Source organism: Sebastes umbrosus, chromosome 12 (assembly GCF_015220745.1).
Source record: "Sebastes umbrosus isolate fSebUmb1 chromosome 12, fSebUmb1.pri, whole genome shotgun sequence".
NCBI classification, from domain to species: domain Eukaryota; kingdom Metazoa; phylum Chordata; class Actinopteri; order Perciformes; family Sebastidae; genus Sebastes; species Sebastes umbrosus.
In genome coordinates, this window is record NC_051280.1 from 30,024,795 (window position 1) to 30,155,721 (window position 130,927).

The 130,927-nt window shown below is 41.1% G+C and overlaps 1 protein-coding gene and 3 long non-coding RNA genes across 7 annotated transcripts; 2 read left to right on the forward strand and 2 right to left on the reverse strand.

The window, feature by feature from the left end:
* The first annotated feature begins 22,344 nt into the window (after positions 1-22,344).
* Positions 22,345-115,812, forward strand: map4l (microtubule associated protein 4 like). 4 transcript variants are annotated; one of them, XM_037786770.1, is made up of 17 exons: positions 22,345-22,478; positions 42,611-42,810; positions 58,423-58,509; positions 59,302-59,379; positions 60,341-60,583; positions 66,449-67,735; positions 97,831-98,165; positions 99,770-99,937; positions 100,252-100,357; positions 101,471-101,530; positions 101,716-101,957; positions 102,480-102,536; positions 106,707-106,799; positions 110,284-110,365; positions 111,032-111,141; positions 111,334-111,511; positions 113,400-115,812. In XM_037786770.1, the coding sequence occupies exons 2-17, from the start codon at positions 42,621-42,623 to the stop codon at positions 113,402-113,404; spliced, it is 3,321 nt and encodes a 1,106-aa protein (XP_037642698.1). In that variant the 5' UTR covers positions 22,345-22,478; positions 42,611-42,620; the 3' UTR covers positions 113,405-115,812. The 4 variants fall into 4 exon arrangements, with proteins under 4 accessions (XP_037642698.1, XP_037642699.1, XP_037642700.1 ...); XM_037786771.1 differs by lacking the exon at positions 106,707-106,799; XM_037786772.1 differs by lacking the exon at positions 99,770-99,937.
* On the reverse strand, positions 28,608-40,905 carry LOC119498189. The gene is made up of 3 exons (XR_005209074.1): positions 40,510-40,905; positions 40,164-40,166; positions 28,608-28,618 (listed from the first exon to the last, which is right to left on the reverse strand). It is a non-coding gene; the product is annotated as an uncharacterized LOC119498189 (long non-coding RNA).
* On the forward strand, positions 76,299-76,979 carry LOC119498191. Its single transcript, XR_005209076.1, has 2 exons — positions 76,299-76,343; positions 76,817-76,979. It is a non-coding gene; the product is annotated as an uncharacterized LOC119498191 (long non-coding RNA).
* Positions 82,497-84,283, reverse strand: LOC119498190. The gene is made up of 3 exons (XR_005209075.1): positions 84,051-84,283; positions 83,321-83,337; positions 82,497-82,508 (listed from the first exon to the last, which is right to left on the reverse strand). It is a non-coding gene; the product is annotated as an uncharacterized LOC119498190 (long non-coding RNA).
* Positions 115,813-130,927: the final 15,115 nt, after the last annotated feature.

Here is a 130,927-nt window from a genome sequence, read left to right on the forward strand (position 1 = left end):
GCCTTTACAACAGAGAGAGTGCTCTTGATTCTACAGCGTCCCTCCTCCTCCTCCTCCTCCTCCATGATTACCTTGTCAGACTTTAAGTGAAGGTGATGGCTAACCAAAGACTGGGGTCAAAAAGGCATGAATGAAAACATTCTCAGAGGGCACTTTGTGAATGGCGAAGCAAGAGGCTGGGTCAAGAACCCCTTTGGGTCTTATCTGCATATACGTCTGCAACCCAAAACCTCAGTCCCCCAGCCTTCTAGGGTCTAGGATCTACTTTAATGTTAAGGATTTGTAGGAAACCTATAACAGAAAAGACTAAAGCATAATAATTAGTATTATGTAGTTATTAATATTTTCAAATTAAACATCTATAACAGTTTCTGGGATGTCAAATCTTTGAAACTCTCCACACAGGAGCATTACAATTCTGTCTCCACCACTTTGTGTGTTGTAAGCTTACACAATGTGCCTTTTATTTTTGGATTAAAACAGAAACCAGATATTCGTCATCGGTAACTTTGGAAAAACATTTGGATAAAGTAACACCTTTGTTTTTGTCTTGATAAAAGAAAATCTGGAATTTTCAGACGATTAGACTGTTGTCAGGCTATTAAATAGGCGTTATCAGTCGCTATACGCCCCATATATGTGGGTCAATAAGGGCCTAGCAGATGCTCCGGTTCAAAATGAGACCAAACTTTTCTATGAATGTCAGTTTTTGAGCCGAGACAAAGGCCATTTAGCCTTTTGCTAATGAAGCAGTCGTTGATTACTTGCGACCCCTACCGGCCCATTTAGAGGAGCGAGGAATCAACAGTCAATCACGGCATAAAAGAGTCAATAAAATAATTTTTTCAAGTGTGAATCACCGCTTCCACAAGAGGCATACAGTCATAAATGAGCACAAAAAATACCAGGCTGATGGATCCAGTAGTATGAGAGATTAGCCATGGACAGACAGACAGATGCACACACACATGACCGAACGCATGATCTCCCCATAGGCTTACACCTGGCGGAGTTAAAAGTATGATATTTTGTTAAAAAGAGGATAAAAGGGTGCTTTCTTTGTTCCACCAGGATGCCAACTGTTTTAATTTAGACCGGAAATGAAATCCTTTCCCATTACCCTCCACTTCACTGCTGGGCCACTAATCCAGCCCTCCTCACAGGGTCGGAGGATTTAGGACAGCATCTGCAGATTCATTAAAAGAGAGGAGAGGGGGGTTTGTTTGTGGTGGGGGAATTAGCTCTCTGGGTGTTTAACATCATGGCACCAAGACTTCATGTTGAGAGGATTTTTTGACCTTTTGTTTAGACATGTTACTAAAGACTTTGACAGGACAGCTGCGTCACGTGTTGCTGGACATTTGTAGGAAACTTAAAAACTTTTCGTAACATATCATACAAACTGTAAATTAAATTCATGAATCTGCCGGATAATCAACATGAAAGCATTATTACCTCATGTGGCACAATTACACACGATTAAGGATATTATGTGGCTGCCTTCCACGAGTCAAGAAGGTCTGAGAGCTCTGGACAACACACTAACTGCAGACACCTGCTACTTCATGAGAGTGAGGTGGATAATTTAGCTGTCAAAATTAGTGTAAGCACTGGTCAAACAGTCAGTCATAAGGAGGATTAATTTGTCTTTATTCAACCTGCATCTACCTGAAAGTAAATAAATAAGTGCAAAAATACATAAATGAAAACATGCATTTAAAAATAATAATAGAATAAATGCAAAAATAAATAAATAAATGCAAAAATAAATAAATGAATAAATTCAAAAATAAATAAATAAATACATGCAAAAATAAATAAATTAATAAATACAAAAATAAATAAATAAATACATGCAGAAATAAATAAATAGATTAAAAATGGAAACATAAATAAATAAATGGAAACATTATTTAAAAAACATAAATAAATAAAAGGGAAAATTATACAGAAGAGTAAATGCATAATGGAATCAATACAAAGATAAATAAATCAAGAAGAAAACTGAAATATCAATTTAAGTAACATTTAATCAATTAATTAATGGCTACATTTATTTTTAATATTATTTTTGCTACATTTAATGATATATTTATTTATTTATCGAGTCATTTATTTATTTACTTTTTATTTTGGCAGGTTTCGTCCTCCATACACAACAGGAAGAAATGAGGTTAGTGGGAATTTATGGAAATTTTAGTTTTTATGAAATTATACAAGAATGATCTTTTTGAATGTATAATTGTTCATTTAACCTTGTGTTTAGTTAGTTTAATTATGCAGAACAAAACTATGAAGGCAAGGAAATATTCAAATATTGATGCCTTCTTCTATCTAAAGAGCAATGCTACTGTAAAAATTGGATCAACTAATATCCAGTAACAAAAGGTCAGTGACCTCCTCTACCTTCTGAACTGCACAGTGGCAAGTTTATCATCGTGACGTCAGGGTTTGTGAGCGGCGGCGGTGTTTGTCAGTGGGCTTGGTTTCCCTCCTCAGCTAAAAACATCCCAGCATCCAACAAACATGCAGTTGTTTTCGCTTTAAAGCAGCGGTTGCTTTTGGTTTGGCCACGACATGCCGTGCTTATCTCGCCGCTTGGAAGTGTCACCGCAAGGGTGTGTCGCCGTGCATGAATCTGTGTGCGTGCAAGTGCATCTGAGATTACTTAGCTCGATGTCGGGTGAGAGTCGCTGGTGAAAGATTGGATGTGACTGTGTGTTCAGTGTCTGTGCACAGCGTGAGAGAGAGAAAGAAGGGGAGACCACTTTCCTTGCCAGCTGCCATGTTTCCATTGGTTTCCTGACCCTGGCAGGAAGTGTTTAGTTGTGACAGGTATGGATGGAAAGACATGACTGGAAGATGGTGGTCCTTTCACTCAGTACACTGGAAACTATACAGACGATTACAATTAGGGTGGTCAGCGTGTGCATGTGAGCATGGTGTGTTACCAGGTGACAGTTTTTGTAAAATTCCCACATAAACTTTTTTCTTGACAAATACATTAATTATAAATGAATTTCCAGCACTGGAGCGGATCACATGGCACAGTAGTTGTATAGATACTGTACTGACCCTTGGATTTAAAAGTCTAGATTATACATACGGTATGTCTCTAACCCTTTTCGAGTCATTAAAGGTATAATATGCAAGAATGATCCCTCTGTTTGTGGAGGTGTCTGTTTCTGCAGAGTCCCTGCAGCCCTATGCCTGGATTTTCTCTTTTCTTATTATTTTACTTTACTTTGGACGCTTCTGGGCATCTGTAAACAGCCTTTGGGCCCAACGTAGGGTTGTAACCCCCAGCCAATAACAGTGCACAGGGTGCAGCCCGTTCAGGTGGACAAATATATTTTCATCCTTAAGGTCTTAAGATGGTCCTGACCAAATTTCAAGTCGATCTAATTAAATCTGTAGGAGGAGTTCGTTAAAGTACACGGCCTATAAAACGCTAAAAATGGGTGAAAATTGTACATTAAATTAAAAACGGCTGACTTCCTGTTGAGTTTTGGGCATACTTCCAAGAGGCTTTTTTGTGCATCTCCACATGTAAGGTACATCTGTCTGCCAAATTTCATACATGTAGGTGAAACCGGAGCAAGGAGCTCAATTTTCCCAACTTTCTAGGGGGCACTAGCGAGCCATTTTGCAACACTAAAGCCCGAGACCCTTAAAATATAATTTGTTTTCAGCACGTCTGATAAGTGTGCCAAGTTTAACAACTTTTTGAGCATATTAATGCCCTCAAAAAGGCAATTAATTTTTGTGAAAAAGAAAAAGAATAATTCCTACAGTTTCAATAGTGTCCTCGCGGCCCGACGTTGTCGGTGCTCGGGCTCTAATATATGACAAGAACAAACTGAGGCATATCTTGTGTTTAGGCAGCAAAACTTTGGTTAACAGCATTTCAGAGGTTGCAAATTATCTGGCTCATTACACACGTCATCGTATCTTTATCCTTGTCCTTGCACGTTCCCTCCTTCACTCCTTCTTTCAAGATGCAGCTAAGAAGAATATAAACAATCACTTCCTGAGCGAGAGGTCAATCCCACCCTCTCTCTCAACTGACTGGACAACAGAGGGCCTCGCGACACATGTCAAAGTTCAACCAGATTCAACGCAATGTAAAGTGAAACTCGCCCTTATTAACATTGATACAGAGACCTCTCGTTTTCAGATGAATAATAAGAAATTAGCACATTTTACTTTTGTAATCACACAAACCTGATAGGAAATCAGACTGGGCTGGTACTGGAAGGTAATTAGTGCGTGCATGTGCATGTGAGTTTGTTTGTCCGTCTCTGTTCTCCCCATCATCTCCAGCTCCTCTTTCATCTCCAGCTACAGGACCCCATCGCCAGGACAACCAAAACAAACAGCAGGATTCTGGGTACTGTATTGCCGTGACAACAAAGGATAAGGGGGCGGGGCCGGGTGGAACCAGAGGAGTGCCACATCTGGGTTTTATTAGCATCACAGGCCAATGACAGATGACTTGTATTCTGCCCGACGACACAAAGTTAGGCTGGATGGCGGTCTGCTCTGACAAAGAGGGAAATGACATCATCAAGGGAAGCTGATGTTTCCTGGGCCTCAGGGAGCCATTTCTGGACCTGGAGGGATTTAGTGGAGTTGAGTGTTATTGGGACTGCCATTAAGTGATACGCTATAGTGGCCGTCGGCCTGTCGTACCAACAGTCCACACAGCGTTGGTTGTCATAAGGCCTATGGCATAAATGTGGAGGCTTTGTGTTTTCGTCCTCATGCTCTGTCACTGTTGTTAACTTTGCTGGTTTCATCAACTGTATCTGTTAAAGAGATGGATTTTTGTCATTCAGCAACATATTCTCATACCGGGGGTCGTTTGATATCTTACAAAAAGTTATTTTCTTATTTTTGCACCTTTGAAAATCTAAATTTAGAGATATTATCATGCTCTGTTGTGTTTTCTTTACTCGTCATCTGCAGTTATAGCTCACCAGCTCTCTGTTTCAGTCAGTGGGTTTTTTTCAGAGCTCCCTCACTGCTCCAAAGGAAACGTGCATTTTCTCCCTCAGAGGCTAGCTAGCGTGCTAGCGCTCTACTGAGATTACTGTGGTCAGTCGAAGCCTCTGGATTTCAGCGGTTTTATTGCAACACAAATGGCCAGTCTCTTTGATGTAGGCACTCTCATCATGAATTATGGATGGTGCTGTCATTTGTCTGGTGAAGCTTAAAAGATGGAGATTTCACTGTTTTTACAATATTCTCATATAAGTAATTGGACCTGCAAGCTCTACAGGGTAATATACATTCACAGTGAAACTGTGAGACAGAGGCAAAACTACTAAGCCAGGTTTCCACCAAAAGTTCCACCAATATCACCAAAAACTACTCTTCAAGGAACTAAAAGGTTCCTTCAGCCCACTGTTGTCTGCGTTTCCACCGCGGTCTAAAGACCTGTGAAGATTAAGCAAATTAGTCCGCTTACGTATGAAAGAGCAACATGACGTGACGACATTCCTGCCTGTGTAGATGCATCATCTGAATAATGCACTGGACCAGGTTTTTGTTGGTCAATGGCGCAATCACTTTCTGCTGCCTCAAGATAGCAATGCGGCAACAAAAAGTGCCTGACCGCACCTTATCACGCCCATGGGCGCACCCATGGGCGCACCGATGGGCGCACCGATGGGCGCACCGATGGGCGCAAGTGCAATTACTACTTAGACAACGTGGGCGCTGGTTGGTCTGAAACTAGCAGTGACAGTTGCCACTTTGCGCCGGCTATAAAATAGGGTCCATAATGCGACCGGGCTGGTTGCACTTAAGAGTGTTTGTGGTTGAAAACACTCTGCTCTTACACAACTCTCTATTGTTCATGTACCCCGATGCAATACAGTAATGCCTCAGGATTTGTCCATAATTTGATACCTCACTTCATTTTTCCATGTTAATCATGTCAAAGCAGATTGTAATGATACATGACAGCAAAATTTTACAGTTTTACGTGTGAATTTTTATGTTTCAAGGCATCATTTTTTTCAAGGCATTCTTTTGTCCAAGTAAACCTCAAGCAACAGAGTTTTTCTCAACTCTTTCCAGTACATCTCGAGGCCTGACTGTGGTGCTAAGTGCTGAAGCCACAGCTTCAAAGCTCAGTCTGTCAGCTGGTTGGCTAACACAGCTAAAAAATCAGCCTGTTGTTGGTGTTGACAGACCACTTTCATCCCATTTCTGTATTCCACTACTGGCACACGCAGAGACATTACAATGACTCGGAGAGCTGAGGGCAAAACTTCCCCTAAATGTCTGTGTACGTTGGCCAGCAAGTCTGAAACCCATCTAGATACTTCCTATACCTCCGTCACTCTTGTGTTACGAAACATAGTGTACTTCAAACACGCCATCGAAAGCTTATACTTATACTTATTCAGTATGTTAATATTCAATACTGAGTCTTCCCGTCATACTTTCCAACCCTTCTGATTTTCCCGGGAGACTCCCGTTTTTCATCGCCCTCTCCCAGTTTCCTCCCGGGGTCACAATTATCCGTACTTTTTTTCCTTTTTGTTATCTTAACCTGTTTCGGGAACTGAACAGTGTGTATAATCTCTACTGTTTCCACCAACTGCTACACCAGAATAGAATAATTTTTTTATAGTATATAAAATGAGAAAGACTGTCTATAGTGAGCAGGATGGGAGTTGGATGGATGGGTCCAACAAACACAGGACTTTCAACCAAGAGACTTATGTTATATTTGTGACGTGTTTTCCGTACTTCTGTTACGTTGTTTCCGTACGTATTTTACTGAGTTTACGTACTTATTTAAAGCCCAACCATGACGTTTTTTCCTAAACCTAACTGTGGCTGTAGTTTTGTTGCGTGGTGTACAAACAACATGCAAAAAGCCTAAAATACGTCCTCACGAAACACCGTATGTCCTTATAATATCGTGTTATTTATACGCTTTCCCATAAGATCGGGTTGTATATTATGTCAATGATGTGTTTATTCGCTGACAATTTTCTTTTTGAATGAATAAAATTAAAAATGATTTATCCTTCAGTTTGTCCTCAGGTCTGGATGCTGGGAATCAAAGTTTGGAGATCAAAGCTGCGTCTGTCAGTCTGCTGACTAACGCTGTTAAAAACCAAAAGCTTTCTGTTATTAGAAAACTTTCATCACTTCGTCTGCCGGGTCGCTCACAGGAAGCCACCACTGTTTATCAAATCATATCACAATCACAGCACACCACTTTGTATCTAAAAGTGGACTTCAAAGCTGAAATATTTTTGTCTGTCTTCATGCGTTTTCTTTACAACATCTGTACCGTACAACTTTATTACACCTTCTTTCTTCCCTTTGTTAATCCAGTTTCCTTCCTCCTCTCCTCTCATTCTCTCTCTCTTCCTTTGCCTTATTCACTTCTCTTTTTAACCCTGTATACCACTTCACTTTACCCTCCTTTTATCTTTCCCTCCATCTCTCCCTCCTGTTCTCTCTCTGACATGTCTCTGTGTTTCCTGTCCTTTGTGAAACCCTCCTCTCTGTCACATCTTGTTTTCTTCATCCTATCCTGTTTTAATCCAGTTCCCGCCCCCCTCGTGCAGCAGAGTCACGCTATTGGAGGAAATGGGTGAATAGTGGCTGCTGAGTGACAGGTTATTCTGGGCCGCCTGTGGAGGTAAACATAGCGAGGTAATGGAGGTAAACGTCCGCTCGGTTGGCTGGGCGGTACACAAACAATAGGCCAGTCGCTTCTGGCTGAGCAGCGTGAAGCTTGTTTCTGTTACTACGTCTATCTACAAGCACCTCACCATGTGTTCACACCTTAACCGACCTCGCTGATAGCTTGCTTTGTTCAGACTCCAATCTTTGATTTGCCGAAATGTTCTGCAGCTACATAATTCCACATTTTTTATGTGGTTTTCTTTTTAATTAGGATTTGGATCCACTATTATGCCAAGATATCTAAATGCACTAACTGTGTCAGTCTTTCCACCCTTGATGAGAATGTCAACATTACAAATATTTAATCGTGATTAATCGCATGATTGTTCATACTTAATTACGCTTAATCACAAATTAATCGCACATTTTTATCTGTTCAAAATGTACCTCAAAGGGAGATTAGTCAAGTATTTAATACTCTTAGCAACATGGGAGTAGACAAATATGCTGCTTTATGCAAATATATGTATATATGTATTGTTGGAAATCAATTAACAACACAAAACAATGACAGATATTGTCCAGAAACCCTCACAGGTACTGCATTTAGCATAAAAATATGCTCAAATCTTAACATGGCAAACTGCAGCCCAACAGGCAACAACAGCTGTCAGTGTGTCAGTGTGCTGACTTGACTATGACTTGCCCCCAAACTGCATATGATTACCATAAAGTGGGCATGTTTGTAAAGGGGAGACTCGTGGGTACCCATAGAACCCATTTACATTCACATATCTGGAGGTCAGAGGTCAAGAAAGGGACCCCTTTGAAAATGGCCATGACAATTCTTCCTCGCCAAAATTTGGGGCGTTATTTAACCTCCTTTGCAACAAGCTAGCATGACATGGTTGGTACCAATGGATTCATTAGGTTTTCTAGTTTCATATGATTCCAGTATCTTTCTATCTCAAGCTTTAAAACTAATCTTTATTGGCAACTGTCAACAGAATTGTTTTTGTAGCACGTACAGTGTGAGCACATAAATCGTGAGCTGTGGCTTTACATCACAAACAATCTACTCTTACAGTAGGAGTAGGAAGTACACAACAATATTTCTAAAATCGCCCAGCTTAAGTTGGTTAATATTACTTTCCAGAATTACATTGTAAACTGTCACAAACCACTGACACAAACAAAAATAGTTCAAATCAATGCTGTCAATCTATCCCCTTAAAAATGAAGCTGACATCAATATCCTGTCTCTGTCTGGAGGTGTTAGGCCAAGTGGGACACACACACACACACACACACACACATAGAGGAAGTATGTGAGGCCCTGTCTGTCTGGAGTGGAAGACAATTCTCTGAAGGAATGGGACCTCTCGGTAATTTATTCACATTGTTGGCCAATACAAACCAACTTCTAACATTACACTGTCTGATCCAGACATGCAACACGTTTGTGTGATCCCACACACACACACAAACACACACACAGACACACACCTAGTCTTAACGTTTGCTCATATTTTAAGATCTACAACCCAAAATATGTGTATTGCCCTGAGGTCTGTAAGGAGTATGTTGCATTCACTGCCCACACCAGATTCAGACCACCAAACCTTTACCCCACATCCTAACTGACTGCAGAAAAAGAAGAAGATAAATATATACAAACTCTGAATAAAGCAATATGGGTTCCAGATTGATTTAATCCAAACAGCAGGTTCAGGAGCCACCATTATTGTTTAAAACAAACCTCTCCGTGTCGCCTCACCAGAGGCCTGTACTCTGAAGCTGGTTCAACACACCCAGGGTATCTTCTCGTTATCGGGCTTAACTAATCCTAACAAACGAGATCCCGCTAAGCGGTCCTACGATGGGGGTTATCAACTCATGGCGATCTACCTCAATAAAAAGTGAACCAGGAGGACGGAAAACCCTAAAAGGTTAAACCCTGAAGTTACCTCACTTCACCCCAAATCATGCTTTTGTAGTACAGGCCTCAGGTGTTTCAAGTGTCAAACGTTGCCATGTAAAGATATAAATGTATTATTTTTGTATGGATAGCTGGCTCTTTAACTCATTCAAATTCACTGAGATTAAATTTCATCTTTTGTTCCTGGATCTAGGTTTAAGGTAAATAACTTGTTGGGTTGTACTACTACTACTACTACTACTACTACTACTACTACTACTACTACTACTACTGCTGCTGCTGCCATGTTTTAAACAACCAAACATATCCTGGGTTCACAGAAAGAGAGGAGAGGGTGAGCAGGGAAGTAAGGAGAGACCTCTGGACTCTCTTTGAGTGTTTATATAGTGGCAGTAGGATATCCTGCGACAGACTTGTGTAGTCTCTCTCTCTCTCTCTCTCTCTCTCTCTCTCTCTCTCTTTGTGTGTGTGTGTGTGTGTGTGTGTTGAGTGATCATGCCAGGGGTCAGAACCCTTTGTTGCATCAAACTGAAGTCACTAAGCGAGGAGGTGGAGGTGGATGGAGCAGAGAGCAGGGCAAGACCACTGAGAGATGTCGGGTCACACACACACACACATAGACACACAGACACACATAGTCGTGTTATCATCACTTTTGAGGACATTACATTGACTTACATTCATTTCCTGGAGACTTACCCTAACCCTAACTGTAACTGCTACTTGCCTAATCCTAACTTTACCCTAACTTTACCCTAACCCTAAACTAAGTCCTCACCCTAAAATATAATGATATATGTTATGGGGACGTGCATTTTGTCCCCATTTGGAAGGCGAGTCCCCACAATGTGACTGTGTTGACAGGTTTATGTCCCCACAACGTGGGTAAAACCAGCTCACACACACGCACACACACACACACACACACACACACACACACACACACACACACACACACACACACACACACACACACACACACACATACATACAGACTCCGGTGATCCAACGCAGATCACCTTTCAACAGCGATGCCTCCAAGCAAGTGTGTGTGTGTGTGTGTGTGTGTGCGTGTGTTTGTACATGTGTAAGATGAGATCTATTAGTATAGTGCAGCCACAGGAACTAATTCTATTTCCTGTATTTTACATCTGACTGTATTTACTTATTACAATGGAAATGGTTCAACACAGTGAAGATTAAAGGAACACATCAAGGATTTTGGAGATTTTCCTGCTGTTCAATTTTGCTGAAAGTGCTGAGACACACCGACATCCTCCATGAGCCCGCAGTAGATGATGGAAACTCCTCCACATAATGTATCCTGCAGCTGCAGAGAGTCACAGAGTTAAACATACTTTGTAATTTAAATTATCTGAGAAACAAAGGGATTTTTCACAATAAATACTTAAGGAAAAACTATGTTTAGAAGTTATAAGTGGTCATATTTGGAACAATTTGATGACAGGGTTGTCTGTATGCAGCCCTGAAACCGACAAAAGAGAGCGAAAGGTTATCAGACAAGCCAATCAGTTGATAAAATAAATAGGGCTGTCAATTGATTAAAATATTTAATCACAATTAACCGCATGGTTGTCCATAGTTAATCACAATTAATTGCAAAATAATTGCACATTTTTTATCTGTCCAAAATGTACCTTAAAGGGAGATTCACCAAGTATTTTAAGTCAATTTCAAATAAATTATTTGCTAATTATCATCTATTTACCAGCATACATGGATATAAAGCATATCAATTAACTTTGTTTTCTTTTCCTGGAAATGTTTTGAATAAAGAATTTAATTATTAAATAATGTTTATAATAGATATAAAATTAAAATAAATAAAAGTCCAGTCGAGTCAAGTCCCAAGTCAAGACAGCCAAACAAAGTAATTTTTGATCAATTTTTAGGTAAATATTCGGGTAATTTGGCAGTAATTGCAAAGAAATTTCAAAAAGGTTACTTGCTATTTATCACCTAATTACCATGAAATTTGCAGACCTGAAAAATGAAGTGTTACCGGAGTTTTCGTTATCAAACTTCACATGCAAAAAAAACCCAAAAGCATCATTTCCCATGTCTGTGTTTTTCTTAGTTCAAGTCGGCGAGTTTCTTTGAAGCCAGTGGTAATGTTCTCATACATCTCCATATCCTATCTAGGAGGAAATTTTACATTTGTCACACTCACGTCTGTCTGTCTGTCTGTGTGTGTGTTTTGGGTCCATTTGCTCTCTCTACTTACATAAAGTCCTAGTAAAGAGTAGAAAGGTGCTGAAAAGCAAAGAGCAACAACAATGAAGCATGCATCACCCAGAGGCTTACTCATACAAATATGGAAGTGGAAGAGGAAACCAGAATGAATGGAATGATGACAGAACGAGAGAGTAAGAGGCTGCGAGGGAAGTTAGTGAGCCCTGTGTGTTTGCCACAAGTCTAAAGGCATTAAGCCATTTCAACCAATATGACAAATGTATACTGGATAACATCGTCAACCCTGCCTTTAAGATAAGATAAGATAGAAATTATTGTGGCAGAGATTGCTCAAAAATCAGAACAACATAAGAATAAAAAAAGGTAAAGAAATTAAATAAAAGATCTGAGTACTTTGCAGCTTCTGTAGAGTCATTCTTAGATTGTATTACCCAAGTATAAATACTACCAGTTAATCTTACAGTCTGAATATTCAACTAAACTACTTTGATCTTTTATTGGTTGAGGTGTTTTTAAGGGAGTGCAACTGTTTTTATACAGGTACATATGGTGCTGGTAATGAGTGTTGTCAGTTACTTTGTTAAGTTGTGATGAATTTGTGTTGCTTCCTGATATTGATACGTCTTATAGTCCACTTTTGTACCAGTGATAACCTTTTAATGGAATCACATCGCATTATGCAGAGGGGTTGTTGATTGAATGTTGCAACAAACCCTTTGGCCACTGGGTGTTGCTGTCTGTCCATACTATATGTCCGCCCCGTTAGGATCCATGAGGCTGTCTAGTACACGGCCTTGTTTTCGTTTTTACAGGAGCAGCATGAGCTACATTCTACTGTTTGATCTGTGCTATCAGAACTATTGGGGTACTCAACACTGCTTTACTCATGATGACATGTAAAATACTAGTAAGCTGCGATAACGTAGTGAAATGCCGGGACTTTCTTCACATAATCAGCTAATTTCATTGACACTGTGAATAAAAACATGCAGAGAGGATTAAAAATACTTACTGCAATGCTGTCAAAAAATAACAGTCACAGTCATAAAAAGCACCACAAAATCAAGTTCCAGTGAATCACATGCCACATAAATGATACTGGCTGTATATGAACTATCCCCTCTCTTCTTTATAGGGAAGCTGACACATAACACCTTTTATTCCTTTGCAAGACAGACAACCAGCGTAGAAGTTATTTTGTGCTTTTGCTTTGTGCATTGCAGCACAATGTCCAGGGTCAGACAGTGCAGCTATACTGAGGCATTATACGTGTAGTTTAACCACTTTAAAAAAGCTGCTCTGATGTCCTTAGAGGACAAAAATGTCTGCGTCAAAAAACTTCCATAAAATTATATATTAATATTATTTTTATTATTTATAATTTATGATTAATATTTATAATGCTAGTTTGTTTACATAAAGCTACTGTTATGAAAAACAAAATAACAAAAAAATAATTATTTTCTGTATACTAAATGCTACGTTTTTTTCACAGTCTGAGATACGTCATAAATTAGCAACAAAATTGATTTTGATGCATTTTTATTTTTTGTGCAAAGAAAAGTCCCAATTGTTACCTTAGAGGACAAAAATGTTGTCTTCATAAAACTACCATAAAATTCTATATTAATATTATTTTCCAAATTCAATGAGGTAAATCTTTAACCAACATCAGTCTTGATCATCACTACCAAATATTCATTGTTTTTCAGAATTGTAACTCTTTAAATGCCAGTTTGTTTACATAATGCCACTGTTGCTTTTTATGAAAATTATTTGTTTTAATAAGTTTTTGTACATTAAATGCTATTTTTTTTTTACGTTCTTGGATATGTCAATCATTAGCAACAACATTGATTTTGAAACATTACGTCAAACACTGCAGAGCTCCATGATACAGCAGCAGTTCCCCTAGTGGACACCAGGAGAACAGCATGGTTTTACCCCACAGGGCAAACGTGAGAAAATGGCTCAATCAATGTTTTCAATGGAAAACAGTAAAAACTACAGTTTTAGAGCCAGGGCTCTATATTGAAAGAGTGATATGATAGAATTAGGGCTGTCAAAGTTAACGCAATAGTATCACATTAACGCAAATTTGTTTTAATGCCACTAATTTCTTTTTTTTTTGCATTAATGCAATCAATCTTTCGAATGTATTTAGGCTACATAGTTTATTATAGACTTATTATAGGAGCTGAGGTTGAACCGCCAAAATACAAAACAAAAACTCACACTCTTGCCAACATTTATGCCATACGCATTAAACACAGCCAAAGAGATTAAAAATTAAAAAGCCCAAAACGTCCTTAATGATGCATAAGGGTTAAGACCAACAACATAACTTTGCTCTAACTCCAGCCTCCATCACCACAGCATCCTCCCCACTGCCTGCCTCACCCTTCCTCACCCATGCCTCGCTATCTTCCTTCCCCCCACCCCCTACACCCTCTAACCCAGACACCCCCTGTGCAGCCTCGCCCCAAATCCCCCCTTCAACCATAAAACTCTCTCTTCCAAATCTCCTCTCTCCCAGCGGTTTCCCTCCCTGCCCCCCACACCCTTCAGTGCTGCCAGTCACTAAAACAACTCCACCGTCGACAGCTGTTAACGCCGTCTCAGGAAAAAAAAACATTAATAACATTTTCATATGATTTCGGTTATTGATCGATAGAGATGTGTAATTGTGTGTGTTTGCTGCTGCTTGTGTAAGCACGAGTGTGTGTGTGAGAGTTGTTAACCAGTGTTAACATGACATATCCAGTGTATCAGTGTGTCAATCCGTCAGCTAAGCCTCGGCTCTGCAGGGGTTCGCTCCTTATTTAGGTCATCAGACGGGTAAAGAGTTTCTGGATTGGTCCAGACTAAAAAAAGAACGGTTTTAACTCCAACAACTGGTCCGCGTGGCATAAATCCTGCACGACACTCACATGCAGAGGTGATGGTGCCCATCATAACCACACTGATAGCTGATAATACTTCACTGAAGTATGATTTTAAATGCAGGACTTTTACTTACATTGTGGTACTTAAGGAAAAGATCTGACTTCTTCTTGTCAATAGTTAATCGTGATTAATCGCAAATTAATCACACATTTCTTTTTTTTATTCGTTCAAAATGTCCCTTAAAGGGAGATTTGTCAATTATTTAATACTCTTATCAACATGGGAGTGGACAAATATGCTGCTTTATGCAAATGTATGTATATACGTCAAACACCATTCCTATCGGCAGACCCAATCCAATAACATAAAGCACAAATGTGAAAATCTGCAAAAAGGGCAAATAAGAAAATGTTAAGTGGATAACAAACATGGTTATGTTCAGCCAACAAAACCACTTAGTTAGGTTTAGGAAAAACATCATGGTTGGGCTTAAAATATGTACGTAAACTAAGTAAAATATGTACGTAAATAAAGTAACATAAGTACGAAAAACACATCAGCAACGTCACGTATATTTCTTCCTTGCCAAAACCTGCCGCCTACATTACCCACAATGCAACTCGACTGCCAACAGTTTGGCCAGAGATTCCGGTGTATTATACTAATGGTGCCTTCAAATGAGGTCGTGTTTACCGTGTTCACGAGAAGAGCCCATATGAATGTCCATCTCTTGCGCCCCTTTGTTGACAGAAATGGTGCATAATAAGTTATAATAAGTTAATATATTGTAATTTTAGTAGTATATTGTTTTTTAAATTTTATAATAGGTCTGAGGAAAATGTTGATTTTCCCAACGACCTCATCTTTCCTGAACTATGTTACCCACTTGCTAGCTTGCTAAATTGTTGCCTCTGTGGCTTCTAGACGCCGACAGTAACGTTAATATTCTCAGGACTTAACCACTTGAATGCCACGCATATCGTGTACATGACTTCTCATGTTGTAAACACAAGCTCACGAGTTTCATTTGAAGGCACCATAAGAGTGGTTGATGGAGGTGACGCTGGCTCAAGTGACATCACTTGAGGACATTAATCATATCTTAGTGGTGTTGACAGTGGTAATGAGTAAGATTAATGAAGTCTAACTTTGTTTAAATGCTCTACCACTTCTTGCACTTTTTAAAGAAAGTGACAGAGGGAGGAAAGGTACTGTGATAAGAGGAATGGAAAAGAGTGAGAAGGAGGAATGATACAGCATAAGAGGAGAGAGAAAGAGGAGAGAGGAGAGATGCTGTGACAGACTGAGTTTGGGTAAGACAGAAACAAAGATGCTGATGATAGAAAGAGAGAGAGAGAGAGAGAGAGAGAGAGAGAGAGAGAGAGAGATGATGCAGGCAGGATATTACATAACACTGTGTCAGACCAGGGAGGGAAGGAGGGAACAGCAGAAGGGTTGATGGGAGGATAAATGGAGGAGAGGACAGGCAGTGACGCAGTCTGTGAATGAAGAGAAACCACCCGAATCCTCCTCTGCATGAACCTGATGGAGATCATGACGGACTCGCTGCCACGCCCTCCGGTTTGAGTCATCGAGGGCTGGTCCTGCTGCAGACGTCTAGAAAGAGAAATCAGACACAGCTCTGTTTAGATAACAGCCGAGATGAATGAAACTGCAGTTTACAACAAGCCACTAGCTTCACTTTTTGTTGAGTCACCTGAGATTTATTATAACTTCATCAAAGGAGACAATAACAATCAGTACTTTATTACAAGAAATATTCTCCTCTTTACTGCATTATTAAAGCTACACAAATCAATATTTGTATATTAACAATGGATGAAATGACTAATGTAATGAATTAACAACAACTCTGCAGCTCACCTCAGCCAAAGAACGTATATTGCCAAGAAGTGAAAGTCAATTGGTCGTTCCATTACAACTTCAGCGCCCAGCAGCAGAGCTACCCCGCCGACATTTTGGACTGAAAGCGACTACCGGACTCCAGTTTATTGTCCACTTACAAAGTACCGTAGAAAAGTAAAACAAAAATTATTTCTATTCTATTGTCATATTTAATGTCTCTACTGAAATGGCCGCTGGTGAACAATAACAATATTATAAATATGCATACTATTATAACTATTGACTTACTTAATTACTTACTTATTAAACTTTTTGAGCGCAATCTCAAACTTTTTCATGTCAAGGACCTCAAAAATCGATGTCCAATAGATCACAGACTAGGGATGTAGAAGAGGTTGTGTCCTGTGCTTTTGCCCTGCATGTTAGTGAACAGCCTACAACTCCATTAAATTCTGTTGATGTCATGCTACTAGTGCTACTAGCTACTGGCCGATAGCCGGTTGTTTGGGAACAGCGACGTTAATACATCCACCACAGTGCAGGATTACAGCATACAGTCCATGGGTGTATTATAAGATGATAAAAGTGATGAATTACAGCCAATATATCCATTATTACAGCCCCATACAGCTAGCAGGAAGTAGCTGGCAGAACCGGATATGTCCGCCTCTCTGGCAGTGCCCCGCTGTACGCCCGTGCGTAAAGCAGCCCCAATAAGCTTACAATCAGCCGGTCCGAGCCCCCCAGTTAAATAGGTTATCGGTACGTTTGTTCATATGCGATTAGTTCATTTTCTCATATACAGTCAAATTGAGTTGTTGATGGGACACAGGATTGGGAGATGGTGGAAGTAGAGGGTCCACCGGCCAAGCACCACATACATCTGCTCGCACACTTTCATTACACAAACGAGCAGATCCGTTTCCTCAGCAGAAAACCGCTCGCTTCTCCAAGTTGCCGAATCCGCCTTTTAAATAGCAAAGTGCCCGGTGCAGGCGCACCTGGCTTTTAAAGAGAATGGGAGATGACACTCTTAATTAACTTAATTAGCAAAAGTGGAGTTGGACACGCCCTAAATGCAATTGCACCATGCACTTCAGATCATGCGCTATGATGGACCCATTCACCTCCCCTCTCGTGTGTCTCTTTCGCTCTTTAAACTACGTCACCACAGCACTTTCCCTGAGCGTTCACTGTTGCCGTGGATGGGTTTACATTGTAGTTAATGGAATGCCCGGTGCGTCACATACCGGTGCTAAAGGGGTCCCTTGTGAAGCGGTATCGAATGCTGACGGCCGTGACAAAGCGTCAATATTTGACACCATGGGAATGAGAACGAGCTGATTTGGAAAAAGGCAGGCACTTTCAAAAACTACTTGGCAGGTGATTGGATGAACCATCTGTCAATCAAACTCTTGCCGAAGCCAGTCAGGAGAAGAGTGAAAACATCTTTTCCATTGAGAAACTTTTCTTGGATGCTTCTTAGAATTTCCACCATACTCCTAGCTGCTGCTCCATCGCAATGGTAGGTTATATATTATGTTTTTTCTTTTAGCAGCCAGCCATCTAGTTCTATGCTTGCCCGTTTGTTGTGTTGATGCTTTCCTGCTTATCCCTCTTGTTTTGTTTGACTGAACTGACCACCCGGTACACATTTATTTTGCTCTTTGATACTAAACTCTTTGAGGTTTTAACTCAAGCTGAATTTAATTTAAATTTTTATAAAGTTCTATCCAGATAAGGCTCGGAGAATGCCGCAGGTCAGATGAGAGATCGAGGGTGGACCCACTAGATTCATAAAGACCAGAGGCATCCTGGCTAAGAGGATCAGAACTGTCGAAGGTGAACGTTGAAGTCACCACTGATCAAATAAGATTGTTAGTCAGTACCGCAGGGATTGACTTTTAGGATAAAAAAGAACTGCTGCATGGAGAAGATGAGTGTTCTGTAAATAGACATTTGTCATTTTGATGTGTTTGCTCACTGTGACTTTGTGCTTGTGTACTGTAGACAGTATGTGATGTTTGAGAGATTACAAACAAACCCACCAAATCAAATGGGAGCCATAATCCCAGATAATCCTATAGAAACCTCTGCCTTACCCACAGCCAGTCAGTCATCTGGCTAGCTAGCTCCATCAGCCAGTCATACAGTCAGTCAGTCAGTCAGCTAACCAGCTGGACTGTCATTTAGTTTGTTCCTTTAATACGCTATGAAGCAACAAACCAACAACTGGAAGAGGTACAACTGTTTACAACTATGAGTTTAATAAAAAAATGCATCCACAGAAGGTCCGATCTCAAGCTTGTTTGTGTTATGTGCTTTGCTGGATGCATTTTGTACATTAAGTGCAGGGTTGACGATGTTCTCCAGTCTCCACTATTTGTTCTATTGGTTGAAATGGTCTTTACACCCCGACAGCGATCCATTACTGATGAGCTCCGAAAAAGGACCGGAAAAGAGCCGTCATCTGTAGCTGCTGCAATCCTGTAAAAACGTCCACCAATCACTGCCTCGCGGTCCGCTTGGAAAGAACCAATCAGATGCCTCCCTTCCTCCCTGCTCATACTCTACCCTTGGCGTGCACTAGCCTGAACTCAAAGCGCATCACCGCCGCACGTTTCCTGGAGAATGGAAGAGAAAACTCAGCCCTGCAGTAGCACTGCCGCGGTTACTTGTCATGAGGTAGCGTTGTTGAGTTGAGGTCCTCTCTCCGCTCTGTGTCTGTGAAGTAGTTGCGATGCGGCGGTGCTCGTGCATGTGTGTGCGGGGGGGCATTGCCATGGAAGGATCCCCGAGAGGAGGGGTTGGGTTTAGACGGAGCTCCTGAGGCCATGCTGCTTTCAAATAATGCTAGCTTTCCAAAATCGTCGACCCTATCTTTAAAGCAAGCGGCGATGAACGGGCCCTCGCAACTTCCTGCACGTCGGGGGTACTGGCGGGATGCCGGTCAACACACCCGTACATTTTAGCAGCCTTAGGACACTGCACGCACGAGATGGACGTCATTTCCTGTGCATAATGCATGCCGCAGGAACTGACCTATTATAAATTGTGTACCACTTCCTGTGTCCACCATGCGATGCTAGCAAACACACACGCATTATGTTGTATTTTAAGTGTAGACCACACAACAAAAATATCATGAAAAGCGAATGATGTTTGTCACACAAGGCCTACTTCTTGTGGCCAATAGGTGGCGCATTTTCTAAAACTCAATATTGACATGAGGATGTCCTCAGGCCTGGGCTGTTATGAAGCAGGTCAAATTTGGGGCAGATTTGAGCAAGTACAGTCAAGTTACAACAGCTTGTTGTATAATGGCGAATCATGTAAATTCTCCACCACACCGATGCAGACGCCAATGCCAATGCCAACGCCGACGCTGTTTCATGAAAGATCAAGCTTTTAGCAACTTTTCATCACAAAGGTCTTTAGATTGTACTGACCAAATTTGAAGTTGATTGGGTGAAATCTCTCGGAGGAGGAGTTTGTTAAGGTACAGAGCCTGGAAATGGCCAAAAATATATATGACAAAAATCACACATAATTAAAAAAAGGCTGATTTCCTGTTGGGTTTAGAGCACGGCCCCATGAGACTTTTATAGCCCTCCTGTTGTCTTCGGGTCAAATTGACCCGAAGACAACAGGAGGGTTAAACAGGCCAACTGATGATAATGAACAAGGTTATTATTTGACAATAATGTTTTCTTGTCTGGCTATTATTAATAATATGAGCATACTTTTGTTAATTTTTCATGACCTAATGTTGAATTTCTGTGGATTTATCCCTCCTGTTGTCTTCGGGTCAATTTGACCCGAAGACAACAGGAAGGTTAAAGTCTACAACTGAGGCATGCCCCTATGAGTTTAATAAAAAATGCATCCACAGAATGTCCGATCTCAAGGTTGTTTGTGTCTTGTGCTTTTCTGTCTGCATTTTGTACATTGAGTATATGATCAAAGAAGCCAACTCATACAGACCTAATTTTCACTTGCTACTTATTCCCGTGTCGTATTTGGTGATGATGCATCACCAGTTGCAAAAATTGACTAATTCCAGTCATGTCTTTGATTATTTAGTGCAGTTATCCTGGAAAAAAAACATCATCAAGAGAAATGCCGATATGCCTCGCTGTTGATTGGTCCATGACGTGCTACACAACAGAAGGAGCTACTCACATAAAAAAACGTTCCAGATGTTACTTCGTCAACAACAGCCCGGAGCAAGGTAACAGATCTTTAGGAAACATTTTAGCTCAGCTATTTGTGAATTAGTCACATTTTAATTTGGTGGTAAAACCCTGAAGTCACAGTGTGAATGACGTACTGGTGCAGGCCGTGTATCATTTTCTATTCTTAAGTAACCTCAGGCCTTTTCACCTCATCTAGCTTTTTACACAACTTTCACGCTACCGCTGCTGCTGCAACTTAAAGGAACACTTCACTACTTTACCCCCCGAATAATTATTTGTATATCAATAGAGTACTCCAGGGATGACGTATTTTTGAAGGCCAACCTGGAAGTTAGAATTGCACGGGTTCCCTCGACAAAAAGCCAATGGTATTTTTCCATTGGGTTTTGGATTATTGCAGAAAATAAGCTCTGTGGCAAACACACATTTATGATACTTACACATTTTGTTCAGCAAGATAATCTCCACAAATGAAAACCATTTCTATTATTTTTGAAGTGTGAATGCAATCGAAAAAGCTTACGTTAGGCTATAAACGAACAACACCATGGTCGCATGAGCCCAGTATGAATAATGTATACCATAACATAAAAGCTTCAAAATTCACATGTGGGATATTTACATATGTTGGAGAGCAAAACGTTAAAATCTCTTCAGCTTGCGTTGACCACAGACTTTATTTCAGGCATCTAACAAAAAAAACAATAAAAAACCATTGACTTCCAAAAGAGGGAACCGAAGTGCTAAAATGCTAACTCTTTCTTTTTTTTATTGTGAAATATGGATATTTTTCTTTGTGTTATATTGTACTAAAAATTTGGGTTTCAAATTAATTTTTATATGTATTCGTCTGTCTTGGTCTTTGAACACCTTGTGTCCATGTTAGAAATAACATGTTATTCCTCCTTGCTTTACTGCAAATGTGTGAAATCCATTAATTCATTCATTCATTCAACCTTTATTTAAATCTCGAGGAATCATCTATGAGAGCCGGCTGTCAATCACTCGGGAACCCTGATCAAAAAGTCAAACTAGGCAGCGCTGATCAAATATGAATCAATATTCTGTTACTGTAATGCCTATTTCTCCCCTGAAATGTTTTCAGAAACATCTTGTAGTGTACGGTTTAGCTGTAAAATGAGAAAGTTTGTGACCCGGCAACCATGTTGAGATCAGTTGAAGAAATACCGAGCACCGCCCACAAGCCGGAACACAGCCAACAGGAACGCTCGCTCTCTCTGAAATGACCTGTGATTGGTCAAAGTCTCCCATCAACAAACTAGACATTTTAAAGCCTGAAAACAGAGCCATTAGGAGGTGCAGAAGTCTCTCTCAGAACACTTCAAACATGCTGAAAGGTTATTATGGATTTCTTTTTTCCAAATGATGCCAAAAACTTGTTGCCTACTGCAGCTTTAAACCAATGCCAATCACGTCTTACATAAACAAATGAAGTGAAAGCTTCATGTTTCCTGCAGCCCCTGAAGGCAGCAACAGCAGCCTGCATGCAGATTCACATGAAAAGACTCTTTTTTTTTTTCTGTGCTCCTGGCTTCTGATTGGCTGCCTGGTGAAAAAGAGGGGGGCGGGACTTGTCTCTGCGTCCTAGTACCAGTCTGCTCTGCAAGCAGAGAAAGGTGGACACATATTCACCTTCACACACACTCCGACTGTCACACACACACACACGCTCTGTGACAGACACGGTGCACATCGAAACGGTGAGTGGATTATTATTATTATTATGATTATTTTACCATCAGATTCAGTGTGTCATCATGGCGATGTTAAACCCTGCTTGCATCCTCCTGCGCCATCCTCTCTGGTGCATGAATGATGATGATATTCATGTCATATTTATGGCCTGATTGAGGTCTGCAGTGGCATGCATAGATATGGGCCTATATTTAGCATGGTGGTGAGGATGTTGTGCATGATGGACAAGGCTACATTTTGACATTGTGGTCGATGTTTCCCATCACAATGGTAGTAGAGGGTTGGTGGGCGTGTGATGGTGTGATGGTGATGGTGTGATGGTGGTGGTGGGAGGGGGGGATCTGTGTCTCTCTCTTGCAGGGGTCTGTGGATTCGTGTCTCTTTGTTATGGTGCTGGTGCCGCAGTCTGGATGGTTTCGACCCCCATCCTCCTGCTGCTGGAAAACCTAACATGTTCCTCTAAACTGTCCCTGCATGAGCTCCTAGTGCTCCACCAGCAGGCACTAATGACTGGCCTCATTGCATCTAATGCTCTCTTTAACCTTTCTATATGGGACTATAATAACCTATAGATTATGATTATTTTTAAGTGATATTTGTCTCTATTATATTTACTACAGGGGGGTGTAGTTTTCTTAAAGGCAGCTCCAGAGCAGAGCAGGCCTCCTCCTCCTTCTTATATAAAGGCCTGTTTTCCCCCTGATGTTATAGACAGAGCCTATACACCAGTTTAAAGGAAGAGTCTATGATGTTGTGTATGGGACTAAGCCTGTCGTTATACAATAATACCCCCTCCATCCCATCCTCCCCACTCTACATACACAGCTACACACACACACACACTGCATCCTTTGTGGATTAGTACACATTGTTCTATCTATACGCATTTCTTCTTCCTCTCTCTTTCTCATTTTCACATGTGAAATTCAACGTGCAGTGTTTGAGGATAATTAATGCATCGTTAATAGATGGGCTGCCACATGTACAGACGTACTGTACATGCTGTAGGAATACTATCGTTACTGTGGCAGGAACATCTTAAAGGTATACTACACCCTTAAAATGACCTATTTGTACATCGATTACTCACCCGCGTGTTACCTTGAATTCTTGAGGAAAACTTTGTTTTTCTCGCGTGTATGCGTGGTGAACAGAGTAGGGATGTCACAATACCAGTAATGTAGTAGTGCCAATAACAGTGAAATTCCATGATTCTCGATACCACGGTGAAAAACAAAAGTAAAACAATAAATCCCATGTGCTTCATACTGCATACTTGTTTTTATTATTAAGTTAAACAGGTTATAATTCCCTCTCTATTATCTATTTTATATTGCTCTCCTTCAAACAACTGGATTTATTCAAGTTTCTACCGAAACAAAAATACATTTTACAAGATTACATTTGAACACATCATGAAAGATAACATTACCTTCGCCCGCTACTCATTTTAATGAATAGAGCCTGAATGCATCATAATGTAAATCAACGGCACCTCTTGTTGAAGTCGACAGGACGAGAGCTAGTTAACGTTAGCTGTTAGCAGCCGGTATTACACCGAAATCTGTGACCGCAGAGAGCCGGCAACACATGAGGAGTTTTGTGATATCAAAATACATTTATGTTTTTGTTAACAATTTAGTTTGGTGTGTTTTCTGTACAGTGGAATCACATTTTCTGACGTCAGACGTCAGAAATGGTGACCTTGTCTGTTGCTGGCTCTCTGAGACTGGATTTATTCAAGTTTCTCGCCAAATGCTACATTTTACGAGATTACATTTGAACACATCATGATAACGTCGGATTTTACCTTCGCCCAATACTCATTTTTTGTCATATCAATTACTCACCGCGTGCTACCTTGAATTCTTGAAGACAACCTTTTCTCGTGTGCCCCCACGGTGAACTGAGTTTTCCGAAAACGGCCTGAAACGTAGTCAATCGTTGATAAACGGAAGTAAATGGATGCCAGGTTTAACAACAGCTGAACTATATCAACAATCCGTTTACAAACTCTCACACAACTCGCACAGTATAATCCAAGTCTCGTTTATCCAGTAGTATGTGCAGAAGGGTACATGCATTTTCGTCAAAAATGTTTCCGCCACTACCGCCTCATGCTTGGACACACACGCTGCGAGTCCGTGCAAGAGATGGTAGTGGCGGAAATGTTTTAAATAGTTGGTGAAAATGCAAGTGTTTGGGATGTAGTGAGCATACTACTGGATAAACAAGACTTGGGTTATGCTGGACGAGTTGTCTGAGAGTTTGTAAATGGATTGTTGATATAGTTTAGCTGTTGTTAAACCTGTTTTATTTCAAATCATCAGAGATTTACTCCGTTTTCAGATCTTCTGTTCTAGGTATGTCACGATATCACCACATCAGTGCCAAAATTCGGAAAATGTGACGGTACTTGTTTTTCCTCAGTACCGCAGGTAACGTTTGGGCCCAAGACTAACGGCGTCCTGAGGATGATAGTAAATGTGTTTGGGACGCACTAAACTCACTATCGACGCATCCAGGGGACGTACTCCTAAGTTTTTCCTGATAATGCTGCATTGTGAACAACAAATCCGTGTTGAAAACAGCAGGAGGAGAGCTATTTAGCTGTTAGCTCGGTGCAGGACTGTGCTTTTTACCGGTGTTGCATTGAAATCTGTGACCACCGAAATCTCAGAGAGCCAGCAACACATGAGGTCACCATTTCTGACGGCTGTCATCAGAAAATGTGACCCCACCGTACAGAAAATCAGATGCAATTTCTGCAGTCCTAATTATAATGGAATACAAATTTGGAGGAATTGGGAGGTAACCATGGATCCCGCGTGGCAGCTCCTGTGGTATCCTTGAATGTTTGAACCATAGATATAGCATGATAAAATGGAAAAAAAGGCTGGTGATTGCTTAAGACTACAAGCAGGAAGCTAGATGGATTATCAGAGATGTTCTAATGCATGGCCGTTGTGATGATGATGCCATGATTTCTGCTTTAGAGATTGGTGGGATTAAATGCAATCCCTCTCAGATTACAAACCAAGCAGGCAGGAAGTCAGGCTACTGGTCCATCCAACCAGGTATACTCAACATTTACAGTCCACTTGCCAGGTCAGTCAGCCATTCAGAGTCACTTAGGTTTCCACCAACCAGTCATCCAACAAATCCAACATTTACTGTATTTTACAATATAACAATGTCAGTTATAATCAGCTACTTTTACAGGACATTTCTTTAACGCATTAACGCAACTAGCGATTTTTAGGTTGTAGCGGGCTCAGTTTGAAAGCTAGAGTGAAGATACTGGTATCATGTGAAACTAGAAAACCTAATAAATGCATTGGTACCAGCCATGTCATACTAGTTTGTCGCAAAGGAGGCTAAAAACCCTCCAAAGTTACGCTAAATTTTGGTGAGGAAAAACTGGCATGGCCATTTTCAAAGGGGTCCCTTGACCTCTGACCTCAAGATATTTGACTGAAAATGGGTTCTCTGGGTTGCCGACATCGCTGCAGACCACGCACTGGTCAGTCTGCCCCGGTTGACAGTAAGCACTAAGTCCACGGCCCCCGGGGAGCGGCGAGGTTCGTAGCCGTGAGCCACCTTCACCCCAGGCCTTTTCAAGCCGACCTAGAGCAGGTTACGTCGCACTACCACGGAGAAAATGCGCCCAGCGAGGGCCAGCCAGTACCAGGGAGCATCCGTCCCTGACCCGCCGACCGGGGGAAAAGCTCACTGCTGTAAAGGAAAGGGGTGCGCTGGATTTATAAAACAGGGCAAAACGAGAGCGTGATTGCGAAACGGAATGCGGCACAACAAATTGTTTTCATCAGAAACTTTAAATAAATGCTAATGTTGCTCCGTGTATGCTGGATGTGTGTAAGATATTAAATAATATGTCAGATGTTGTGTTTTCAGCTTGTTCTGCTGCCCTCAAGTGGCTAAAAAATCAATTAATGCAGCTTTGAAGCGTCAATCTAAAAATTGATGCGCCATATGTGTATGCATTTTTGATATCTTACACAACAGCTGTTTGTTAAGTGTTACTCAGAACTCAGACATGGAGCATAAGTGCCTTTTAACTTGAACAACCCTTTATTGTTCTGCTACTGGGTCCATTATCTGTTCTAATACAAATGTAAATAGATATTTCTCGATGCATTAGAAATGGTAATGTGGGATGACACTTAGTGTATTGTGACGCTCATGTGGTGACAATTACAATATGTTAGTGCGTGTTGGAAAGTAACAATGTTGCTGCCAAGGATAGAGAAGATAGCGAGAGGAAAATTGCAGATCAATGCCGAGGTAATAGCCTCACCCCTGCCTGGTAATGAAGACACAGTGGGACTGCTCTTCATTGATGCAATATTGTCTTCTTCCTTTGAGTCTGTGAACATTGTGAAATCGGCCTCACACTGTGCTGACGAGAATATGGGTGCAATCTGTTGCAAGACTTTCGTTGGACTTGATGCGCAGTAGTAATTTGTATTCATTATTGATGACCTTAGAGGATTATGTAAGCTATGAGCTATCTGTTAGAAGGCATTTTTATTGCCACAGTGGGATTTAAGGGCCTGAAATTTATGATAGAATAAATCATCACTGAAAGAAAAAAGGAACACAGCAGTCAAACACTCTGTAGGGGCAGGGCTTGACATTAAAGAGAGCTATTTTCAAGTTGTTTTTATTATAAAGCAGGTTGAAGTGTTATATAAATAATGTGAAAGTATCAATCAGTCAATCCACAGAGAAATCCACACAGCCTGTGTTCAGAAAATGTGCATTTGAAACAAGCTGTCAGGACTTCGGTAATTTTGTGATGTCACAAATCTACAATATTTAGACCATTACACGGTTTTAAACATAAACATTCTAAACTGTGTCCCAGTTTACTTCCTGTTGCAGTGTATGTGAATGACATCAGCTGACAGGAAGTAAACATGGACCCAAACTGTTGCCTAGCAACGCAATTCCATCGAAATGTGCTAAAACGGAGCGTTTCAGACAGAGGATGAATACAGGTATATTCAGGCAAACAGTATGAGGAAAATAAAGTTGTTTTTTTTAACATTAAAGCATGTAAACACGTTCTAGAAGAAACACAAAATACAAGTATGAACCTGAAAATTAGCATGATGTGGGACCTTTAAGCTTTTTCAGCCAGTTGCCCTTCAGGCAAGTAGATGAGATGTTTTACTTGCTCGAAATGGAAAATGTAGGCCTATTTAAAAATAAAAAAAATCAACAGATATTTAAGCAATTATCATCATTTATTAATGTACAAAACAATACAATTAATATGCTATCCTTAAAGCCACCAGACTCCATTGTCAGAAACAGTAATTTAACCTTCCTGATCATTGTAAAACGCACTTCATTCAAACTCGACAGATAAAAATAAAACTCATCCAGACTGTCTTGATCAGTCTTTCCACTGTTTCAACAATCACCAACTCTGGTTGCTTTCTACAGAAGCTTGGCATTAGTAGTTTTAAGTGTGTATTATTAGAAGCTGCTTAGAGCCAATGTTAGGAAGTTAAACAGATCATAATTCCCATAATTCTATTATCTATTTCTTACTGCTGTGAAAACTTCTTCAAACAACTGGATTCATTCATGTTTCTCTCCAAAAACTACATTTTACAAGATTACCTTTGAACACATCATGATAGTTTTATAATTTACCTACGCCTAATACTCATTTTTATTGAGCAGAGATTGAACGCACCATAATGTAACCCAGTGGAACATCCGCTAACGCTAGTCGTTAGGTGCCTTATTTACATGAGAGAAGTTTGCTTTCAGGGTTTTCTGACAGAAAGTCCTTCTGGTAGGTTTAGGAAACAAACCTACTTGGTGAGGTTTAGGAAAAGATCATGGTTTGGGTTAACATAAATCCGTTCTGGCAGAAAGTCCTGTAGGTAAACTTCTCCCGTGTGCGGACTGCGCTACCCACCGGCTGCTAAAAGCTAACGTTAACTAGCTCTCCTTCTGCCGATTTCAACACGGATTTGTTGTTTACAATGTAGCTTCACGCTATGGATGCATTCGGAAATAGTCACTCTGGGCGCTACAGCGCACTCTGCCAAAACTGGGTCGCTGGTAAATTTGAACGTTTCCATTCAGTTATTCAGAGCGCCTTGCTCTCGGAGCGGCGGAGCGTACTCTGGGCACTCAAACAAAAGCATTAATACGTATCTTGCGATTGCATGTTTTTACTAATAAAGATCACATTTATTTTTCACTTGCCCGATCAATGTGAGGCATCCCACTTGCCCAAACACAGAGTTTACTTGCCCCCAGGCAAGCGGGCAAGTGTTAATGTTGAGCCCTGAGGGGCATCATCCTGCAAACAGGCCATCATCAGGCCCTATCAGCTAGTAACAGATTCTGTCCTTAGTGTAGTGTGTTCTCCTTCCTGAATGTATCTGTAGACAGTACTCTTGTTGAATGGTGACTTCATTTCATCTGAAAGCTGATTGGTGAGGAGGTTGGCTCTGTTATACAGCTTGAACACGCTCCTGCGTAACCTTGTGGTTACCACGGTGATCTTGCCTGGTTAAAAGTGAATCACCTTTGTGCAAATGAAAGGCCTCTCACAAAGTTCACTCACTAGCACACTGACGTTGCTTGGCGAGACGGACCCTAGCATTACCGGGAACCTCTTCACTGACTCAGTCCAAACAACAAAGCTGTTTTTTGGGACAGCAGGCAGTGTTTCAGTGAATGGTGCCATACACCACAGGTTTGGTCTTTAAATAGGCACATTACCCAGAAGTACTTTTGAGACTTCAGTCGTTGATGTTTGGTTGGGCCAGATACTCGCTGTAAGTAACCAGAAATGAATATGTGCCACCGTAACTTGCTAAAAACAGGTTAGAAAATGGTTAAGAACATGTTTTTTGTTATCTTTTATATTTTTCTTTGGGGCTCGGGACTTAGTGGGTCGCAGTTTTTCTGGCATTGTTATTGTGACCCCTCATCACAGGTTGTATATACAGTATCTACCAGTTGTCACCAGTTCAACCAACGAGTGATTTTTACAAGGTGTGCTTATACGTTACCAGAAGTGATTCGTCATTATCGATCAACGTTTTGTTCTCATGTCTTATTTCCTACTTTTTATTTATTTCAAAATAAACATGTCTTTTAAAGGATCTACATACTTATACATTACAAAATAAACAAATAAAATAATGTCATATGTAGTAAAACTTAATTTAAAGACTATAGACCTCTCTCTTTCTCTCTCTGCCATCGTCACGATTGGTGTTGAATTATTCCTCATTTAGCTTGACCTGACATTACATTTCATTTTCAGTCAGTGAAAGTTGCGTTGTGTGACTCCCGTCATGCACTGCATTCAGTGCGTTCGCGAGAATGACCGAGGCAGACAGTTCGGTCGTGCTGCTTTTTATTTTTTCACAATCAAATATTAACTTTCATAATTAAATGTCTGTTGTTGTTTTTTTACAATTCTAATATATATATTAGAGTTTTGAATATTCGTTGACAGCCCTAGCCCGACATATAGGCTACAGCAGTGATTCTCGAAGTATTTACTTTTAAAAATTTTAGTAAAGTTTTAGAGTGCAAATAGTTCCAATCTAAGAGAACCGTTGGTAGTAAGCATATGCTTAATCGGTGATAAGATTATGAGGGGTATCTTGGAAAATGTTCTCCCCTGCAAGGGGTCCTTCAGTTGATATGCATCAGCCCGGAGAGTAAGCTCTCATGACCACGCCCCCTTTTGGGGGAAAACAATCCCTTAGTCCCTCATAGACAAGTCCCCAAGAAGAAGTTGTCTCCAAACTTCTACTTTAAACAAACCGGTAATACTAATAACACTATGCTGAAGAGTTGCTGTGTAGTTGGTTGCACCAACAATAAATCTAAAAAAGACCGAGCTATAGACCAAACCAGCATGGTGTCATCGCCGAGGCTGCGCTCCCTTTTGGGGGAAAGAAACTCGCCGTCACAGGAGGAAAATTACGAAAGGCTGTTGTGTAGATCAAACAGTTGGCTATTAACACGTTGGTTATTTACAGACAACATTTAGCCTAACGGGATTCAATCAGATATGTATAGAAGTCTGGATAAACAATATCCGGACACTGTGTTGGACAGGGGAAGTCTGAAGGGACATGACGGCGATCAACCTTCATTTATTAAAGTATCGCGAACACTAGGGTTAGGGTTCTGGCTTTTTATACCCCTTGCATGATTGTGAGTAACTGTAAGTAAAGTAGCATTTATTACTGATACTGATATTACTTTTCGGAAGCGAGTAAATACCAAACAAATCCAGTGCTGTACCATCATGACCCTGACTGCGCTAGAGATGCAGTGAACGCATCAAACAGAGAGTTCAGAGGAAACAACAAAGGTCGTTCTCTCCTGCTGAGGCTGGAGGCTGAGATCCAGATCAGACCTGACATCATACGGTACAGTAGAGCCAGGGTGGATGGGATGGCCGTGTGTCTTTTGTCATCATCCTCTTCCAGCGAGCTTCCATCAGTGCGTGTTTGTGATTTGAGAACAAGCAAAAGGTCTTTTTTTGTTCTGCTAAGAGCAGATTCACATCAGACCTGCCATCAGACAGCAGAGTGAGGGAAGGATAAGGACAAAATGTCCCCTTCCATCCACTATCTTTGGCTCATTAAAACATGTACAGGACAACAGCGAGAGTTCACATGATTTAAGCTCAGGGTTCAGAGTAGAATAACAAGTCACAGTTCATCTTGTTACATTCTCGAGCATAATGTGGATTCACCATGTTTGTATTGGTATGTACAGTCAGAGTGTGTTGTGTGTTTACTGACACTTCGCTACGGGATTCTGAGCTCTGAAATGTTCAACGTTTATATGTACTGGAAAGAATGGTTTCAGATATCTCTATAGTCAGACTGTCAGAGTGTCATCCCAGCCGTTCCAGTCATCATTTTCCTGGAAAGTTTGGCAAAAATTGCAGAACAATTACAGCCAATTTTTTTTTTTTTTTTACAAATAATTTACTTACTGGAGGGGAAAAATGTTGAGAAAACATGACAGATTTAGAGCTGTCAAAGAAACAATGCCACACTTGGCAGGTACAGACATTGTAGTCGGCTATATGTATGGCAAGATGTGATGTTGAAATGGCACTAAAATTCATGTTAATTTTAATTATAGTTTATAAATGAGGTGTTGTTGTATGTTATATGGATACATACATGGTCTTTGTTTTGGTTTTGCTGTAAACATATGTGGATATATACAGTATGTAAAGTGGTGGAAGAAGTACTCAGAGCTTTTACTTAGGTTGCAGTAGCAATACCACATTGCATAAGTACTCTGCTATAAGTACAAGTCCTTCATTCAAGATTTCAGTACAAGTACAAAAGAATTGGCAACTAGTAAAAGTACTCATTGTGCAGAATGGCCCATTTCAGAATAATGTACGTTATATTATTGGATTACAATCATTGATGCATTATCACTTTAATGTTGTAGCTGGTAAAAGTGGAGCTAATTTTAATGACTTTATATATTTTATCTAACTTTTTAAACTTTTGTACGGTTTACTGGCGTCCGGTAGTCGCTTTCAGTCCAAAATGGCGGAGGTGTAGCTCTGCTGCTGGGGGGTGATGTTGCAATGGAACGAACAATTGACTTTCACTTCTTAGCAATATACTGTACGTTCTTTGATGAGGCTTTGTTGATCAGCCGTCGCCATGTTGAGAGCTGTGCAGAGGCAATAGAAATGCTCCCAATCTCGCATTCAGCACTTTTCTTACCTATGTCGTCACTCTCAACAATCTCCACCGGCATCGGTGGGAAAAAAACACAAGCAGCCCATGCTGACCAATCGTAGTTCTTGTGGTCCCCCACGTGGCATCTCCGTCGCTGGCGTAGCCTCGACGGGTAGTTTAACTTCTTTAGGAGGAACATGTCAGCTACAGCGTAACCTCTGAGCCTATATGCACGTAGGCTAGCCGCCAACGCAGAAGTTTCCTCCTTTGGAAAGAAAAGTACGATGGCACCGTTACTGCACCGCTTAAGGGTTTTTGTGAATCTATTATTACTCCTTCTAAATCCGCCTCGAACGCAAAGTACTTCCATACCCGACTCTTGCTATTTGTTTTCTCAACGAGTTGAGGTGGAGGTAGCGCTGCAGTAGTTCCCATCTTTCACGTCTTGTGTTGTTGTTTTTACCATGCTGTTACAGCGTTCTTCTTCTTCCTTCATTTCACGGCAGATGAGAACACTTGAACGCTTATACTGCCCCCATTAGATCCGGAAGAATCGCATCTCCAGTACCTCCGCTCCGGTACCAAATGACCATTACAGGCATCGTTCGGTACCGAAGAAAACGAGTACCGTCACATTTTTACAATTTTGGTACCGAGTTGGTCCCGAAGTATCGGTTCTCGTGACATCCCTATTCTGTACTGTTCTCATTTTACCTCCATTGTTTGGTCTCCTTCACTGACTCACGGTCTCCATCTCCATCTCCATCTCCTTGCCTTGATCATCTCTCACTTTGAAAACACAGCACAGAGCCACGTTTGACAGATCTACGCAGTTAGTCAGCGGTCTGTTGAATAAGCTGACTGTCTCTCATGTACTGACGCCACGTGTAAGTGTGTGTGAGCATGTATATGTGTGTGTGTGGATAGGTCGACACAGTGTGTTGTCAGCAGTAATCTAAACTGCTGCTCATCACAGACACACTGTGCATGTGCATGTGTTTGTGTGTGTGTGTGTGTGTGTGTGTGTGTGTGTGTGTGTCGGAGTTTGTGCCCGTCAAGGAGGAGACAGCGAGGAGCTGCTGAGTCACCATGGCGACTGGCTGGGCAGCCATGACAGGATTTTGTTAACCCGTTAGATGCCGTGAGTCTGTGTCACAGCTTCGGTGGTGCATTTCCTTTCATGTTCCCTTCGTCTTTAACGTTTAGTCACCGTCCATATAAACTATTTCCATCCTCCTGTCATCAGTTTCACGTCTTTGTTATACAGTATATAAAAAGACAAGAACAAGGAGGGAAAGCAGCCTCTCCAGCCGGCCTGTAGCCTCGGTGCAAACAGATTCGACCAAGATGAGTCGACGTTTCGGAGCTCGCTAATGGACTCCCAGACACATTTCAGCTGTCGACATTGTTAGCTCCTAACTACTAAATCAGGCTGCTCGTTTATCCTCTGCGTCTGCTGGCCTTGTCATCGTAGACGTGGTGCACGCTGACCCTGAAAGGAGCAGTTTGTCATTTTTAGTGAGCAACTAACCGCACAGATTAAATGGATATTGATCTTCACATCTGAGTGTAGGTAAGAAGAATAGTTCCTGTAATCTTGGACAATTGGCTAGACTAGACAACTTTGCACATTCATTATAAGGACGTCGTTATTTAGAAATCATATAAAGTGAATCCATTAGACTAAATGTGGTGATATATTGCTCTTGGTTGTTCACATAAAAAGTGGCTCTTTTCTCACCTCCGCAAAGCTGACCAGTCACGGCGTGAAGTGGTCGGAAAGTTACAGAAATGACTGTACACGTCGGAAAGGTGTTCTATATAAACTCACCCCTTCAGTCTAATATTCCCTCTGCTGTGTAGGTAGTGTACAGCGGGTTTATCGGAGCTATTTTTGCTAAAAATTAGGGCTGTCAAAACGCGATAATTAATGAAAATTTGTTTTAACGCCACTTTAACGCATTAACGCAACTTGCTATTTTTAATCAACCTCTTAAAAATCTGATGATCTTTTGGATGTTGTAGCTCAGTTTTAAAGCTAATGTGAAGATACTGGTATCATATGTAAATAGAAAAAATCTAAGGAATCCATTGGTACCAACCATGTCATACTAGCTTGTCGTGAAGGAGGTTAAATAACGCTCCAAACTTATGCAAAATTTTGGCGAGGAAAAACTGGCATGGACATTTTCAAAGGGGTCCCTTGACCTCTGAACTCAAGATATGTGATTGTAAATGGTTTCTTTGGGTACCCACGAGTCTCTCCTTTACAGACATGCCCACTTTATGATAATCACATGCAGTTTGGGGCAAGTCATAGTCAAGTCAGCACAATGACACACTGACAGCTGTTGTTGCCTGTTGGGTTGAGTTAGACATGTTATGATTTGAGCATATTTTAGTACCTGTGGGAGTTTCTGAACAATATTTGTCATTGTTTTGTGTTGTTAATTGATTTCCAATAATAAATGTCCACATACATTTGCATAAAGCAAGCCTATTCGTCCACTCTCATGTTGATAAGAGTATTAAATACTTAACTAATCTCCCTTTAAGGTACATTTTGCCACATATTGCCTCACCAGCAACCATATGTTACGTTACAATCCCATTTTTATACACGTTAGTATACTGTATAGTAATCGCACCTCTTGGTAGATTTCCTTGTGTTTTTCACCCATCACATTTGACCTTCTTGCAGCCACACACATTATCTGATACGTGTCCGGTCTCAGCAGTTTTACATATAACAGCTCAGCGCTCACTCTGTAAAGCTGCAGTGCAGCTGGTTTTAGAGGTGAATGGCTAAGTTTCTACTTCTAGTCTTACAGCTGAAGTGTTACACTGCTACCGTGTAGTTCTACCCACTGAGGTTGAGCTGCAGCTCACACTAAAACCTGACCTTTTTTTAATCCTTTCAAGTGATACAGCTGTAAGTCCCGACATTTCAGTGATAACATAGGAGAGGAAACAACAAGTACTTTGAAGCACAGAGGTTATTGTTGGCTAAAGGTCTTTTTAGTCAGGTTGGCAGCTAGTCTTTGCTCTCCTCTACAGCAGAAATCAGTTAGTTTATAATAAAATGCAATAAAATGTGACACAGTTTCGATTTTTTTTTCAGTAATGGGAACGTCTGAAACTTTGTTTAATGTGCTGCTACTGTCTTGGCCAGGAGTCAGATCACTCTAGAAAATGAGATTTTGAATCTCAATGAGGCTTTTCCTGGTTAAATACATGTTTTTAAATAGAAAAAATAAATGGAAATCTCCAGCATTACCGCTCAGTAATGACTTTTCGCCAGCCTGAAGTAACACGATTGGCAGTACACCGGCACTTCTACATTCTACTCTTTGGCGTAACGTCACTTCTTTCTTTCGCACCGGCACTCCTCACAAGCTGCCGGTACTCATTTCTGCCCTCTCCATATCAGGTTCTTTGGGCGATTCATAATGGCAGAATTCAAACTCTAGTATATAACATATATACAGTGTATAAAAATAGAATTGAGTGTAATAGATTGGCCCCATTGTCACTGATATCAGATCCAGCTATGTGAGTCAGTATTGGCCCGATATCCGATCCGATCCGGCATCGGATATCGATGCATCCCTAGAATATTTACATGAATTGGCAAACTAACTTGAAATCTAATGTTACGCTTTGGCAACAATGTTTTCTAAACTAAGCACAGATTCATGGTTTGACCATGATAGATGTAGGAGGGAGTAGCTTCCCGAGGCCGCTAACCTCTCCAATCACTGTTGTTACATCATTGTCACAGACTTACATATTGTACTGTGACTCATCACTGAGCTGAACTGACCTGCGGCTCAGCTGTAAAGCCAACTCGTATCGTACTGTGGAGTAAAAACAGCCTTCAGTAATTCAGAAACGTCTATATCTTCAGACAGATCGGTCACCGGAGGTCTATCGCTCAATGACACCTTGACAGTAGTTGATAGTGTTGTGGGCAGTCTTCTGGTCATAAGAGCCCATTTCTCCACACTGTGTGCCTCTAGACTGTGGTGAACTGACAGTAATGACATCATCTCTATGGGCCTCACGCTCATACGACCAGATTCATTCTTTAAGTGGTACGTACTGCGTACGAGTGATTTAAGAGAATTTGTGGCCAGTTTTCTCGTCGACGTCTTGTACCAGTCATGTACATATAGTCTGCCTCTCTCCACAGAAGGAAAACACAGTGAGATGTCAGAATCATCAAGACTTAATCTGAATACAACAATTCTGTGCAGTTCAGAAAGTCTGGCAAATCCGATGTAGAATACCCGTAATACCAGCAACCCTAGTATTCATTTTAAGAGGATCAAATTACAAACATGTTCTTGCATCAGGCTCATTTTCTCATGTCTGAAAACAGTAACTAACAAATCTCATACATATTAAAGGGAGGGTTGTATGAGGTCCATAGTCGGTGTAATACCTACAGTAGATGACGGTCAGCACGCCCCCAGTTTGGAGCACTAGCACGGGAGCAAAGCAATGTACTGCTGTGGTCGGGGGCAGCAGCAGAACCGATTTTAGACACCTATAAAAATCAACATCAGTTTCAGTGTACGCTGTATTTAGAATATTTTCAACGCTTTACCTCGCCGCCTGACAGCCCTTTCTGATGGGGAACTGAAGACGTTATATCCATCAATGCATCTCACCAAAGCCACCAGACTCCATTTAAAAAACAACTGTAATTTTGCCTCTCAGAACACCGGAGTTACCGCTGCCTCGATCCGTTAGTTAGTTTGTGTTATTGTGTGACTTTGGTGAATCCAAACTAACCCTTTAAAACACCAAAGTCACACAATAACACAAACAAACTAACAGATCGAGGCAGCGGTAGACCAGCAGCTCCCGCGTTCTGTGAGGTAAAATTATTGTATTTTTCAATGGAGTCTGGTGGCTTTGGCGAGAGCTTACTGTAGATAGTATACGACTTCAGTTCCCTGTCGGAAACATAGACTGTATAGCAGTCTCACGGCGTACACTTAAACTGATAATCTTTTTTTTAGGTGGACCTTTTTTTTAGGTGGCTAACATTAACAGTAACCACACATTTGATGTGAATGTACACTACTGAATATTGCGTGCTACTGGAAAACAGCTATTTCAAGTAGAGTTGATGTGTTTAGTTTAGCATCAGACATACAAATTGAATGTGACATGGCGAGAATCCCCATAAGGTACTTCGTTTCAACATAAAGGACATGATAATGTATCTATACTTACTGCATTGGTCTTGCTAGAACTTGTTTCTGTAACATTATTTTCCCTGTAATGTAAAAACATTATTATAAGCTACCACAGAAACGGAAGTAATCACAGCCCAGTGACGGGCTGCTGATGGAGCTTAATTTAGGTGACGGTTCATCATGTTCACACACGCACAAATATCATCCACCAAATCTCTCTCTTGTATTTTCATGGAACAGTTATGTGTTTGATTTCCTGCCAATCTGTGGCCGTTGTGTGTGTGTGTGTGTGTGTGTGTGTGTGTGCTTTGCGTGAGAGCTGTCAGTGTTTTGGAGGATGAGATGATTATGTAGCAGAAGGCTGGGTTCAGAGAGGGAGAGGTGGCGGATGCTGGAGCAGGGGATTGTGGGTGCAGAGATGGTTTTTAATCCCTCAGAGTGCAACAGCTGTCTGCACCCAACAACCCTCATCATCATCGTCATCGCCGTCATCATCATCGTCATCATCATCTCTCTCTCACACACATACATAAACACACACAGCTTTATCATAATGCTTGTGTGTAACATTCATATTATACACTTATCATGTCGAAGTTGACCAAAGTTGGGTTTTACATGAGAATACGCACCAATTTACAAATCCACAGATTGAAATGAGTAGATTTTGATTTAAAAATATGCTGTTAGATGCTGGTTTGGCCTCAGTGACTCAGTCATATCTGCTTTAAAGCTGTATTAAAGGGACTCAACGTAAGAATCAGAAATTGCTTGTTAACAGTGACACCTGTGGCCGTTGAGTCAACGACAGTCAGCGTCCTGTTGCTCACGCTACGTAGAAGCAAGCGAGCATCGGTCAAAACTGACTGAATGTGATTGACAGGCATCATGTTGATCAGCGTTAGCAACATTAGCAGCTAAAATCACAATATTACTATATATTTCACATGCTTGGCAGTCATTTTAGCTTAGCAAACCCTTCTGCAGCCTCCCGACCGTGTTCAGAAGACACAGGGGACACACCGTAGTTCTGGTCTCCTGGGCCGGAGTCGATAACGTTACTCGCTCCGGAGTTCCACTCCACTCAGCAGCAGGGAAACAAGACACGGGTAACCTCGGTTGGTCTTGAGGAGCTGCAGCATTTATTTCTGCACAAACTGCAACTTCCACTGAAGTATAAATACATATATTGAAATAAGATTGATTGGATTATATTCACCAGAAGTATAAAACATTACATGTCCCTTATAAATTAAAAAGAAAATACCACTAATTAGTGATTGAAATGTCTTTATTCTTTGATTTTTTTTGGTTGCTGGAAATTTTTGTATAAATAATGCCTGACAATGTCTGATATATTTGACTTCAGGACATCTCTGACTACATACATGCTGAAAATCAAACACTTGTACTGTATCAATTTAGAGATTTTTCAAAATAAAAGCTCCTAGAAGTGTATGATTCAACTTTTTCCCATGGTCTAGTGTTAAAAAAGTGAACAATAATCACAATAAATCCTATTATCAAATTGCAATACTTCAAAATCGCAATACAAATCGCATTGGCACCCAAATATCCTGATAAATATAACATCAATTCTGGATTACAGGTTAACTGGCAGCTTGTCACTAGACAGACCGGTAGTGTACAGTTGGTTTATCAGAGCTTTTTCATTGCAAACTGCTGCTTCTGAAACTAGACCAAAAAGCTCTGTTTAGTCCGGTGATGATTCTCTGCGATCAACCCGTACACATAATAATTATATACGTTGTTTTAGACATTCAAAAACTCTTAGGTCATACAGAGTTCCAGTGCTATTGAGAGTAATGAAGAGGCAGAATGAGTGAGAGAAAACAAAGAGCAGCAGCTCCAGGCCACTGAATAGTCTGGCTTATGAAACCTCTCCAATGGAGCGATGAATATTGCAGAATAATACGCTAAGAGGGTAAAAGAGTTTAGGAAGCCTCTATTTGGGATTGGTTCGTTTTTGTACTGGAGTGATGGAATTATTGAGTGCATTGTGAGTGAGTATGAGTCTGAGAGAGTGCTGTGTAATTAGAAGACTAAATGTGTGTTGTAAAGCTGTTCAGTCACCAGAATTTGAAATGTATTTGAGAGAAATAGACGCAGCTGCAACAGAGTAATAGAGAGAAACGATGTGAAAACAGAGAAGCAGACTGTTAAAGAGGTAGAAACCCAAAGTGAAAGTGTTGTGTGAGGTGTCCACTGTACTGTGTCCTTCCTCTGAAACAATGGCCTACAGTTCCACTCGAGGCCTGCTGACTCTCTACTGTACTGTATGTCCTCATACTGGCTACTGGCCACAGTGTGTGTGTCCGTGTGTGTGTGTGTGTGTGTGTGTGTGTGCTTCTTTGTGAGGACCAATTTGAGTTTGAGACCTTCAGAGTACGGCTGCAACTAACGTGATTATTTTCATTGTCGATTAATCTGTCGATTATGTTCTCGATTAATCGATCAGTTGTTTGGTCTGTGTCTTGTTCAACTCAAAGCTACTCGGTTTACTGTAGGGACGCACCGATCCGACGTTTTCAGTCCCGATACCGATACCTGGGCTATGGGTATCCGATACCGAGTACCGATCCAATGAATGTGACCAATAAATACATAGATATACATGTATTTAATTGTTCTTTATTATTAAAATAATAAATAATAGACCAGCAACTTGGTCAGAATTCTTCAAAATTACCAGGAATTACATTTTAAGTGTAAACCTTTTTAATGCAGCAACAAACTGGTCAAAACTTAAACAGGAATTAAAATGACAGTATATAATGTGTATAGTATTTAGACATAGAATTGTATCGTCCCCATATTCGATCCTGTATCGGTATCATTGCATCCCTAGTTTACCGTCATAGAGGAGGAAAGAAACCAGAACATATTCACTTTTAAAAAGCTGCAATTAGATAATTTTGATCTTTTTCTTTTCCTCAAAAAATCATCCAAACGGATTAATCTATTATCAAAACAATTGGTGATTAATTTAAAGGGGACATATCAGGCTCATTTCCAGGTTCATACTCGTATTTTGGGTTTCTACTAGAACATGCTTACATGCTTTAATGGTCAAAAACAAATGATCAGTCTGCTCTGATTGGCTTGTGAGGAAAATATGGCGCACCCTTGCAAAGGTAGTTCTCATATATTCTAATGAGCCTGCATGTGACATAGGAAAGGGGAGCCGAATCTGAACAGCTTGTTGAATCACATGTTTTCTAATATAGACAGCCCACAAAAAACAGACTGGGTCGTCTTATTTCACAGTTTGTGAGTTGGTGGACACTCTAGATACCCAGATGGATGAGCACAAGCACTGAAAAAGTGAGTTTTTCATTATAAGTCCCCTTTAATAGTTGACAACGAATCGATTCATTTTCGCAGCTCTACTTCAGAGTGAGGACATTTTTGTAAAGTGAGGACATTCTGGCCGGTCCTCACTTCTTCAGATATCTGTTTGGAGGATTTAGATTTGGGTTAGAATTAGATTTAGGTTAGGGTTAGAATTAGATTTAGGTTAGGGTTAGAATTAGATTTAGGTTAGGGTTAGGGTTGGTGTTAGGCATTTAGTTGTGATGGTTCAGGTCAGGGTAAGGGGGTTAGGGAATGCATCATGACAGTGAGTGTCCTCACAAAGATAGAAGTAGAGAGCGTGTGTGTGTGTGTGTGGTACAGTTGTAAGACAATGGCAGCTTGTTTGCTGGGAGGGATGGAGGGATGGAGGGATGGAGGGACAAACAGAAACAGGACAGAGAGAAAGAGGAGTTTGTTCAGGGGTCATGCTGTCTAAGCTTTGTTTATATTTGTGACATTTAACTGGTGTAATGAAAAGTGAATCCAGCCCATACTCCATCTGTAATAAGTTTGGGCTTTATATTTATTTAGAAATATATTAACTGAGTTGTTATTGATGTTTTTGTTTTGGATTTCTGTAGATCACGTTAAGTTTATGTAGCTAATGGTGCCTTCAAATGAAACTCGTGAGCTCCTGTTTACAACACGGGAAGTCGTGTACACAATATGCTTCTTGGCGTTCAAGTGGTTAAGTCGTGAAGAACACCGCTGCTAAGCAACGGCAATATTAACCTTACTGTCTGACAACTGACTGTTTTTCCACGCGATGAGACTCTCTTTTGTATTCCTCTCTCGCTTTATTAGCAGAAACAACCTTGATGGCAACACACACTATCAGTGTATGACCAGAACACTGGCACCCATTGTTTTCTGTGTCAGTCCACACGCTGGTGGCATCTTGACGCCTGACATTGGCGGGACAGCGGCGAGTCAATACGTGAGGACAACATCACCATCCTGCTGCCCAGCGCCAACACTCACGTTCTCTCTCCCTCGGTCGGCACATCCCGGCTATAAAACTACATGTTTCGATTGGATTGTTTTAGAATGAGAAGTCATTTGCAGTATTTATATGATGAGTTCATGGTTATCTAGTGTTCTACATACTTAATGGATTTATGTTCGCTTCATTGCATTACTTATTCAGAGACCATTGTTTATTCAGCTTCGTATTGACCACTGCATCAGGAGTACCTGACTGATGTTAAACAGCTGCTGTAGTATCAGGAGGAGCGCCAAGATAGTAGAAAAAAGGAAAGCACAACACACTCATCATGTTTCCAGGCTTTACCTTAGTGTCTTTAATAAAGAAAGTAGATTATATACATAGTCGTTTTGTTTTCTTTTTCTACAGTTTCAGTTTCAAATTCTACCCACAATGAATCTGACTTCCATAAACTTTATTTTTATTAAGTGTTCTCATCGCTTTGACTCTGATTACTAACATGAATTCATCTTAGAAAGTTATTCCACAGGCAAGCATGTCCCACTACACTGAATTAAGAGAGAGGAGATATATAGAACAGTGAAAGCAGAGATACAGAGGAAAGAAAACACATCACACAATCCAGGTTCTGTTCTTGGATGATTTTTATTATCAGGAAGCATCTGTGATCTGTCTTCTCACCTGAATCTAGAGACTCAGTCACATACAATTAATAAATGTGATGATCACTGAGGGGGAGAAAGCTGCGGTTCTATTTATGACACAGTAGGCAATATGACTGTGAAGACAAACCATGAAGTGGAGTGGATAAAAGAGAACACAGAGCAATAAGCAAAAGGATAATGAATGTAATCACACCTCTCCTTTCTTCTCTCCAGCAACAGGACTATGGACCTGAGCCTGCGAGATGCTCTGGGTGGGGGTGGAGGTGGGGTCCCAGGTGGAGCCCCTGCCGAGGCCCTGCTGAAAAGAGACTTTGTGGCCTCGCTGGAGAAGGAGAGCTACGATGACAAGGTGGGAGAGACGGTCTCCAAGAGCGACTACCGACCCTTACTGGATGGAAAGGACACCAAGAGTGGTGAGTCACTGTGAGACCTTGTGTGTAATACGTGAAGAGGGAGTGATGCTTTCTCTGATGGGATGTTGATCCCTGCAGAGAGTAGGGATGTCACCAGAACCGACACCTCGGTACAAAGTCGATGCCAAAATTCAAAAAATCCTGACGGTACTTTTTTTCTACAGTACTGACGGTACCGTACGATGCCTGTAATGGTCATAGGTAGGGATGTGACGGTGCAGAGCGCTGACTCTGATTTTTACCTTCAGCGGTGTGTCTGGCCTCTCCAGTAGCGCTTTTGCTGCGGGGGTCTACCTGGAGCCGCTGCTCCGTCCACACCGGCTGTGACAGCTTCATTAACGTTATTAAGGTTCCCCTTATAGCGTTGGGATTAAACGTGAAATATTGCCAGATAGGTGCGTTTGCTTTTCGCTTCGACAACAAATCTTCCGCCATCTCTCGGTCTGTCAACTCTCTCTCGTCCCGTGTGTGTGAAATATGACACCTGCTACTCTGAGCTAACGGACCGGATGCATTCACGGTCATCATGTAGCGTCCGTTGTCTGACTATCGATTGATAACATGCCGCTGATACGCCAAAATGAACAATTATTTTTATTTATTACTTAAAGGCTACATGCCTCTGTTTTTTGTAAAAGAGTGAGTATTGAATTACAGGGGATTTATTGTTGTTTTTTAGGTTTTTTTTATATCTTGGTATCGAATTGGGTATTGAGAATCGTGGTAATTCACTGGTATTAGTATCGACTAGTAGATTTCTGGTATCGTGACATCCGTAGCAGGGAAGCTCTCTTTTCTGGAGGAGGTTAGAGTTAAGAGATGGCTGGTATGCATTTAGAAGAATGGATATTTTCACATCACTGGGCTTGAATTGAAGTCGTCTGGGTGAAACTGGCCTCCAGTTTCAAGGTGGTCAACTGGCTGAAACACACATTTCACTTCAGTGCTGCACTCTTAAAAGTGGTTTTGCATGTTTAAAGCCATTTAACCACTTTCTGCTCACACATTCCGTGCCAGTTCTGTCCCAAAGGACACAGGCATATTTATAAGTCCCTGTGAAATGAAAAATACATATTCCCAGTTTTAATCCTGTGTTAATTGTTCATTTACCTCGTGATATATGTAAAACAAAACAGTATCTTTTCAGTATTTTGACTGTTTCTAATCCGATCTCTGTCAGCAGCTGTAGGTAAATATGTGTTTGTTTGGAGGCTGATGGATCTCTGTGGTGAACTGAATGTTTAGCTGTGATGAGGTTCATGATCTCAGTAGCTAAAATAGCCCACGCAGCTCATTTAATGAGCCCCACCTCCTCTGGCTCAGCACAAGCCCCCAGCACATATACAGTAGCTAGAACCTGTTTTGAATATTTTCACTAATTAGTTCCTGGAAACGAGGCAGATAATTCCATTAGTTGTTGGGGAAACTGTCTGAAACTGTTGTCATTTGAAGTATTTCATCGTGGTTGCACAGTTTAGAGCCATATTTTATAACCTTTTCTACGATCACATTGCAGAGAGAGAGGATGAGCTCTGTGTAAACGTTTCTTCCTTACAAGAATGAAGTGATGTATGGATGTATGGATGGATGGCAGAAGGAAAGGGCAGAGCTGGAAGATTAAGAGAGAAGAGTAATAGATATGAAAGCATACTGGAGGATTTGTGGAAGTATAGGAGGGAGAATAAGGGAGGCGTCCGGGCTGGAGAGTTAAATAGAGCAGACACAAAAGCCCTGTAGACACACAGAGACATGGATTCATATTTAGAAAGGGGGTTTGTTCAGAACTCAAGGGGAGGGGGTGATTTGTGCTAACAAGGGACAACTGTAGTTTGTATTCTATTGAGAGTACGTCCACTAGTGTTGTACGGTAAACAGATACTAGAGAGGTATCGCGATACCCTGCCGTTAAAAACGGTACGATACTCCGTTTCCTTAGTACTGATACTTTAAGAATGACGGTGTTTTAATACGAGCTGTGAGAAAGTATAACTTTGCTGAATCTCTCGCCGGCTGCACGGTCCCGCTCTGAGCTGGTGTCTCTATCAGCAGAACGCGGCTCTAATTTACCGATCAAATGTACCGATAACATTAGATTCACCATCTTTTCTGAATCTACCCAAGCATCGCCTGCAATGCGGCAAACATGTAATCCACCAAAGAACACGTGTTCAATTATTATTTTACCGTGTTTCTCTGTAACGTGAAATTCACCTGTCAGGTGAAGTTAGCAGAACTATACATGTGTGATTACATCTGGTTTTCAAAATAAGGTGTTGGGGTAAGTGTAGAAAATACATATATGGAAATAAGATTAATTGGATTATATTCACCAGAAGTATAAAACATTACATGTCCCTTATAAATTAGAAAGAAAATACCACTAATTTGTGATGGAAATGTCTTTATTCTTTGATTTTTGGGTTGCTGGAAAATATTTAAATAAATAAATAATGCCTGACAATGACTGATATATTTGACTTCAGGACATCTCTGACTACATACATGCTGAAAATCAAACATTTTTACTGGATTAATTTAGATATTTTTTAACGTAAAAGTCCCCTAGAAGTGTATGATTCTACTTTTTCTCATGGTCTAGTGTTAAAAGAGTTAATAAACATCGCAAGAAATCACAATATTGAATCGCAAAACTTAAAAATCGCAATACATATCGAATCGGCACCCAAGCATCGTGATAGTATAGAATCGGGAGATAGGTGAATCGTCCAAGCTCTACTGATTACCTGCTTTCAACCAAAGCCTGCTCAAACGTGATTGGTCAATACTCCTTGGACTACGGAAATCAGAACACATCCGGTACCAAAAATCTTGTCCCGTTTCCTACAGATTCTGTATTCATATGCAGATATCTGTTAATAGAAATTATACTTTGACCAACTCATGAAATAAACTGTAATTAGCTACATCTGGCTACGTAAAATGGGCACAGTTTATAACTACCAACAAATTGTCACCTCCGCATAGAATGTACAGCTAGATTATGCATGTGTACATCTTCAAATTAAAATTATGATTCTTGTAATTGGAAAATAGCTCTCTTTAAAATCATGATTTTGGTATATAACCAATGAAATACTCTTTATATCCTCTCTGAGACTATCAGAGAACGGTGCTTTCTCACTGATGATCATTGAGGTGATAATTTATTGATGTTAAATTCAACATACTCTGCTTTAATAAGGCTTTTTCTTTTGTTACAGAGACACGATGTGTTAATAATTAATGCTTTTTTCAACAATGTAGGGCACCGCGTATTGAAACATGTTTAGCCTTTGGCCTGGTTGAAATTAAGAGATCATGTGATTTCAATATTAGTTTTAGTCAACAGCAGCCCAATAATGATCACGGACGTCTTTTGCAGACGCTAAAATCTCCTCAGATTTTACTCTGTGTGTGTGTCTGTGTGTGTGTGTTTGTGTGCGTGTGTTTCAAAGATTAAGTGTAATTGCCTCGACACTTTGGCCAACCCTGTCTAGACTTAATTCAGCTGACTGTCTTTCTTTGTCGTTATCTCTCAGACTCCTTCTCTTGTATTTTCGGCCTCACCTTGATGCATTATATCTCTATTTCTTTTTCCCCCTATTGCCTTTTTATTTATTTTTTTGCTTTCTCTTTCGTCTTTCATTCTCCGTTCCACCCGTCCTCTCCGTCTTTCTCTTTTCCTGTCATTGTTATGCCGTGTCAGCCTGGAGACGGTGCTGTATTAGCATCATTACCATCACCACACACACACACACACACACACACACACACACACGCACACACACACACACATTAGCACCCAGTCAGTGCTAGGTCAGACATTGTGGTCCAATGAGCTGAATGTTAACCTGTTTAGCTGTCCAACAGTCCAGCGCTGCAGGGAACCAGAGTTTAGCAAACAACTTATCTTAACTTAAGAATCTTGGCATCGTGACAACACTAGTTAATACGATAATAACGCGGTAACGCAAATTTGTTGTAATGCCACTGATTTCTTTAACGCGGTAACGCAACTTGCAATTTTTAAGTTGTAGCGGGCTCAGTTAGTTCAGAAGAAGAGGCTAAATAACGCTCCAAACTTCCAAAGGAAAAACTGTCATGTCCATTTTCAAAGGGGTCTCTTGACCTCTGACCTCCAGATATATGAATGAAAATGGGTACCCACGAGTCTCCTCTTTACGGACATGCCCACTTTATGATAACCACATGCAGTTTGGGGCAAGTCATAGTCAAGTCAGCCTGTTGGGCTGCAGTTTGCCATTTTATGATTTGAGCATATTGTTTTATGCTAAATGCAGTACCTGTGAGGGTTTCTGGACAATATCTGTCATTGTTTTGTTAATTGATTTCCAGTAATAAATATATACATACATTTGCATAAATCAGCATATTTGTCCACTACTATGTTGATAAGAGTATTAAATACTTGACAAATCTCCCTTTAAGGTACATTTTGAGATAAAAAATCTGCAATTAATTTGCGATTAATCACAATTAACTATGGACAATCATGCGATTAATCAAGATGAATTATTTTTATCGATTGATGCCCTAATTTCTAGTACTTTTCACTATTTTTGTTGTATACTGTAAGTTGGCAGATGATGTAGGAATGATACAGTATACTGTCTTTCCTAAATCTGTCTGTTGTCATGCAGTGAGTGTTGAACAATAACAAATAGATGTGATGTAGATGTACAGTGTGTCACTGTAATGATAAAGTTGTGTGTCTGTGGAGATGGTTATTATAATGCCAAAATGTCAAAAGCTAAATAAAACTGAATGTATCATGTTCATATACATTACCAACTCCAGATTCATCACGCTAATGTGATGGCATAAATGGATGGAAACCGGAGAGCGACATAGATCCATAGATAGAAGATGTTGTTGATTGGTTTGATATTCATGATGCTAAACACATCTGGCACATCGGACAGAGTAGCGTGCATGTTTTTTTTAATCCTTTATGATAAACCATCAGCCGTCAGTCGTATCCTCTCACATAGTCTTTGACATGTCCATGCACAGCTGGTATGATCGTGACCACCCAAAGCAGGCACACGTCCTCTGGCTGTGTGTGTGTGTGTATGTGTGACTACTTGAAATACTGGTGACTATATAGAGCAGGCCTGTAGGCTACCTTCTCTATGTGCACTCACAGATCCTCAGTCAAATGTGCATTACACTCGTAGACTCACATGATAAGATATTAACCCAGAGACTAATGTGGGGCCCCTCAAGGACCAATTCTGGGCCCACTTTATTTATTTTTTTATGTGCAGGCTGCTTTACTTTATTTTACTCTTAGCATCTCAAGGAAAAAAATATATAATATATATGATATATATAATTATTTTTCTAATAATTATTATTATAACAATTGTATTTTATTAAATATTTATATTTAACATTTATTATTTTTATTTTATTATTGATTATTTATTTATTACTGAGCTATACAAAGAAGACAAAATAAAAACAAACAAAAAATGTGTCGGAGTGTTTCCCTCCAAATGTTAGTAAAGGTAAAGTTGGTATTATTTATGTATTTTCTACCATTTTAATTGTAGACATGTGAATTTACAATGCTGTTTAATTTATATCCATGAGCCCAAAAGTGGGTGGGATGACAGTACAACAATAATGTGTTACAATCATCAATAATATGATATGAACGCAGGGTGAAAATGTTATCTATTAATATAAAATATTTCTGACATTATATAGTGCTAGACTGACGTATTGGCGTATTTAGTTGGATTGGTCAGAGTACATGTCAGAACCACTACCACTCAACGAGTTCTATTGTCTGAGACAACGGAGTATCTCCTCTTCTCTCAGCGTCCCGTATTTAACCAGCTTTACCTCTGCTTCTATTTCCTCTTCATCTGTCCCTCACACTCTCTTTCATTTTATTTTATTTCGACCTCTTGCTCTTCCTTTTGTGATGTCGTACCTTCATTACCATTCTGTAGTGGGAAGCTTTTCCTCTCGTTTCAGTGTTAATAATAATGTGGAAGCTGTGAAGTCGTTTGAGGCCTCAGCTGTGATGAAGGGCTGTAATAAACCCGACTCCTGCTATGTGAACTGAATGGGAAACCAAAAGCTCATCTGTCCTCAATGTCAGCGAGGGCAAACCGTTGGTTTGGCCTCGTTTCGTCTTCCTGGAGCTCATTTTGCACAGCAGCCACTTACAGTACGGCTCTTTGACCCGAATCCAGCAGTGTCTTTTTCTGTGAGTTAAAGTCGACTTTTGAGATGAAACATAAGGATCTGTCAACCCCTAGAGTTATAAATGATACTAGTAGTAACAAAACTGTCATCGTTGGGACTGAACTTCGGTATAAACATGTGGCTTGTTACAAGTTTGTGTGTAGCGAACATTTAAAAGGGTAGAATATCGTACAGGTATTTAAATGTGCTTCTTGCACAAGCTTTAACATTTCTCTTTTTGCAAATCGTCGTGAATATCGTATCCTCTCATTTATTTATTTATTATCTATATAAAGTGAGTATATAGTCACTTATAGCACCTAGGAGTGACACATTTTTGATTCTAAATCGAAAATCGATGGAAATTAGATTTCAATTTTGACCTTCAAAATCAAAAGCAGGATTGGCGATCCTCCCAGTATTTTTTTATTTCCACCCCGGCCTACTCGCGCACGTCCAAAGAAAAAAAAACAGCACTTCGAAGAAGACACGGCATATCTTACCGGTAGCCCGCAGCTGCACTTTGAGACACCGTGGCCGCTGCTGGAGTCGGAGATGACGGAGAAACAACAGAAGTGGAAAATTCTTCTGCTTCTCTGAAGTCTTCCCCCGTGAATTATGTCAACAACGAAGACATCGTTGACAGATAAACTACAGTTTGTAGACAACAACACCTTATTTTTGTGGATTACAGCACACTATAATGCACTGCAGAAGGATTTCTGTTTAGTTTTTGTAATGATTATGTACTGAAGTGGGTCACACAGATACTGAAACATGCAGCTTTTTATATTGTAGACTGTTGGAGTCTAATTTTTGAAACACTTTCTAAATAAAAAGGGAGTACAGTTCTCTTTTTAAAGAAGAATTTGAAAGTCTAAACGACAGTTGTCAGGGCATAAAACCAATGATCTGCTGATCTAGATTCAATCAAGACTCTATAGTCTAACAGTGGTATGTTTAAACTGAAGGTAAAGGTAAAGTTGTACTGCAGTCTGCTGGTGATTCTATCTAGCTGGGGAGGAGCTGCGTTTGCTGAGGCATGAGAAACACATCCCTGCAGTGTGTGTGCTTCTACTGTACGTACTGTATGTGTGATCGAGCTACAGGGCAGAGAGAGAGAGGGAGCTCTGCATTAATAAGTATTCTCTGTATATACGTGTGTGTGTGTGTGTTAGGGGTGCTAATTTTGATTTTGTTTTTTAACCGATAACCGACCCTTGTTAACCGATTATTAACCATTAACCGACAAGATTAGTGCGTCGCATGCAGCGGTGCGCTAACTGCAGTGTACGAGCACAACAGACAACTGATTCCCCAGTTCACCCGTCCAGGAGCGTTGTCGCTGGCGTTATAGCTGTGAACGTAGATGAAGCAGTGTGTGTAAAGATTATTTGTTGGTGAATAAATGCTACAACTCCTCAAGACCCGAGCCGACTTCATGTATCCTGCAACTCCGGCTCAGACTCTCTTAAGGTAGGCTGTTAAGGTGGACCAGCTTTTCTCCTTTAAGTGACGAGCCGCTCCTCTGAGTTTTGCTCAGCTTTTTAATTCATTTTTAATGTTTCTTTTAATCATTTTAACCGATAGCATTAATCAGTTAAAATTCTTAATGTCGGTTAGACGGTTAATTATTAACATCCCTAGTGTGTGTGTGTGTGTAAGACACACTCACTCTGCAGTGTGTGTCTATGTGTGTATCTGATGCATTGTTTTTTGCATTCCTCCTGAGTGCATGAGTCTGCATTTGTATTTGTGCGTGTGTGTGTGTGTGTGTGTGTGTGTGTGTGTGTGTGTGTGTGTGTGTGTGTGTGTGTTACAGTACAAGACAGTACTGCAGTCACATGTGACTGCAGTGCTGTCTGTACAGTGAAGCATCAATAGCAGCAGCTCCACACACATGCAGCTCTGGTTAGGTCATCACACACACACACCTTGGCTGTCACTGCCAATAATTAGGACGTGTGTGTGTGTGTGTGTGTGTGTGTGTGCGTGCTGAGTTCAGCAGAGATGTTGAAGTGAATGTGATGTAACTGAAGCTTTTACAGCACTTCTTGAGTACAACACTGACTGACAGACAGACAGACAGACAGACAGACTAGACAGACTTTATGACTTGCAGTATCAGTTATAATGTAAAAGTTTAGGATTAAGAAATGAAAGGATAAAATGATGGTTGGGATGTGTGACCATGGCAACATCACTATAACAAAATCAGACGGGCTGTAACCAAGCCAGTAAAAGAGTCCACCGCACATTTCGTTTAGTTTGCAGGTTGTCAGCTGTGTGTCTGTCCGGCATAACTTTAGCGAGTGTCCGACAAACAGTGTGTGTTTGTGTTTGTTTTATGTTAGCAGTTCTAGCATTGCCGGAAGCTTCGTGCTCGCCGCCGCCACACGCAGTCTGTCAGCGCGGCGAAGACCATGTGTGTGTGGCGGGGGTGAATGCGGGGTTGTTGGTGTCGTTATAGCTGTGAACGTAGCTGTAGCAGTGTGTGTACAGTTTATTTGTCGGTGAATAAATGCTACAAAACTACAACTCCTCCGCTCCGAGAGATCGGAGCCAACTTCCTGTATCCTGCAACTCTTAAGGTGGGCTGTTAAGGTGGTCCTCTGAGCCGCTCAGCTTTTTAATTAATTATTCATATTTATTTTAACCGTTTTAACCAATAGCGTTAATCGGTTAAAATGCTTAATGTCGGTTAACGGTTAATTATTAACATCCCTAGTACAATGTGAATATTATTGATAAGAATGGTGGGAAAAAAATACAAAAATAAGACCCAAGTTATAAAATATGTTGCTCCCTGTTGCATTTTCAATGTGCTCAAGAAAGGGTTCTAGCAGAATTTGTGGGTGTAGTTACCCTTTAATGTCTATGAACAGCACAATAGGTTGGTTTGAAAGGTAGACACAGAGTAGCAAAATCAGCACAGCACAGTCTTCATGGAAAATAAAATCCAGGAAACACGCATACGTTCGCATTTTCTCTCTTGCAGATTTTCTGCATATGATTTGGTTAAAATGTGCATTATATATAAGGATGGAAACCTGGCTTGTGTTTGAGCTGAGAGGAAAAGCAGCACCCCCAGATGTACCTCCAGTTCCACAGTCTGCCAGTCACAGTAACAGGATTTGCATCATGTATTCAATGGCCATGGGACTGCACCATTACCACAGAGCATCTGGAGTGTGCTGTTGGACCACAGCAACATCTGCACCCAGAGGAGAGAATAATTTACCTTTTTCCTCTGCCTCTCTCTGTTTCTGTTCATTTACTGATGCTCTGCAGCTCCGATGCCATACATCTCTTTTACGTTTCTCTATTATATCATTATTCTGTTCTGCGTCACCGACTTTATATCTAGTAATGAGTGCTCACTTTCTGTGCATCCCACCATCCATCATCTATTCTAAACAATATTACATCCATCTTATCTTCCATCCTCCTGCACCCCATGTTTTTTTTCTCTTCACACCTCCCCTCATCCCTTATCCCTCCTGTCTTATATCAGTATGATATATTTTCACTGTCAAAGTAGTATTCACATAACTAGCGCAGTGCCTGTTTGGCGCGTGGCTGCTCGGAACGGTTCGATGGCTTGGCTCCTGGTATTGCTGCTTGCAGTGTTGTCAGGGGGTGTGCTCGTTCTACGCGGATGGTTGTTACCAGGAAGTGCTGCTTGCAAAAAAAAGTCTGCAATAATCCAAAACCCAATGGAAAAATCCCATTTGCTCATGGCAATGCTAAATACGTCATCCCAGGAGCACTCTATGGATGAAGGCCTGGTCACACCAGAAAGTGACACCACTAAGTTTACTCCCGCAAAATAAGCAGTGCTCAAAGCTCGGTGATGTAGGGATAGCTCACAGGGCTGGTTGATGGACTACTGTAGCTGGCGAGCTAACAACTAACACACTATAGGCAAAAATGCTGAGGCTAGTCAGTCAGCATGGTCACATTAGCTCTCCAAGCTAACTAGCTTGCCAAAAGTTGATTTTGCTTTGAAATGTAGTGATGGCATAGCATATTTGTTTTTCTAAATTGCTAACCAAGCCCATGAAAAGACCAAAACAAACAATGAAGTGGTAGAAGAAAAGAAAAAGTCAGAAGAGCAAATGTTTAAATGAGCTGCTGACTGTTTGAGAGCATGTTGTCACATGGCTTTTAGCTCGAAGGGTAAGGGAGGCAATACTCTGTTTTCTTATCGTCAATAAATCCCATTGAATTGATTGATTTATTTGAAGTATTGTCTGTGTCCCGACAGCCTGATATATCTTATTTCTCCATTGTTGTCCAAAAGCTATTAAAAACACATCAGTGAGACAAACTGTGTCACCGGGTGACATGCTCCTTCGTTACCTTTAACACACTCACTGTAGTTTATTTTGACTCAATCCCACACACGCCATCCTGCTGCCACAAATACTCACTAGCACCAAATTTGTGTTACTGAAAATAGTCCTCCTGTTTGAGTAACAACATCTTCAGGAACCAATGGGCATGAGTGCCACAGACAGGATAGGAAAGTCAGAAAGTATTGAGAGACAGACTAATTGGTCTTGTCTTAGGATGTGTTGACAGTAAGATAAGAAATACAGAATATAGCCAGCCTTACCCTTTATATGATATTGAAAAGCATTTTTCCATCCCTTTGCTACCCATTGCCTTCCTCAAACTTCACTCACTTTTCACCCACCCACCCTCTCTCTCACTCTAAGTGCTTGTCTCTCTCCAGAGGTAGTGACAGCTGTGACAGAGGATGGGATGCTGCAGTTTGACATTAACCTCCCCTGTCCTTGGCTTGGGGACAAAGATTTAAGCATCAGCAACAGACACACGCCAATATTAACTGCATGAAACACGGAGAAGGGAGAGAGGGCAACCTCCAGGGTCTTAAAAGTGAAGCCACTGCGGAAGTGCCTTAAATCTGCGTTCTTTCTAACGGCCAGCAGGGGGCGACTCCTCTGGTTGCAAAAAGAAGTCTGATTGTATAAAAGTCTATGAGAAAATGTGTTTTCAGTTCGTTAAAGTTAATTTTTAACATTTCGGTTGGCTAAAAATGTCTTATTCAGCGTTCGGTTGTACTTCGCTCCACCCTCACGTGTCACTTCTGGTTGCAAAAACCAAGATGGCGACAGGTGAAAAATGGCAGTAACAGACAGGAAACAATAATAAGTAGAGAAGTGCCCTCAGTAGAGTTGAATCTCACTCAGTTGTCCCTCCCGGCTCCTCTTACAGTCAATATGGTGACGAAGATAACAAAAACAGGGATTTATTTATCTCGTATCGTGCCTAACTTAAGTGGATCATAACATATAGGGTATGGAATTAATCTGCAGATGCTCCGGGTCAAAATGAGACAAAACCTTTTCTATGGATGTCAGTTTTTGAACCAAGACAAATAACAAAATGTGGCCTGCAGCAGACTAGGTAAAACTTGTTTTTGGTCTCACCGAAATGCCTTTTGCCACTGAAGCAGTTGCGCCCCCTACCGGCCGGTTAAGAGGAGTGAGGAGTCAGCAGCCAATGACGGCATAAAACTAAAACTAAAACTAATAAAAATATTTTTTTCAAAAAGTGTGCATCACCGTAACCATGAGAGGTCCTTGAGCATACAGTCATAAATAAGCACAAAAAATATTAGGCTGATGGGTCCAGTATTATGAGAGATTAGCTGCGGACAGACAGACACACACACACATATGACAGAACGCATGATCTCCCCACAGGCTTACGTCTGGCGGAGATCATGATAAAACATGCACCTAGAATACTGATATGAGCACAACATTTAAAATATAACTCATATTGACCTTGTTGCCCATCTGTAACTGACCCAGAAGATGTTTATCTAAATATAGAGGCAGCAGGGTAACCCCCACAGGCTGACTGCTATCACCTAGAAAGCTGTTCTCTTGCTGGGAGCTGAAGTGCAACCGGATTCAGCCTTGGTACCCCCCCACGGTATACGGTCCATCGTCGCAAGGTGCACTTCAGCAAGACCCAAGCCACTTCAGAGGCACTGCACAGCAGACAGCCGTGCACTCTGACCTCTGAGAAGAACTGTATGAGTTAGAGGCTGTCAGCAGCCTTAAAGGGATACTCAAACAATATAGTATTACATTTCCATTAGGGCTGTCAATCGATCAAAATATGTAATCGCAATTAATTGCATGATTGTGGAAAACAACTTTTTCAGATACACTTAACTCTTCTATCTTCACCGTTTGTAAAGCACACACACAAGCCACGTCTCAAGGCTCTTACTTTATCCATTTTCCTTCCTTTCTATACCAGTTGAAGACGACTTAACAAGATGAGCTAAAAACGGAAGGTCAACTTTTCATCTTTACCAAACACTACCGAGCAACGTGGAAGTACAGCCGGTCCCTGTCACGCACACGGCGGCGAGCCCATCTAACTACGCAACAAAAGCTATTTTTGTGGTGTTTCCCCACTTTTATATTTTGACTTGTTGCTCCTGGCAGTGGGTTTGAAAAAGAGCTTCGAGTCCACTGATGCGGAAATGCCACAAAAATAATGTCTGAAAAAAAAGAGGGGGTTTGACCTTGAGGCTCGATACTGGCTGCTCTCCTCAGAGGACTGTCTGGGTTCTGACTGTGCCTGCACGCACATACAGTGTGTCCGTGTGTGTGTGTTTGTGTGTGTGTATGGGGATGTCTGAGAGAGAGAAGGAGAACGAGCAAAAAGTAAAAGGCTAAAGGAGCAAACTTTTTATATGCACAGCACCTGCACCCAGAGTCTGGCCTATCCATCCCTCCATTTACAGTGAGACCAACCCTGCCTACGTTCCCATACAACTAATCTGCACTAACCAAAATACAGGGAAATGTACTCTTTAAACAGTTTTAAACACATGATTAATGTAAATTGAAACAAAACAAAACAAATACCCAACAAAACTACCGGCTTAAGTTCAGTTAAACATCACGGTTTGGCTTAAACTGACTACGACATCGAAACAAAACAGAACAAAAACGCAACAAATGACCACGTTTCACACACGGGACACGAACAGCGGTCTTCACTCTAGCTTTAAAAACTGAGCATTCACTGCCCTAGCTAAAACTGATTGTGGCACCTTTTTTCTAGATTCTGTGATATCTTGCATGCAAAAAGTAGAGAATGCAAAGCAAGGAACATGACGAGATGTTGAGTGACGATGATGAGAGAAAACAGACATGACTCAGGAAGAGAGACTGGCAGCTGAAGAGGGATCGACGAGTGGCGTTGTCTTGTGGCGTTCTGTCTGGAACGAGTGTGTGTGTGTGTATGTGTGTGTGTGTGTGTGTGTGTGTGTGTGTGTGTTTGGTTTCACCAGGATGTAAATTCAGCAATCCGCGGATGCCTCCTTACCTTTTTATAGAGCCGAAAATGGATACAGCCATAAAGAAACACTTGCTCTCTCAAACACACTCGATCCAGAGCGCCTAAACTCACAGTTAATGCGCACTTGTTAATTATTCATGACATCCACCATTACACTGATGTTGGCCCGGCGCCAAAAATGTGTGTCCTCATTCCCTCTGAATACATTTGGAGGAAAAAAACAGCAGCTTGAGCGTTAACCGCTGCATTTCTTCAGAAATGTTCAGGTTTCCTTGAAACCTCATTGAGAATGCAGTTTAGTTGTATGGGAATGTCACACTGTCTATCTTTCTCCTGGTATTTCAGGACCACGGACAGATACATACTTTTTAATATTTGCTATGTAGCAGCAGCAGGCTGATGCATGGGAAAGAAACAATGATCACATTGTACTTCATCAAAATTAATTATATTATAGAAGGAGATAGCAATAATTCATACGTATTCCTACAGGAAATAGATGATACTTATCAATAAACGTAGAGTGGTTGGAAAGGGGAGGTTAATGCTTTTAGCTACGTGCATTTACTCAAATACTGTACTTAAGTACAATCTGAAACAGTTGTACTTTGATCTTCCGCATCAATTGGGCCCATAGAGCAGGCGCAGTAGGGTCCGTTTGGTCACGGGGTCACAGCCGTCACGCTGTCGTCCCGGCTTGCTAACTCCGCCTCTCAGCCCTCGCTCCAGCCTCGGTCTGGAGCTCAATCACATGAACGGAGGAAGGGAAATAACTCTGGATTCAGCTATTAGTGCGTTTTACAACTTTTAGGACCTAATGATTTAAATAAGGGCTATTCTAGTGTTCATACTGGGAAGTTGATTCGCCTCAAAAATAATTATGCACTGAGTTACAGACGTCTCTTTCCCAATGTAAGTCTATGGGAAAAAGTATTTTTGGGCCCAATGGCATCATGTGACGGACACGGAAGTTGTAGTACCGCCGTTTGGCCACTACGAAAATTGGGATCAACGACCGGTGCTCTTCCTGGGGGCTTGGTTCTGATTTAGAGGTCGACTACCATGGCAACGGTTGAAGCTTCATACACTGAATGAAACTACCACTATGGCACAATCTCATGAAATCCATAACAGAAGCTTTTTTTATTGAAAAGCACATTTGTAAAGCTCATACTGTTTAGTTTTTGTCGACATGTGTTCGTTGAATTCTAAGGTCTTTTTGACATAAATATGAATATGGAGTGGACATCAGTTAGCTTCATTTGATCAGATAACGGCCCCTGATGATGTAAGTAGACTTGCAGTAAATATTTGTATTATTTAGTTGATAATATTCTTATGTTGTTATGATAACAGCTTTATAAATCTGTGCTTCTTAATGGGATTTAATAGAGTCGGCCGAGCAAATCTTTACTTTAGTCAATGGATTATGTCATCCTTTTGATGTCTTTCATTATACTGCAGCACTTAACTCCCCTCCTCCTCCTACTACTGCTACTCTTACCTTTAACAGCAACATCAAACATGCATTTTATATATTATTATATTACACTATTTATCAATAGTGTATGAGTGTGTTATGTGTTCCTCACACATGCATCGATCCTTTAAGACCCATCCACTGTCAGCAAGTGTTGCCCAGAGAGCCACAGATGCTGTCGTCCTCTCCTTGCGTAACCATGGTGATAGGCCCTTTCGGCGACGTGTTGTGTCTGCTCGCCTCACCGTCAAAAGAGCTGTACACAAAACACACACTGGCAGGCTGGAGGGGCTGGTTTTTGGGGGAAGCTGGAGCCTGTGTGATGGTTAAACAGCTGACGGAGCAGAGTGACAGACTCAGCTGCTGTTTTCAGTCCGTCTCACTGCACGGAGGATTTTAAAAAGAAAGCCTGAAGGATGCAGAATTCATTCTATAGGTCTGGGTTTCACTTTATTTCAGACATGTCATACCTGGAAATGTGTGCAGTAATTTGGGCAGTGAAAAGCTTAACAGAATAATGAGTCTGCGATGATTCTGATGATGCATTTTATCTCCTTTAGGTCCAGGGATGATGTCATCGATGATGTCATCAGGGGGACGCCAAGACCCACCAGGACAGCCCGCCTTCAGCTCTGACTACCTGTCTGGTGAGGGTGGAGGGAGTGCTCGTCATTTATCACACTGGTTTTGCCACTTTAGTATAGAAGAAGTTTGCACAGACTTTTAAAGTAGTTTTTGCTGTTGCAGAGGCTCATGGGAGATGTAGTTCACCCCTGTAAAATAACTCTTACCAGTTGTGACTTAAAATGTTCATCAGGACCTAGCGAATCATTTTATATTGACAATGCATCCTTGCAAGACTAGCAAAGTGGTCTCCTTATACATGTGGCTACCATAAACTATAGACTCCACAACATAACGAGGTTGTCACGTCCTTCATGTGGTCACCATGAAGACCAAAACTCTCACATATTCCTCAACACAAACATATTGAACACTAACTATTGTCCATTTTTAAAGAAAGTAAGTAAGTAAGTTTAAGGAAAGACTTGAGACTTGACTCGGACTCTAGCTGAAAGACTTGAGACTTGACTTGGATTATAGCTCATATATATTCAGCCGTCATTTGTTTTATTATTTCCACCTGTGCTTTTCCTACTGTGACGTGCCAAAATGTCAAAAACATGTTTACATTCAGGCTTTTTTATGTGATTCCATTCAACGTTACATCCTGCATGCACACATTTTTATTTTTTATGTTCTACTGATTCGATTCATTCTGCTACTCATCTCTCCTGATCTCTGTTTTTCCACTCCTCCCACTCATTTTGACTCTCTCTCTCTCTCTGGCCCCACTGTTCCCCTCCCTTGGTCACGATTTCATTTCTCTTTCTCTCTCTCTTTCTATCTGTCTGTCTGTCTGTCTCTCTCTTTACCAGGTCCTATGATGGGTGGGAGGACAGATCAATGGAACCAGAACAAGACAAAGGACAACAGCATGCCTGACTCATTTCTAGGTCCACTTTACTTTTTCAACTCCTGAGTCATTTTTTATCTCTGATTACAAACTTTGAAGGACGTAATATTATCCCTCCTCTCTGTTTGTATCTGACAAAACTTCATGTGAAAAACTAACTAACAAAGAGGTTAAATGTGATGTGATAATTTCAATCTGGTCTGGTTTAGGAAATATGTTTTTAGCTGTTTTGTTGTATTTATGTGCTTATAAAAACACTATGTAGTGACATACAAGTGAAGCTGCTAAACGATATTGTAATTATTTAGATATTCTGTGCCAAAATCAACCTGGGGGGCAAACAATTAGATAAAAACATTAACTTTTGACGCAAACTGATGCTTTGTAGTTGTTGTATGTTTACGCACCAGAAGTGCTGCATACAAATTGACCTTTTAATAGTATTTACTGCTTTCCAGCAAGTCTATTGCAAAGGAAATGTATAACCCCAGACAGAATATTTAATCGTGATTAATTGCAAATTAATCACACATTTTTTTTATCTGTTCAAAATGTACCTTAAAGGGAGATCTGTCAAGTATTTAATACTCTTATCAACATGGGAGTGGACAAATAACAACAGCTGTCAGTGTGCTGACTTGACTATGACTTGCCCCAAACTGCATGTGATTATTATAAAGTGGGCATGTCTGTAAAGGGGAGACTCGTGGGTACCCATAGAACCCATTTACATTCACATATCTTGAGGTCAGAGGTCAAGGGAGCCCTTTGAAAATGACCTTGACAGCCAAAATTTAGCGCAAGTTTGGAGCGTTATTTAACCTCCTTCGCGACAAGCTAGTATGACATGGTTAATAATGCTATTACTCAGTTTCACCACTATTATTACAGCTTCCTTACAGTATATACATAAAATAAAAGAGAAGCAGTATGTATATGGTGTATTTAGCAGCATAGTTGTCTGTTGGTGATGTATCTCTGTGTTCTGTCTCTTCCATCAGGCTTTTCTCAGTCCGGGATGGGAGGGACCATGGGGTCCGGCCTGCCACCGTTCCAGTCCGCTATGGGCTCCGCTCTCGGCCAGACCGGGATGGGCTCGGCTATGGACGCCCAGAAGAGTTCGGGCCTGTTCGGCGTGGATAACAAAAGTAACACCAGTAACACCGGTGGAAGCAGTCCGTTTAAAACCACTGATCTGTTTTCTTCTGGTGGCCCGGGAATCCACTCCATGGATCACTCTACAGGTATCAGAAGGAGGGTTGGTTGCATGTGTTACCGTGGCAGCGGGGGGAAGGGGGAGTCAGGAGAATGAGGAGAGAGGAGGACTTTGTGGTGTACAGTACGTAGTGTGGTTTAGGTGTGTTAGGGAGAGTTGGATTTGGAGCTGGCCAGAGGGCTGTGTATTGGCAAGAATTTGGCGATATATTGCGATTTTTAAAATCTAATTTCAAGAAAATGGTAATAGTGTAAAGAACACATCACCATGTGCATAAAATCTGAGTAAAAATTTACTTTTTTTTATGCAATCAATTATAACAGTGGGATCTGTATTTATCAGTCCCTGTAACATCCAACTTCATTTAATTTGCAAATAAAATAGAGCATTAATTGAGTTAATCTTTGCATGTAAACTATTAATTAAAAATCAGTACAGTATCACAAAACACAATAACGCGATATTCGATATTTTCAATATTTTCTTACACCTCTAGCTGGCCAGAGGCTAACACGGTCGTGTCTAGAAGGTAACCCACAAATTGTGAAAACTTGCGTTAACTGCTATCGATCACACCGGAGGAGCGGACGGGCCATGGCTCCAATATTTTGAGGAGTTGACTGCTGTCACCTATTCTAAAATGCTAGCTGTCAGTCCTACATATTGTTCCTTTAAATTTGAGTTGATAAAATCTCAAATGTTATGCTGATTATTGCAGACAGTTGCCATTCTGTGGGTTTCTGTAGCAGGGCAGCAGTGGCAGGTGGTGACAGGAGAAGAGTAGCAGCCTGATCACACAGGACATGTTTTCAGCAGCAGAGGGCAGCCTTTTCTAGTCGTTCCCACTGTAGCTCTGCTTTGACGTCACCATGCACTTTGCTATTCTCTTTATCTACTGACAAACTGGATCAGCAGACAGATGGGACTTACGCAGGGACAATAATAATAAACACAGGACAACCCATAGTTTAACATCTGCAGTAGTTACTGCAGTCATAAATGATGTGCAAAAACTCCCCATGAAATGTCTCGTGGCCTTTTATCATGAATTATTAATGTTTATAATCATCAATAGCTGCTTGAGTGAATAACAGCTGAACATTAATTGAATTTGCGGTTGCCGAGCAACAAAAACACAAACCCACTAGGAGGCTTTAACGACAATGATGAAGCAGCGCAGCGCGCCTTTTTGCAGTCTTCCTGTGTAATTGTGCCCAAAAGCAACATTCTGTACTAGAGACATGGGTGCTGTGCTGCAAATAGCTATTTCATCATCTGAACATCATTTTACACACAGGACGTCTGCGCATTAAAAGCTTCAGGTGGGAGAAACGGGCGAGAAACATAGATTTTAACCTTCGACTGAACTTTTAAAATGACTCAGCACAGTGCAGAACTTATTAATCATTTAGCATGCTCTTATTCAGGGCTTTATTTTTCAGCTCTCCTCCCTTCTGTTTTGTTGATGTACTAAAGATAGCCCAGTACAGGCTGGTTGTTATGTAACAGTTACTATCCTGGTTCATTACAGGAACTTCTATCATGGATGAATTGAGGAGAGATTGTCTGTTATCTAATGCTATCCACATTATTCTTTGCCTGAACTAGGACGGTTCCGCATTGCGTCATGTTGTGTTCTCACTTCCGCTTAGCGTCGCCCGTCACCAGAGTTAATATACCCATGGTTATCATCTTTTACTTTAAAGTGTTAATGCTTTTTCAGGTGAGAAAGTAGCCGTCTAGATTTCCGATATGTGATCAGTTTAACCAAACAAATTTGGAAATTTGCGCCAATGTTTTTCGCAGCTGTGTAGAGCTGCTGGCTGTTTGAGACCAGCCGGTCAGCAGACAAAAGCACATGTTAACAGTGTTTTTGTTTTTACTATCACTGCTAGAACTGCTAAAAACAATACAAATAAAATAAAATTAAATCATGAACCACCAATTTGGTGTCAGATGGCTAGCAACTTGCTAGATAGCTATATATAACTAGCAATTTGGCGATAGATAACTAGCTATCTAGATAGTGAAAGACAGGTGTTGTGGTCTGCAGTGACAACACAAGCGTGTTAGAGAACTACGGCGGCCTTCAGGTGACGTAAAAACACGAAAGGGTCTCTAGAGCCAGTGTTCGTTGTGCGTTCTGGGCTACTATAGCAACATGGAGGACTCCGTGAAGAAGACCCGCTCGCTATGTAGATATGAAGGGTTCATTCTAAGCTAACGAAAAGACAACGATTCTTAGTTTCAGGTGATTATACACTAATGAAGACATAGTTATGAATATTATATTCCATTTCTGCTAATATATCATTTAAAGGTGCAATAAGTGAGATGTGGCCAGAAGTTTAAAACATTAAAAAATTAACATTATCAACAGACTGTGAAGAGGTTACAGTGTTGATGTTATGTCAAAGAAGTCTGTGTATTGTGTTGCAGAGATATCTACTGAAACGAGCATGCTAACCAGCTAGCCTCGGCCCATCCTGTCTTGTAATACCACTTGCCCTTGCGCCTTGCTTTGCGCCCAGATTATGCACCGCTTAACTCACAAATATGAAGTTGGACATGCCCTAAATGCACTTGCACCGCGCAAAAATGTAAAATAGGGCCCAAAGTTCTCCACCCACCTGCTCCTCTGTTTGTGCAGGTGTTTGTGGGATTCACCACAGAAACCCCTTTGCATAACATTTCAGATTAACTCTCACACACAGCACTTTTTGCATAGGCAATGTGTTTGATGCAACCGGCGTTCCAGCATTAATGTTTCCCTTGGCAGTTGGCCAGACCCCAGATTAAGACGTACTCCCATTAAATACCTTATCGCATTAAATATAGATGATAATGCCTCGGCCTCGTCACTTCCTCGAGCTGTTTATAGCCGGCCGAGCATCGGAGGCCGAAGGGAGAACACAGCTATTTCAATCAATTTAGAAACACAGGGTCAGATTTAGAGGGGAATGCACCTTTTTTTCTGGATCCACATTAATATCCAGTGATGTAAGGCAGATTGAGGAGATGGGAGGATGAAAAACTGAGATAGAGGAATGATAATTTGGACAGGAAGAGGACACATGGGCAGACTGAGAGGGGTTGTATAGGTCAGAGTTTTATTTATATGGTCAGTCTGTTTCTATCTGTCTGTTCATCCTTCTCTCTCTCTCTTATTCTCTCTGAGCTGATGAAATGCGTGTCAGAAATAATTGAGAAATATTGCTTCAGAGGGAAAACCCTTCTAAACTGTGATGACTTCATTCTCAAACCAAAGAGGAGATAGTGGGATCAGACAAACGGAGGGATCATTTCAGTGCGAGCTGCATGTGCACAGCTTGTTCATTGTGTTGTGATTTTTGTAATACATCTCATATGTTCAACATGTCATTTTTGGATCATTTCACTGTTTCGGCATGTGGGATAATGATCCATTTATCACCGGGATTGTTCAGACATGCATGCATTTATTTTTAAATCATGCATGATTGTGGTGTGCTTGATTCATTCACCTTGTTAAGTTGCTTCAGAGCTCTGTCGCTACCAGTGTGTTTGTGTTGCTCTGCTGTGTGTGTGCCTGCTCCCTACACAAGACCAGCTCTGACCCCTGGGTCGAGATGATGATGATGATGATGATGATGATGATGATGATGATGTTAAAAGAGGTGAATCAGACATATTTTTTCACAAAGTATTATATAATTTTTTTTGAAACGATCTTAAAAAAACAGTCCATTCCAGACTCCATTCAGAATTTACAGAATTAAGAAAAAGAACACAATACGATCTGGCCAGCCAATGGATCTCTCAACTTTTATTTCCTCTCATTTCACTGTATTCATTGGGATTAATATATAGTAGAATGATCCCATAACACCCTAAATTGAGGACCTTAAACCTGTGTAAGGCGTCTTTTAAAGATGTAAATTGTAGATATACAGTAGACCTTCAGTCACAGTGAGATTTGGTCCTACAAAGTTACCATAAAATATTGGCAAATTGGTTAATCCCAACCAGTTTCACGCTGGCAGAGATGAGAGGCATTACAGTATGTGGCTGTAAAACAGCACCTGTAAATATCCGTCTCGTCTTAATATACATTGATTATGCACATTCGATCCAATGTAGCCTTTATTGAAACATTAGAAAGTCTGTTAACAGGTGAGTAAATTACAGGTTGAACGTATTTATAAAAGCAGGCGCCATCACATACATCATATTTTATGAAAATGTTCTATAGGTTTTGCCAAAAAGGAGCCTCAAAGCAATTAGACTGTGGTTACTATGGCTGCTGGAAACACCCAAGGAAGACACTTTGTTGTGAATATTATCTGCACATGAAGACCTCCACACGAGTGACTTTTTGCTTCATCCTTTCAGGATAAGCGATATAGTGATATCTCATAGTCAGGGCTCTGGGCAGTGTTGCCAGATTAGAAATGTTAATCTATCGTACCAGAGGCTTCAGATTATCGTGTCGTACGTGAGTCATAACAACAAGGACAAAAAGGCGTAAATGTGTAATTTAACATGTATTTATACGACTTTTTCACACGCCTAACGTGTAACAATCTTTGTAATAGTCAAGACAGGATGACTGGAAGCCTTCATAGCCTGCATGAAAACAGTTAAGGCCGTGAGAAGAGATAAACACAGGATCCATCCAGAAATTAATTAAAATGAGACAACGCAGACTAAAACCAACTACTTAATGTAAGCATCACAAGATGGTCAAATTATCATACTCTTGGGGCATTATTGATCGTACAGATAATGGCAACGCTGGCTCTAGGTAGTCAGATAATTGGTATGCATTATGTGTGTATTAAGCACAGAACTTGCCATTGCGTTATTGTACTCATGACTTGAATGAATGAACCTTTTCCCAATTACTCAGTCAGACAAACTCCTAGAAGCCTTTTATCTCTGCAAGCAAAACAAAGGTACCGTTGGTGGGAGTTTAGCCTACCTTTGCTCAATTAGTAATCCTCTGTGGGATCGAAGCAGCTCCGTTCAAAGAGTCCATCGATTTTAGTATTGCGTTCTTGTAACATTGATGGACTCACAATGGACAAAATCGATGCAGCAGAACCAGAGATATCGTCTTTTTTCTATTTCAAGAATTCTTCTTCCTTGTCAAAACCTGGCATCTACGTTACCCACAATGCAAGTTGAAATTTGGGTGTGTTATGCCAACACGATCTCACTCCCAATTCGTCAAACACCGCCGCTTGGTCAGTGCCCCTCGGCATCAGGTACTGATGAACTAGGTACCCCTCTAGCATTAGTTTTGGACGTGTCAGGAACAGCGCGTCAACATGCGCTCGTTACATGCATCGTGTCCTTTCAAAATAAACTTCGGGTTTTACAGGAAGTTAGGTTTAGGCAACACAACCACTTAGTTAGGGTTAGGAATCGATCGTGGTTAACTTCACAGACTAGCGTCTCACGTGACAAAATAACTCAAAGTTTAATTTTAGTTTCACGTGGCCCACTAACAGCGGCCTCCTGGTTGAATGTCCCGTTGTCCTGACCTATTCAGCATACCTTCAAACTACATGCAAAAGCATAAAAAATGGTATCCATGAGTTTGTCTGACTGTTTAGGAAGAAACAGCTAATTCTCCGGTAGCCCATCCATAAAGAAACCAATGACCCAACTTCAGTTATTCTACAAACTCCCCTCCTTCAAAATATCACTCCAGCTGGTATGGACCTCACACTTTTGCTGCGACCAGTCATTACATCCATTTACTGCCATGAAACAGTAGACAGTTTAGACATGAAGTAGTGAAAACCACCTATGGTAACCACAATCTGATGGCTTTTTGGCAGGTGATTCTCTGACACAGTATGTGATTGGTTCCTCCTCTTATAAAACCCTCCCCACAACCCCCCGGCAGCTCCCGTCCCCTCTTCCAGCGGCTCAATGGACGACAGCAGTCCCACTTCCTCCGCCTCCGAACCCCTCAGCCCCGAGAGAGCGGGGCCGGGGGGCGAGGCTGGCAAGCAACAGCAGAGGCGGCGGAAGAAGAAGAGGAAGGGCCACGACAAGGTCTACGACTTCTTGGACGGCCAGGAGAATAACGTCGGGTTGCAGGATAAGGGCGGACTGGAGGCGGAGGAGGACGAGGACGAGGACGAGAACTGGGATTTGGAGATCAGGGAGAGTGGAGGAGGGGGTAGAGTGAAAGGCAGGAAGACTAAGAGTCGGGCAAGACTTCCAGAGCAGTGGGGAGTGCCCCAGCAGCCCGTCTCTCCCACGACGGCTACTGTCGCTCCTACCTGGGCTACAACTGCAGAATCTGGTCCTCCTGACTCCAAAGCTCCAGAGTCCAACCCCAGCCCCGTTTTGTCCTCTGCCCCCACACAAATACCCACAAGTTTCATCAACCGTTCCCACGCTAGCCTCGTAACAGATTCGTCTCCACGCTCTTACGAGCCGATGTGTGTAGACGATTTCCCTCTGTCTGCTAAAGATGGTCAAAAGGCGAATGAAGAGAAAGTTTTGACCAACAACACACCTGAACCAAACATTAGCCCGGTGGCAAGTGTCGCCAACAAGAGTAGTGTAGCTGGGGATGTTAGCGGTAGTCTGGCATTGATGACGGGGGACAATCTGAGCCCGGTCTCCCAGACCTTCTCGTTCCTGGATTCAGTCCTACAGACCCCTCCAGGCTCCACTCCTAACTCACAGACCACCACCCCTATCACCAACACCCCTTCCCTTGCCACGGCTCCCCTGACAAAGTCCACCCCAACAGATATCGGCATCCCTGCTTCACAAGCCACTTCCGTTTTCAACCCCTCCAAGAGCACCCCAGACCTTCCCCCTACTTTTTCCACTTACCCATCGCCGTTAGCTGCCGCGGACGCACGCCCCCCAACGACTGCGGTCGGATCAGCCCTCAATGCCGACGCCAAGCCTTTCGTCCCCTCAGCCGCACTCATGTCCTCTGCAGCCACACCTGCATCCACTACCGCGACGTCCCTTAGCTCCTCAGCTTCTCCCCGTAAGAATGAAGCCACTCCCGCACCCCCATCAGCCACTCCCCCCAAAAATGTAGCCACGCCCTTTAGCTCAGCAACAGCCACTCCCCCGCCACCCGTCACCCCCGCAGCCCCTCCTTCTCTCCCTGCACACTCAGAGCACCAGGAGTCCTCGTCGCCACAGCTCCCCCCACTGGAAGGTTGGTGAACTACAGGGGGAAGATTATGAATAACATGGGGCAAATTTGAACAGAATCATTGTAGGCTAGGCTAGCAGGAAGTAGCTACTACTTGTCTTCCTGTGTGCATGGCTCCTTGTCTGTGGATTGAACACCAGGCCCGCTTGGTGCTTGATCCTTTTCCTCTATATGTATTTGTAATAACCAGGGCCTGACACATAAATGCAGGGCAGCTAATCTGTTTTTTTTTATATATCTACAATAGATCTACATACAAATCTGCTCTTTATCACCATTACAAATCCCTATGAAATATGGTTTTATCTAAAAAAAATGTACCAGAGAAACATTTGTGTCCAGATATATCACTCTTCCAAACTGTTGGCATGAGTATGGGACACAAATGTACCGTGCTGGTCGGGCCCGATATTAACAAAAAGATGATAAGTTGTCTGATTTGACTTCCCTCTGCCTGCCTCTGTGTATCTGCTACCATGATCATAACAGTTTTTATCACTTGACCTGCTGCTTCTGACAGCTCTACTATCTCGCTATGCTTGCTCCACTGTCTCCTGTTTCATCTGATTGTCAGCTGCCTGTGTAACCTCCCACTATCTCCTCTCCTGTCTATAGAGAAACACACACATGACCTGAGTCATTGCATGGCAAAGCTAGTTTGCTAACGCCTTTTAGCTTTATAAATGAATTAAAAAAAAATGTTTTAGTTGTGCAAAATTAGTGTAGTAGATGTTAAAAGTAGACAAATGTAAAACGTGGTATAGGTTGTAAGGCACAACCTGCAAATATTCAATTTTTCTTGATGCCTCTTGGGTTTATTGTGTCTATATTTTGTGTTTCTATTACAACTGTTTATAATGTATTTGACTGTATTTACAGTATCAAAGATGCATTTTCTGTAGAAGCAGAAATGCTAATTGTAAGAGATGGTAGAACATATTTCACATTTAGGCAGCAAGTCTGACAAATGCTACCCATTAAAGACCAGATGAGAGTAAGATTATATTTTCAAAACACTCCAGTCAGCTGTCATGTGAGTTCTTAACGAGGAACTGCGCCCATTTTCCAAAATTCATACGTGTATATTCCCATGGCCAAAGACAGTCCAAAAAATATTAATAAATATGAACCACTCGGTAACACTTCATTTTACAGATGATAATTAGCAAGTAACCTATTTGAAATTTCTTCAGAATTGCTGCCAAATTACCCCAATATTTACCTCAAGATTTATCAAAAATGACTTTGTTATAAACATTATTTAATAATGATATGCTAAAATAGCATACAATGGTTAAAATAGGGCCCATAGTCTTGAGAAGCGGCTGTGCGCTGCTCTTCTTCAGGCACAAATCCCATCATTGTGACTTATTGTCTACACAAATTTAACCTGATAGCTAATGTCATGATTCAGGGAGTTTTTTAAGAAATTTCAAATAAGTTATTTGCTATTTATTATCTATTTATCAGCAGATATGGAAATAAAGCATATCAATTAACTTAGTATTCTTTTCCTGGAAATGTATTAAATAAATTACCAGTATTTATAATAGTTATAAAATAATAACAATAAAAGTCCAGAGTCAAGTCCCAAGTCGAGACAGAAAAACAAAGTCATTTTTGATACATTTTGAGGTAAACATTGGGGTAATTTGGCAGTAATTCCAAATAGGTTACTTGCTAATTATCACCTAATTACCATTAAATTTGCGGACCTTTAAAATGAAGTGTTACCAGATATTTTTTGTCAAACTATTTCAAGCTCAAAGTTATAGTATTTAAAATGAGATGAATTGATTTTTAACCATTTATGACCTTTTATCCTGCAATGCAAAGATCCAGAGCAGTTTTAAAAAAGAAAGTGTGTTCCTGTTCAAAAGGTAGCCAAGGTTAGATCCTACTTGTCTGATATGTTATCCTAAATGAAAATTAAAATATCAGGGTTTCCCCCAGTTGTCGTTACAACAGACAGAACAGCAGACTCTGGACAACCATGTAGGAGCCAGCAGTCTAATGTTTGGCCTGCTTTGACCTCTTGTACACTGGGGTAAACCCTGAGATGACCTCAGTCTAATGCTTCTTCCTCCTGATAATGCTGAGTACTGTCTCTGGCGACGACCCCACAGTCTGCTGAATGAAGCTTGATTTACCAGTGTGATGCTCTCTATGCTTCTCCCCAGCCTTCTTTCTCACTAGTAAAACCCTGACCAAATACAAATTCTGACACCGTAGGTCCTTTATTCTGACATAGCAGCACCTCTAAAACGTCCTGTAGTCTCTAAAACGTCCTAACTGGAGTTTTGAAGCACCTTCACGATTTACATTTTGCATTAGAAGTTCTAACACTGAGGCATTGTTGGAGTTGATGTTGCAGAAGTATCTTTAATGCATTGAAGCTGACTCTGAACTGGCTGAACATTATCTTTTTCTTTCTCTCCCCCCTTCCTTTTTCTCTGTTTCATAACGCCACCGATCACGCGACCTTGAACAAACAGGTAAGACAAGTTTCTCTTTTTCCGCTTTGCATGTTTTATTCATTCTCATAAGGAACTTTGTCAGGGATGGTTGACACCCCTGACCCCAACTGTGGTTGTCTGGTGAATAGTTATTTTGTTTATTTTCAAATTCCTGTGTGGTTATAAAACAAATATGGCAGTGAAGGATTTGCATATAAAGAATAGAGTAAATTGGACTGAAATAAGGCACAGAGAGTGAGAGTTAGAGAGTGTTTGGCACTGTCTAATGTTGCTTTAATATTGAAATACATCGAGTTGTCATCAGCATAGCATAACATAAACACCATATTGTAGAATATCTTCTTTTGGTACAAACTGCATCCTAACTGTAAGGCTTATCTTTAACCTGTCTCTGTAGGAGAAATCTGCTTGCATTAGGAAAATGACTTGCCAGCCAGTATACTGTGGTCGAGGCACCTGAGGTTACTTGGAACGAAGGTGTACCGACACAGGGTGGCCATTTGGGACAATGCGCTAAAATCAGCATGAGGGAATTACGCTCTATAGGGCGCTAGATGTCAGCATGTAGACGCAGAAAGACCTCGTAGGTCAGGACCTGTAGCTCACAGTCTGTCTGAACATTTCATTTTGTCTTTTTCTCTCTGTAATCGTTCTGTCTACTGTGTTCTTGGCGCAAAAGCAACATTTATACTTTAGCACATGGATAATTGCAAACACGTGCAAAAAAAGGGCAAATTGCACTCAGCTGCAAAACTTAACGGCCATGTTTTGCACTGTGATATAATTAGCGTAATATCTTTTGTGAATCGGACCTTGAGACGGGACAGATGGAGGTTGCAAGTGATGCGCAATTCATGGTGCTATCAGTAGCCACAATCCATTCTTTGTGAATTTACCCGTGAATTTACGTGTGCACGTGCATGAACGTGCAGCACACTTAAGGGTCCCAGTTTGGGGATTTGAAAATATGGTCACCCTAGGATAAACAGTTGAAACTGTTAGTTAAAATAGCTAATAAACAGTTGAGGGAGAGGTGGCTAACTTTCTTACCTCAAATTAAGTCAGTGTTAATATTTGTGCAACAGACAGGCTTAATTAGACTAGTATACTAACCTGACAATCTAAGACCAGTCCAAGACTAGTCTTAAACTAAGGTTATGCAACTGGCCCCTGATGATGTGCGTGCTAACTTACTGCGAAGCCATTATTAATGTTATTATTTATTTACATCTGTGCTTTCCCTGCTTTGACAAGTGAAGAAGTCTGCTTTGAAAAGCGTCTGTTTGATGCGTCTATTTGTCTATTAGGGTTTACTGGGGAGGTTAAGGTATTGGTTTTTTATCACTATCACTTTCCACCCAGTGAAAGCAAATAAATTGTATCATTGCCGTTATGGTTCTGAGCTGTTTTTAACATGACATGCCCTCCAGTGTCTAGCAGATGGCATTACTTGGAAAATAATGTTGTTATACTTCACACCTCATTGACTGGTGTTAGACGATTTTCAGTTCAGGCATATGGGAGGCATTGTATACTCAACTAATGAGCACTACTGTATATTCCATTGGAAAATGGATCTTTAACTGCCACAAAGAGGCTTCTATCTCATCCGTCAAGATAAGCAGAAACGACAGTAAATCTTTAGAGAGACTCTTCATTCACCTCTTCGCTTAAAGTCTGTGTCTTTGTGTTTGTTAAAAGGCCTCTCTGCTGTCTCTGCTGCAGAGAGGACAGCACCACCCAGGCTGTCTACTTTGTGTATTCAGTCGGCACTAAGTTGTCCCAGGGTGAATATGTTGCTCTCTAGCTGGTCCTCCCTCAGTGCTGGACTTTGACTGAGATCCTGGTGCTGCTATCAGCACGGTCACACAAACGTCACGGGATTTGAAAAATGGAGGTTATTAACACAGTCCGGTGTGTTATTTATCAAACCGAGGTTCTGGTCTGGTACAAATTGAGCTTTTAATATTCATTAGCTCATAAAGAGAGAGAGAGATAAAGAGCGTATGTGACAGAAATGGATCGCATCGGATTATACTTTTTTTTCCCTCCGATATCCTATCCAGTAATTTCAGCCAGTATTGGACCGATACCGAGTACCGGTTTGGCACATCCCTACGTTTTTACAACGATGCGATGCTATGCGATTTCAATGGTTCCGATACAATTCAAGGACGATATTTGGCTCATCTAGAGCGTTATGATACGATACAATTCAATGATTTGAAATCGATACAGTAACTTTTTTTGCCAAAAATTCAGTCAGTGTGACTGTGAAATAAATATCTGATACTGGACAGAGCAGGTCAGGATTCCTCAAAGCTTTTCTTGTAAGGGAATCAGGGATAAATTAATTATGGATATAAACAAGTAAACGCAACAATTAATGGCAAATACATACAGCTTTTATTTGAAAGTAATAAAAAGTGCAACTTCAGTACCTGCTGATTCAGTTCTCAAGATACCAGGCAGTGCAATATTTAACACTAAATAAAATAAACCAACTTCTATTGAAGTTACATGAACTGTGGTTTAACCTGCTGCTTCTGTTCTCATTTTCAATATAAACAGTAGAGCAATAATACAGAGATCAACCGCTGATAGTGATCAAACAGTTTGGGATAGAATCATTCCTATACAAAAACTGTTTAAATAATCTGCTGATAGTAATCAAGTAGTCCACCTACAGTGTTCATTTGGGATCTTTTCTTACATGAAAACATCTGGAAAAACATCTTAAAACTATGTTAGACTAACGTTAGTTGAATTTCTGTTTTGTTTTTTACTTTACTCCTGTGATAATTTGCCTTGTGGACTGTCTGCTCGCCGGCTGGATACGTGAGGCTGATGCTGCGTTCACATAAAGTAGATATCATGACGGGGAAAGAAACAGTAATTTTCTCTGAATGAAAAAACAACAGCGCACGGGGAAAGCACCTGTGGGTGAAGCCGCCCTCGTCAAGTGGATTGATAGCACCTGAAAGACCGGTGCCCGCCTCCCTCCATGCCGCTACTGGGTGAGAGAGGAGGAGTCCAGTGCGCCGTCCATCTGCATGCACGCCATGGATGCGTGCTCGCGCGGCAGAGGGTGGAGCTGGCAAGCTGCCGCATGTCTGCAGAGTGAACCGGAGTAACGTTTAACATTTCTTTACTAACAAAAAGTGCTAAAAAAAACTTTCATATAACATTTGTCGTCCTTAAATACAAGGTGCAAATCCTTAGTATCGATAAAATAGATTTTTGCCTTTCAAATCTATTTTATATCGATCAACTTGCCGAGTACCTATCGATGTTGTTGGATCGTAGGAATATAAATCGATACATCGATGTAGATGAATCGTTAAAACCCCTACTATTTATTACAGTATATGAGATACTGTTAATCATATAATTATCATATTTTGTCTCTTCTTAGCACACATGTGAGGTCACTTGTAAACTTGTAAGATCTGGCCCAAACAGTGCAGGTATAGTGCTGTTGTTGTCCAGTGAGAGTGGGAATCAGTGGAAGGACTCTAATGGAGTTATTGACAGCTGACTGCTTCCTTGGTTTGGGGTTTGGTAGACAGCTGCTGCTGCTCTGTCACTGTTTCTTTTGTGTCTATTTATAAACCTGCGTTCTGCCTTCATATCTCCCTATCTATCCTCTCACATACAATATTGATGTCTGGGACTATTTCAGCCTTACATAAGGCAAGGACATGCTCACTTTTTTTTTACCATGAAGGCGTGTGTACGGCGGGCAAAATGGAAAAATGGCCTGTCATCCCTGTGTCTATGTGGAAGCTTCCATGTGTGTGTGTGCAGACTCTGTCCGACGGTCCTGCTGCATGGTCATCATTCAGACAGAGAAACTGTGTACATGTGAGACAGAGAAAGCATTCTTGTAACCATCTTTTGTCAGTGAATGAAATCTGGAATCCAAACACACACACACACACACACACACACACACACACACACACACACACACACATGCACACACACACACGCACACACACAAGATGCATTGACCTGGTTTTGTCCTTGAGAAACGCGGCGGTGAGATTGAATCAAAGTGAATACTATAAATTGAGATAACCGTCTGGGGACAGACGTGTGTTGTGGTTGGCTGTCTACCACTGCAGACAGATAATCATGTTGCAGTGTGTGTTGGTTGTAAAGCATTTGGGTTGGGGTGGGGGGGTTGTTGAGTTTCTAGCCTTGCTCGTTGGCTCCATCAGGTGTCTGCTGGGAGAACTGCAGCTCTGACCACAAAACTACTGCAGCTGCAGCTCATCACAGTCAAATGGCTCCTGGTGGCTAAGAAAAGTAACTGAGCAGCATTCGACAGACTTCCTCCTGGATTAGGAATGTTCTCTGATCTCTATCTAGTGTTTGGCAATGCACATGTAATGTAAATATTTGCTTTTCTTTTTGTGTTTGTTCCTGTGAAGAAAAGGTAGCTGTGGTGGATTAAAAATCACATATCTGTGGTGATTTTATAGGCCAAACTGAGTTATCATAAATCAATAAAAATTATCAATAGTTGCAGCCCTACTGCTGAATATTGTTGAATATATAAATAAGCGTAGTATAGGTGATTGAAGTGGGATGAGGGGGGATGCCATCCCCCTTTTTAGCAAAATGACAAAAATGCATGCACCTTGTTAAAGGTGCTAAATCCGATACCAAGAACATTAACATAGCAGCAAACAACTATTGTCTATGTAAAGACATAGAGGAGAAATATCTACCTGAGCAGAGAATGAAGTCTCTCTCCCTCTGTGTGTGTTGTAATCAAAGCTTCTCCGCGCTTTCTTGACTTAGCCGGGCCAGCTGCTAACACTGTTTGCTCTTTCGCCCTTGTTTTCACTGTTAGCACCGTTAGCTGTGAGCAGCCGGCTCACCGTCGCCATGTTGAGAGCCGTTGAGAGGCAATAAAAATGCTCCCAATCCACCTATAACCTCCCATCTCCTAGTAGCAGAGATAGTGCAGGGACAAAGGGGTTGTTTAGTTGAATATGTTAGTCTAGTCTGCCTGACTCATTGATCCTTTATCTGACTGAGGTTTGTGCAAGTTAGAATACATGGCCCCGACCATGGCTCTGAAATATCAGTCAGTTAGAATCTACGGCCCCGACCATGGCTCTGTAATATCAGTAAGTTAGAATCTACGGCCCCGACCATGGCTCTGAAATATCAGTAAGTTAGAATCTATGGCCCCAACCATGGCTCTGAAATATCAGTCAGTTAGAATCTACGGCCCCGACCATGGCTCTGTAATATCAGTAAGTTAGAATCTACGGCCCCGACCATGGCTCTGAAATATCAGTAAGTTAGAATCTGTGGCCCCAACCTTGGCTCTGAAATATCAGTCAGTTAGAATCTACGGCCCCGACCATGGCTCTGAATTATCAGTAAGTTAGAATCTATGGCCCCGACCATGGCTCTGAAATATCGGTAAGTCAGAATATGTGGCCCCGACCATTGCTCTGAAATATCAGTCAGTTAGAATCTATGGCCCCGACCATGACTCTGAAATATCAGTAAGTTAGAATCTACGACCCCGACCATGGCTATGAAATATCAGTAAGTTAGAATCTATGGCCCCGACCATGGATCTGAAATATCAGCAAGTTAGAATCTACGGCCCCGACCATGGCTCTGAAATATCAGTGAGTTAGAATCTACGGCCCCGACCATGGCTCTGAAATATCAGCAAGTTAGAATCTACGGCCCCGACCATGGCTCTGAAATATCAGTGAGTTAGAATCTACGGCCCCGACCATGGCTCTGAAATATCAGTGAGTTAGAATCTATGGCCCCGACCATGGCTCTGAAATATCAGTAGGTTAGAATCTACGGCCCCGACCATGGCTCTGAAATATCAGTAAGTTAGAATCTACGGCCCCGACCATGGCTCTGAAATATCAGTAAGTTAGAATCTGTGGCCCCAACCTTGGCTCTGTAATATCAGTAAGTTAGAATCTACGGCCCCGACCATGGCTCTGAATTATCAGTAAGTTAGAATCTATGGCCCCGACCATGGCTCTGAAATATCGGTAAGTCAGAATATGTGGCCCCGACCATTGCTCTGAAATATCAGTCAGTTAGAATCTACGGCCCCGACCATGACTCTGAAATATCAGTAAGTTAGAATCTACGACCCCGACCATGGCTATGAAATATCAGTAAGTTAGAATCTATGGCCCCGACCATGGATCTGAAATATCAGCAAGTTAGAATCTACGGCCCCGACCATGGCTCTGAAATATCAGTGAGTTAGAATCTACGGCCCCGACCATGGCTCTGAAATATCAGCAAGTTAGAATCTACGGCCCCGACCATGGCTCTGAAATATCAGTGAGTTAGAATCTACGGCCCCGACCATGGCTCTGAAATATCAGTGAGTTAGAATCTATGGCCCCGACCATGGCTCTGAAATATCAGTAGGTTAGAATCTACGGCCCCGACCATGGCTCTGAAATATCAGTAAGTTAGAATCTACGGCCCTGACCATGGTTCTGAAATATCAGTAAGTTAGAATCTACGGCCCCGACCATGGCTCTGAAATATCAGTGAGTTAGAATCTATGGCCCTGACCATGGCTCTGAAATATCAGTAGGTTAGAATCTACGGCCCCGACCATGGCTCTGAAATATCAGTAAATTAGAATCTATGGCCCCGACCATGGCTCTGAAATATCAGTTAGTTAGAATCTACGGCCCTGACCATGGTTCTGAAATATCAGTAAGTTAGAATCTACGGCCCTGACCATGGTTCTGAAATATCAGTAAGTTAGAATCTACGGCCCTGACCATGGTTCTGAAATATCAGTAAGTTAGAATCTACGGCCCTGACCACGGCTTGCAGCCTAACTGTGCTGTGTGTTGATGAATCCATGTAGCTGTCCGTGGTGCTGAAGTAGCAGACTAATTTGTAACTGCGACTTTTTCTTCGAGTCCCTCCCTTCTGTCAGTTTTGTCTTGTATCTATAATATTCTCTAAACTATATAGCTATTAACAAATGGCCTACTGAGTAAATTAGACGATAGAGCTAGACTAATAAATGTGTAATTGCTAGTAGTGCTCTATGTGATGTTTTACAGCCCTCTGTAGAGATGGACCAAACAGTTTTTAATTGGTTGAATCAATAATGACATAATTTTTCAATTGAGGTGATTTGTTCCTTTAAGGTGCATGACATCTATCTGGGACTGTGGGAGATCAGCCTCTCATCACATTATTCTCTCTTTAGATATCAGGCTGCTCATTCGTCATGAAGGCTCATTTAATTTCCCCGCATGTGATGGATCTATATAAGGTTCTCCCTGCGTGACGTCGGTGCACGGCGGGTTAATGAAATCCTATTTTACAGTCTCTTTTAAGCTGGGAATTTTCCCCACGAGTGAGCCTGACACGAGCACCGCCAACTGCAGGATCTCATTACAGGACACCTTAATGGCTGCGAAGGTTGACATCTGTATCCATCTAGTCCTTTCAGCTCTTTATTGTGTATTTATAGGGATTTTTTTTCCCCTGTTTGCTTTTGCCAGAATGCCTGAAACTTCTTCTTCCTGCTTTCCTGCCAAATCTTACTCACTGACACGTAACATAAATTGCAATGTAGAAGCCAGAAGAAAAAAAGATATCCTCTTTTTTTTTTGTTTGAAGTAATTATGTAGGTCTTATAACTGATGTTTGTATTTGGGCCTTTTTAAGCAGTTTCAGACCACAGAGAGATTAAAGTGATGGAACTGGGCCAGTTGAAAGTTTTGGGAAATTATTTTGTCCTCCTTTTCTCCCTCCTTTCACCCCACTCTCTATCTTCTCTCTCCACTCCATCTCTCTATTCATTTCATTATAACATTCCCTACTTCCACCTTGTTTTTCCCCCTTTCCTCCTCTTCCTCCACCTGTTGCCGTTCACCATATCTCATCTTCATCTATTCCCGGATTCCTCCGTCTTCCTCATGTCCCTCCTATCTGTCCACCCCTCCCACATCTCCCTGCTTCTTCCCCTCTCTCTTTGCCCTTTTCCTCTTCTCTCTCCTCCACCCCTCTCGTTTTTCCCCTCCCTCCATCCTCCATCCTCCATCCTCCATCCTCCATCTCTTTGCCCTTTCCGTCTCCTCCATCCACGTCACGTCTTCCCCTCTCGTGCCCAGACTCCCCGTGTCGCTGCGGCACCGTAATAATCACTGCATTGGAGATTGGGGGGGGGGGGGGGGGGGTGCGTTGTCAGGGAGACATGGGAGGCGGTTACCGTGGAAACAAAGAGACTCTGCGAGTGAGAGATGGAGGGATAGGGAAGGGGTGGACTGGGTGTGACAGTCAGTGAGGTCGAAGAGTAAAAATAGAAACGCTCTGACAAGATCCTCCACCCTCCTTCTCTTCCTCCCCACACCTCCACCACCCCCCATCCTTCTCTCTCTCTCTCTCTGCCCAGTGCCATAGGCAACCAGCTGTAGCATCCTCTCTCTCTCTCTCTCTCTCTGTTTCCTCCATCTTCAGCTGATGTTCAACAATCTGTGACCTTCAAAAAGGAGGAACTAACCGCGACCTCTGTGATTGTTGCCTGAGCGGAAAGAGCCCCCGAGAGTATCAGAATTAATTTTACCTGTCTGCTGCTTGTTTCTAAAATATATGACTTGTTATTGTTATTCTCCTGCTGTCGAACTTCATTTGTCTTCCTCTGTTTGTCTCCCACAGAGTGTCTCTGTGGTCGAGCTTGTTAGTTGCCAAAGTTTGAGTTTTAGAGATTTTTTTGCAGTTTCACTTGGAGAGCCTTATTTAACAACCTCACATTTATAATCATTTAAGTTTTCAGATATGATTTGCACCGGACTTTTTAAAGCTTTCCTGGGCAAAATACAGCCATCTTCCATTAGCATACTAATGAAAAGAAGTACTACTGCATCTGAAAAGGACAGGCGAAAGCTTGAGCAAGGGAAATATATGAGGTACCATATCTACTGGTGGACCTACAGACAATTTGGAAACATTTTCTCAGCTTAAGTCAATTTTGCATATTACTATTGTGTATAATATGACCAAATAGCTCAACTATAAACAGTAATATAAAGAAATGCAAAGAGATCAAAACAATAGCAGTCAAATAGTATTGGAGCACTAATGAGAACAAGAGACACAACTCAAATCGGAGCCAAATGGGCAGCTACAACGCCAAACTGCTGTAGAGAAGGAGACATGTGTTTGAGTTAATCCCCTTAAACCCCGCGATCCCGACTGACTTTACTGTCTTTCAGAGGCTCTAGCAAGTTCAGTTTTAGGGCACGGATATCATATTAAACTAGAAAACGTAAGGAATCCATTGGTACCAACCATGTCATGCTACCATGTCGGGAAGGAGGCTAAATAACACTCTAAAGTTGGGCTAAATTTTGGCGAGGAAAAACTGGCATGGTCATTTTCAAAGGGGTCCCTTGACCTCTGAACTCCAGATATGTGAATGTAAATGGGTTCTATGTGTACCCACGAGTCTCCCCTTTACAGACATGCCCACTTTATGATAATCACATGCAGTTTTGGGCAAAAACCATGCAGTATTAATGTGTTATTTTCACCTATTCTAAAATTATGTATTTGAATATTTCTGCATACTGGGGTCCCTAAACAGTCTTGGAATTACATAAATTGGGTATCACTGTAAAGCTGAGACTCTTGTGGATCCAATGAGCCCAACTGTATTCATGTGTGATGATGTTAGTCCCCATAGGAGACATTTCATTGTAGTGAGACCATTTTTTTTTTTTAAACTTGACCTTATTGTATAAAATGACCTGTGGTGACCTCTAGGATAATCACAGCCTCGTGAAACTTTACAGCCACAAACTAGAGACTTAGAGCATTCAGAGGATGGATGGCTTTCCTAGCTAGATTGACAATAAGGGGGTTTCTGAGCAGTTTGCACAACAGAAGTGCTCGCCATCCAATCGCCAAAAAAATGCAATTCTTGCAGAAATGTCCAAATGTCAAAAGTTTCTTTTTCTATGGTGTTCCTCAAGGGATCCTTTTGAAAATGGCCATGCCAGTTTTTTCCTCGCCAAAATTTAGCACAACTTTGGAGCGTTATTTTGCCTCCTTCTCGACAAGCTAGTATGATGTGGTTGGTACCAATGGATTAACTTTTCTACTTTCATATGATGCCATTATCTTCACTGTAGCTTTAAAACTGAGTCCGCTACAACCTAGCAAGATGCGTTTATACGTTTAAGAAATTAGTTGCATTAAAACAAATTTGCATTGATGCGTTATTATCGCGTTAACTTTAACAGCCCTAGTTAAAAATTGTCGTAATTCAGTCAAAGATGATACGTACACATATTTTTAGATTCAGAGTGACTTACACTCTCTGAGGACATCTTTATCTCTGATGTCCGTCACAAATAATCGTCCATAAATCCACTTAGAAATGAAAGATAAAGATGCTCCTTATAACTCCTGAACTTACCTGAGAATCATCAAGTTTTTAAGTTGTCTTCAGTGTCGTAGTAATCCAGTGTCTGTACATCCACTTTCTACACTGCAAAATGGAACCGCTATTGGCTAATTTTGCATACTTTTAGTGATGCTGATTTAATTGAACATAAATAAAGCTAACTCCAGGCCAGGCCTAAACAGTAACACTACATCCTCAACAGGATGAAAAACCCACTTACGGGGTTATTCAACGAGCAAAATGCAAAACCTAAATCGAACCAATCTATAGTTGTACATCTGCAGGGTTTTCTGGAACATCGTGTGAAGTGAAAGTTGCGCTAGCTGAGCAAACATTTCCATAGCTAAAGGTCACTGCACAGACATGACATTTCAACAAAAAGCTAATGTACTTATCGGGAGCTTCAACAGCTAGATTCTTTCTATCTGATTTGATCGTTATCACGTGAAAGTGATCACAGTTTGTGAAGGAGTGAAGTGGAGACAGGCGGGTCAGTCCTCTGTGTCTTCCAGTCTTGCTCTTGTCTCATCTCTAAAATGCCAGAACCTCAGCTTGTCAAATCTACACATTTCTCCGCTTTAACCCGAGAACCCGTTTGAATGTTAACACAAGCCAGAGCCAAACTTTAAACAGAAGCATTTATTGCATAATGCCCACCCCTTTCTGAGCCTATTGAAAACTGAACAACAGTCTTCCTCTTCCTCTCTCCCTCTGTGGTTACAGTAGACAAATTGTTTATGGAAGGATTATGTAATAATACTCATTCATTTTCAGTCATGCTTGACAAGCTGCTCTTGTTATTTTGGCACAGGCCTCGGGTGTGTTGGGGGGTGAAGTGGGTTCGGTGCGGGAGACAGTCAGCTGTCGTGTGCGGTAAAGAACTTCAGATAGGTGTCGGTGTTCTTCATCAGCCGTTTGTTTGAAATAGTGTTTCGGAGGCAGGGTCGAGACCCTGAGCTGCCTCGCTGACGGCTGATTCCCAGAGGTGCCCAGGTCGCTCTAGATATTTACCACATGGCTCTTTTTTTCCCTTCTAAGAGTACTGAACACTTTATGTTATGTCATCACTTTTAACATTGTGATGCCTCCAAGATCCCAGTCTTGGTTCAAGAGTTTAACACTCTTTTAGCTTTTTGACGGTGTAAAACTTAAAGAACAGCTGCCTGTTGCACCAGCTTTACGTAAGTCTTCTCTTAAGCCAGGGTGTAAAAGTCCACACTAAACGTTGAACGTCACTAACGTGTTGAAACTAGGGCTTTCAATCAATTAAAATATTTAATCTCACATTTTTTATCTGATCAAAATGTACCCTAAAGGGAGTTTTGTCAATAATTTAATACTCTTATCAACATGGGAGTGGGCACATATGCTTGTTTTATGCAAATGTATGTATATGTTTATTACAGGAAATCAATTAACAACACAAAACAATGACAAATATTGTCCAGAAACCCTCACAGGTACTGAATTTAGCATAAAACAATATGCTCCAATCATAACATGGCAAACTGCAGCCCAACAGGCAACAACAGCTGTCAGTGTGTCAGTGTGCTGACTTGACTATGACTTGCCCCCAAACTGCATGTGATTATCATAAAGTGGGCATGTCTGTAAAGGGGAGACTCGTGGGTACCCATAGAACCCATTTATATTCACATATCTTGAGGTCAGAGGTCAAGGGACCCCTTTGAAAATGGACATGCCAGTTTTTCCTCGCTAAAATTTTGCACAAGTTTGGAGCGTTATTTAACCTCTTTCAAGACAAGCTAGTATGACATGGTTAGTACCAAGCCCGCTACACCCTCTGAAAGATTGATTGCGTTAATGCGTTGAAGAAATTAGTGGCGATAAAACTCTGACAGCCCTAATTTTCATAAATGTCACCCATGCAACAGAGTGGCGCATTGATGTGTTTTTAATTAGCTGTTAGGTGAACGATTGGTCAGACCTCTTTGAAAATGGCCATGCCAGTTTTTCCTCGCCAAAATGTAGCGCAAGTTTGGAGCATTATTTAGCATCCATTGCATCAAGCTAGTGTGACATGATTGGTAACAGTGGATTCCTTATGTTTTGTAGTTTCTTATGATATCAGTATCTTCACTCTAGCTTTAAAACTTAGTCTGCTGCAACCGCAAGTTGCGGTAAATCGTTAAGGAAATTAGTGGCGTTAAAATGAATTTGCTCTTTGACAGCCCAAAACAGAATACTACCATACTTATTAAAGAGTTACTAGTTATTATATTTTGGTAATGTTTGTAGACACAGAGTGAAATCATCAGATAGTTTCAGGTCTGATCAGAAACAAAATGCAGATTTTTCATTTATAAGTCAAACTGTTCACTTCTTTTTAATTCTGTTTTATTCCAAACATTGATCCAAAATACAGACCATATATATTTATGAGATAGGGACTGATGGATGAGGTAAGGTAGAGTGTACCAAGCCTTTATTTTACCACATGTAAACATGCACATTGTGTAAGAGCATTATCCCCTTTAAAACATGACCTTTGGGAAAGGTCGCTCAATGCTTTAAGCAACCAGAAGTATCTTCAGTTCCAGCAGAAACTCTGTCAAGAGAGAATACTGAATTCCAGATGGTTGCACTCCTTGAAGCCAATTTATGCTCTCTGCTTCGAACATGGAGTTGATGATATGAGTGCTGCACACAACCTCATTAGGTCTCTCTGGAAAACAGCATCGGCTAAATGCCCAGAATGTAGCTGTAAATAAGTAGATGTGGTGTAATAGTTTATTTGCTCCTGCACACAATTTCTCTGTGAAGTCCAGAAAGTCAGCGCTCCGCAAAAAAAAACGTGGAGATAGGAGAGGCTGTGTGGCCGTCAGAAAAGGGTTTAATCCTCTTTGCAAAGCTGTAGTACAAATCCTGAGAGGAGTGGAGTGGGATATTGCACCATTCTTGAAGGCTCCACTTCTTTTTAGGATGGAGGAGGTAGAAATCAGCTCACCATAGCTTCCTATGTATATTGAATGAGGTGGCCAAGGGAAGCGTTTGGACTTTGTCCCTAATTTAATTAGTGGTGTGTTATAGGGGCATCATTACCATAGGGGCACCATCATACAGCCATTATGACCATCATACAGCCATTCAGAGCAATCAAACCTAATGAATCGCAGCAGATGACTCTTCATACCATCATAGATCATGTGTAACAGTTGGCAATGCACACAGTTAGTTGCAGGCCAGAGTAGAGCTATGGTCGGACCCGATTCTACTGTTATCAGGCCATTAAATAGGCATTATCAGTCGCTATAAGCACCATAGATTTGGGTCATTAGGGGCCTACTACACCTACTATGTTGTAAAAGTGAAAGTGAAAGTTAAAAGCAACACGTTCTAACATGTAAAACTGAATGAAACGTCATGTTTTGAACACAAACAAAAAGACTTCTTTAGGTTTAGGCAATAAAACTACAACTTCTTTAGATTTAAGAAAAAAACTACAACTTCTGTAGGTTTAGGGAATAAAACTACAAAATTGTTTAGATTTAAGCAAAAAACTACAACTTCTTTAGGTTTAGGCAAAAAAACTACAACTTCTTCAGGTTTAAGAAAAAAAACTACAACTTCTTTAGGTTTAAGCAAAAAAACTACAACTTCTTCAGGTTTAAGCAAAAAAACTACAACTTCTTCAGGTTTAAGCAAAAAAACTACAACTTCTTTAGGTTTAAGCAAAAAACTACAACTTCTTTAGGTTTAGACACAAAACTACAACTTCATTAGGTTTAGGTAACAAAACTACAACTTCTTTAGGTTTTGGCAACAAAACTACAACTTCTTTAGGTTTAGGTAACAAAACTACAACTTCTTTAGGTTTAGGCACAAAACTACAACTTCTTTAGGTTTAGGGAGAAAAAACACTTTGTTAGGTTTAGGGAAAAAGCTTGTGTTTTTGGTTAAAATAACTGTCATAATTACTACAGTCGCTAGAGGTCATTGTTGTGTAGTTTTATACCTTCTTCGTGATCTACCATGTGAATAGATGATAAAACCTACTAGTCGTTGTAGTAGGCCCCTACTGACCAACATCTATGGAGCTTATAGCGACTGAAAACGCCTATTTAATAGCCTGACAACAGTCTAATCGGCTGTATGGTCGGACCCGAAAAATCAGACCCAACCCTACATGAACCCACATAGTTTCTGTCCAAGTCCGACCCGAGCCCGAACCATGGCAGCAGTATATATATGTATATTTGTCATTGTTTGGTGTTAGTTATTGATTTCCAATAATAAATATATACATACATTTGCATAAAGGAATCATATTTGTCCACTCCCATGTTGAATAGAGTATTAAATACTTGACAAATCTCCCTTTAAGGTACATATTGAACAGATAAAAAATGTGCGATTCATTAATGATTGACGGTCCTATTTTATATTCTTCAGAGGCACGATCGGTCCATTTTGTGTGGTAGAAGAGTCAAATGACGCACCAAACACCCCTTTTCATAAGAACACGCGCCAAGCCTGACAAATTATCTGGTTTAACAAAGACAGTTGATAACCACCGTCGTGATACCCATTATCTCTCACTGACGCTTTGTCAAGCCTGCTTATGCAAAGAAAGAATATGTATATAAAAAAATATGTAAAGTGATCTTAGCTAACTTTGTGCCACATGCGTATAGTTATTAGTGAATACGCTAAAGGTCTGCAGCTGCTTCCACCGTTCAATCAGAGGAGATTTTGTCAGTCCACACAACAAAACAAAATTAAATATAATCATTTCATCCAGGCTATACAGCCAGCTGAAAGCCATTCAAGTTGATTATGAAAACCCACAAACTGCTAATTACAACACAGCTTCTATAGCTGACACACATCGCTACGTGGCAATCAAGCTAACGTGATTCAACTTTGAGAGCTGTTTTGTTGTGACTTTTCCATATCACATCAGGAATCGAGCAGTAACACATGCATAAAATATTGGTTGAGATTTGGTTTTGAACAGTTAATATATTTTCTTGCAAAGTATAGTAAACTACAGCTCAAATTTAACCCGTTAGTTCTCATTATTCTTTGTCAACACCTTGCACTGCGAGCCTCGGCATCTTTCCAGCAGGCTAAGCTTTTCACCAAAAGATGGAACAAATCCCCGATGCAGGATGCTTACCTCTGTTCAAGAGCTTACATAGTCAGCAGTCAGTGTTAATCTGCACTTAATATCATAAAGAACTCGCCTCTTTCTTTTATCCAATATGTGCAGAAAAGATGTCTGTAACTGGGGCTGGGTTTCAGTACTCGATATAACCCAGTACCAAGTAGTATCGAAACTCCTCCAGTCAAACGATACCTGCAATCGATCCTTTTTGTACCTAGATACCCAGCCCTATCTGTAACTCCTATCAAAAAAATCATGTGCCTCCGGTGTCCTCCAGTGCTCCTAATAGCATCTGCAAGCTTTCACAGACCGGAGGAAAACAACCAATCAGAGCCGAGCTGGAGCCTTGCCGTCTCGGAGCAGCTGTCAATCACTCGCAAACTCCGATCAAACGGATCAACGTCGCTGATCAAATATGAATCAGTTTCTGTTACTGTAATGCCTATTTCTTACCTCAAATGTTTTCAGAAACATCTTGTAGTGTACTGTTTAGCTGTAAAATGAGAACGTTTGTCATCCGTCAGCCATGTTGAGATCAGTTGAGGAAATACAAAGCACCGCCCACCAGCCGGAGCACACTTTCTCATTTTGATTGATGATTGATATTGATTCATATTTAATCAGCACTCCCTAGTTTGATCATTTGTTCGCAAATGATTGACAGCTGCCTCCATTTAATGAACAGCCAATAGGAACACGCTCTCTCTCTGAAATGACCTGTGATTGGCAGATTTTTTAAAGCCTGAAAACAGAGCCATGAGGAGGTGCAGAAGTCTAGTTATCTCTCAGAACACTTGAATTACAATATGCTGAAAGGTTTTTATGGAATTGTTTCCCAATGATGCCAAAATTATTCTGCCTGCTGCCACTTTAAAGCAACTCTGAAACTTTGAAAAGTTACAGATTTGTCAAATCAAATATACCTATATTTAATCAAATTAATTGATAAATGATAATTATGGAAAGCGGGTAAAAGTAGGAGCTTTGCGAAGTGAAAATGTGAAACGCTCAAAATCATTTTCAGTGAAGACCAAATTAATCAAGATGAGAGCACAAGGTTCAGGGCACACAGTATCATCTAATGACGTCAATGTGGTAAATTACAGCCTCGAAAAATATACCTTTTGGACTCTTTTTCTTTCTTCTGCGGCCAGTCATGGGCTGATTTAAGAAGAAGAAGAAGAAGAAGAAGAAGAAGAAGAAGACAAAGTCTAATCAGAGTCGAGTCAGGATGATTACAGTCTTCAGTGATGTCTCACTAATCTCTCCTTGTGTCTCTCACTCTGCATCAACATGTGAACAGTGGCTGTCATATGGCGGCTGAGTAACTGTGACAGCCATTGATCTGTTTGTGTGCATGTTTGCCTCTATACATGTGTGTGTGTGTGTATGCGCCATCATGTGTCTTCATGTGTGTATGCATGTGCACGTTTGTCGCTAGGGGCGAGATGCTGAAATTGTGCACCAGCGAATGAGGGAATATTCCTGGCTGTCATGTGACTGTGTGATGTCAGAGAGAGAGAGAGAAAGAAAACAGAGATACAGAGAGAGAGAGAGAGAGAGAGAGAGAGAGAGAGAGAGAGCAAGGTGCAATTTAGCCCCACAGCTGATCCGTGCAGTGTTCAGAGAGAAGCCGAGACGACCAGACGCACACACACACTCTCACTCTCACACGCACTCTCTTTTTGCCTTGCCTGTAAACACAGATGCACTTCACACACATCAGCACAGTTACACACATAACTCCGAGGCATCAGCCTTAAAAAAGAAAGGATGCATTGCTTCATCTACTTTGCAAGCTCATAACACTTTGGATACTGAGGACATTTCTGCCTCCTGGACAAGAGTAAAACGACACTTAACTGGGGACAGAAACGTGCAGGAGAACAGCGGGAAAAACTGAAGACGAAGAGAAAGAAGACAAAGAAGGAGTAAATAAGAGAGAAAAGAAGAGACAAGACAACAAGACCGGGAGAATGTCCTTCCTGTCTGGCTCGACCTGGCAGCAGCCTGGCATTATTAGTGGTAGCGGCGGGTACGGACAACCTTCCAGTGGGCATCAACAACAGCAGCAGCAGCAGCAGCAGCAACAGCAACACAAACCTCCCGCTGCCCTCTCTGGTGCCAACATCCCTGCGGTCCTGGCCTCCTCTCCGTTGTCGCCCTCCAGCCTGGCCTCAGAGCGGCGCAATGACTGGCACTGCCAAGGCCAGATGGCACCGGGAGGGCAGGTTGCCGCTGCAACGCAGGGGGGGTCCAAAATAACTTTGACGGAAGACGAGGCAAAATTAGGGCGAGGCAGGACCGAGGGGACGCTGTCTGGGATGGCGGCCGAAGCGCCGGGAACGCAGAGCTTCCTGATGCCGGCGCTGAAGATAGAGGATGAGGGGTCTGGAGGGGGGAGGCCGAGGGAGGACGGACATTGGGTGGGAGGTGCAGGGGGGTCATTAGGGAGTGCAGGACAAAGCCCTAGCAGCCCACTGTCTTCACGCTCTTCCCCTTCCTCTTCAATACCTTCCCCTTCTATCTCACCTGGGAGATCCTTCCCGAATTCTGCGCCAGACCATAAACCCACATCAAACTTTGGACACAATAATCTGCAACAAAACCGTACAGGTGGCAAAGATGGCTTCGACATCCAGGGATCTCAAGCGTCTGCCCAGGGCCAGGGTTTGCTTCCTCCTCCGAAACAGGCTTCAGGGTCAGGGGAGAGAAACACATTGAACCCTTGCTTCACTGGAAGTACCAGATCAAGTCCTGGAAATAAAGAGGATGAGAAGGAATCTGTTACGTCCTCCACATCTGGAGGCCTACTCGGAAATCTGAGAGAAGATTCAGCTGCAGTTCCAACTAATCAAACGCTCAAGCCATCTTTAGGAAAGCAAAGTGTTGATGTACAACCTACTGGTTCTGCTCCTTCTGCTGCCGACCTAACAGGAAGTAAAGATGGTGCCACCGCAGGGCCTAGAACAGGCCTATCTCCACCCTCAGCCAACTTAAGCCATACTGAAAAAGGGAGGACGGGGTCATGTACTCCACCTGGCGTAACAGGCCTGTTACGAGATGTAAGTTGTGTTGAGGATGGGAGAGCGGGATCATGTGGTACTTTGAGCAGAGAGACAAAAACCAGTAGTGAACTGCCACAGCGGACGGCAGTGAGACGGGCAATGTCTGATTGTTCGCACCTGTCCGTTCCCATGGTAATGGCTGGAACGTACCCCACCAGCATGGGAGGCTCGCCAACGATGATACCCAACGTACCGAATTTTGCCCTGATGGGATCAGCGTGCCCGCCCAGGGCGCCCTACCCACATGTGGCTGTCCGACGCTCGCTCACGGTCACGGGCGGCACAGAAGCTGCAGCTGCATTGGTGACGATGATGTCATCCCCGTTAATGACGTCCGCCGTATTGCCATCGTCCCCACCACCTAGGAGGCATCATGGGAGCTCTGAGACCAATTTCTTACTTCCTGTTCCACTCCCTGCAGGAACGTCCGTTAACAGCACCCAAGATAATAAACCGAACATAACGGGTAAGAGTTTCTCCTTGTGAGCGTATGTGTCTGTTGGGATGAGGTCTGGTTTGTACGTGGGCTGCACAGTGGTGCAGTGGTTAGCACTGTCGCAGCTAGAGGGTCACAGGTTTGAATCCCTTCTGTGTCGAGTTTGCATTTTCTCCGGGTTTCTCTGGGTTCTGTGGCTTCCTCCCACAGTCCAAAGATATGCAGGTTAGGTTAATTGTTGACTCTAAATTGCCCGGGTTGTCTGTCTCTGTCAGCCCTGTGATAGTCTGGTGACCTGTCCAGGGTGGACCCCACCCAGACTATGTGACATCATCGGACGGAAAGGGTGATGCAAGTTGAATAGTAATGAGTAGTAGTGATAGTAATGATTATCTTCTATATCTGCCAGCTGTGATTGGTTGTTTCTTGTCACAAGACTCGGGGAACGGCTTGGTTAGAGCAAAACTAAACAAAACAACAAGACTTCTATGCAATCATGAATGTCAGTAATTCTGTTTACGGTCCTTCCATTTACTGAGATATAGAACATTGATCATGTCATGAGAAACAGAGGGTTTGCAGCCAAAATGGCTGCTAAATGAGTGCTACTGAAAAGGGGAGGATCTAGACTTATACTGTACGTAAGCTTGCTTGATGTTGTCTTCACTATCAACAATCTCCACCAGCATCAGAAACTTGTAGGAACAGCCTAAGCTAACACCATAACCCCTTTACTTGCAGCTGTAAATCAAGCTTTGAAGGAACAGTGTGTGACGTAAGATAGATCCTAAACACTGACCCTTTAAATTCCAGCCACTTACACGCGGATCAAACGGAAGAATTTAAAGTAGTGACTTGTATTTTTGTAATTCATACAGTTACGATAATACAGAAATGTCACAGCTCCAACAGATTGGACCAGCTTTAATGTTACTCTGTCTTCATCTTCATGAGGGGGGTTGATTACGCCACTAAGCTCATGAGTGCCTGCAGTTCTTTCTTTGTCCTTCCTGCCGCTGCATTTCACTTGAGCACATCCATGGCATTACAGCTCAGTTGCGTTTGGCTCGGTTGTTGGCTTTGCCTTCTTTTCCATTCCAACATTAGCTATGTCTGAATGTCAATAGGAGGCTGCCACACTGCTGGTTGCCACTTTGGTAGAAAGCACATGCACTATGCATGCAACATGCTGTGGCTTGGTGCGGCTAGTGGCACTGAATGTTCTTTATGTGCCTCCTTTCAGTCTTGATAGAGGCCACTTCCACTGCTGCCCTCCACCATTATCCACCTGTGGATTTCCATCCTGTTTTGTCTTTGGCAGACTTGCATTGATTCTCCCTGATCTGACTTTTACTAGCTTTGAATTCCACTTAACAGGAAATCATACAAAACAGAGCCTTGCTGCAAAAAAGGTTCTGTTAACAGTGTGTAGTCTGTGTAGCTTTTCAGTCACAGTAGCAAATCAACTGGTTAACATACCATGCTAGTGGTTACTCAAATTAATGGCTGTTGCATCATGTCAACACGTGGAGTATTGGTCAGAGTAATGAAGTTATATGAGGTGCATCGTTACTATACCTTGAGGTCACATCCACCATCTGAAGCCCCTTTAAATTTGATGGAAGTTTATTTGACTGGGGATGTAAATCAGTACAGTTGATGGCAGCACATACTGGGTGTAAATAGGCCTGTTTAGTTATAGGCTCCTGTAGCTGTACTCTACTCTCTACTCCCCAAGTGACTTAGAACCAAATACAGTATATAAAAAGCCTTTACAGCACAAACTGTGTGCTTACAGCTAAATACAAGCTTTGATGTGATGTCAGTATTAATTATGGCTGTCAACGTTAGCATGATAATAACGCGTTAACGCAAATTTGTTTTAACGCCACTAATTTCTTTAACGCATTAATGAAACTTGCAATTGTTAGGTTGTAGCGGGCTACAAGCTAGAGTGAAGATATTGGTATCATATAAAACCACAAAACCGAAGGAATCCATTGGTACCAACCATGTCATACTAGCTTGTTGTGAAGGAAGCTACATAACGCTCCAAACTTAAGCTAAATTTTGGTGAGGAAAAACTGGCATAGCCATTTTTTACAGGGGTCCCTTGACCTCTGACCTCAAGATATGTGAATGTAAATGGGTTCTATGGGTACCCACGAGTCTCCCCTTTACAGACATGCCCACTTTATGATAATCACATGCAGTTTTGGGGCAAGTCATAGTCAAGTCAGCACACTGACACACTGACAGCTGTTGTTGCCTGTTGGGCTGCAGTTTGCCATGTTATGATTTGAGCATATTTGTTATGCTAAATGCAGTACCTGTGAGGGTTTCTGGACAATATCTGTCATTGTTTAGTGTTGTTAATTGATTTCCAATAATAAATATATACATAGATTTGCATAAAGCAGCATATTTGTCCACTTCCATGTTGATAAGAGTATTAAATATTTGACAAATCTCCCTTTAAGGTACATTTTGAACAGATAAAAAATGTGTGACTGATCGTGATTAAATATTTTAATTGATTTACAACCCTACCATAAACACTTAATACAATAGTAAATGTGGGGGAGTCTTCTCCTAATGAGGCACCTCTAACAACTGCTGCCATGTTAGCCAACAACGCAAGCTTTTGTGGCTTCTTTTGATCGTTGGACTGAGTGAGCTTTTCTGTATCAGGGGTGACAGATGAGAGAAGTTTCAGATGGTAAAATCACGCCGGCTGTGTGCTTGGTTGATTCTGAGCAAGTGTACGGAACGAGGGAAACTTAGGGAAACAAGAAGAAGAATCATCGGGGAATTTTCCTTTTTTTTACACTTTGTTTTAGGCCCGAAATTCAGAGCTACTGCCGCCCTCATCATCTCTATTATCTCACCGGCTAAACCTTTGTTAATTGTCACCTCCTCCTCCTCTAATAGGGGTTTTAATGAGGTAAATCAATACCAGAAAATGGGTTTTGCCAGGTTTCATTTCCTTTTCATTTTCCTTTTATGTCACACACGTATTATCACATCCTCGTATCTTATTGTAATCTTTTAAAATTACCCTTTGATGAAATCTAGGGCAAATGCAAAGGCGATTTTCACAAAGTGAGGTTGATAGCGATATAACAGAAAAAGGAATTAAGAGGGGAAGTGTGTGAAAGGAGCTGGCAGAAGGCTGAGAACTTGAAATGAAACGCTGGTTTGGATTACTGACGTCTTTTATATGGCTCCATTTAACAAAGTTAATGATAGAGAAACCATTCCCCTCACTGTGATATCTTCTACCCATTCCTGGTCAGTATATGTTTCTCTTGTTTCTCTTGCTTCTCTATGTTTCTGTTTTTCAGTCGACAGAGAAAAGCTGGGACATTGATTAGACATCGACTCTGACTGTACTCATTCAAATATAGAGCAGCTATTTCTAGTGTTGCGTTTGTGCGCACGCGCACACGGGTACGTGTGCGTAGGTGAATCGCCTTCACTGACGTGAATCTTACAGATTTTTAAAGTCACACGCCCCCACAGGCACACTGACAGTAGACAGCGTGTTAATAGACCACAGCTGCACAACAACACATATACATGCACGAAGAAGTGCACAGCTGTAAGGGGAGTGGGGGGGGGGGTGTATAGGCAAGTGTGAGTCTTGAAGCTTGAGCTAACAGAAAAAACAACCAAGTCATTAAACAGATGAGCTCAGGTACCTGCAGTCCTCATTTAACACCCTTTATTGGATCAGTGATCCCTTCCTTCCTGTGATCGTGTCTCTATGGGCTTGTTGCTATACAGAAAACAACAAATCCAGAGGGACACATCACCAAACACAGAAAAGACTCTGCACTTTTAACATCAACTTACAGCTCATATAGCTCGTGAATTTGTGGTTGCAAGAGAGGGAAGGCCAACAGGTGCAGTGTCACCATTTCAAACCTTTTTATGCTGCTTTTTTCTGGACACAAATCATGGTCCTCTGTGACCAACAATAGACCAGTTTTTATCTCTTTTACGGGAGTACAGGGGGTCTTTAGGGGGAGATAGCAGGTCAACAGTAGATGTCACATAGAAGTGACATACATCATCTGAAAGCTGAGAACATGAGGAGACTAGAAATTGTTCTAGGCATAAATCAGATATAAACATGCAATTAATTAGTTAATTGAAATAAATTGTGAGTGTATAAGGGTTTAGAATATTATGATAGAATTATATGATGGCCATCCCCATGCTTCATTATGTCTCATAAGTCGTTGCAGCAATATTTGGGTTGATCCCATTCGTTACACAGATTTGGTGCTAAATTTAACTATTTTTACCACTCCAGAATTGGAAAAAAATGATCAGAAATCCCTCCAAAATACACCAAGACCTTGAGGAACAAAATAGAAAAAGCCACTTTTGACATTTGGAGATTTCTGCAGGAATTGGCATTTTTCTTTTTAAAAAATGTTTTGACTAACTATGCTTTAATTTTTTTTCGACATATTATACTATGACTTTTTTAATTACTTTTTTATTTTATTCAACATCCTATACTATTTCTTTTATTTCACATACTATTCTATTACTCTTTTTATTTTTTGACATACTATTCTACGACTTTTTTAACGACTTTTTTTGACATAATATACTATGGTTTCTTTTATATTTTCGACATACTATACTATTTCTTTTTTAGACATACAATACTATGACTTCAGAGGTTGCCCACTGCTTTGCACTATGGAATGCAACAATAACAACATTCATTATTACTCCATAAAGAGGGCTTTAAAACATTTTGTCTCTCATACACCGTCGTAGTGTCACTGAGCATAAAATGAGTCTGTATATCGTGTGGATTATTACTGTGTCCGTCTATCAGACTGTCTATTGATTGTCCTGTTTGTCAGTGTGGCAGTGTGATAGCTATCGTGCTAGCAAACAGGAGCTACAGCGGTCAATACTCAAACTGGGTTCATGTGTGCGTGTGAGACAGAAAGGCAGAAAGTGTGTGTGTTTGTGTGTGTGTGTGTTGAAAAGGCCGCCTGCAGTAAAATATCCTTGCACCAGCTCCATGTCTGTGTATGTTAGTCATGCTCTGATTTATGTGGCAGTCAACTCTCTCTCCCTATTTCTCTCTCTGTCACAAACACACACACACACACACACACACACACACACACACACACACAGCTGGTTGCCAGCAGCTGTGTATTGTAGCGTGGTATTAGATAGATCCTCTGTGTTCACAGCCATGTTGGATGAGTCATATTGCCGGCGTTGCAGGGTGGAATGATACAGTGTGGGGATGCGATGATGAGGACATTTTCCCACCGGTTTATAAACTTGTGACAACACCGGTACTTTGATTTTTTTTACCGTCAGGTGTCTGTGTGTCTGGCCTCTCTGGTCCAGCTTTTGCTGCTCCTCCTTGCGGTGATTACCTCATTAACGTTATGGTTCTTTTATAGCATTTGGTTTAAATCTGAGATATTACCAAAGAGGCGCTTTTGCTTTTCGCTTCGACACCAAATCTTACGCCATCTCTCGCTCTGTAAACTCTCTTCTCCGGTGTGTGTGAAATATGACTCTGAGCTGAGACTCCGTATGGAGCAGATGCATTCACTGTCAGTTTGTAGCGTCCGTCGTCCGACTACGTATTGCTAACATGCCGCTGATACGCCAAAATAAACTCAATGGGTTTTATTTCTGTAAAAAAAAAAGCAAAATGACACTGGGGGCCACTGTACAGCCTGTATAATCCCTACTGTTTCCATCAACAATACACCTAATGTTGTGTCTTGGCGGAGGAGAGCTGCTTTTGACCTACGTTGGGATTTGCTTGACACAAGGAAAAGCCTTCGTGGTGCGGCGCAAGCCATTGTAAATAACGTGTCTCAGAGCGCAGTGGTGCTGTTGTCGCGTTGTGTCTGTTCATGCCAGAGATTCATGCAAGTTCATGCCAGAGGTGTGAATTTTTCAGTTTTTCTTTCCTGAGAATTAAAAGTAAAATTAATTTGTTGCAATGCACTTATTATTTTATTATTTTCATTCTTTAAAAGTCACCAGAATGCAGGAAACAAAGTCTCTGAAACTCAAATTTTGATTTCAAAATCCTCCCTATATCTGAGGTCTTGAGGTTGGCAAGTATGCTGAACACACTTTCTGTAACCACACATGATCTGTTCATGTGAGATTTCTCCACAGCCTGTCTCTGACTGGGGCTCTGGCTAGTTTTGCAGTTTAAAGTGACACAACAAAATGCATCTTGTTTTGATGGCAGCCGTCATTCTAGAGGGACCGCGCTCCATGTCGCCGGCTTGATTGCTGGAGAAAAACACAACGGCAGCAAATTGGCGTCGCTTCCGAGGAGATAGTGCCGTTATCACACAGCGAACGTCAGCACCGAGGGAAATGAGGGGACATTAGGGGCACAGCATAGGCCTGACCAGTGTCACCGTTATGTAAGAGATGTCTTGGTGACTACAAAGAGCCCTTGTCTCTCTCTGCCCCCCCCGTCCGTCCCTCAGCCCCGCCGGCTGTCTGTCCTTAACCCCATCGACCTCCCCAACTCCTTCTGTCTCTGGCTCCCTTCTGCTCACGTGTCCCCGTCATACGTCCCTCTTGCTTTCATTCTATTCTCTCTCTCATACTGTGCTCATCCCATGAGTCAGCTGTTAGCAACATTGGTGCATCAGTTTGACCTAGTGCTTCTCCTCTGAGGAGGATGGATGTGTCCCTGGATGATGTTTTCATAATCCTGACGCACAAATGAACAACACTGAACACTGAAATCCAAGGACATGTACTTTAATTCTCACTTGCATACATAAATTACATAAAATAGAACTGAACATAATGGAAACTTCATGGGAATACAGAAAATATCCTAAACTTGCTTTCCCATAAAGTTCTGTTTACTCATCATAAGGACTACTGAAACCAGTAGTATGATGTCTTCTGTTGCTCTGGATGAGCTTTATGTCATCAAAGTTACCCTGGATTAGGCTTGGACTGTACAGATTTGTAACAGAAAGCCTGTATATGAACTGGGGATGTGGGGTTTGAAAGACTAAGACAGGCAGAGAGGGTCTCGAATTGCATTATGGGAATTGTAGAACTCAGCATCTTCGACCATACTAGGGAGTAAAAGTCAGGCTATCTCAGCCTCTGCTGCATCGACCCTTTTGACCACTCCTTTTTTAATCTTTCTCTCACAAGTCCCCCAACATTATGGTGACTAAATGACTGATATACCAAGTGACAACAGAGAAAATCACACAAAAACCTCAATAAGAATGGAAAAGACAGACTCTGATGTGCCCGAAGTCTCTTACATTTGTATAATTTTTTTGATTGGCAACCACTGCCGCTTCTGTGTAGACTGAAAATAATGTCAGGGGATGGTGTCCACTGGCGCCCCAGGGGATGGGTCGGTGGGGATGTCAATCACCACTGATCGGCTAGAACAAAATAACAACGTCCTCCAAACAGAAAACGGCAACATGAACACAATGCAAGACTGAGTAATGAAGTGAAACAAGATGGCACATCAGTGTGATTATTAGGCTATAGTTAATGGTTCATATCATATACACATGTGCACAATGATATCCTGCACCACTGTTGTTATGGGGAGTCTAAGGATAACGTGTGTTTAACAAGTTGTAAATCTTATCTTTATAGTTGACCTAAGTTGTCTTGTAATAAGACATAAAAAGGCATAAAACAGTCTGTTCATCTCCTCTATCGGGGTTAGACGTAACCTCACTGTTGTGGATTTTAAAGATACAGCGTCACCATTGTGGGCACTTCCATAATGTAGAGCAGTGGAATAACTGGGCTCGGCCTGTTTACCAGCCAGACTCCAGAATCATCTGCTGGTGCGTCCTACATAAAATCACCCACACGGACATTCAAATCTATAAATAACTAAAGTGCAGTTGCAATTAGCAATGTTTTATTTGATGTGATAGATTTTGTCAGCAGAAACATTCTTACACATTAGAGATACGTGTTCAGAAGTGTCAGATGGTGTCTCATAAGTCAGGTGCTTAACTGTAGTTCGTGCTTTCAGGTAATCAAATGTTCTGTTGTGCTGTGCTGATTACATACTGTAGGCACTTTTAGCATTTAATAGCATGCAAGGAATTCAAACAGTCAACAGACATGATTTGTTCAATAACAATCTTTGTCTGCCTCTTGTGGCCGTGCAAATAATGAGGTTGTCTCTCAGAAGAAAAGGCAGAAGTAGTGTAACGTTGTTATATTGCCAAAATGAAATGTGTTATGGAGAAGGTCAGGGTGGATGAACAGGTCAATAAAGCTGTTGGCATTTTGTCTCCTACCGACATGCAAAGCTGGTTTCTTTTAACCATGCACACACCTTTCCAGAACCTTAGCCACTTAATGTTTATGCCTAAAACTAACAAAACCTTAAACAGACTCACAGAGATATGTGAAATCACGTGGTGGTGTCATTGAATGTGTTGAAATGTTGTGTCGGCACCAGGCACCGCAATTTTTTTGGGTAAGTTTGATGCTGACGATGACGTTCTTTCTCTCACAGTGAAATCTGACAACAAGGACAAGCTGGAGAAGACGGACATCATGTCCGGCAAGACAGACAAGTTTGACGCCTTCGGCAAGAAAGAAGAGCAGCAGAAGAAGGACGCCGGCCCGGACCAGAACCAGAAGTCTGAGAAAATCCTCAAAGACGAGGACAAGATGGAGAAGAACAACAAGGCCAACGAGAAGGCGGAGAAGGTGGACAAGCCGGAGAAGACCGACAAAGACGAGAAGAAGCCGGCCGAGAAGAAGGAGGAGAAGGGAGGGAAAGGGACGGCCAAGTCTCCAACGGGCAACGGCGGCAAGTCCCTGCCGAGCCCCGACGGCAAGACCAAGGTGGGTCACGCACGCAGATTAGGCCTACTGCTGTCCGCACACATTTCCTGCATACAGATTCACACTCAGAGTGGTTGCAGAAGCAGCGCCGTCAGCCAAAGGTCACAGCTTTGACCTCTGCTACAGCTGGTGTGTCCAACAACAGCCTGGTAAAGTGTCCTTGAGCAACACACGCAAACCCCTGCTGCCTGTTCACACACGAACACACACACACACGGATGCTCTGGAAATTACACAGACATCTTCCACCTCAGTCAGTGCACTGCTTCTGCTGCTTCTATCGGTCTCTTGCTATCATAAGCTATAAGCTATCAGAGCTTATTAGCTGTATGCACCATCCACTTTTGTTTAAGGCTGCAACTATTAATTATTTTCATTATGGTCGACTGGTCTGTTAAATGCCAGAAAACTGTGAAAAATGTCCGTCACAGTTTCCGTAAACCCAAGGTGATGTCATCAAATTACCTGTTTTGTTCAACCAAATAAGAAGAGCAGCAAATCGTCACAAATGACCGGCTGGAACGTTGAATCAAGCCATTAATCGATTATCAAACTGCTTTCCGGTCATTTTTCTGTTGATTGAATAATCGATTCATTGACTAATCGTTGCAGCTCTACTTTGTTGGAGTAGCCTATAAACTGCTCCCCAAAAGAGGCGTGGTTTGTAAACAGTTATGAGACGGGAGTCAAAGACACAAATATGTCTCTGAATAAACTATATGAACTTATTAGCACCGATGCCTCACAGCAAGAGGGTCGCAAGTTGGGCTTGGGGCCCTTCTGTGTGGAGTTTGCATGTTCTCCCTTTGTTAGCGTGGGTTTTCTCCGGGTTCTCAGGTTTCCTCCCACATTCCAAAGACATGCAGGTTAGATTAATTGCTGACTCTAAATTGCCCGTAGGTGTGAATGTGAGCGTGAATGCTTGTCTGTCTCTATGAGTCAGCCCTGTGATAGTCTGGCGACCTGTCCAGGGCCTGTCCCCGCGACCCTGAATAGGATAAGCAATGAATGAATGAATGAACTTATTGTTCCATTAGCGACCAGGCTAACGAGCTTGCTAACAGACAATTGGAGCCAGCTGGAGGAGCTTTCTCCCCTCTTTAATAACTCGTTATTTAATAAAAAAAGATGTACAATCCTCAGAACAAATGCTCGGGGGGGAGGAAACAACACAGTGCAGAGAAAATAGAGAGAAGCTTGTTGAGTTATGGCTGGAAAGGATCCGTCTTATGTAAAACTTTTGCGAGAGAGTTTGTGCTCATGCGTTTACCACCACGTGTTTGGTGAAGGTGCACAGATGCCTATCTGAGACCTGATTTCCATATCACATGCTACTTTTGAACTGCTGCTCATTTCATCAGGTTTGAGGCTTATAATTTTATAATTTACTTCTCATGAGCTCTCAAAAGTGGCTTTAAATTGCTAATTTTATTTTATGATTAAGGTTGCTGGCTGTCTGCCATATCACGCTGTCATTGCAATCAGTGATTTCATCTCTGCTTTTTCTCTCTCTATCTCTATCTGTCCTCCTTTTTCTTTCTTTCCTTCCCTCCCTCTTTTTTTTTTTACTGTATTGTGGCTTCTTTTAATTCCATCATCACCAGCCTGACGCCAAATCCCGCCCATCCACCCTCTCCACCAATGGCGAGGCCACCTCGGCCAAACGCCCCTCCCCCACCACAGCCAATAAAAAAAGCCCCGTACCCAAGGCGACCACGCCCACCGCCGCCAAGCGGCCGTCAACAGCAGCTGGCTCCGCCAAGGCCGCCAAGGTGAGTATCATACACACATGGGGGGATTTATTTCTTCTATTCAGACTGGATGAATGTAATATGCTCCATTTCAGTGACGACTGGCCTCAGTCTGCGTCTGTACTCGTGTTCTTGTCACATTTAGTTCAGTCCTGAAGTGTTCTTATTTATTGAGGATACCTTGGGAGCTGAATAGTGTGGACTTGGTGTATCCCAGCATGCATTTCTGGTGGTGTTTTTTTTGTTCTCTTTGCTTTCACTCTCTGTTCTTGTTGCGGTTGCACATTTGACTCATAAAACCCCGCAGCTCATCTGTCCTCTGTTGTGATTTCCAGACTCCAGAAAATGAGAAACGCCCACCAATGCCAAAGGCCACGCCCACACCCCGTGCGACAGCCAGTAAGAACGGCTCCTCTGCGACCCCTGCAAGTAAACCTGCTGGTACGTGCACGCACATACTTACACAGCTTGTGCAGTAACATCATCTCTGTTATATCTACAGCGTCTGTCTGCCCTCTGTATCTGATTGTGTGATATGAAACGCTGTTGTCACAGACAGTATCTCCGCTCTGCTTTGGCTAGTTCATAGTGTTGAAAGGTTGCACTGTGACCCGTACAACAGGAGCTGAACTCTCTACAATAGCTGGAGAATGACTCACTATGTAAACCGGCACCGCTCCAGGCAACAGGCTAACTGAAAATGCTAGCATATGTTAGACTTTATCGGATTCGAGAGCTGGCTTTTTGAAGACACCAGACTGGTATTTTTACCCGCACATCACAAACAGTATCTCACCTCGCCGAGAGAGGAAGCTATGACTCAGTCGGAGCTATGTTAGTCAAACAGGCATTCTGCTTTTTGTGCGCTTCAACTCGGCGCCCTCAGAGAATATGATTCATTCACCCGGTTCACAGCGGTGGGTGTTATATGTACTGCAAGGTGCGTATTTCATTTTAATTGCATGAGTGAACTCATTACTTGTGTGGCTGTTGCCCCCCGTGGCAGCAGTTTAGTCAGATTCCATAAAGCTTCTGCCACGTGACGGCAGCGTTACCTACAGCACAACTTCATCAACATGATGGACACGCTGTCACACCTCCATAAACGGTGACATTACTCCCTTTTTCAGCTCAGACTGCAAACAACACAATCTTCAAGGCACTGGAAGCCCTTCAATCTCCTGTTCAGTTGATCAATCACCTTGAAACACTTGCCTGAAGTCTGACATCCTCTCACATCTAAAGACAATGTGTCTTAAGTCACAGAGCTTTTAATCTTGGGAAGTTTGGGACAGTGGTTGGCTAGCTAGCTATAGCATTGAACATACTCAGCGAGGATTTCGAGAGCTGCAGCTTTTTCCCTTCTCCGCTCTTATCGTGGTACAAATGGGAGGACACGTAAAAGAGGCGCTCTCGTTCACTCCACAACTCCACCAGTTCCTTCCATGTTTATTTTCTACCCCGTTCGCTGCTTCCTGTTTGGTGCTGGAGAGAGCGTACCTATTGGTTGTTGACAATGTTTTCAATGTTGTGTGTTATGTCTCCTGCTTACAGCGAACAAGAATGACAAGACTGAGAACAAGACGGGAGAGGCCAAGAAACCCAAGACTACAGGTAACAAACTAAGAGGAAAGACGGACAGTCAAGAATAAAAAGTTTACTAACAATAATTGTTTCAATATTTTTCTCATGGAATTCTAAATACGTAACATACTTAATTTACACTTAACTTACGTCATGTACGTAACATACTTAACTTACAAACTTACATAACAAATGTACTTCTTGTAACCCTTTAGCCCGTCCTCGCCCGGTCTCCACCACTACTCCTGCCGCCTCCACTAACGGCGAAGCCGCTCACCGCCGCCGCGTCCTCACTAAACCCCCCGTGCCCAAGCAGACCCCGATGGAGAAGAAGCCGCCGGTGCCCCGTGCTCCTCGAACCCCCCGGCCCATCAACGCTCCGACACCTGACCTGAAGAACGTCCGCTCCAAGATCGGATCCATTGACAACATCAAGTACCAGCCCGGCGGAGGAAAGGTAGGACAGAGCAGACAGTACGAGAAAGGTCTTTGAATAATTCATAATCAGTGATGTACCTGTCAAGATTCCAGAAACGCTGCAGAATGATTTTCTTGAATCAGCAAATGATTTGGCAGCGGTTGGTTTGTAATTCAGATAGCTGCTATGTGCTGTGCATCATAATAACATGTTCTACTCTGAGGGCTTCTTCTACGCTGACTGGGGCCAGACTTGCTGTCAGAATAAATATGAATCAATTGGTCCTCTAAAAGTTTACACTGTGTTGAATCTCAACTTGTTTCAGGAATATTAGCTAGTTTAGTAGCTAAAAGGTATTGCTGCTGCACTGCGCTGTTAATCAAATCACTATATTATAATTAGTTGTTGGCTGTAATGACCCATACACTCATCTGATTGGTCCAGCTGCTAACCCATCAGTTCCCATGTCCCCCCACCCCTCCACCCGCTGTTCCACCCTGTTGTGCTGTGGCGTGTGGTTGGTTGGAGGTTGTATTGACTAGGGGGTGCTTGTCTCCCCAGGTCTCCACCCCGAACAACAAGGCATCCGACCCCTCCACCCCCGCCGCCAAGGCCAAAGTGAGTCCCTACCATCTACACACCTAACACACCTCACACACAATGCATCCTCCCACCTTCTCTCTGCATTCACCACATACACCATCAACCCAGGACACACCCTTGCTGCTTATACCTACATGAAGGGACTAAGTAAAAATCAATCCACACTCGTTTTCATTATGATTAGTATTACCAAACAACAGTTTTGTGGACATTACTTCGTGTGACCTTTACTTAAAGGAACAGTGTGTAGGAGTAAGTGACATCTAGCGGTGAGGTTGCAGATTGCAACCAACTGAATACCCCTCTGCTCACCTCTCCCTTTCCAAGCATTTTGGAGACAGACACGCAGCCTGACATATTGACATACTGGTTAAATGTGTTCCTATGTTCTCCTTGGCATGACTAGTGTACCAATGAACATCGACTTTAGTGCAAATAAAGGATGCTCTGGGTGATGACACTGTATAACACACAAATGGCCTCTACATGCCTTTTGTACCAGTCTACATGCTCATGCACACACCACTGCAAACCCCCACAAATGAGTCACTCATGGCGTCACACACATTTGAGACATTGTGGTTCTCAGTCTCCCTGGCTGTGTGTGGCTCAGTGGTTTGTTGATCTGCGCTTTATTCTTTCAACTCCCTCCAAAACACACCGGTGACAAAGGAGGCTGGCCTATTTTGAAGCCAAGTAGAACGAGGAAACAAGTACAAGTCGTACAAAAATGGCATTGTTGAACAAACAAACAACAAAAGAACGGCTTTTCCTGGTTTTCGTTCACTTCTCGTATGCTAGTTGCAGATTTGTCCACTGCACCCAGTGTTCTGTAGAGGTCATTGCTAAGATGGCACATCGATGGTTGCAGACGGTGTGCACACAGCTGCAGGACTTCTTCACTTGTAATAATATGGGGAAACATTTTCAGCAGCCTGCAGTGTCCCTTTTATTGCATTAGTTTCTCACCCAAATTGAGGAGTCATGATGAACAACAACGTAGCAGCCACAGGTGTGCAGGTGTGTGTGTTTGTGTGTGTGTGTGTGTGTGTGTGTACGTGTGTGCGCTCATGCGTTAAGCGCGTGTGTGCTAACTGGTCAGTGAGTCATCCTTGGCCGGTGCCACCTGCGTCATCATGCCGTGTTCATCCTGGAGAAAGAGACGGAGACGGAGAGAATGGAGGACGGCGTCTCAAGTCTGCTGCAGGGCTTTTTATAATACGACCACAGAGGCAATGAAACTGATATCACAACATGACGGGAAGGAGTTATGTCGTGAATGAGAGAGAGAAGAGGGGAAGGGGGGATGTGGGTCCCTCCGATTCCTTAGTGGTAGAACAACACAAACAACGGACGTGTGCATTAATGTGAGCTTGCTTGATTAAAGCAATACATCAAGTTCCTGAGAAAATGAGCAGTTCAAATAGCCATTTGGGAGCAGAGAATATAGAGATTAAAATCATCCACATGTCCTCTGTTTCAATGCATGCTGACTTTTCATTGTGCATTATGTTGCATGGTGGTAAGTAAGCAGCTTTAGCTCAAAAGTCAGATTAAGGATGATTACGGGGTGTCATAGAGTTGTTTTTACCATTGGCAGTATTCCATATGTTCTGAAAATTTCGGTAAACCTCGATAAAACTTCATTTTACAGCTCAGCAAATTTCATGGTAATTAGGTGATAATTAGCAAGATACCTATTTGACATTTATTTGAAATTACTGCCAAATTACCCCAATATTTACCTCAAAATGTATCGAAAGTTACTTCATTATAAACATTATCTAATAATTATACACCGCTATTTCCCAATAGGTGGTAATTTATTTAATACATTTTTAGTATTTTAACCATTATATGCTATTTTAGCATATAATTATTAAATAATGTTTATAATAAAGTAATTTTCGATACATTTTGAGGTAAATATTGGGGTAATTTGGCAGTAATTTCAAATAAATGTCAAATAGGTATCTTGCTAATTATCACCTAATTACCATGAAATTTGCAGACCTGTAAATTTAAGAGTTACCCAAACTTCTTCTCAGGTGGGACACACCAAACTCAGAACCTCATAAAGACCTTGACTTTCCCAGATCTTATAGTTTACTATCTAGTTTTGGCTGTAAATGGCATCGCAACAAGCAAATGTAAAAGGAGAGGAATCAGGAAAAGTAGGTGTCAGCCTCTGTCTCCTGTTAGTCTGCCTAATGCCCCGTCTCTGCAATAAAACTGATGAACTGCAAGCATGCACCTACTCAAACATCATGACTTCAGAGACACTTGCCTCGGACTTCAATCTCATTGTGATTTCATCCCAACTCATCATATTTTGTCGCTTGGGTAGAAGCCTTTTGCGTAGTATCTTGACGCTGAAGGTTCGCACCTGGTTAATGTGAAACTGTGGCAACAAAACTACTTGTTTAACGTTAGAAAAAACATCATGGTTTGGCTTAAAGCTAGGATGGGTAATGAGGAAAAACTGGTATGGCCATTTTCAAAGGGGTCCCTTGACCTCTGACCTCAAGATATGTGATTGAAAATGGGTTCTATGGGTACCCACGAGTCTCCCCTTTACAGACATGACCACTTTATGATAATCACATGCAGTTGCACACTGACACACTGACAGCTGTTGTTGCCTGTTGCGCGGCAGTTTGCCATATTATGATTTGCGCATATTTTTTATGCTAAATGCAGTACCTGTGAGGGTTTCTGGACAATATCTGTCATTGTTTTATGTTGTTAATTGATTTCCAATAATAAATATATACATACATTTGCATAAAGCAGCATATTTGTCCACTCCCATGCTGATATGAGTATTAAATACTTGACAAATCTCCCTTTAAGGTACATTATGAACAGATACAAAATGTGTGATTGATTGCGATAAACTATAGACAATCATGTGTTAATCGCAATTAGATATTTTAATTGATTGACAGCCCTAGTATAGTTTAAATGTTTTCTGATGCTTTTTGGTGTCTTTGTGATGTGACCCTTGCTGCGAAATCATTTACCCTGCTTGTAGACAAGGCTGAAAGTTGAAATATCAAAGAGATGGCATTCGACACGACTTGAGTTATATTGGGCATCACTTAATATTTCGGTTGACCAATGGGCCAAACTCTCAGAGTATTGCCTTAAGAAAAAACAAACAGAGTTTGTGCTTCAGTCATTTTTCTTAGACTGGCTGCAGGGCACAACACCAGGCTGAATGGTCCACTACCTAAAAGGAAAACCTTTTGTCTTCCACACTCACGTATTAGTCGCTGGCAGTCGCCCCTCTGCTTAGAACGGCATGTATTAACACAAAACCACTGACTGTCGTTTTGTAATATTCTGTTGCATGTGCTAGCTGTCTCCCCCTCCAGTGTTTGTCCTTGTGCTTGATCAGTTTTTTTGTTAATGCCGTTTATGGAAGTGCTCTATAGATCCCTTTTTGTGCGACGTCATGATTACGTCACGGTGTCGGCTGGAGGCAAAACAAAGGAAAGACTGGAGGCTAACACTATAGCAGTGGGCTAAAGTTACACATCTAAAATGTCATCTTGCCGTGTTGTTGGGTGACAGAATTGAGATCTCACACACATTTGAGATGACAAAAGGTATCCGAAGCTCTAGCGAGCTACAATATCCGCGAAACGTTTCAGAATTTTTCTGCCTCCACTTAACGCTCCGCCCACAAAATACGTGATCATGTTTACTAACAGAAAAGGGGTCTATTGTTATTCAGTCAGTAACCTCCATCTTTTGATAATTCAGCGTTAATTTATGTAAGAATTCACAAAACCTTTCCTTTAAGATCTCTCCGATCAGCTGCGCCCTCTTTTTGAACCACAATGATTTTGTTGCATAACGTCCCCGACGCCGTTTTTGACAGTGTTGTGTTCTGATAAAGCTCATCATATAATGCAGCTAATCACTGAACTCATGTGTAGGAGGACTCATTTGATTTGAATGACAGAACCTCTTCCATACTTAACAGAGCTAAGCTACTCTGTTTCCTGTTAACCGAAGCTGCCAGCTGATCTGCTCTTCTCTGCTGCTCTTCTCTGTCTGCCTGTCATACCCTTCTTTCTTTCTTTCTTTTTCTTTCTTTCTTTCTTTCTTTCTGTCTTTCTATTCCCTTCTACCTCCTCACTTTCCTGCTTGTCTGTGTGTCTGCCTGCCTGTCTTTAGGTTCAGATAGTGCACAAAAAGCTGGACTTCAGCCATATCACGTCTCGCTGTGGCTCCAAGGACAATATCAAACATGTCCCTGGAGGTGGCAAAGTAAGTACTGCTGGAGCTGGAGGGACACTCTGGTTAGGGTGGATGCATATCACATTTTTAGGCTCAGTTAGCCTTATTCGGACTGTCTTGCTCAAAATTGTGATCAATTGAGAATCTCCTTTTTATCCCAGCCACAAAAAAAAGATCTGATTAGGAATTAAAGTTGTTTCACCATGGCTTGATGCATATTATATCTGATTGGGCTGTATTTACCCAAAAACGTCATTTTCAAAGTAACTCAAAGAACGAATGCACTGCAATCAGCGCATTTATGGCTCCCTCTGTTTGCATTTTGGATTGATTTCACTCAGAGTGAACTGACCACGGGTCCTTCGGCCCACCCTTCCAGATGTTGCTCCCATCTGCTCCAAACACCTGCTGCACTATCATATTCCATCTCTGGGCTGCCCTCACAATCACCACTTTGCTGTCTCAGATCACTTAAAACAGAATGCAAAAGGTATACTGGAAATGGCTTGAGTCCAAATCAAGTAGTGGCATCGATTAAAGCTATAGGCTGGACCGATCACACATATCAGCAACTGTTCGGTTTTAAAGCTGCACTTTTATAAAATATTTTTTGTGATATTTGCTCTTATTGTCACTATATCCTGACAGTAGAGCATGAGACAGATTATCTGTGAAAAAATCAGGTTCCTCGGCCTCCTCTTAGTGCTCCTAATGGCATTTGCAAGATCCCACCGCGCCTGATGGAAAACAACCAATCAGAGCCGAGGAGTCTCTAAAGCAGCTGTCAATCACTGCTTGTGAGCTAGTGATTTAAACTGTCGTACTAGGCAGCACTGATCAAATATGAATCAATACTTTGTTACTGCATTGCCTATGTTTTTAGAAACATCTTGTAGTGTACTGTTTAGCAGTAAAATGAGAATGTTTGCTCCGACCAATGGGCGGTGCTTAGTTTTGGTTCAACTGTTTTCAACATGGCTGTCAGGTCACAAACTTTTTCATTTTACAGCTAAACACGACACTAAAATATGTTTCTGAAAACATTTGAGGGGAAGAATAGGCATTATAGTAACAGAATATTGATTCATATTGATATTGATATTTGATTCATATTTGCTCGATTCTGATTGGTTGTTTCCTTTCTTGCAAATGCCATTGGGAGCACTAAAAGGAGGCAGAGCAACTTGCTTTTTTCACAGATTATCTGTCTCATGTACTACTGTCAGGATATAGTGACAGTTTGAGCAAATATAATAAAAAAGTTATTTTTATAAAAGTTACAAACTGCAGTTTTAATACTCAAGAAACCTGTAATCTCACATAACAAATCCGTAAGATTAATTTCCTTATGGACCCTGAAATATGCCCTCTTGGTCACTTCCCCAATGTAAACCGTTAGTCATGACAACACTGTTAAGTTTACAGAAATCTTAATTTTTACCAAAAGGAAAATTGTTTTTATTATGTTTCCACTAAAACGGAAATCAGATAGTTGGAATGTGGATTGTAGAAATAGTACATCTTATTATGAAATGATCTTATCAAAAACATTCTTCGTAATTATTTTATCATGGAATTTATTTTTTTCAAGCTAAAATATAAAAAAGTGGTCCCACCAATGCCTCTCAACCCTTTGTTCTATTGTTCTTATGCAGATGTTTATTTTAATCTTTACTTTTGTCTCATCCATTTTTTGGCTGCCTTTATTATATTAGGTGCTCTATACGTTTTTATGTATTGTTGTTTTACATGTAAATGTAAAACAACAATACATTGTTGTTTTACATATAAATGTAAAACAACAATACATTGTTGTTTTACATTTACATGTAAAACAACATGTAAATGTAAAACAATAATACATTGTTGTTTTACATGTAAATGTAAAAGAAAAAGAAATCGGTACAACACATGTAAAATGAAATATTAAGAGAGTACTCAAGAAACCTGCTTAAAGTGGATTTACATACATACATACAAGCTTTATATATTTTCTCCATACTGTTTGTGGAAAAGCCTTCGTCTGTAAGCAAATACAAACCAGTACAATCCTATAAGGTAATGGTTCCCAACCTGGGATCCAGGCCCCCCTTAGGGGGGGCGCCAAAGATCACAGGGGTTGCGCCAGGATTTGTCTGCTCTGAGGTTGTCAAAATTTGCTCATGTATAACTAAAATCATAATAACACACTTAGTGGATAATTTATATGTTTACAAGTTTGTATATAAAACTAATTAAAAAGATATTTCCATATTTGTTGGCGTTTAGCCTTTCGAAAACAACATTTTCACTGCGGTCAAAAAAACTATTTGACACATCCAAAGGGAGGCCCACACCTGTATTAACGGGGCGTATAGCTAGCAGCAATCTAACCCCATTAATTACATTTATTTAACCACAAAAATCTATTTTGGCTCCAACAATATTATAGTAAATTAATAAAGCCATTTTTCCCTGGCAAGTCCATCAAGACGTCATCACTTTATTTAAGTTGACGAAACTGACGAGTTCTATTCATTAAAGAAAGTTGATTTAATAAAAAAGAACTTATTTAATACGCTGAATCACTTTATTCAATTTGAGGATTTGTATATTTTTTTCTTAGGTTGATGACGTCTGGGAGGGCTCAGCTTTTCTTAGATACAAGTAGGGGGGGGGGGCTTCAAGGAAAATAGGTTGGGAACCACTGCTATAAGGTATTAATACCACAGTATAAAGGTACTATACACATCTCATGGGCAAGTACTGCAGCGGGCTAACACATTATCCATTTGCACTATTTGCAATATTCAAATTGTCTGTATTTACCGGAAATCATGGGCGTGTTTACTTCAGTCTAAAATGACACCATGAATATTTAAATTAGCAGTTAAGAATTCAAATATTTGTGTTTGTATTATAAAATCAGGTAAATTAATATTTTAACCTGTCAAGTAGCCTCTAAATGGGGGGAGTGCTCTAATGTCAATCAGAACCAATCACGGTTGGTTTGCTAATCAAATCATAATTGTCTGTCCTCCTGTCTGTCATCTAATATGTATATATATGATTGATCTTGTCACACACTTGTCAGGCAGCTCACCGGCTCTTAAAACCCATCAGTTGCCAGCTGCCGTCCCATTACTGCTTGTGATACTGAACGCACGCTCTCATGATGTGGCGACGGTCTAATAACCTGCCTTCTCGCATCCTCCAATTATAGCCTGTCCTAATTTATATGCATACATGGAGCATCAGTTACCTGCCTAACAAAACAAAACAATAAAACAGGTAAAAGTAGGGAATGAAGCATGGGTACTGTAGGTAGTCCAGCATTTGTTGTGTTGTATCCATTCCCCCCCACATACACCACTGTATTGTACAGAATGCCATCCTCTCTATAAATGCACCAGGTGAATGATAATGGATGAAGTGGACAGAGTGGACGCTGACGTATATAGTTGCATTGTACTGGATGTGGCGTCTTTATGAGTTAGCGTAAAGACGCTACATTATGATCTCTCTTCTTCCCCAGGTGCAGATCCTGAATAAGAAGGTTGATCTGAGCAAGGTGACGTCCAAATGTGGCTCAAAGGACAACATGAAATATAAGCCAGGTCGGACTTAAGACTTCTATTCTCCTCTATTTCATCATTTTATTTAACCCATCTGAGACCCGAAAGATCCTGACTGACTGTACTGTCTTTCAGAGGCTCCGGTGGGTTCAGTTTTAGGGACTAGAATGAAGCTATATTGATATCATATGAAACTAGACAGCCTAAGGAATCCATTGGTACCAACCATGTCATGCTACCATGTCAGGAAGGAAGCTAAATAACGCACAAATTTGGGCAAATTTTTAGTGAGGAAAAACTGTCATGGCCATTTTTCAAAGGGGTCCCTTGACCTCTGACCTCAAGATATGTCAAAAAGTTTTGATACCAAATCACAGCATGGCTTTTTCTATGGTGTTCCTCAAGGTCTTGGTGTCTTAATGTGGTATTTTGGAGGGATTATTGGTCATTTTTATCAATTCTGGAGCGGTAAAAAATGGTTAAATTTCGCACCAAATCTGTGTAACAAAACCCCAAAATTGCTGCAACAATTTATGAGACATAATAGAGCATGGGGATGGTCATCATATACTTCTATCATAATGTTATAAGCGACACCATGTACCCCCCTAAAAAAGACAAATACGGGTCTATTGTGGGTCTCAGAGGGTTAAACTCTAGTTTATTCTATGCTGTCTCATACTAACCTTCTTCTTTTTTTTACCTCAGGTGGAGGTGACGTGAAGATTGAGGCCAATAAGCAAAACTTAAAAACTAAGTCTAAGATTGGATCCATGGACAACGTGGGGCCGGACAACGGACATACCAACGGACACAAGGTCCAACTTTAACACTCATTTTATCAGTTCTCTGGTTCCGCTGACTCATTGTGCTTTTACTGGCCGACACCACAAGATGGTGTGGTAGCATGAGATAGCAAAAACCCTTTGTGTTCATTGTGTGTATTATATGTGTGTGTCTCTGTGTGTGTGTGTGTGTCCCTGCCCTTGTGTGTCTATATTTGGCTACAGGAGGAGAAGACACCTTCACCCCCAAGTGGCGCTCCGACAACAGGACCAGCAGGCGTTGCTAAGGCAACAGCACCAGCAGGTGTTGCTAAGGAGAACGGGGTGAAGGAGCCCACACCTACTCCTTTTGGGGGAGACGGACTGAGGGAGCATAGCATAGACAAACGCATCACTGAGACAAGTGGGTGTAAACACACACACACATAATCAGCTTTAAAAGCATTGAAGTGCTCGTCTGTCCCCCTTACTTACTGTCGCTACACTTGTCAAGATTTCCATTCTTGCACAGCAGATTTACCACTCCAAATTCTCAGTCATTTTTTAAACAATAGGTCCTTGATTTCAGACTTAAGTAAACAAAAAGCAGGCTTCTCATTTATAGCCGACAGCTGAAATGACAACTGTTGCTGGCGGATCAGCTGCAGCTACAACACGTTCTCACTCCCAACTCTTCACAAACTGTACGAATGCATGGTCAGGACCTCTTGGTGTCACCTTTTAACGCACTGGGTATCCCTTTAGCTTAATTTTTCAACATGCAGGGTAGTCCGATAGACTTCAGCACAGGGTTAGCATTGTGAATTCAAACAAAACTATTTGGTTAGGTTTAGGAAAAGTCTAAATCATGGTTTGGGTTAAAATAAGTATGTTTTTTTACTTAACTGAAGTAACATACGTAAGTTAAGTTAATTACGTGAGTAACTTAACTTACGACCTTAACTTACATACGTAACTTAAAATAAGTCAACGTTGACTTCTGGTTTCTCACGGGACACATACAGCGGTCTCCTGGATGAAAGTCCTGTGTTTTTTACGTAGCTTAAGTTACTTATGTAAGCTAAGTACGTTACGTACGTGACATAAGTTAAGTACGTTATATAAGTTAACTTACGTACGTAACTAATGATAAGTCAACGTTAAATTGGTTTCACACGGGACGCGAACAGCGGTCTCCTGAGTGAAAGTCATGTGTTTATTACGTAATTTAAGATACGTAAATAACTTAACTACATTACGTATGTCACTGAAGTTAAGTATGTTACATAAGTTAACTCACGTGTGTAACTGAAGATAAGTCAACGTTAAATTGGTTTCACACAGGACATGAACAGCGGTCTCCTGAGTGAAAGTCCTGTGTTTTTACGTAACTTCAGTTATGTACTTAACTTAAGTACGTTACATACGTAAGTTAAGTATGTTACATACTTGACGTAAGTTAAGTATGTTACATAAGTTAACTCACGTTTGTAACTGAAGATATGTCAACGTTAAATTGGTTTCATGAACAGCAGCGTCCTGGGTAAAAGTCCTGTGTTTGTTACGTAACATAAGTAAGATAAGTACGTTACGTACAGTATGTGACGTAAGTTAAGTACATTACATAAGTTAACTTACGTATGTAACTTAAGATAAGATAACTTCAGCAAAATGAAGTGTTACCCAAAAAACTCTTCTAGTATTCTCTTCAAGTGTTGCTACTTGTACACTGCTGCAAAAAAAAACAAATCTTGATATACCTGACATGCCTAGTTACGGTTGCTAAGCTATGATTGGACAATCGCTGCTCAGGGGTTTAGCAAACGGTCAATTACAGAGACAATAAATAGATATTGTGCGTGCATGAATACATGTGTGTGTGTTCTCTGCTCTCTGCTACGTGTCTGATGGAGCAGGGTGGTAAAAATAGCGGACAATTTGCTGCTAAATGAAATCACGAAGAGACCTACAGACTAAAGATTAGCCGGTCTTAGTGGATTCATCCATCTCTGGCAGCGCAGCTGGCCTCCAGACTCCCTGACTTCAGAGGGACAACAGACTTCTGCCACCCGATGCAGTTGCCAAACTCTGTCTAACTGATGGATGGCTTTAGTGTTAATGCAATAATAAAAACAGGAATGTTTTATAATTTGGTCCATGATTCATATGAACCTGCGCAGTAACAGTACCAGCCTGCCATCTGGCTGGTGAGACTGAAACTCTGGGAAATTTCCACCCCTGTCTCCGTATCACTTTTCTTGCCATCTTTATCTCTTCCTCGTTTCTTAATCCCAGTCTCTTCTTCTCAACAGATTGAGTCCCAGTGACCTGTAGATTTTGGCGGGACACGCATGGCGCTCGCCAACCTGCCAATCAACTGACCAACCAACCTACCACGGCGCAGTCACTTCCCTTTGGCCCACGCCCTTCATCTCGCTCCCACCGCAGCACCGAACCGACCGATCGCCTCTCAGTGTTTCTCTGGGGTCCGCCTGCCGGCTTCCTGCTATACCAACCCTGACCTTTGACCTCTCGACGGTTGACCTTTGGCCCTGCCTACCACAGAGAAGAGCACTTGCTGTTTGTCTGTGTTTCTGTGTGCGGGGTTCCACCAGCTTCTCGACTGACGAGCACTGATTTAGAGGACTTCCAACCTCAAAACCCCAAATTTAACATCACCACCCTACGCAATAAACCCACTATTGTAGTCGTTGATGTATGGAAGTATACCGAGCATAGCCAGGTTTAGAATATCCCCACCTATCAGTCTAATACTGTTTAAACACCCTGCCTCAGAACTTCTTTAAATCTATTCTATGGTGCCTTCTACAGGCCTTCACAATTCAAAACCACTTTCGTTAGCAGACCTATGCTAACGCTACTACTTGCCCCACCTCCATTCCCACATCCCAGCCCCCTTGCCAGTGATTATTTCCACATCTACAGTATCTACGGCGCTGCATGTTGTTACATGATAGTTAACATTTATCTCCCATTACATCTCTTGGTATCATTGCACCAGTTTGTCTCACCTCACATTTATTACAATAATGCTTCTTTATCTCTGGACTGTTGATTAATATCATGATGCTTACTGTAAGCAGTGATCGGTGCAGAAGACGGGGGCTTATGTGGAGTAGAGAAGATGCAATTGACCCCTTCGCTAAGCCCCGCTCCGCCACGCCCCGCCGCTGCTACTCCGTCAAGCCGTCAGAGCTACCATAGAGCCCACACTGTCACTCCCTGCATAAATATCAATCATTTTTGGAAAAGGCGATTTCAGAGAGAAGCAGACAGAAGGGTCTACAATATACGTTTGGAGGATACATCAGGATGTCAAACTGATTCAGCAGCGAAAACGGGTTATGAAAGATAAAGATAGAAGCTAAAGCCTACAAATAAAAGTGAACCACCGTCACCTGGTGGTCGAGACAGAAGACGATGAAATTAAGAAAAACACCCGGGTATGTTTGTATTCACTGTTAAAATCACAAATTACAAAGCAAAAGCAGCATGTGTATACATTCAGTATACCTTCAGTAGCTAGCGTAGCATAGTGCTAAACGAGTATCACTATCACACAACGTTTAACCACGACGGGTAACGAGTATCACTATTACACCACGTGTTAACCACGACTAGCTCTAAATCCACAAAACCAGCCTGAAGATGAAGAAAGTCGATTGCATGTGAGTTTATGGAGCAGAGGCGGATAGTTGTCGGAAACCTGGTTGACGCTGGCCGATGCTACGCTGTGATTGGCCAGTCTGCGTTCAAGGGGCGGGACTTAGCGAAGGGGTCAATTGAAGACGTTTGGAAATAGGTCCAAAGAATGGAAATAGGTCTAAAGATAGAGTTTGAAAATCAGTGTGGAAAGAAGCGTTCAGGATGTCAGAGAATTCCTGTGTTATACTTCAAGAAAAGATGCATTCACTGACAGTCCATTCACAGAAATTTATAACAAAGCGGACGACTTTTACTGCAATTAGAAAACATAATTTAACGATGTGGTTAGTGCATGATAATCAGAAGAAGAAGGGTAGAAATAAAAGGGATGCGGGAGCTCTGTGGCTTCTCTGGGTAGCCTCGGCTCAAAAAAAGGATTTGGCACTGCAGTTAAGATCACAGTATTTAACCTTGAAGGATTCAAACTGAAGGAGCGTATTTAACCGTTTAGGATAAGTGTTTAACCTTGGAGTTGAACTGCTAGCTGCTAGCACCTTTTAGGCAAGCAACATGATTAATGCACAGTATACTGTATGTAGCACTTCTCTTATTATCTGGGTGAAGACCCGGTCGCGCCAGCACTTTGAAAGGCGAGATTTTATGGCAAAATCCATTCATTACAATGCAATCGGTATTGTGACTGACTAGGCTAGCATGTTCTCTTCTTGCTAGTCTTAGCGGTTTGCATTTTTTCCAACGTGCCCTGCGATTAGCCCCTTACGTCACCAAGCTGCTAAAACCACATAATTCGAGTAAACGTGCGGATGAATTTCACCATTCCACTTCCTGGTGTGCCCGGACCTTAATTCACTACGACACAATGTTCTTTATTCTTTATTTGTTTGTGTTCCCCATTAGCTTCCACAAATTGGTCGCTAGTCTTCCTGTGATAGCACACTACTTAAAGGGGACGTATCATGAAAAGATCACTTTTTCAAGTGCTTGTGCTCATACATTTGGGTATCTGGAGTGCCTACCAACCCACAAACTGTGAAATAAGACGACCCAGTCAGCCATTCAGATTTGGCTCCCCCTTCCTGTGTCACGTGCAGGCTCATTAGAATATATCGCCTACAGCTTGAGAACTACTTTTGCAAAGGGTGCACCATATTTTTCTCGCAAGCCAATCAGAGCAGACTGGGCTTTTTCGGTAGGGGGGTCTTTTTTAAAGAGACAGGCGCTAAAACGGAGCGTTTCAGACGGAGGGTGAATACAGGTATATTCAGACATACAGTATGAGGAACAATAATGTGTTTTTTGAGCTTTAAAGCATGTAAACATGTTCTGGTAGAAACCCAAAATACAAGTATGAACCTGAAAATGAGCATGATATGTCCCCTTTAACTGTCCATGTCCTGCTCATGAAGCTGAACACTTTGATTTAGATCAGCCTCGGTCACGTGGTCGTAGCACAAGTCCACAAACTACGTCGGATGTTTCAGTACCGCAGCCCCCGTTCAGTTTTGTTTGATAAAAGCATTTAAAAAATGACCAAAAAAAAACACCTTAAGCAAAAAGACCACTTCAGTGTAAGACTTACAAACCCTTAACCTTCATCTCTAAATACCCAAAACAATAAAATGTGGGGGCACTAAACCTTTTAGTCTTCTCAGAAAGACTATTACTTAGGTACCCACACTGTCTAACCGCCTGATCCCAGACCTCCCATGTACCCTTCAGTCCCACTCATACACCTGTAGACTCTCCTGTGAGCGACCCCAGCAGTCACCCTGAGCTGTGTCTAGCATTTACAGTTCACACGTGGCTATTAAGAGACAGACAGACAGACAGCAGCTCCTTTCTCTCGCGCATGTGGTACTTCCTGGTCATGTGGTTCACCCCCAGTGGAGAGGAAGTCCTCCCGCTAGCCGGTGCGTCTTAGAATCCTCTCTGTGAGACCTGCTAACTTTCTTCACACACATAAGCACAGATATATACACTGGAAAGCACACACATGCTTGTCGATGTGCATGCACACACACACATATACAAACAGCACATATATACACATACAGTATATTATACACACACCCTGAAATAAAAAAACGGTATGCTGTTCATAGCAAGCATTTCTCTGTTAATGAAAACTACTCTTTTATTGTATTTTGGTGGTCTATGCTGATATCGTTAAAACAATGATGAGCTGTGTCGGTGTGTTGTTCCTATCATAGTCATCGTCTGACATTTTCCATCATAGGCTCACCTCACCCCGGCCCCCACTTCTCGTATATTTCCTGTGTTTCACTCCAACTCTCTGACAGCAATACAGTGATCTTAGTTGGGAACGCCTCCTGTTACGTGTTACGGCAAATACACACACGACAGAGACAGAGAACGACCACAGAAGTTAACAGGTGGTTAAGAGAGTCTGGTAACACTTCATTTTACAGGTCCGCAAATTTCATGGTAATTAAGTGATAATCGGCTAGTTTGAAATTTCAAACAGGTTACTTGCTAATTATCACCTAATTCCCATGAAATCTGCGGAACTGTAAAATGAAGAGTTACCGAGAGTCCACTTGCAGGAAGACGTGAAGGTTAAAGGGAATAATGTTACATTCATGGCAAGTCTGAAGTTGGCATTTTATTTGCAACTTTTTAAGTGACTGACTAATTTCTAGTAGTAGACTCTCTAGTAGATTGAACCTACTTAGAGCTACTACGAGCCACTTGAGGCAAAGAACGTACAATATACTACCAAGAGGTGAAAGTCAATTGTTTGTTCCATTGCAACGTCAGCGCCCAGCAGCAGAGCTACGCTCCCGCCATTTTGGACTGAAAGCGACTCCCGGGCGCCAGTAAAACATCCGCCGTTAAAAAGTAAAACAAAATTATTTCTATTCTATTGTCATATATTTAATGTCTCAACCAAAATGGCCTGCGTTGAACAATAAAAATATTATAAATATATTGAGCGTTTTCAGTCCAAAATGGCGGCAGCGGCTGTTGTCTCTTTGCTTAGGGTGAATACTACGCAGTAGCAGATGATCAAGTTTTTAGGTTTCTCTGGCATATATTTTAAACAACATCTGTAGTGTAAATAGATGGAAGTACATTGTTTTTTTTTACATTTTTATTGGATATTTCCTAAAATATGAAAATTCTCGTTAAAAAATTATAATAATTATAAATGATTTTACACTGGACAGCAGGAACTGCCCATCTCCAAAATGCCATGAATGCAGCAGTATTTTCAGCGAGGCAGAACCGGGAACGGCCTGCAAATACTGTAGTTGGGACCATCAGCGGTGTTTGAAGTTGTTCTTTCTAGTGGACGAATCTGTACTTGTAAAATAGAGATCCACATTTTAAAATCATCATAGTGCGCTCAGCTACGAAGAAAATATAAATCAGTGGTAGATGACAAATTTGCCTAAAGTTATAGGGAACATTTTCTCAGTTTTGTTAATCGTCTTTAATTATCTAGTGTGGAGTGGTTTTGTATTATTTATAAGTAAATCATCTAAATTCAGTGCAATGCATTTTGGATTCTATTAAAACGAACACTGTGATGTGACTTTGATTTACAGACCAAAAGCATTGTCGTGTGTCACACCAGATGAAATGAGTAGAAGCAGCTTATCTTAGTGGAGAAGGCCCCTATCTACTCACTCTTATTCTATGCATTGTGCATTAAAGGCTGGGATGGTCTCCGCTTAAAACTACGAAGGACTTAGTGACGTGTTTTGTGGGGTTGTTGCCGTAGTTGTCAGATGTGTGAAGTGTTACTACTGCATTCATCCTGTAGAGAGCGCTGCTTAGCCTCTAGAACACTGATAGTCTGGCTCTGAGACTTAACAAAGGCTGACTGAGAAACCTTACATCACCATTAGAGTCGCTTCAGTCCAGTTTACATATACTGTTCTCATTGATGGCCACGCTATATTATCGTATCTGGATGGAACGCTAATAGAAATCGTATTAATTATGTACAGCTCCCCTTGAAACTCAAAAGTCTTGTGCACTTTGAACACAGTCTTGTTTATTTCCTGATGCACTCAAGTGATATAAAAAGTTGCTTTACTGTATATTGGTAAAACATTGTCAGCTGTGTTCTGTACGTGTGTGCTTTTTGGGAGCATAACCGTCTTGGTAGTTAGATAAAAGTTATGATAATCAAAGAGCAAGTGATCACATAGTCAACAATAAAGACTATAGGCAACTAAAAGCATATTTAATATTGTCCTGTTCCCTCCAAACCATGCCCATGAGTTGCCTAAAAGTAAAAAAACATGACATATGTGGATCATATGTGAAAGCGATAATGTGAATCTTTCTTCGGGAATGGAAGAACAAAGGGATGAAAGCACTTTGGATAGGTGTAGACGGTGGTTTGTGCATATAAAAGGAGGGAGTTGTAGTCTTAATGTGTGTTGGAAGCTCGGTGTTAGAGCATGTTACCATATGACCGGATGACCTGATGTCGTGTATCCTGAATGGCACGTCGGTACCCCCTTTATCTTGGTCAGCTTAGTGGATTTTTAGTGGAACTTTGGTCATCGGTGTTGTGCTATTGGCCATGATGGTTTAACACTCGACTCTCCAGTCTGCCCTCATGTTGATCCTGTCAACGTTCGCTGGTTATTACCTTCTGACCAAGCTACAAAAGCACATTTCCCAAGTGGGCAGTTAGTAGTCAGTTTAAAGGACCATACTGAACTTTGAGGAGCCTAATTTTATGTGTTTTGAGTATTAATATAGCAGCAAACATTTATTTGCTATGTACAGATATAAAGGAGTAATGTCTACCTGAGCAGAGAATGAAGTCACACACCTCTGTGTGTGTTGTAATCCGAGCTTTTATGTAATTTATTTACGTACTAGTCGGTCCGGCCGAGTCCCAGTGAGTGTGTCCCACTGGCTAGCTAACTGCCGCCGATTTGCACTGTGCTAATAAGGCAGTTACCGCTGATAACGCCGTCCTGATCGTAGCGTAGCGCCCACCCTCCAGTTCCCCACTCGGTAGACACTGCTAGCTCTGTCAACACTGGTGCCGTTGTTTGCGCCAATAGCGGCTAGCCGTCGCCATGTTGAGAGCCGTGTGGAGGCAATATGTCAATCATAGATATGCTCTGAATTTGGAATTTAGCGCCTTTAAGTAATTTTAAGTGATTGTCATTATCATAAAACAGTGAAAATGCGGCAGTTCCAATGCCGTATGGTTCATTTCTTTAATTACTAAGAGAAGCCTCCAAACCAGTGAAACCATTTATCCTGCAACCTGTAAAACAGACAGCTGCTAATGATAGTGGATAATGATAAAGATTACAATTCTATCTTATAATTTATGAGATTTATTATAAATCCAGTTAAGGGTCACAATTTGCATATGTTTGTAATTATGTGGGATTACAGTGAAGTTATAGTGAAACTAAATTGTTCAATTTACGTTGCACTTTTTCACATATACATCTATCAATTCCCCAAAATTTGGAAATTGTATTATTCCTTTTCCTTGGAAGGGCATTTGTGCCTTTATTAGATCCACAGACGGGAGAGAGCCGACAGGAAATGAGATAGGTGATGACATGTAACAAAGGTCCCTGGGCATGGTCAACATCGTAAACCACTAGGCCACCAGGGCGACGCATTAGATGACAGTCAATCTTCAATTGTTGTGTAAGAAGATTTATTGTGACTTTATAGTAGAATCTGGTCGATTTCGGCCAAAACTAGCTTAAAGCAGGCCTGTCGTTCAGTATCAGTGCATTTGCCGGCTGATAAGTAACGACAAATAGCTGTACGTAAATGACAAAGATGCGTTTCAGGTTGTTTAGAAGCAGCGTTTATCCACCAGAAAGTACATTTTTCAACTCTAAAAATCTGCTCAGTGCAAATCTTGGTCACAAGTTAACAAATTGAATGGATCCATTATGGAATTTCTTTGTTTATGTTATGTGTTTATATACAAAACTGAATATCAGCGGAATCATTTGTTATCAGATTTATATTGGTATCGGCCTCAAAAATCTAGTATGGGTCAGGCTATAGCTGTCCAACAGATGTAATTATGGTCCCAGACTACTCTTCAGATATTCGTTAAGAAGACCAATGGGCCACCTTATCCCTTAAAGTTAAGGTTTAATATAATCATTGAGGATATAATTAGGGTTTAAGACTCGATTTATGCTTTTAATACTCAGTAGTAGCCGGTATGTGCAACTTTACAGCTTGGTCAGAAGGTAATAACCAGATTCACTCTGATGTCCGTTCTCAGCTGTTTGATCCCCCAGTTATAGCGCTTGAACACCACCCTTCCACTAGTATGTCACACTGTCCCTTGTATATAGTTTCCACCATGTTTTTATCACTCCAGAAGTAACTCAAATAAATAATAAAAATCAAACAAAAAAAAGAGAAAAAAAAAAATCGTACTTCTTAACAGGGTGTTATGGATGTTGACGGATTTCACGTTCATGAACCCGTTAGGTTAATAATGGTATTATTATTATTATTATAAGATTGAAAGCATAAGAAAGGAAAAGTGTACTTTTTCTTTTTTTCAGAGTCTGCCTTTTTTTCCCGCCAAGAAAAGGGCTGCTGAAGTTTCAAGAATGTTTTTCAAATGTATTAAAGGTGCAAGAATTATGAATACATGTTTGAGGTTTGTCTCTGTTCTGTTTTTGGAAGATAGATCACATATGGAAACACTATTTACCGGATTCAAATTGACGGGCAGGAAGGGAGGCAGTGTGTGTCGTGTTTGGTATGGTCCGATACGCAACTTAACAAACAAGACTTGGAAAATCACAGAAAACAAAAATAACGCACTTCAGAATCGTATGGTTAGTTCATTAAAAACAGATGATTGGTTTCCACTCTTCCACTAATGCACTACTGTACATGTAACACCTGACACACACTGGTCAGCCCTTTCTCTCGCCGACCGCCACCCCCCTTCCCGTTAGACTAACCAGGCTTAGTCTTTTGGCATGTGGTAGAATGTAATGTTGTGTATTAGACAGCTCCTATATAGACACCTTGACATACCTACCAACACGGGACTGAATTAAGGGACGTCTCGGACCAAACTATCTTCCCAGTGTTGATATCAAACGGTGAAAATAAAAGGACATTTTGGACAAATTTCCACAATGAATAAAACTCGATCAATGAGCTCAAACATACAGCAAGTTTGAACTTAAACCTGTACTGCTAAGAGAGACGGCTAATTGCCTGAAACGTAACTGGGAAAATGGTTATGAAGAATAAAAGGGAGTGTTGGTAGATATGCACCTGGAGCCCCTAGCTGTGTCTCCCACCTACAGAGGCTTGTCAGCATCACCGCACTGAAAAGTAGCTTTCTTCTCTACTTGTGTCCTTTCAACACTGTCAGTCTCGCGGCAGTTTGTGAAATGGTCACAAAATTGTATCTATTTGATTCGTGTATATTTTATCGTGACGCTCAGCACGACTTTCAACAATGTATTTTTTGTGTGTTTTCCTACGAAAGTCGAGCAACACGTGACGCACGTGTCAATCTCTGCTCCAGTCTTTTTAAAGTAAATCTATTTAGTTAGGTTTAGGAATAGATTGACTCGGTTAGGCAACAAAACTATTCTGTTAGGCAACGGAAAAGATCGACTTGGTTAGGTTTAGGCAACAGAACTACTTAGCTTTAGGAAAAGATCGCGGTTTGGGTTTAAATAACTCCGGAAGTGGCATAACTTAAGTACGGAAGTTCAGTGACAAAAACTACTTAGTTAGCTTTAGGAAAGGATCGTAGTTTGGGTTTGAATAACTCCGGAAGTGGCGTAACTTAAGTACATAAGTTATGTGACAAAAACTACTTAGTTAGCGTTTAGAAAAGATCACAGTTTGGGTTAAAACAACTCCGGAAGTGGCGTAACACAAGTATGGAAGTTACGTGACAAAAACGACTTAGTTAGGTTTAGGAAAAGATCGCGGTTTGGGATAAAATAACTCCGGAAGTGGCGTACCTTAAGTCCGGAAGTTCAGTGACAAAAAACTACTTAGTTAGGTTTAGGAAAAGATCGCGATTTGGGTAAGAATACCTCCGGAAGTGCTGTCACTTAATTACGGAAGTTACGTGACAAATAAATCATCTTTGACTTGTGGTTTCACACGGGACACGAACATCGGTCTCCTGGGCGAAAGTCTTTATACCTCCCGGTTCACAATTACGTGGATTACATGCAAATTTATTCCGTGGTGACCCTCACGAAACAAAAATGGGAAATTCATGTCTATGTACACGAATCAATACATTAAATTTCATGACTGTTTCACGACCTGCTGTGCAACTTGGCTGGTCCTTTATTGCATTTACAGCAGCTACCAGACGGTAGTGCAGTAAAACCAGTATTCCGACAGTCTGTTTATCAAGGAGAGCACCAAACTAGAACTGTGTACCGCTTTCTACACGATAAATATTGTATTGATTTAAATTATTAGACAGGCTTTGTTTACCGGATTTCATTACAAATTGAGAGGAAACAGGCAAAAAGAGTCTGCTTTTCAGTGCCGTGGCGTGGATCCACTGTAGTGTGTGCTGTGTTATTCTGTAGGGCACAACACCATAGCAAGAGCATGCAGAAGACAACAAACAAACTGCTGGTTGTTAGAGGCATCTGTCCTGTTAGATAGAGCTCATCTCTCCCCCTTCAATTCTGAATATTTGGTATGAAAGAGATGTTCATTGTGATTCATTGTTAACCAGTGATGTGAATATTAATCATGAAATAAAAAGATGAGCAAAAGACCGGGCAGTGTCACAGTCGTGTCATTTCTTCTATACACTCATTTACAATATACACATTTACTGATGTAGTGCCATTTATATTTATATTTATATTAATCTTTATCGTACAAGGGTGGTTGTAACTTTGGCATGGCCATTTTCAAACGGGTCACTTGACCTCTGACCTCAAGATATGTGAATTAAAATGGGTTCTATTTGTACCCACGAGTCTCCCCTTTACAGACATGCCCACTTTATGATAATCACATGCAGTTTGGGGCGTAATAATGGTGTATTTGAATATTTATGCATACTGGGGTCCCTAAACAGTCCTCGAATTACATAAATTTGGTAAAGCTGAGACTCTTGTGGATCCAATGAGCCCAACTGTATTCATGTGTGATGATGTTAGTCACCATAGGAGACCATTTTTTGAAACTGTATAAAATGACCTGTGGTGACCTCTAGGATAATCACAGCCTCATGAAACTTTACAGCCACAAACTAGAGACCAATAGCATTCAGAGGATGGATGGCTTCCCTAGGTAGATTGACAATGAGGGGGTTTCTGAGCAGTTTACACAACAGAAAGTGCTCGCCATCCAATTGCCGATAAAATGCATTTCTTGCAAAAATCTCCAAATGTCAAAAGTTTTTGATCCCAAATCACAGCATGGCTTTTTCTATGGTGTTCCTCAAGGTCTTGGTGTCTTAATGTGGTATTTTGGAGGGATTATTGATTAATTTTGTCAATTCTCAAGAGGAAAAAAATTGTTAAATTTAGCACCAAATTTGTGTTACAAATGGTATCAACCCAAAAATTGTTGCAACAACTTATGAGACCTAATAGAGCATGGGAATGGTCATCATATACTTCTATCATAATGTTCTAAGCACTTATACACTTTTACAATTCATTTTAATTAATTAATTAATATTTATTTATGATTTATGACTAGAACAACTTGACACACGGTGCTGAGCTGCATCTCAAATTAAGCTTCAGGTTCCCAGCATTCAGATGATGTACACCACTTCTATGTGACATCTACTGTTGACCTGCTATCTGCCCCTAAAGACCCCCTGTACCTCTCTAAAAAAGACAAAACCGGGTCGCCAAATGTCAAATTGTTTGATACCAAATACCAGCATGGCTTTTTCTATGGTGTTCCTCAAGGTATTGGTGTCTTAATGTGGTATTTTGGAGGGATTATTGATATTTTTGATCACTTATCAAAAGGGGAAAAAAAATAATTTAGCACCAAATCTGTGTAACAAAAGGTATAACCCAACAATTTCTGCAACAACTTATGAGACATAATAGAGCATGGGGATGGAAATAATATACTTCTATCATAATGTTCTAAACCCTTTTACACTTTTACAATTAAATGATTAATTAATTAATTAATTAATCAATTAAAAAAAAAAAGACAAAAACTGGTCTATTGGTCTCAGAGGGTTAATAAAACATCCTGCAGGTGGTGGTATTCACTCAAAATGGAAATTAAGGAGCTGCTGTTGCATAATTTGGAGGTGTTGAAAACGTGATATCTTATTGTGAAGGACGGAAATAAGGTCCCGGATGTGTTGGTGTTAGATGTTAAACATGGACGACACATGAACATGATGCCTGGCGCACGGTCGGTTAACTCACCGGCGTTAGCCTCCTTTTACCGACTCTGGTAAAGTCAAATCTAAAGTAAATGATTAAAACGATATTTGGATGGAAAGGTAAGAAGTTAGACTTTAGTTTTGCGTCATTAAATTAACTGATAACATTACACCATAATTTATATTAGTAGTTAAAGTAGAATGTTCATCTAGTCCTGCTCTGCCCGGAAGTCCGAGGTATGACTCTTGGTTCCACTTCCAGTGTGACTCAATTCAATTTCAATTCAAACTAATTTATTTATTTTTTATTTAACTTTATTTTATTTTAATTCTTTGGATTGTTTAAGTATGTGTCCTCCCGTTTTCTCTGAATTCAATTGAAATTACAGTTTAAGATGAAGTCTTGTTTTGTTTTTTTGTGTTTTCTCTCTCCCCCCTTGTTTTAAGTTGTGACATTTTGTGTAAAAACAAAGAGACAGCTGTAAAATGAAAATACAGTGGTAAAGAATGTGATTATGATTGTATAAGTTACTAAGTTTAAAAAAAAAAAAGATATTAAAAATATAAATATATACATACATCAATGCCTTACATATAAGGAACTATACCAGTGCCTCCACAGCTGTGATTGGTACCATGTAGTGCTAAATCTGATGTTAGACAACCGCAAAATGATGTCATTCTCAGAGTGATTAAGCCGGCATATAAATTTGTACATGAGATTTCTTAATACAGTTTGAAAAGTATTTATGCCTGCCTTTATGACACAAACATTTCACTTGCACTGGAACATCTTGGTCTTTTTAGTAATATTCTCATTGCATCATTATATGCGACCTGAAGTCTCTGTAGCTCGCTTTTTTATAGTTTGACCAAAAATGGGCTGAATACAGTGGTGTACAATATAATCTGAACAGAGACGTCTTCACTCTGTCTGAACACATACTAAACTTCCATAAGAGAATGTTTGCCTGTGCGTACAACTTGTGGCATTGCCTATAAATATCATCATCTGTCATGTCTTCAGTAATGAAATGTCCAATATATTTGACCTTATTACAGACACAACGTTAGTTGCATTTTCTTTATTGTAATGTTTCTTCATTTTAAAAAAAAAGGATGCAATGAAATACATAAGCATTAAACCTAAATACTGGATCAATATTTTACCAATGGATTCTTTAGGTTTTCTAGTTTCATATACCAGTATCTTCACTCCAGTTTTAAAACTGAACCCGCTACAACAGCCCTACTTTGAATGCTTCTCTAAGATGAGTTATTTTGGCCATTATTATCCAAAGCTACTAGTGTATTTGTTGCAAAAGCAAGGTGTAAAAATATATTTGTTGGGTCATTGTTGACCAGCCACCATTTGCCTCAAATATTGTGTACACCTTTCCTTCCTGGTTTCTGTACCAAGACCTTTTATTGAGGTTGACTGGCTTTTTAGAAATTCCCAAACAGTCTGTAGAAACTAGGACTTTACACAGCATCAAATGCAAACATGTTTATGACTTTATTTTATTAGTTGCATAGAGTAGGCTAGTCAAATTATTGGTTGGTACCCTTGCTTTTACCCTTGTCCTTGCCTTCTGGCATGGTGTTGTATCCTTGAGCCCAAAGATAACCTGTGAAATTCCTGCTGGCTGCCTTCACAGCACTAATGATTTGTAGGACAGCCTGGGGACAGCTTGTGACGCACGGCGGTGGAAGGAGTGAAGTCTTCACAGGGAGAGGAGCAGCAACAGGTGATTAAGCAATAGACAGCCATTCATTTGCTCTACAGACATTTCAAACAATGGCTGCGGATGAAAAGTATTTTTCTCTCTTAGGAAGGTTCCTAAATGGAGTGAAATCACCCGGAAGTATCTCAGTAGCAGCCGTGATAAGAGCTATTTGAATCCTCTAAATGTTAAGGAAAGGTGCTATAATGCTTCCTTTATTATCTCCTTTAGCATAGGATACACTGGACCATCCTTTACCTAAGGAAAGGAGATAATAATATCCCACAATTCCTTGCGGCCGCAACATTTAAAACTAAGCACCATTCGGCCGTTCATGAAAACAAACAATATGCTTATCTTGCATATTATTATCATACAGTCATATACTAAAAGGTATTCATGTTGATAAATATGAGTGGACGGTGACAACCATTTGGTTTCACTATATTTTTAATTAATTATTGAACAGTAAACATATAGCAAAAACAAATAATCAACATAAATACATATTACATGTTGGAAGAAGTACGGCCTACACATACAGTATAGTCCTACCCCTCTCTCTCACACATACCGCAGGGGAAGTAGCACAGGTTGAACATGCTCCTTTTGACACTAACACCCGCCGCCGTTACATCATCATTACTGAGCCTATAGTGTACGTGCAGTCGGATTCTCTTAACACCACGGTTGTCTTTTCCTAAGTCCTTCTGAATTCTCCTTCACATCTATCCTTGACCTCATGACGTTTTCCATCGAGGTCGAGGAAAAGCGGTTAGGAAAAGTACATTTTTTGACTTTCGACCGCAGCCAGGGAACAACAATATAAATCAAGACTCAAAACTAACGCCTTGAGAAAATGTTTGTATGAATATGGATATTGTGAGTTTTATATGAACTTATTCAAACATCTTTGAGAGGCAATGTATCTTCTATGGCAAAACGATTTAGTGTTTGTATTTTGATGTTAGTTCCTTTAGCTTTTAGTCCAATTTTTATCCAGTGGAAATTGATCTTATTCCAATAACATCCTGTTAAGAATATTATTATTATATTATTAATATTATAAGAAATATCTGTGCTCATTCACATCTGTGAGGTGCTCAACCCAATAAATGTCTGCTACTTCTACTGTGGGACACCCATCCTGAGATGCAAACCAGATCAAACTCTGTTCTGTTTCTCATCGGGCTGATTAGACTAAATTAAAATTGATCCTTGATTTTTTTTTTAGGTGGGGTAAAACACTGAATCTAGTATTGTATTTGTTATTTTCTTGCAGCACGTGCCCTTTAAAAAACTTCCCTTTCTTTTTAAAGAAAAACACAGTAAAAAAAACCTGACCATTTCTGTTTTCAGAAGCTTTAACAGATAAACATAAGTTTAAAGCTCCAACTTTAATGAACAGAGTTTGAGGGTAGAGAGGTCTTTACTTTACTCCTACAAACATTTTCAATATGTAAATGTTGAAATGGAGCTAGCATATTATTTGTAACTCGATGGCGTCCATGATAGACCTTCTGAAGGATGTCGTACATCAGGCAGGCCCTGATAGACCAATACCTTCTCATGAACCTTGCTCAGCCTAAGTAACAACAGGAAGTTATTTAGAACGTCCTCCATACAGAGGACATACATAATGTGTTTCCCCTTCGTACCATAATTCTGAACTCCTTTACTTAGCTCTTATGTATTCCAGGCCTCCGTCAGAGGCCCCATTCCCAGCTGTCCACAGTCCTTGTGTCTACGACTTGTACAATCACACGTACACACAAGTTGAAGGTGTGAGGCACCTTGTCTCTCTTTAAGTTTGAAATCCGAGCCAACTGGGGTTTCAGATGTTGCTATTGTTAGATTGCTTGTTATTTACTGAGGGTCACTTGAGGAGGTGTTGAGTATTGGACCCTGCCTCCATGTGTCCTTCTCTCGTCTTATACCCTTCTCCATTCAGACAATGAAGTTATCCGTTAGTGCATTCGCGCTCAGATCTGGAAGACTCCTGTAGATTTAAAGGGTATTTTTTTTGCTGATGAAGACTGAACATTGCACATAACCGCCAAACAGGGCAAAAAGGTAGGGTTTGAATTACATTATATTTACATTTTTTTAGTCTTGCAAAATAATGTATTGATTATAATGTGAAATGATGTGACATATGCCAAATTTATGCACATTAAATGTGACATTTTTCATGAAATCTCATTTCAATATGTGTAATTGGATATTCTTGTGAAAGATTTGGAAAATATGGACAATAGCTTTCATTTCCATTATGACCCTTCATGCATATAAGTGGTGACATTGTAGTGATTCATTACTTCTATAGTATGTCTGCTCTAATGCCAAAAGCTAAACGTTATTAGATACTGCATTTTATATAAGTGAGCTTACTTAAATATATTCTTTCAAGTTTATTGTAATGCATTTAAATAATTTCTTGATATGTTGAAATTTCACATAATCTGTAATGATGTTGCATGTTTGAAATTACACCTGAAAGAGAGCAGAAGTGCCTTTGGTCACAGTTCCCTTAACATTTCATGCTTTTCTTTTCTTTTCTAAAATATCACAGGCTTTTATTGTGAAACAACACACATCTTAGGAATGAGACGCCCTCCGCAAGAGTACCTCAGTATAACAGGTGAGCCTATAAGAGAATTGCTGCTTCATATTGCAAATATTATCTGTTATATTAATGATGTAACATGATTATACCAAGTATATAATCAAACAATTATCTATGACCGATCAATAAAGAGGTCATGTTTATTTGGTAACGTGAATTATGCTGTGGATGTAACTACTGTCTGTATTAATGAACAGTCAGATCACATAGATTTTCCTATTTAGCACTATACTGTTTGTTATTGATTGATCTAAACTAGGGCTGTCAAAGTTAACACGATAATAACGCGTTGACGGAAATTCATTTTAACGCCACTAATTTCTTTAACGCATCATTTGAAATTAGAAAACTGAAGGAATCCATTGGTACCAACCGTGTCATACTAGTTTGTCGCCAAGGAGGTTAAATAAGTTCCAAACTTGTGCTAAATTTTGGCGAGGAAAAACTGGCATGACCATTTTCAAAGGGGTCCCTTGACCTCTGACCTCCAGATATGTGAATGTAAATGGGTTCTATGGGTACCCACCAGTCTCCCCATTTGCAGACATGCCCACTTTATGATAATCACATGCAGTTTGGGGCAAGTCATAGTCAAGTCAGCTCACTGACACACTGACAGCTGTTGTTGCCTGTTGGGCTGCAGTTTGCCATGTTATGATTTGAGCATATTTCTTTATGCTAAATGCAGTACCTGTGAGGGTTTCTGGACAATATTTGTCATTGTTTTGTGTTGTTAATTGATTTCCAATTATAAATATATATATTTGCATAAAGCAGCATATTTTCCCACTCCCATGTTGATAAGAGTATTAAATACCTGGCAAATCTCCCTTTAAGGTACATTTTGAACAGATGAAAAATATGAGATTAATTTGCGATTCATCGCAATTAACTATGGACAATCATGCGATTAATGACGATTAAATATTTTAATTGATTGACAGCCCTAAATTTAAACCTCTCTGTAATTCTTTTCACTATGATCTACAGTTATGATCTGCAAGCTATTTGTGTCCATAAAACTAATAAGGGGGGGTCCAACAGGACTCTGGTGGTTTAACTTTCTACCCTGCTGCATCGATGTCAAATTGTACTCTCGGTGTGTCTCTACACCGTGACACTTCTGACCACATCGAATGTCTTGCTTTATTGGACATTAAACTTTTCATAAAATGCATACAACTTATGAAAATTCAGCATTCTAAAGCTGTCTTGATGAAATCCTACAACCATTAACATATTAATCAGTTTTTACAGTAATTAAAGGCAGGGTTGGTAAAGATTTTAGAAACATGTTTTTGTTCTAAGCTAGTTGAAATTCTCATTATATCCCGACAGTAATCAATAAATCAAATGCTCGGACAAAAAAAAAGAAGAATTGGCAACACTGGGCTTGTTTTTTTGACTGGATCATTTTTAAATATCTAGTGTACTCTTGCTAGTTTCTCA

Coding starts and splice junctions, on each gene's coding strand:
- map4l (XM_037786770.1), top strand. CDS start 42,621: ATGGACCTGAGCCTGCGAGATGCTCTGGGTGGGGGTGGAGGTGGGGTC. Junction 101,531..101,715: donor CAAGAAACCCAAGACTACAG/GTAACAAACTAA, acceptor GTAACCCTTTAG/CCCGTCCTCGCCCGGTCTCC. Junction 110,366..111,031: donor CAACATGAAATATAAGCCAG/GTCGGACTTAAG, acceptor TTTTTACCTCAG/GTGGAGGTGACGTGAAGATT.